We start from the raw sequence: 144,179 nt of genomic DNA on the forward strand, positions 1-144,179 counted from the left end.
TGACTGGGTTTAACTCAACCACTTCATTTCTGTTTGTCTCTATAATACGGGGAGCTATTTTCTCTGCATAATGGACGGTCCCATTCTTACCGGTGGATACTACCTCACTCGCCCCTCCACTGGGGGGCATCGCCACTGTTCTCACCGGTTGGGCCGTGCCCACCTGAGTGTCCTGTATGGTAGCTGCTAGGGAGAGTGCTGATATCATGCTAGGCTCGTCGTCTTCCTCACAACCTTGGGGAGAATTCAAAACAGGATAAAACTTGCAGGGATTAGGGTTAATACACTGATTATGCATGTTGCTATTATTTACCGATGTACCATTGGTTGTAGCTGGTTTCTCTCCATCAACATGTGGCGGTGGGGGTGCGCTTGCAATCGCATTCCTGTCAGATTTGGAACTTGCTGTGCGAGCCAGCTCCCTTTGCACATCTCCCTCTTGTTGCCACATATTTAAACAGTCGTTATGTCTGATCCTTTGTTTCTTAGACTTGGTCAGGCATATTCTATTCCTTACATTCTGCAGTACCTCTGGTTTAAAACTACCCACCCTAGGAAATTATGTCTTATCCCCAGCAGTCATACATACCAATTCATCACAAAAAGCCTCTGCGTGTGAACCATACTTACCACACATTACCAACCTTGCGGACCCTCTTTGCCCTTCTTCTTCAGCCTGAACCCTGGCTGCTGAACGTCTCTCGCTTGTGCACTTGGCTCCCATTGTGGACTTATTAAACACAAACACCAAATGAACAATACAAGCAGACGGTGAAAGTTCTTACCGAGCGCTTTCACTCACTCCTACCCCCCGCTGGCATGTACTACGACCCACTGTCAATAGTGGGATCGCGATGTACCCAACCTTGGGCTCCTATCAGACCCTTCAGCACCGTAATTTCTTTCAGTGGAGGTTCTGTTGGAATATTTTCCTGAGAGAGCCAGCGAAAAATTCCTTTTCAGTATCTTTCCACTGGAATTTTTGTGGGATGAGAAACACCTTATCAATCACCCTTTCCAGTGAACGCCCACCAGGGAGATTTCCTGAAGAAATTCATCGAAAAACCCCTTTGTTTACTCAATCACGTCTGTGTATGCTCTACAAAGCACATATGACACACCTGCGCAAAATAACGCAAATGGTATCACGTTGCGCCGCGTATAACACACGGACGTGTGGTCCAATCGCACGGCCTATAGATACTTGTTATCTATATGCTCTACGATCACGGGAGTTGAATTTAAGCTGTGCGCCTCAGCCGGAGCGTAACACAAAAACCTTTCATGCTCCTCCAACATGTTGTAGTACGTGCCAACTTCGTTAATGTGCTTGGTTGCGACCCTTCTCGCCGCTGAGCCCCTTCTAACTCAGGCGTTTTATCCACGGGATCCCGGTTTTCCTGGGGTTCAATACGTCCACTCCTACTTTCAACTCACGCTAACACACAATGTTTAATGTACAGAAAAATATCACTCCCTTTGATTGATGGCCTATCCCAGAGGTAGTACAGTTTAAACAAAATATTATAATAATCTGCTTTTAAAATCGGATAGTTATTTGCTATTGTGTAACTACAAATCCTTTACCCCACCTTAACTTGAACTGCTATCGTGTGGTTATAACCTGCGCTCGCTCCTTCACGTAACCGTGCGTATGCACGCAACCATGCATTCCCGTGCTATGTGTGCGTTCCCGTATGCTTACCACATACAATGTGCCACGTGTTCACCGTGCGTTCGCGCCTAAATAAACCACACTATATCACGATAAATGTTAGCAACAAAATACTACTGCTCACTTACAAAATACACAATTGTTCCTTACACTCGCCGGAAGTTACCCCCAAAGGTAATCCTCTTTTGAGTGTTTACTTAAATGTTTAGGCCGGAACTGCGTTTCGTGTTTTTATAATTACTCCTTTAACACACTATCTCAAATATATATATAGCAAATAAACGTATCCGACCTTATACAGATGTATAATGACTATTATAATCTATGGCAACAATATGTGAGAATGTATGCAAAGTATCGGTACACTTTGTGTACGCTTTCGCGCCAAAAGTTACACACAAGTAATAAACGGCTTTTTTCCTGTTTGTCCCTCGGGTTGCACCAGCACCTCTAAGACTATACATAATTGACGTGGTCTAACAACACAAGATGGTTTTAAACACAATACAAAATTACTTAAGATGCGTCTCCGCCCTTTGTTGATAGACCAAAGTCTGCTATGGCCTGCAAGTCCGTAAGTATGTGGCGAACCGGGCGAGCTCCCAACTGTTAAGTTCGTCTAACTTTCAGGAAAAAGCAATACCTTATTACACCAGTGTTCGGGCCGCTGCGACCTCTAAGTGTGTGTGCGATAAACCTCTATGAATACGTACACGTTGCGTAAGCATGCCGACACGCTGTGAGCACAATGCACTTACACGTGCGGCTGAATACACTTTAAAACCCCTAACAGGAAAGGAATGCGACACCAATTGTATATGTTATGTTGTGGTCCAACGCAGCAACAAATATTTACTTAAAAGGGGTACAATAGAAATACAACAATACAAGAGAAAAAGCTACAACCAATGGATACATACGTTTGTTCAACTGCGCCACCCGGATCCGGTCCTCAGTCAGTCTAACAAGATGACCTTCAGAGAATTAGACCGGGACTGGCCAGGAGGCTTGGCTTTTATACATTTGTCCAAAACATAGTACAAAGGAAACTGTAATCTCTTCTTCCATAGGTCAGAGGGCTGGTCATTTACAGTACATGAGGGATCATAGGTCGGTTTAAATAGGTGGGCGATGCCTGGTCCAGGTGTACAGTACTTGCAGGTGTCCTCCACTGGGTTCCCACCAAATATCAGGAGTACAGTAAATACAGTGTGATATTGATATTATATTACTGCGCATATCTATGCGCAGGAGCATGTTACATTCTGCAAACTGCGATCGGAATATTGCCCTTGAAATACTGTATGTCAGCGTCCGGGGTCTTACCGGCACACTGGGGCCGCGGGGCTGGCTTCTCAGGCGGCGGCTGGGCAGCGGCGGAGGTGGGCTGTTGCGCCGGGTCTGAGGGCAGCGGCAGCGGCGGTGAGGGGGTCCGCTCGTGGCGGTGGGACGCCACTGCAGTGGGTCTCTCTTGCTGAGCTGTTGCTAGGAGACCAGGGGCAGTGAGCTGTGTGGCTATGTAAAAAGGTCTGCATTACTGGGCGCCGCCATGTTGGAGACCAAGTTTGAGGCATAGTTCTTGATTCCTGTTCCTTCCAGCCAATCCAGGGAAACTTCTTCCTATAAAAGGGGGCTGGTTTAGGACATGGACGCCAGTGCTTCAAGTTACAACCCTGTTGTAGGTGCTTTAGCCTGTGCTCCCAGGATTCTTGCCGTATTCTGGTTACTCCTGGCCCTGCTTGGTCAGTTCTCAGTTGCTGCTGCAGCTCTGCCGTTCCTAACCTGCTGCTGCCTGTGGAAGCGCTCCTGGAAAACCCGGTCCAGTAAGACCCTTTGGGCACGATTGGCCCCGGGTCTCCTGCCTCGTCTTTCAAGCCACAGTCCGCTGATCTTTGTCTACAGCCACGTTTTTGTACCACCGTCCACAGTCCGCAGCTCATTATCTCCAGCCTCGTCTTTCAAACCACAGTCCACAGTTCTTTGTCTCCAGCCACGTCTTTAACCACCATTCACAGTTCCGCAGTCCATTATTTACAGCCTCGTCTTTCAAATCACAGTCCACAGTTCTTCGTCTCCAGCCACGTCTTTAACCACCATTCACAGTTCCGCAGTCCATTATTTACAACCTCGTCTTTCAAGCCTCAACCCGCAGTTATTTGTCTACAACTATGTCTTTAAGTCATCGTTCACCAGCCATAGTCCTCTACCTCAGCCCTGTCCACAAGAACTACAACCCACTGACTCTGAGCCCAGCCTACGTTCTTCATTACCCCTTGTCCCATGAGAAGGAACTATATCCAACCCCCTCGTCTTGTTCATCCACAGACAACTACCTCCTTGGGCAAGTCTCAGCTGCCGGATCCTCAAACCTTGCTAGACGTGACACTGTACATCTGGATACCAAACACCACATCCTAACCTAATTCTGTCCCCTCATATCCTGTAAAGTCGAATACCTCTGTTGTTCCTTTACTGAAATAAATGTAACTTGCTGGTGTGGTGCGTGTAGACTATGTGTAAATTATGCACTATGTGGATTAAATATCAGATATGTCTTTCTGGCTTTTCCATGTGAGTGCGTATGCTACCGTATTTACTCATACCACGTTCTAACACGCAGGGCTTCGTGAGCCAATGTGCACAGCGTGCGGGCATACGCACGCACGGCAGAACAAGCACACGCACTGAGGCCACTCTGTGTGGTGTTTGCACGTGATGCATGTGGGTATAATATTTTCGACTTCGACACCTGCCTCACCCCACCGCACGTCACTGGCACAAACACCTGGCCAATCTAGGAGTGAAACTGCAGTGGCAGACAAGATGGCACTATTCAAAAACTAGTCCCCCAAACAGCACATGATGCAAAGAAGAAAAAGAGGTGCAATTAGGTAGCTGGATGGTCAAGCTAAACACCTGGCCCATCTAGGAGTGGCACTGCAGTGGCAGACAGGATGGCAAATTTAAAAAATAGGCCCCAAACAGCACATGATGCAAAGAAGAAAAAAAGGTGCAATGAGGTAGCTGTATGACTAAGCTAAGCGACACAAGTGTGCGGCACAAACACCTGTTCCATCTAGGAGTGGCACTGCAGTGGCAGACATGATGGCAGATTTAAAAAATAGGCCCCAAACAGTACATGATGCAAAGAAGAAAAAGAGGTGCAATGAGGTAGCTGTATGACTAAGCTAAGCGACACAAGTGTGCGGCACAAACACCTGGCCCATCTAGGTGTGGCACTGCAGTTACAGACAGGATGGCACTTAAAAAAACTAGTCCCCAAACAGCACATGATGCAAAGAAGAAAAAGAGGTGCAAAATGGAATTGTCCTTGGGCCCTTCCACCCACCCTTATGTTTTATAAACAGGGCATGCACACTTTAACAAACCCATCATTTCAGCGACAGGGTCTGCCACACGAATGTGGCTGAAATCACTGGTTTGTTTGGGCCCCCACTAAAAAAGAAGCAATCAATCTCTCCTTGCACAAACTGGCTCTACAGAGGCAAGATAGGGACCTCATCCTCATCCTCTGATTCCTCACCTCTTTCACTGTGTACATCCTCCTCCTCACAGAGTATTAATTCGTCCCCACTGAAATCCACCATCTCAGGTCCCTGTGTACTTTCTGGCGGAAATTGCTGGTAAAGGTCTTCCTGGAGGAATTTATCATTAATTTTGATGAACATCATCTTCTCCACATTTAGTGGAAGTTACCTCCTACGCCAGTTGCTGACAAGGTTACCGGCTGCACTAAACACTCTTTCGGAGTACACACTGGAGGAGGGGCAACTTAGGTAAAATAAAGCCAGTTTGTGTAAAGGCATCCAAATTGCCTCTTTTTCCTGCCAGTATACATACGGACTGTCTGACATGCCTACTTGGATGCTGTCACTCATATAATCCTCCACCATTCTTTCAATGGTGACAGAATCATATGCAGTGACAGTAGACATGTCAGTAATCGTTGGCAGGTCCTTCAGTCCGGACCAGATGTCAGCTTTCGCTCCTGACTGCCCTGCATCACCGCCAGCGGGTGGGCTAGGAAATCTTATCCTTTTCCTTGCAGCCCCAGTGGCGGGAGAAATTGAAGGAGGAGCTGTTGACGGGTCACGTTCCGCTTGAGTTGACAATTTACTCACCAGCAGGTCTTTGCACCTCTGCACACTTGTGTCTGCTGGAAAGAGAGATACAGGTTGAGTATCCCTTATCCAAAACGCTTGGGACCAGAGGTATTTTGGATATGGGATTTTTCCGTATTTTGGAATAATTGCATACCATAATGGGATATCAAGGTGATGGGACCTAAGTCTAAGCACAGAATGCATTTATGTTACATATACACCTTATACACACAGCCTGAAGGTCATTTTAGCCAATTTTAGCCAATATTTTTTATAACTTTGTGCATTAAACAAAGTGTGTTTACATTCACACAATTCATTTATGTTTCATATACACCTTATACACACAGCCTGAAGGTCATTTAATACAATATTTTTAATAACTTTGTGTATTAAACAAAATTTGTGTACATTGAGCCATCAGAAAACAAAGGTTTCACTATCTCACTCTCACTCAAAAAAGTCCGTATTTCGGAATATTCCGTATTTCGGAATATTTGGATATGGGATACTCAACCTGTACAACATAGGCTTTAAACCTAGGATAGAGCACGGTGGCCAAAATGTAGTGCTCTGATTTCAACAGATTGACCACCCTTGAATCCTGGCAAAACGAATGAAGGGCTCCATCCACAAGTCCCACAAACTTTGCGGAATCGCTCCGTATTAGCTCCTCCTTCAATTTCTCCAGCTGCTTCTGCAAAAGTCTGAACTGACTTCACGTGTGGCAAGTTCGAAGGGTTGGAGAACCTTGCACAAGACGGAAATCATTCTCCACTGCGCTTGAGTCAGGTGCATTACTCCTCCTTTGCCTATATCGTAGGTGGATGTATAGGCTTGAAGGCTTTTTGCTGCTCCTCCATCCTCTGAAGCATATAGAGTGTTGAATTCCACCTCGTTACCACCTCTTGCTTCAGTTGATGGCAGGGCAGGTTCAGGAGTGTTTGCTGGCACTCCAGTATTCGGCACGCAGTGGCAGAATGCCGAAAGTGGCCCACAATTTTTCGTGCCACCGACAGCATCTCCTGCACACCCCTGTCATTTTTCAAAAATTCTGCACCACCAAATTAATTTTATGTGCAAAACATGGGACATGCTGGAATTTGCCCAAATGTAATGCACGCACAATATTGGTGGCGTTGTCCGATATCACAAATCCCCTGGAGAGTCCAATTGGGGTAAGCCATTCTGCAATGATGTTCCTCAGTTTCCGTAAGAGGTTGTCAGCCTCTTACGGAAAGCGGTGATACATAGCGTAGCCTGCCTAGGAACGAGTTGGCGTTTGTGAGATGCTGCTACTGGTGCCGCTGCTGTTGTTGCTGCGGGAAGCCATACATCTACCCAGTGGGCTGTTACAGTCATATAGTCCTGAGTCTGCCCTGTTCCACTTGTCCACATGTCCGTGGTTAAGTGGACACTGGATACAACCGCATTTTGTAGGAGACTGGTGACTCTTTTTCTGACGTCTGTGTACATTCTCGGTATCGCCTGCCTAGTGAAGTGTAATCTAGATGGGATTTGATACCGGGGACACACTACCTCCATCAATTGTCTAAATCCCACTGCACTAATGGCAGATACCGAATGCACGTCTAACACCAACATAGCTGTCAAGGCCTCAGTTATCCGCTTTGAAAAAGGATGACTGCTGTCATATTTCATCTTCCTCACAAAGGACTGTTGGACAGTCAGTTGCTTAGCTGAAGTAGTACAAGTGGTCTTCTGACTTCCCCTCTGGGATGACGATCGACTCCCAGCAGCAACAACAGCAGCGGCAGCAACAGCAGGCATACCACTCAAGGAGAGGACTCCTCAGTCTTGACAGTAACATGGCCTGCAGGACTACTGACGTTCCTGACTGAGGAGGAAGTTGACATTGAGGTAGTTGGTGGTGTGGCTTGTAGGAGCTTGGGTACAGGAGGAAGAAGGGATTTAGGTGTCAGTGGACTGCTTACGCTCTTACCCAAAGTTTCACAACTTGACACTGACTTTTGATGAATGCACTGCAGGTGACGTATAAGGGAGGATGTTCCTATGTGGTTAACATCCTTACCCCTACTTATTACAGATTGACAGAGGCAACAGATGGCTTGACACCTGTTGTCCGGATTTGTGGAGAAATAATTTCACACCGAAGAGGTGGCTTTTTTGGTAGTTTGCCCAGGCATCACAATGGGCTTCTTCATCCCACGGATAACAGGGGTCTCCCCCGGTGCCTGACTTAAACAAACCACATCACCATCAGAATCCTCATCGTCAACTTCCTCCTCAGCGCCAGCAACATCCATATCCTCATCCTGGTGTATTTCAACAGTGACATCTTCAATTTGAATATCAGAAACTGGATTGTGGGTGCTCCTTCCAGCACTTGCAGGGGGCGTGCAAATGGTGGAAGGAGCCACCTCTTCCCGTCCAGTGTTGTGAAGGTCAGGCATCGCAACCGCCGACACATTTGGACTCTCCTTGGGGATTTGTGATACCATCTCAGAACGCACAGTTCTTTTCTGTGCTCTTTCCAGCTTAACTCTTTTAATTTTTCTAGCAGGAGGATGAGGGCTTCCATCGTCATGTGAAGCTGAGCCACTAGCCATGAACATAGGTCAGGGCCTTAGCCGTTCCTTGCCACTCCGTGTCGTAAATGGCATATTGGCAAGTTTACGTTTCTCCTCACACGATTTAAATTTCTTTTTTTGGTTCTTTTTACTGAACTTTGGCTTTTTGGATTTTACATGCCCTCTACTATTACATTGGGCATCGGCCTTGGCAGACGACGTTGATGGCATTTCATCGTCTATGTCATGGCTAGTGGCAGCAGCTTCAGCACTAGGAGGAAGTGGTTCTTGATCTTTCCCTATTTTATCCTCCTAATTTTTGTTCTCCATTATTTTTGGGAAGTTATATAAGACAATATGCGGCACAGGATTGACTGGAATGACTGATGGCCAGGACACTACCACTGGTCTGATGCAGCACAACACAGCAACACTGTAAGGGACTTGTTGTTATTATTATTATAATACTGTAGCAGTGAACATATAGCAGCAGCATATACCACTGTGATGGCCCCGTCACTGGAATGACTGATGGACTGGACAGACACTACCACTGGTCTGATGCAGCACAACACAACAACACTGTAAGGGACTTGTGGTTGTTGTTATAATTATTATAATACTGTAGCAGTGGACATATAGCAGCAGCGTATACCACTGTGACTGCCTCGTCACTGGAATGACTGATGGACAGGACACTACCACTGGTCTGATGCAGCACAACACAACAACACTGTATGGGACTTGTGGTTGTTATTGTTGTTATAATTATTATAATACTGTAGCAGTGGACATATAGCAGCAGCGTATATCATCACTGGAATGACTGATGGACAGGACACTACCACTGGTCTGATGCAGCACAACACAACAGCACTGAAAGTAGTGATGAGCGGGTTCGGTTCCTCGGAATCCGAACCCCCCCGAACTTCACCCATTTTACACGTGTCCGAGGCAGACTCGGATCCTCCCGCCTTGCTCGGTTAACCCGAGCGGCCCCGAACGTCATCATCCCGCTGTCGGATTCTCGCAAGATTTGTATTCTATATAAGGAGCCGCGCGTCGCCGCCATTTTCACTCGTGCATTGGAGATGATAGGGAGAGAACGTGTTCAGCGTTCTCTCAGTTGTGTTCAGTGTGCTGCAAATATCTGTGCTCTTTGTGCTGCAAATATCTGTGCTCTTTGTGCTGCAAATATCTGTGCTCAGTGTGCTTGCAAATATCTGTGCTCAGTGTACTGAAAATATCTATGTTCTTTGCCTGAAAAACGATCCATATCTGTGCTCAGTGTGCTGCAAATATCTGTGCTCAGTGTGCTTTATTGTGGGGACTGGGAACCACCAGTATTATAGTAGGAGGACAGTGCAGAGTTTTGCTGACCAGTGACCAGTGACCACCAGAATTGTACGTTCTCTGCCTGAAAAACGCTCCATATCTATGCTGCATTGTAGTATATAGTAGGAGGACAGTGCAGAATTTTGCTGACCAGTGACCTCCAGTCAGGGCCGTAACTACGTGTGTGCCAAGTGGGCTTGGCACACAGCGCAGTTGCCCTGAGGGCGCACGGCCAGCGGCATGTAATGAGTCAAATTGACTCATTACATGCCGCCTCTGAAGTCTGCGCCGTGCGCCGCCACCGCACTGGGGAGGAGAGCAGCGCTGGGCAGCGGAGAAGGGGGAGGAGGGAGGGGGACTGGAGCCGCAGCAGCGCTATTTCATTGGTAGTAAGCGCCGCTGCAGCAGCCCCCTCTCCTTCCGTATTGGCTGCCCGGCGCTGCTGTGGATGCTGGGATGCGGTTCCTCCATCCCAGCATCCACAGCAGCGCCAGGCAGCCAATACGGAAGGAGAGGGGGATGCTGCAGCGGCGCTTACTACCAATAAAATAGCGCTGCTGCGGCTCCAGTCCCCCTCCCTCCTCCTCCTTCTCACCTGCCTGCACCGAGGGAGCTGCACGAGGAGCCTGACTGCCAGATGGTAAGTATCTCTCTTTCTTTCTTTCTTTCTCTCTCTCTCTCTCTCTCTCTCTGGGACACCGTCTGCCATAATGTGTAAAAAGGGGGATTGGCTGCCGCAATGTGTAAAAAGGGGGACTGCCTGCCGCAATGTGTAAAAAGGGGGACTGGCTGCTGCAATGTGTAAAAAGGGGGATGGCTGCCGCAATGTGTAAAAAGGGGGACTGGCTGCCGCAATGTGTAAAAAGGGGGACTGGCTGCCACAATGTGTAAAAAGGGGGACTGGCTGCCGCAATGTGTAAAAAGGGGGACTGGCTGCCGTAATGTGTAAAAAGGGGGACTGGCTGCCGCAATGTGTAAAAAGGGGGACTGGCTGCCGCAATGTGTAAAAAGGGGAACTGGCTGCCGCAATGTGTAAAAAAGGGGACTGGCTGCCGCAATGTGTAAAAAGGGGGACTGGCTGCCGCAATGTGTAAAAAGGGGGACTGGCTGCCGCAATGTGTAAAAAGGGGGACTGACTGCCGCAATGTGTAAAAAGGGGGACTGCCTGCCGCAATGTGTAAAAAGGGTACTTGCTGCCGTAATGTGTAAAAAGGGGGCCTGGCTGCCGCAATGTGTAAAAAGGGGGACTGTCTGCTGTAATGTGTAAAAAGGGGGACTAGCTGCCGTAATGTGTAAAAAGGGGGCCTGGCTGCCGCAATGTGTAAAAAGGGGGACTGCTGTAATGTGTAAAAAGGGGGACGCTGTCTGCTGTAATGTATAAAAGGGGCTCTACCTGCTGTAGTGGCGCTACTGTGCAGCGTAATTTGAATAATGGAGACTACTGTGCACCGTAGTATGAATTGCTATTATTTTGTGGCCACGCCCCTTCCCCATGAAGCCACGGCCCTATATATTTTTCACGCTCACACGGCGCGCACTGCCCCTATCTTACATGGGGAGGGGGGGCGCCAATGTAATTTCTTGCACACAGCGCTAAAATGCCTAGTTACGGCACTGCCACCAGTATTATATCAGTACGATACAGTAGTCCACTGCTCTACCTACCTCTGTGTTGTCAAGTATACTATCCATCCACACCTGTGGTGCATTTTAGTTGTTGTGCGCAGTATATATAGTAGGAGGACAGTGCATAATTTTGCTGACCACCAGTATATAATATATAGCAGTACGGTACAGTAGTCCACTGCTCTACCTACCTCTGTGTCGTCAAGTATACTATCCATCCATACCTGTGGTGCATTTTAGTTGTGCGCAGTATATATAGTAGGAGGACAGTGCATAATTTTGCTGACCACCAGTATATAATATATAGCAGTACGGTACAGTAGGCCATTGCTATTGATATATTACTGGCATATAATTCCACACATTAGAAAATGGAGAACAAAAATGTGGAGGGTAAAATAGGGAAAGATCAAGAGCCACTTCCACCTCATGCTGAAGCTGCTGCCACTAGTCATGGCCGAGACAATGAAATGCCATCAACGTCGTCTGCCAAGGCCGATGCCCAATGTCATAGTAGAGAGCATGTAAAATCCAAAAAACAAAAGTTCAATAAAATGACCCAAAGATCAAAATTAAAATCGTCTGAGGAGAAGCGTAAGCTTGCCAATATGCCATTTACGACACGGAGTGGCAAGGAACGGCTGAGGCCCTCTCCTATGTTCCTCAAGACTAGTGGGTCAGCTTCACATGAGGATGGAAGCACTCATCCTCTCACTAGAAAAATGAAAAGACTTAAGCTGGCAAAAGCACAGCAACGAACTGTGCGTTCTTCTAAATCACAAATCCCCAAGGAGAGTCCAATTGTGTCGGTTGCGATGCCTGACCTTCCCAACACTGGACGGGAAGAGGTGGCACCTTCCACCATTTGCACGCCCCCTGCAAGTGCTGGAAGGAGCACCCGCAGTCAAGTTCCAGATAGTCAAATTGAAGATGTCACTGTTGAAGTACACCAGGATGAGGATATGGGTGTTGCTGGCGCTGAGGAGGAAATTGACAAGGAGGATTCTGATGGTGAGGTGGTTTGTTTAAGTCAGGCACCCGGGGAGACACCTGTTGTCCGTGGGACGAAAATGGCCATTGACATGCCTGGTCAAATTACAAAAAAAAATCACCTCTGCGGTGTGGAATTATTTTAACAGAAATGCGGACAACAGGTGTCAAGCCGTGTGTCGCCTTTGTCAAGCTGTAATAAGTAGGGGTAAGGACGTTAACCACCTCGGAACTTCCTCCCGTATACGTCACCAGGAGCGCATTCATCAGAAGTCATTGACAAGTTCAAAAACTTTGGGTGACAGCGGAAGCAGTCCACTGCCAAATAAATCCCTTCCTCTTGTAACCAAGCTCCTGCAAACCACACCACCAACTCCCTCAGTGTCAATTTCCTCCTTACACAGGAAAGCCAATAGTCCTGCAGGCCATGTCACTGGCAAGTCTGACGAGTCCTCTCCTGCCTGGGATTCCTCCGATGCATCCTTGAGTGTAACGCCTACTGCTGCTGGCGCTGCTGTTGTTGCTGCTGGGAGTCGATCGTCATCCCGGAGGGGAAGTCGGAAGACCACTTGTACTACTTCCAGTAAGCAATTGACTGTCCAACAGTCCTTTGCGAGGAAGATGAAATATCACAGCAGTCATCCTGCTGCAAAGCAGATAACTCAGGCCTTGGCAGCCTGGGCGGTGTTAAACGTGTTTCCGGTATCCACCGTTAATTCACAGGAAACTAGAGAATTGCTTGAGGTACTGTGTCCCCGGTACCAAATACCATCTAGGTTCCATTTCTCTAGGCAGGCGATAGATACCGAGAACGTACACAGACCTCAGAAAAAGAGTCACCAGTGTCCTAAAAATTGCAGTTGTACCCAATGTCCACTTAACCACGGACATGTGGACAAGTGGAGCAGGGCAGACTAAGGACTATATGACTGTGACAGCCCACTGGGTACATGTATTACTTCACGCAGCAAGAACAGCAGCAGCGGCACCAGTAGCAGCATCTCGCAAACGCCAACTCGTTCCTAGGTAGGCTACGCTTTGTATCACCACTTTCCATAAGCGGCACACAGCTGACAACCTCTTACGGAAACCGAGGAACATCATCACAGAATGGCTTACCCCAATTGGACTCTCCTGGGGATTTGTGACATCGGACAATGCCACCAATATTGTGCGTGCATTATATGTGGGCAAATTCCAGCACGTCCCATGTTTTGCACATACATTGAATTTGGTGGTGCAGAATTTTTTTAAAAATGACAGGGACATGCAAGAGATGCTGTCGGTAGCCCGAAGAATTGCGGGCCACTTTCGGCATTCAGCCACCGCGTGCCGAAGACTGGAGCACCAGCAAACACTCCTGAACCTGCCCTGCCATCATCTGAAGCAAGAGGTGGTAACGAGGTGGAATTCAACCCTCTATATGCTTCAGAGGATGGAGGAGCAGCAAAAGGCCATTCAAGCCTATACAGCTACCTACGATATAGGCAAAGGAGGGGGAATACACCTGACTCAAGCGCAGTGGAGAATGATTTCAACGTTGTGCAAGGTTCTGCAACCCTTTGAACTTGCCACACGTGAAATCAGTTCAGACACTGCCAGCCTGAGTCAGGTCATTCCCCTCATCAGGCTTTTGCAGAAGAAGCTGGAGAGATTGAAAGAGGAGCTAAAACAGACCGATTCCGCTAGGCATGTGGGACTTGTGGATGGAGCCCTTAATTCGCTTAACCAGGATTCACGGGTGGTCATTTTGTTGAAATCAGAGCACTACATTTTGGCCACCATGCTCGATCCTAGATTTAAAACCTACGTTGTATCTCTCTTTCCGGCAGACACAAGTCTGCAGAGGTTCAAAGACCTGCTGGTGAGAAAATTGTCAACTCAAGCGAAACGTGACCCGTCAACAGCTCCTCCTTCACATTCTCCCTCAACTGGGGCTGCGAGGAAAAGGCTAAGAATTCCGAGCCCACCCGCTGGCGGTGCTGCAGGGCAGTCTGGAGCGAGTGCTGACATCTGGTCTGGACTGAAGGACCTGCCAACGATTACTGACATATCATCTACTGTCACTGCATATGATTCTGTCAGCATTGAAAGAATGGTGGAGGATTATATGAGTGACTATATCCAAGTAGGCACGTCAGACAGTCCGTACGTATACTGGCAGAAAAAAGAGGCAATTTGGAGGCCCTTGCACAAACTGGCTTTATTTTACCTAAGTTGCCCCCCCCCCCCCCCCCCCACCAGTGTGTACTCCGAAATAGTGTTTAGTGCAGCTGCTCACCTTGTCAGCAATCGGCGTACGAGGTTACTTCCAGAAAATGTGGAGAAGATGATGTTCATCAAAATTAATTATAATCAATTCCTCCGTGGAGACATTCACCAGCAATTGCCTCCAGAAAGTACACAGGGACCTGAGATGGTGGATTCCAGTGGGGACGAATTAATAATCTGTGAGGAGGGGGATGTACACAGTGAAAGGGGTGAGGAATCGGACGATGAGGAGGAGGTGGACATCTTGCCTCTGTAGAGCCAGTTTGTGCAAGGAGAGATTGATTGCTTCTTTTTTGGTGGGGGCCCAAACCAACCAGTCATTTCAGCCACAGTCGTGTGGCAGACCCTGTCGCTGAAATGATGGGTTTGTTAAAGTGTGCATGTCCTGTTTATACAACATAAGGGTGGGTGGGAGGGCCCAAGGACAATTCCATCTTGCACCTCTTTTTTCTTTAATTTATCTTTGCATCGTGTTCTGTTTGGGGACTAATTTTTGAAGTGCCATCCTGTCTGACACTGCAGTGCCACTCCTAGATGGGCCAGTTGTTTGTGTCGGCCACTTGGGTCGCTTAGCTTAACCATCCAACGACCTTGGTGCACCTCTTTATTTCTTTGCATCATGTGCTGTTTGGGGACTATTTTTTGAAGTGCCATCCTGTCTGACACTGCAGTGCCACTCCTAGATGGGCCAGGTGTTTGTGTCGACCACTTGGGTCGCTTAGCTTAGTCACACGGCTACCTCATTGCACCTCTTTTTTTCTTTGCACCATGTGCTGTTTGGGGACTATTTTTTGAAGTGCCATCCTGTCTGACACTGCAGTGCCACTCCTAGATGCACTGCAGTGCCACTCCTAGATGCACTGCAGTGCCACTCCTTAGCCCTGACGAAGCTGTCAGAGTAAAGGCGGAACACGCATGTGGGCAGCGTGTGTCCGCGTGTTCTCTATGCCCTTGCTCTATGATAGAATTGAATGTTTAGCCAGTCTTGACTCTCATGCATAGTTAACTCCTACAATCTTTGAGCACCGAACAGCAGGCAGATGATCATATCAAAGTGTAGAGATCTGTATTCCTGTGTGTTAGGTAGCCATCTCAGTGAGAATGTAACCAATGCTACATCAAATGTCATCCGCTCCAATATTATATTACAAAGGGATAGCAGCTGCACCAATTTACTAAATATGCGCTGTGCATTTATGTCAGTGATTTAGGAGTGGTATGAGGCACCTGTGTGGTAACAATCAATGGGCACAAATGCAACAAATGTTTCAAAGTTTACTCTCCAAGCCACCTAGTGGATATGGGGATACATTTATGATACAGTCTGATGAATATTAACACAACATATGTTTCAGTATCTTGTGCAGCTACATAGTGAATCTCATAAGGATTATTTGAATTACAACAATAAAATCTGTACTTGAGATTGTCATATTTGAGAATACACAGTACAGATTAAATAGATACGTATATTCCCAGTCATGGCAATATAGCCAGTGGCGCAGGAAAACTGATAAATATTTAATTCCTATTACCGGAGATGTTTTTCCCTCCAGGGACACGACTACTGTGATTAAGCTGACCATAACAGCAATCTATTTTGTATATTCTAAATATATCAATACTTGAGAAGTAAGGGAGACACTTATCCCCCGCTATACACTATATACCAGAACTGTATCTATATTGAACTTAATTAAATTTACATTTTGTGCTCACCATCAGCCAAATTAAGTTGGCGAACATCACTATTGATTTTTGGATGATGCCTAACATGGATGCTCTGTTTGTTTACCGGGAGTCTCATGAAAGCCACATATACAACAACTAAAATCTCCTTGAGATATATTAATAAAATGGACTGACACTATTTACAGTCACAACAAATATACCAATACTACTATGGTGAATGTGACACTTTCTAAGCGGGAGACAATTATCTGCATCATACATCCACACTACCCATTACTGTATTAACCCACTATAATAGACACATCAAACTGTGACAGGTGGATAGTGGGGACATGAGATAGATCAACATTGTGGAGAGACACACGATCTATATAGTGTGGATAACAGCTGACTATATCACTAGTGTCATCAGTATTAGCATAAGTGACCAAGAAGACATATTAGAGACGAATTGCTGACAATTAGACAAATTAGTAGACTGGCTTAAAGTGAGAACATTACTATAAATATTTGGGCATTCGGAATAAACACGTGGACACACTTTTTAATCTATAATCACGTTTATTATTCTCATTGCACTTTTTTGTATGTTCTGTATATGTCAACATTTTAACCTCTATGTTTCGCTTATACTCGTAGTTTGTGTATCAGATATTTTCACACTCTTTTAATCTAACAATAATAAAAGTTACATTTTATGAATCTCCAGGTGGATGTGATAATTTGGTCACTCTTCCTCTTGTGCATCGACAATACAGCCTTTTTTCTCTTTTTCCACTATACTTACCATAGCTGTAGTTGGTAGCACCCCCTAAATGAATGATATTTATCAATAACGCAATTGGGGTCTTTCTCTTGGAGCTTCGGTTCCAAGTCTTTATTTAAGAAATTGTGTGTGTGCAGATACAATATCGATCCCACTCCTAGATGGGCCAGGTGTTTGTGTCGGCCACTTGGGTCGCTTAGCTTAGTCACACAGCTACCTCATTGCACCTCTTTTTATCTTTGCATCATGTGCTGTTTGGGGACTATTTTTATAAGTGCCATCCTGTCTGACACTGCAGTGCCACTCCTAGATGGGCCAGGTGTTTGTGTCGGCCACTTGTGTCGCTTAGCTTAGCCATCCAGCGACCTTGTGCAAATTTTCGGACTAAAAATAATATTGTGAGGTGTGAGGTGTTCAGAATAGACTGGAAATGAGTGGAAATTATGGTTATTGAGGTTAATAATACTATGGGATCAAAATGACCCCCAAAGTATATGATTTAAGCTGCTTTTGAGGGTTTTTTGTAAAAAAAACCTCCCGAATCCAAAACACACCCGAATCCGCCAAAAAATTTTCAGGGAGGTTTTGCCAAAACGCGCCCGAATCCAAAACACAGCCGCGGAACCAAATCCAAAACCAAGACACAAAACTCAAAAAATGTCCAGTGCACATCACTAACTGAAAGTGACTTGTGGTTGTTGTTATAATTATTATAATACTGTAGCAGTGGATATATAGCAGCAGTGTATACGACTGTGACTGTCTCGTCACTGGAATGACTGATGGACAGGACACTACCACTGGTCTGATGCAGCACAACACAACAACACTGTAAGGGACTTGGGGTTGTTTTTATAATTATTATAATACTGTAGCAGTGGACATATAGCAGCAGTGCAGGGCCGTAACTACGTGTGTGCCAAGTGGGCTTGGCACACAGCGCAGTTGCCCTGAGGGTGCACGGCCAGCGGCATGTAATGAGTCAAATTGACTCATTACATGCCGCCTCTGCTCTGCGCCGTGCGCCGCGCTGTGGAGGGAGAAGAGACCAGCGCCGGGCAGCGGAGAAGGAGGAGGAGGGAGGGGGACTGGAGCCGCAGCAGCGCTATTTCATTGGTAGTAAGCGCCGCTGCAGCATCCCCCTCTCCTTCTGTATTGGCTGCCCAGCGCTGCTGTGGATGCTGGGATGCGGTTCCTGCATCCCAGGATCCACAGCAGCGTCGGGCAGCCAATACGGACGGAGAGGGGGATGCTGCAGCGGCGCTTACTGCCAATGACATAGCGCTGCTGCGGCTCCCTGCTCCCCCTCCCTCCTCCTCCTTCTCACCTCACTGCCTGCACCGAGGGAGATGCACGAGGAGCCTGACTGCCAGCAGGGAGATGGTAAGTATCTCTCTCTCTCTCTCTCTCTCTCTCTCAGGGGGACACCGTCTGCCGCAATGTGTAAAAAGGGGGACTGGCTGCCACTGCCGCAATGTGTAAAAAGGGGGACTGGCTGCCGCTGCCGCAATGTGTAAAAAGGGGGACTGGCTGCCGCAATGTGTAAAAAGGGGGACTGGCTGCCGCAATGTGTAAAAAGGGGGACTGGCTGCCGCAATGTGTAAAAAGGGGGACTGGCTGCCGCAATGTGTAAAAAGGGGGACTGGCTGCCGCAATGTGTAAAAAGGGGGACTGGCTGCCGCAATGTGTAAAAAGGGGGACTGGCTGCCGCAATGTGTAAAAAGGGGGACTGGCTGTCGCAATGTGTAAAAAGGGGGACTGGCTGCCGCAATGTGTAAAAATGGGGACTAGCTGCCACAATGTGTAAAGAGGGGGCCTGGCTGCCGCAATGTGTAAAGAGGGGGCCTGGCTGCCGCAATGTGTAAAGAGGGGGACTGGCTGCTGCAATGTGTAAAGAGGGGTCTGGCTGCCGCAATGTGTAAAAAGGGGGACTGGCTGCCGCAATGTGTAAAAAGGGGGACTGGCTGCCGCAATGTGTAAAAAGGGGGACGCTGTCTGCTGTAATGTATAAAAGGGGCTCTACCTGGTGTAGTGGCGCTACTGTGCAGCGTAATTTGAATAATGTAGACTACTGTGCAACGTAGTATGAATTGCTATTATTTTGTGGCCACGCCCCTTCCCCGTGAAGCCACGCCCCTATACATTTTTTCGCACGCCTACGGCGCGCACTGCCCCTATCTTACATGGGGGGGGGGGGGGGGCAATGTCGTTTCTTGCACACAGCGCTAAAATGCCTAGTTACGGCACTGCAGCAGTGTATATCGTCACTGGAATGACCGAAGGACAGGACACTACCACTGGTCTGATGCAGCACAATACAACAACACTGTAAGGGACTTGTGGTTGTTGTTATTATTATAATACTGTAGCAGTGGACATATAGCTGCAGCGTATATCGTCACTGGAATGACTGATGGACAGGACACTACCACTGGTCTGTTGCAGCACAATACAACAACACTGTAAGGGACTTGTGGTTGTTGTTGTTATTATTATAATACTGTAGCAGTGGACATATAGCAGCAGCGTATATCGTCACTGGAATGACTGATGGACAGGACACTACCACTGGTCTCATGCAGCACAACACAACACCACTTTATACAGCTACACTGGATATATGGCAGCAGAGGACACCAACACTGTGACTGGCTGGACTGATGCAGCATAATACACTGACTACACTGGACTGGACAGCACAACACAGCACCTCTTTATACAGCTACACTGGATATATGGTAGCAGAGGACACCAACACTGTGACTGGCTGGACTGATGCAGCACAATACACTGACTACACTGGACTGGACAGCACAACACAGCACCACTTTATACAGCTACACTGGATATATGGCAGCAGAGGACACCAACACTGTGACTGGCTGGACTGATGCAGCACAATACACTGACTACACTGGACTGGACTGAGCAGCACAACACAGCACAAGACTCGCTACCCCACTTTCCCACCCCCACACAGACACTGAACACTGAGGACGCGTCCTCTCAATACACTCTCCGAGACTGGAGTGAAAATGTCCGCGACGCGCGGCTCCTTATATGGAATCCAAATCCCACAAGAATCCGACAGCGGGATGATGAGGTTTTGCAGCGTTCGGGTTTCCGAGTCAGGCGGGAAAACCCGAGCCGGGCTTGGAACCGAACTCGGAAGGCAAACAGCAGCCGTGCAAACGCCGCCCTTTGGGAGTGTATCTTAGCTTAGCAGAAGTGCGAACGAAAGGATCGCAGAGCGGCTACAAAATATTTTTGATCAGCTTCAGAGTAGCTTCAGACCTACTCCTAGCTTGCGATCACTTCAGACTATTTAGTTCCTGTTTTGATGTCACGAACACACCCTGCGTTCGGCCAGCCATGCCTGCATTTTCCCAGGCACGCCTGCGTTTGTATCTGACACGCCTGCGTTTTTCAGCCAACTCCCTGAAAACGGTCAGTTACCTCCCAGAAACGCCCCTTTCCTGTCAATCACTCTGCGGCCAGCAGTGCGACTCAAAAGCTTCGCTAGACCTTGTGTAAAAAACCAACGGCTGTTGTGAAAGTACATTGCGCATGCGCATTGCGCCGCATACGCATGCGCAGAAGTGCAACTTTTTTGCCTAATCGCTGCGCAGCGAACATTTTCAGCTATCGATCAACTCGGAATGACCCCCAAAGTCCGGTAGGGTTCGGTTCTCTGAGAACCAAACCAGCTCATCTCTAATATATATATATATATATATAATGTATACATTGCAGCAATATTGATTTAGGCACAAGAAGGCCTTTCAGCTGTAATGAGGAATGGTTTACCATGATAAACAGATGTGACCTTACCAGTATAAAAGGAATTGGTGATCAAATCCTTACAGCTTCAAAAGTTGGAACAATTAAAGTTTGTTTAGAAATTAAAACAAGAAAAAAATTCACAGAAATCCAAGATGTGCTTTATTTACCGGAGATGGGAACAAATCTTATTGTCATCGGTGTCCTAGAACAGTGAGGCCACAGAGTTCACTTTGCTAAGGAAAGTACATTTTGAGAAACATAAAAGGGCTACGATACGCTATGATAACAACTGAGTCACAGTCACTGGAATTCTGGCATAGAAGATTTTGGTCACCTTGGATATGACAGTGTTCTGAAGATACAGAATGGGATGATCACAGGAATATTGGTGACTAATGCAGAGAAACCCATATGTGAGAGCTGTAGTGGCAAAACAAAGCCGTCAGCCATTTCCCAAATAAACAAGCAGAGCTATAGCAACACTCGAAATTCAGTACATTCAGGTGTGCGTGGTCCAATGAAAGTGAAGTCTGTGAGTGGATAGAGTTATTTTGATATATTTATAGATGACACATGTTCTTCCTCAGAAAGAAATCTGAAGTACTGACAAAGATTGAAGGACACAAGAGGCTTTTAGAAAATCCTTTCGGAGAGAAACTCGAGACAGAGATCTGATAATGGTGGAGAATATCCCAACAGAGAAGTGGAACAAGTCTTAAGAAAATATGGAATAGAGCATCAATTAAACATTGGCCATACTGAGCAAAATGGTTTCAGTGAAGTTGCAACCCATACACTAGTAGAGAGAGCAAGATGTATGCAGGCATAGATAAACAGTATTGGGCTGAAGACATGTCTACAGCAGTTACTGTAACTCAAAATCCCACCAGTTTCCCTAGCACCTAATGGAGCATGATCAGAGATAAAACCCATGGTAAAGCATCTCAAAGTTTTTGGAGTATTGCCTATGCCCATATTCTAAACAAAAACCACAAAAAAAGATGCAAGATGGATTGTTACTATGCAGAACAAGTATGTGTCACTGGATATGTGAACCAGAGGCTACCAGTGTGGTAGTTCAGCCACCAAAAAAGTCTTCTGCAAGATCAAACATTGCATTCAATGAGTCTCAAGATACAGTATCCAGAAACCAAAACTCAGGTCTCATTGGTGTGAATGGAAATCCAAGTCAGGCAAAAGGATGTTGCAAGAATAAAAAACCCACAAGTGTGAAAAGCGTCAAGAATCATAATAGTGACAGCAGTCCAAGGTTTATTAATGGAGAGACTGTTGTTATGGCCCATGCTCTCGTAAGGGAACTTTTACTAATGTATCTTCCAAGAAGGCTAAGATATATTTACATGATAGACTTAAAGACTTATCATGTGCTTATCCCAATTTGTTTTAGATTGCTACAGTAACATGGAGAAGCTTTTAGCAAGGAGGATGTTGAAAGAGAAATGTGCTACTGTGCATATTCCAGTCTTCCTGTTCTCCAGGGAGGATTCATGCCCTAGCCCAATATGGCCACTGAGGTCTTTACTGAACAGGAGCAGGAGCTATCTTGTCTTTTACTGTATGAGTCTGTGTAGTGTGACATGGTGGGAGACAGAAGTCTTAGCTCCAGAGATACTTGCGATTACCTGCAACCCACAATGATTCCAGTGCTCCTGTACCACTACCCAGTGCCTACTGTACATATACTCACCGACTGTTGAGCTGTATGAAGCCCCACTCCTCTCAAGCTATGCTCCATCATTTAATGTAACATTGTACATGTAACAGTGAGTACAGCTGTACCTATCTATCAATAAACCAGCCCTACTTGTCATATTACTGGGTTTTTCACTTGCATCATCTGCTAGTGTGTGCCCACAGTATATAACCCTGCAATATCAACACCTCCACATATATCATTTCCAAAAGTTACAACTACTGTCTCTCTCTTTTCTATTAATTTCATATGAGCTGGTCAGTTGGTACACTCCAAAAGTCACACATGGGAGCATTCCTCCCAACATCTTCATGAGGGGAAGCGGGACCTTATTGTGCGGCTTCGCCGGGTGCTCCCAAGAAGGGGGCATGGCCTATGGAGGAGGGGGCGTGGTTTTGCTGGAGTGCCTCAATCGCGAGCCATGCCCCCGTTTTTGTCACTGAGGGGGCATGCCCCCACTCCCCGTCTCCACTGAATAGACGCTGTGCGCAGGAGCCTCCCAACTGCTCCCCCTCTTGCCCCCACCACGGAACACTATGGCCTGCATGTGGGACAGTCCCCAAAAAAGGGACTGTCCTGCGAAAATCGGGACAGTTGGGAGGTATGCACGGGAGACTACCTAAGGATTAGTGGATGACTAAGAATGGACAACACCCTTCTGAGAGGGCAAAGTTGGTCTTTAGTTTCTCTTTATGGTGATCCAAACTACATAAAATGACCTTTATACTTTAAATGTATTCCAACCCATGTCCATATGACTATATATAGTGTATAGCTAAACACACATTATATAGTAAACACATTTGTAAAGATAATACAACCAAGATAGACAATAACAATGAAACAGCCATTCCGCTACTCATATACAGATAATAACAGACTGGTAATGTATGGGAAGGGAGGAGAATGGCATTTCCTTACTTTAATCTACTATAAAGTTATTTTGCTGTTTGTGTGTAATGTTTAATATAACTAATTGTGCTCTTGAAAGACAAGTAAGGAGCTACAATCCATCAGGGAGGATCCATCATTTGCGGCACCCTCGACAACAGTATCTTCAGTCTCATTTAAAGGGTTTAATGATTTTCTTTAATCTATTTCAAAATGAGGCACCGAGCAGGAAGTCTACAAGTCTACTGTATGAATGTATTTGCAGCTCTGATCTGTTTTCAGTTTAATTACTGACAATGCTTCCTAATAGGGTAAAGTAACCTTAAAATATCAATCTCTGAACACTAGAACTATTTTTGCTCTGTGTAAGATCTGTTTGTGTGGAGGTCTAGTGAGTCTTGTAATGCGGTAGTAGCTCTGTCCTAGTGGAACTGTAGGGAATGGTCTGCAAAGCATCTTGGTTAAAGTCTCTCTAAGTACTTGTACTGTAGGTCCCGATTTAATGTTTCTCTCTGTGGTCCTCCATCACCCAGAAGTAGTGATGTGCACCGGATATTTTTCGGGTTTTGTGTTTTGGTTTTGGATTCGGTTCCGCAGCCGTGTTTTGGATTCGGACGCGTTTTGGCAAAACCTCACCGAAATTTTTTTGTCGGATTCGGGTGTGTTTTGGATTCGGGTGTTTTTTTTACAAAAAACCCTCAAAAACAGCTTAAATCATAGAATTTGGGGGTCATTTTGATCTCATAGTATTATTAACCTCAATAACCATAATTTCCACTCATTTCCAGTCTATTCTGAACACCTCACACCTCACAATATTATTTTTAGTCCTAAAATTTGCACCGAGGTCGCTGGATGACTAAGCTAAGCGACCCAAGTGGCCGACACAAACACTTGGCCCATCTAGGAGTGGCACTGCAGTGTCAGACAGGATGGCAGATTTAAAAAATAGTCCCCAAACAGCACGTGATGCAAAGAAAAAAAGAGGTGCACCAAGGTCGCTGGATGGCTAAGCTAAGCGACACAAGTGGCCGACACAAACACCTGGCCCATCTGGGAGTGGCACTGCAGTGTCAGACAGGATGGCACTTCCAAAAATAGTCCCCAAACAGCACATGATGCAAAGAAAAAAAGAGGTGCACCAAGATCACTAGATGGCTAAGCTAAGCAACACAAGTGGCTGACACAAACATCTGGCCCATCTAGGAGTGGCACTATTCAAAAACTAGTCCCCCAAACAGCACATGATGCAAAGAAGAAAAAGAGGTGCAATTAGGTAGCTGTATGACTAAGCTAAGCGACACAAGTGTGCGGCACAAACACCTGGCCCATCTAGGAGTGGCACTGCAGTGTCAGATAGGATGGCACTCTAAAAAATAGTCCCCAAACAGCACATGATGCAAAGAAAAATGAAAGAAAAAAGAGGTGCAAGATGGAATTGTCCTTTGGCCCGGGCCCTCCCACCCACCCTTATGTTGTATAAACAGGACATGCACACTTTAACAAACCCATCATTTCAGCGACAGGGTCTGCCACACGACTGTGACTGAAATTACTGGTTGGTTTGGGCTCCCACCAAAAAAGAAACAATCAATCTCTCCTTGCACAAACTGGCTCTACAGAGGCAAGATGTCCACCTCCTCCTCTTCCTCCGATTCCTCACCCCTTTCACTGTGTACATCCCCCTCCTCACAGATTATTAATTCGTCCCCACTGGAATCCACCATCTCAGGTCCCTGTGTACTTTCAGGAGGCAATTGCTGGTGAATGTCTCCACGGAGGAATTGATTATAATTTATTTTGATGAACATCATCTTCTCCACATTTTCTGGAAGTAACCTCGTACGCCGATTGCTGACAAGGTGAGCGGCTGCACTAAACACTCTTTCGGAGTACACACTGGAGGGGGGGCAACTTAGGTAAAATAAAGCCAGTTTGTGCAAGGGCCTCCAAATTGCCTCTTTTTCCTGCCAGTATACGTACGGACTGTCTGACGTGCCTACTTGGATGCGGTCACTCATATAATCCTCCACCATTCTTTCAATGGTGAAAGAATCATATGCAGTGACAGTAGACGACATGTCAGTAATCGTTGGCAGGTCCTTCAGTCCGGACCAGATGTCAGCACTCGCTCCACACTGCCCTGTATCACCGCCAGCGGGTGGGCTCGGAATTCTTAGCCTTTTCCTCGCACCCCCAGTTGCGGGAGAATGTGAAGGAGGAGCTGTTGACAGGTCACGTTCCGCTTGACTTGACAATTTTCTCACCAGCAGGTCTTTGAACCTCTGCAGACTTATGTCTGCCGGAAAGAGAGATACAACGTAGGTTTTAAATCTAGGATCGAGCACAGTGGCCAAAATGTAGTGCTCTGATTTCAAAAGATTGACCACCCGTGAATCCTGGTTAAGCGAATTAAGGGCTCCATCGACAAGTCCCACATGCCTAGTGGAATCGCTCTGTTTTAGCTCCTCCTTCAATATCTCCAGCTTCTTCTGCAAAAGCCTGATGAGGGGAATGACCTGTCTCAGGCTGGCAGTGTCGGAACTGACTTCACGTGTGGCAAGTTCAAAGGGTTGCAGAACCTTGCACAACTTTGATATCATTCTTCACTGCGCTTGAGTCAGGTGCATTCCCCCTCCTTTGCCTATATCGTAGGCAGATGTATAGGCTTGAATGGCCTTTTGCTGCTCCTCCATCCTCTGAAGCATATAGAGGGTTGAATTCCACCTCGTTACCACTTCTTGCTTCAGATGATGGCAGGGCAGGTTCAGGACTGTTTGCTGGTGCTCCAGTCTTCAGCACGCGGTGGCTGAATGCCGAAAGTGGCCCGCAATTCTTCGGGCCACCAACAGCATCTCTTGCACGCCCCTGTCGTTTTTTAAATAATTCTGCACCACCAAATTCAATGTATGTGCAAAACATGGGACGTGCTGGAATTTGCCCACATGTAATGCACGCACAATATTGGTGGCGTTGTCTGATGTCACAAATCCCCAGGAGAGTCCACTTGGGGTAAGCCATTCTGCGATGATGTTCCTCAGTTTCCGTAAGAGGTTGTCAGCTGTGTGCCTCTTATGGAAAGAAGGATACAAAGCATAGCCTGCCTAGGAACGAGTTGGCGTTTGCGAGATGCTGCTACTGGTGCCGCCGCTGCTGTTCTTGCTGCGGGAGGCAATACATCTACCCAGTGGGCTGTCACAGTCATATAGTCCTGAGTCTGCCCTGCTCCACTTGTCCACATGTCCGTGGTTAAGTGGACATTGGGTACAACTGCATTTTTTAGGACACTGGTGACTCTTTTTCTGATGTCTGTGTACATTTTCGGTATCGCCTGCCTAGAGAAATGGAACCTAGATGGTATTTGGTACCGAGGACACAGTACCTCAATCAATTCTCTAGTTCCCTGTGAATTAACGGTGGATACCGGAAACACGTTTCTCACCACCCAGGCTGCCAAGGCCTGAGTTATCCGCTTTGCAGCAGGATGACTGCTGTGATATTTCATTTTCCTCGCAAAGGACTGTTGGACAGTCAATTGCTTACTGGAAGTAGTACAAGTGGTCTTCCGACTTCCCCTCTGGGATGACGATCGACTCCCAGCAGCAACAACAGCAGTGCCAGCAGCAGTAGGCGTTACACTCAAGGATCCATCGGAGGAATCCCAGGCAGGAGAGGACTCGTCAGACTTGACAGTGACATGGCCTCAGGACTATTGGCTTTCCTGTGTAAGGAGGAAATTGACACTGAGGGAGTTGGTGGTGTGGTTTGCAGGAGCTTGGTTACAAGAGGAAGGGATTTAGTGGTCAGTGGACTACTTCCGCTGTCACCCAAAGTTTTTGAACTTGTCACTGACTTCTGATGAATGCTGTCCAGGTGACGTATAAGGGAGGATGTTCCTATGTGGTTAGCGTCCTTACCCCTACTTATTACAGCTTGACAAAGGCAACACACGGCTTGACACCAGTTGTCCGCATTTCTGTTGAAATAATTCCACACAGAAGAGGTGATTTTTTTTTGTATCTTGACCAGGCATGTCAATGGCCATATTCGTCCCACGGACAAAAGGTGTCTCCCCGGGTGCCTGACTTAAACAAACCACCTCACCATCAGAATCCTCCTTGTCAATTTCCTCCCCAGCGCCAGCAACACCCATATCCTCATCCTGGTGTACTTCAACAGTGACATCTTCAATTTGACTATCAGGAACTGGACTGCGGGTGCTCCTTCCAGCACTTGCAGGGGGGCGTGCAAATGGTGGAAGGCGCCACTTCTTCCCGTCCAGTGTTGGGAAGGTCAGGCATCGCAACCGACACAATTGGACTCTCCTTGGGGATTTGTGATTTAGAAGAACGCACAGTTCTTTGCTGTGCTTTTGCCATCTTAACTCTTTTAAGTTTTCTAGCAGGAGGATGAGTGCTTCCATCCTCATGTGAAGCTGAACCACTAGCCATGAACATTGGCCAGGCCCTCCGTGTCGTAAATGGCACATTGGCAAGTTTACGCTTCTCCTCAGACGATTTTGATTTAGATTTTTGGGTAATTTTACTGAACTTTATTTTTTGGGATTTTACATGCTCTCTACTATGACATTGGGCATCGGCCTTGGCAGACGACGTTGATGGCATTTCATCGTCTCGGCCATGACTAGTGGCAGCAGCTTCAGCATGAGGTGGAAGTGGATCTTGATCTTTCCCTATTTTACCCTCCACATTTTTGTTCTCCATTTTTTAATGTGTGGAATTATATGCCAGTAATATATCAATAGCAATGGCCTACTACTATATATACTGCGCACAACTGAAATGCACCACAGGTATGGATGGATAGTATACTTGACGACACAGAGGTAGGTAGAGCAGTGGCCTACTGTACCGTACTGCTATATATTATATACTGGTGGTCAGCAAACTGTGCAAAACTGAAATGCACCACAGGTATGGATGGATGGATAGTATACTTGACGACACAGAGGTAGGTAGAGCAGTGGCCTACTGTACTGTACTGCTATATTTTATATACTGGTGGTCAGCAAACTGTGCAAAACTGAAATGCACCACAGGTATGGATGGATAGTATACTTGACGACACAGAGGTAGGTAGAGCAGTGGCCTACTGTACCGTACTGCTATATATTATATACTGGTGGTCAGCAAACTGTGCAAAACTGAAATGCACCACAGGTATGGATGGATGGATGGATGGGATAGTATACTTGATGACACAGAGGTAGAGCAGTGGACTACTGTACCGTACTGCTATATATATAGTTATACTGGTGGTCAGCAAAATTCTGCACTGTCCTCCTACTATATACTACAATGCAGCACAGATATGGAGCATTTTTCAGGCAGAGAACGTATAATTTATTATTTGCAGCCCACTGAACATAGAAACTGAGAGGACGCCAGCCACGTCCTCTCACGATCATCTCCAATGTACGAGTGAAAAATGGCAGCGACGCGCGGCTCCTTATATAGAATATGAATCTCGCGAGAATCCGACCGCGGGATGATGACGTTCGGGCGCGCTCGGGTTAACCGAGCAAGGCGGGAGGATCTGAGTTGCTCGGAACCGTGCAAAAAAAGGTGAAGTTCGGGCGGGTTCGGATCCCGAGGAACCGAACCCGCTCATCACTACAATGATGTGTGCAATGATGGAAACCTAAATTATGAAGTGATGTAATGACATGGTGGCAAGGTTTAATGTCACACTTCAGATGTTGCACATACATAGAACTGATAAATATGATGATGGTGTTGATATGTGTGTACTAGATGTATATAGTAGACACCAGTGGGAAATAGTGTGGTAGACATGCCACACTCGCACTCCAACAGTTAGGAGCCACTTGAGGAGCCAAAAGGAGGACACCAGGAGCCGTACACCATTGCTGAGCTGGGCCTGTGTGCTTTATTTAAATACAAGGGCCCTTTTATAGTCCCAGACCAGCCCTACCCACTGCCATAAATAATATATACAGATGTGTCCTACTTCAACTTGTGGTTTTTCACCTGCTGTATGTATGTTTGTATGTGTGTATATTAGAGTCTGACTTTGTGTGTGGTATGAGTGACTGGTGTTGCCAAATAGAAGCCTACCGGCTTCTTGCCGCATATTGTAAATCCTCAAAAGGGATCTGGTGGGATCCCTCCCAGTGTCCCCTGCGGCCGCATATGCACAGTAGGACTCCCAGGTCATAAACTCCAAAGTCCTCACATCGCACATGACAGCTCTTATCGGAAGTGACGCCCATTGCGTAAATAATCACAAATCTGCATCCATACAGGCAGCAAGTGGTGGGATGTTTTGCATATAAAATGCCGTGCTTGATACATGCCACCCTATGTATGTATGTATGTATGTATGTATGAATGCATGCCCCCACAACCTCCCTAATTTGTCCTGCATTTCGGGTCATAGGTATGGCGGGAGCTCACTCACCCGCTTGGCGGCTACATTACTGGGTGCCAAACTGAGAAAAACACAGGGGTGGGTCCCCTATCACAGACAGAGCAGAGGCCTCTGCGTTCCCCCTCCAAGGTACATCTCCCCACCCATTAACCACTGCCTCTCCCTGTCCCCCACTGCCTCTCCCTGTCAACCTCTGCCTCTCCCTTTCACCTACAGCCATTTGGCATATTGTGAACTTGAGGTGGGCAGGAAGAGAGGGACCCAAGGCATATTTTTGCACCTGAGTCCAATGCTCACACATACCTCCCAACATGAACCTCTCCAGGAGGGACACAATGCTCTGCTCCTGGACTTCCTTCTTAATGTATGATTGCCATCACCTGTGCTAAAACACCTTTCTGATCCATTAACCTGTTCAAAACAGGTGCTAGCAATCACAAATTAAGAGAAAAGTCCAGGAGCGGAGCCTTGTGTCTCTCCTGGAGAGGGTCATGTTGGGAAGTATGCTCACACGTTCCATCCCTGATTGACTCATTTTCACAGGTGGTCTTCACTTTGCCGGCGGTCGGGCTCCCGGCGACCAGCATACCGGCGCTGGAATCCCGACCACCGACATACTGACACTTCTTCTCCCTCTGGGGGGTCCACGACCCCCCTGGACGGAGAATAGATAGCGTGCCCACAGCGTGGCGAGCGCAGCAAGCCCGCAAGGGGCTCATTTGCGCTCGCCCAGCTGTCGGTATGCCGGCGGTCGGGATTCCGGCGCCGGTATGCTGGTCGCCGGGAGCCCGACCGCCGACAGCACATACTACACCCCATTTTCACAGTACCTGTTGCAGTTGCACCCACCTATATTAAGAAAAATAAATGCTTTATGCTGTAGTTAGTTTAGAAAGTCAATATGAAAACTGCTATCACTAAAACCAGCTCAGTGGTAAGAGAACAGTCTGGCTTCTTTACTATATGGAATAAAGAAACAAGGATTCACATTGTAGCGTGCAGCTGACAGCAACTTTCTTACTGACTTAACTTATGAACCTTCATTTCATCTTCATTGGACATGAGAGATAAGTGCTAGTAGAATGTGCTTATCTGCTCCCAGCATAAGAGCAATTACAGGCCCCAGAAGCCGTCTGGTCTTTTTTTCAAATAAAGACTTGAAAGCTGAAACACATTAGCTGCATCTGCATTCGTTAACGTTATCTGCAGCACATGTAAATGCTGTACACGCAGGGCACCGGAAAGAGGTTTCTGCATCATTACCATATAGGAAAACATTCCTCTGTGTCGGTATATTTTTATCCATTTCATTAATTTCATTCATTGTAAATTACCAATGCATTACTTATGTTTCTCTTTTGTTGCGCAAATCAGCAGCACCTTAGCTTGTATGTTACAGATGCATTTTGTTGCTTTAACACAGCAATATTCAGTGGATTTATACACATTTTGGGGGTCATTCCGAGTTGATCGCAGCCAGCAACTTTTTGCTGCTGCTGCGATCAACTAATCCCCGCCTATGGGGGAGTGTATTTTAGCATAGCAGGGCTGCGATCACTTGTGCAGCCCTGCTATGCTTAAAAATGTTCCTGCAAAACAAGACCAGCCCTGCAGCTACTTACCCAGTGCGACGGATCCAGTGATGAAGGTCCCGGTCCTGACGTCAGACATCCGCCCTCCGTTCGCCTGGACATGCCTGCGTTCTTCTTACCACTCCCCGAAAACGGCCTCCAACAGTGAGTATACGCGCCGGACCGCCTCTCCGCTGTCAATCTTCTCTACGTCCAGCGCTGCGTCTTTTCTTCACTCTAGGCGCTTCGTTGCCTGGCAACATCTGTCGCCGGGCAACGGTGCGCGCGCGCAATGCGCATGCGCAGTTCTGACCCGTTCACACCGCAGCGAATAACCGCTGTGTGCGAACGGGTCAGAATGACCCCCTTTATCTTTTAAGTTAGAGGATATTCTCAAATACACTTACTATTTTATTAGTATTATCATATATTTTTAACGGGCATATTTATCAATATTATTTTTACTAAAACAATGTGAAAAATTGTGTTTTCACACCCATTTAAAATTAGTTTAGTTTCACTGAAATGTATTAACACTTAAGTGACAAATAATGTTTCTAAAAAACGCTCAGAAATTGTTTTTTTTTTTTTTTGTTAGGATTGAATTAGGTTACGAACATTTATTAAAAGTATGTCCAATACAATTTTCTTTAAATAAAAATAAAAAATAAATTAAAAACATTGGTACAAACATCGAGGGTCAGAGCATCATGACCATTGATGATCAGAATACATCGTGCCCATCACGACTTCAGTTTCCCGTCAACTAGATCCTCTCTGCATCCTAAGGAGCTCCTCAGGACAGGTGAGGGGTGTTTTTTTTAAACATTTCCTAGTGTCTGCAGCCGCTGGGGGGGGGGGGGGGGGTACTGCCGGACTGACCGATCAGCAGTGATCGGCAGCACGGCAGGCACTAGGGGGGGAGGGAACCAGGAGGCAGAGGGACCTGAGGTACCTCGGAGAGCGGCAATTGCACAAAGTTTCTATTTCTGCAGCCACACAGTGAGCTTTCTAACTGGTGGCATCTGATGCGACTATGCCAGGCAAATGGTTAAAGGGTTTTTGGAGCAGTTTTTGGTGAAAAACTTCTCTAAGCCCTTTGATTTTTTTAGTACGCAGATCACTTTTTCCATACTTGTAATGGTAAATGTGATTTGCTTGAAATGTACTAAGAGGAATTGTAAAAAAATACCAGGGGGTGCTGGCAACAACAACGCTATCTGGAGATGGCGGTGAGCAGGGTTCCCCCCATTTCCCTGACTCCTGCTCTGCTCAAACAGAGCAGAGCTGGAAGCTGGCCCCAGTGAGCAATGACACGCCCCGTTTTCTTTAACACTGGCCATCACTGCCCCATCCCCTCTCCCAAACAGCCGCAGCATGTCGACAAACATCGGAGATATATGTAAATCATCGGGTTTGTGTACATCTCTGAATTAGACCCACAGAGATATCAGCACCGGCACTTTCAAAGATGACTTACCACAAGGATAGGTATTTATTGCTTTACTTTAACCTAGGGGCGAACTAGCAATCACTGTGCCTCATAGCACCATCTTTTTTTCTAGAGATGGCCGCAGCTAGTGGTGAATTTCCCATTAGGCATGTGAGACCATCTTGAGTGGTGTGTGGACAGGTAAAACGTGCATAGACTTGTCATGGACTAGCGGTTCACATTCCACTCAAGATGGTATATGGTGGTAGCGGTACTGAAAAGAGTCTAGAAGTGGCCCAGTAGAGTAGTTGATCATAGCAGCTGATTCAATTGTTTTGGGCGTCTAATTTTCCCGTCTAAACGGAACTGTTTAGACGCCCAAACAATTGTCACAATTCAATTGTTGTTTGGACGCACATGTGACATGCATATGGCGCATGTCGCACCCAAATGGTTAAAGTGTCTAAAGTCCTTCTTTGGGCATCCAAACTACCATTAGGATGCCCAAAGTGCCAACTTAGCGCACATTTCTTCTCGCACCTCTGGAGGCAATGAGAAGAAATGTCATCCCTGCGGCTACCAGGCATCTAAACAGAGCAATAATTGAATGGCTCCATTTGTGCCCCCTAGTGGTAGCCATGGAGTAAAGCAATTTAATCGGCCCTACTGAATGGTTAAGTCCTGAATAAATGTATATCATTTGTCAGTTTTAGGGAAGAGTTCGGGGTGTGGGAGTACCTGAGTTGGTATGGCCTGTTGATTTGGGGCAACATATTGTAACACTTAATCTAGCACGTTTTTAGCACCTACATTTTTGTTTTTTTTGCTTTTTTACCAGTGTAACACTATTTAAACACCATAATTATTACCGTTCACCTATGTAACACTCTCAACACATAGCTGTTGTTTCTTACTAGTGTAACACCTTTTAACATTTACACTGCTACCTTTCACTAGTGTGATGCCTTGGGGTAGTCGGCTTGTGCTGGCCAGGGGGGTCCCGTGCTATGGACTTGAACCTCAGGAAAGTTAGGGACCCACCAGATGATGTCAACTGGTCGTGGTTGGTGGGGCCATATTTTTGGGCCAAAATTATGCTAAGCGCCTCAGTATTACTCTGTTATTTTGCATAGCTTGTTATAATTACTTAGATTAGCAGTGTTTAGTATTTAGAGTTTACATCTACATATTCTCTTTTTTTCTATGTGGAACCACAAGTCTCAGCATGGTAATACCTCTCAAAAGCAGGCGAAGCCCTCCGCGGCGCTGACACGACGGCTGGGGCTTTGTACATTTCGAAAATGTGGTAAAAAGGGGTTTACCGAATTTTCCATTTAGGACATCCCACCCAATGTGAATTGTGATGAGTGGCACTAGTTAGTGGAGCGAGGAGTGATGAGTGATGAGAAGTAATTGACATGTAACAAGTTATGAGAAATGCCTGAAAAGTGAGAAGTGACTATATGAGTGAAGAGTGATGAGTGACACTTCATAGTGGAGTGGGGAATGATGAGCAATAACTGATGAGTGAGTAATGATTATAGGAATGATTGATCAAAAGTGATGAGAGACAGTTGCTATGGAGCAGTATATGATGAGTAACAACTTATAAGTGAGTAGTGATGAGCGGGTTCGGTTCCTCGGGATCCGAACCCCCCCGAACTTCACCCATTTTACACGGTTCCGAGGCAGCCTCGGATCTTCCCGCCTTGCTCGGTTAACCCGAGCGTGCCCGAACGTCATCATCCTGCTGTCGGATTCTCACGAGATTCGTATTCTATATAAGGAGCCGCGGGTCGCCGCCATTTTCACTCGTGCATTGGAGATGATAGCGAGAGGACGTGGCTGCGTTCTCTCAGTTTCTGTGTTCAGTGTGCTGCAAATATCTGTGCTCAGTGTGCTGCAAATATCTGTGCTCAGTGTGCTGAAAATATCTACATTCTCTGCCTGAAAAATGCTCCATATCTGTGCTGCATTGTAGTGTATATAGTAGGAGGACAGTGCAGAATTTTGCTGTGACCACCAGTATATATATAGCAGTACGGTACAGTAGTCTACTGCTCTACCTCTGTGTCGACATCAAGTATACTATGCATCCATACCTGTGCTGCATTTTAGTTGTGCGCAGTATATAGTAGGAGGGGACAGTGCAGAATGTTGCTGTGACCACAAATATATATATAGCAGTATGGTACAGTAGTCCACTGCTCTACCTCTGTGTCATCAAGTATACTATGCATCCATACCTGTGCTGCATTTTAGTTGTGCGCAGTATATAGTAGGAGGGGACAGTGCAGAATGTTGCTGTGACCACCAGTATATATATAGCAGTACGGTACAGTAGTCCACTGCTCTACCTCTGTGTCGTCAAGTATACAATGCATTCATACCTGTTCTGCATTTTAGTTGTGCGCAGTATATAGTAGGAGGGGACAGTGCAGAATGTTGCTGTGACCACCAGTATATATATAGCAGTACGGTACAGTAGTCCACTGCTCTACCTCTGTGTCGTCAAGTATACTATACATCCATACCTGTTCTGCATTTTAGTTGTGCGCAGTATATAGTAGGAGGACAGTGCAGAATTTTGCTGACCACCAGTATATATATAACAGTACGGTACAGTAGTCCATTGCTCTACCTCTGTGTCGTCAAGTATACTATGCAACCATACCTGTTCTGCATTTTAGTTGTGCGCAGTATATAGTAGGAGGACAGTGCAGAATTTTGCTGACCACCAGTATATATATAGCAGTATGGTACAGTAGTCCACTGCTCTACCTCTGTGTCGTCAAGTATACTATGCATCCATACCTGTGCTGCATTATAGTTGTGCGCAGTATATAGTAGGAGGACAGTGCAGAATTTTGCTGACCATCAGTATATATATAGCAGTACGGCACAGTAGTCCACTGCTCTACCTCTGTGTCGTCAAGTATACTATGCATCCATACCTGTGCTGCATTTCAGTTGTGCGCAGTATATAGTAGGAGGACAGTGCAGAATTTTGCTGACCACCAGTATATATATATAGCAGTACGGTACAGTAGTCCACTGCTCTACCTCTATGTCGTCAAGTATACTATGCATCCATACCTGTGCTGCATTTTAGTTGTGCACAGTATATAGTAGGAGGACAGTGCAGAATTTTGCTGACCACCAGTATATATATATATATAGCAGTACGGTACAGTAGTCCACTGCTCTACCTCTGTGTCGTCTAGTATACTACAAAAGTTCAGTAAAATGACCCAAAAATAAAAATTAAAAGCGTCTGATGAGAAACGTGCCAATATGCCATTTACGACACGGAGTGGCAAGGAACGGCTGAGGCCCTGGCCTATGTTCATGGCTAGTGGTTCAGATTCACATGAGGATGGAAGCACTCATCCTCTCGCTAGAAAACTGCAGTGCCACTCCTAGATGGGCCAGGTGTTTGTGTCGGCCACTTGGGTCGCTTAGCTTAGTCACACAGCAACCTCATTGCACCTCTTTTTTTCTTTGCATCATGTGCTGTTTGGGGACTATTTTTTAAATCTGCCATCCTGTCTGACACTGCAGTGCCACTCCTAGATGGGCCAGGTGTTTGTGTCGGCCACTTGGGTCGCTTAGCTTAGTCACACAGCTACCTCAATACACCTCTTTTTTTCTTTGCATCATGTGCTGTTTGGGGACTATTTTTTAAATCTACCATCCTTTCTGACACTGCAGTGCCACTCCTAGATGGGCCAGGTGTTTGTGTCGGCCACTTGGGTCGCTTAGCTTAGTCACACAGCTACCTCATTGCACCTCTTTTTTTCTTTGCATCATGTGCTGTTTGGGGACTATTTTTTAAATCTGCATCCTGTCTGACACTGCAGTGCCACTCCTAGATGGGCCAGGTGTTTGTGTTGGCCACTTGGGTCGCTTAGCTTAGTCACACAGCTACCTCATTGCACCTCTTTATTTCTTTGCATCATGTGCTGTTTGGGGACTATTTTTTAAATCTGCCATCCTGTCTGACACTGCAGTGCCACTCCTAGATGGGCCAGGTGTTTGTGTCGGCCACTTGGGTCGCTTAGCTTAGCCATCCAGCGACCTTGGTGCACCTCTTTTTTTCTTTGCATCATGTGCTGTTTGGGGACTATTTTTTAAATCTGCCATCCTGTCTGACACTGCAGTGCCACTCCTAGATGGGCCAGGTGTTTGTGTCGGCCACTTGGGTCGCTTAGCTTAGTCACACAGCTACCTCATTGCACCTCTTTTTTTCTTTGGATTATGTGCTGTTTGAGGACTATTTTTTAAATCTGCCATCCTGTCTGACACTGCAGTGCCACTCCTAGATGGGCCAGGTGTTTGTGTCGGCCACTTGGGTCGCTTAGCTTAGTCACACAGCTACCTCATTGCACCTCTTTTTTTCTTTGCATCATGTGCTGTTTGGGGATTTTTTTTTTAATCTGCCATTCTGTCTGACACTGCAGTGTCACTCCTAGATGGGCCAGGTGTTTGTGTCGGCCACTTGGGTCGCTTAGCTTAGCCATCCAGCGACCTCGGTGCAAATTTTAGGACTAAAAATAATATTGTGAGGTGTGAGGTGTTCAGAATAGACTGGAAATGAGTGGAAATTATGGTTATTGAGGTTAATAATACTATGGGATCAAAATGACCACCAAATTCTATGATTTAAGCTGTTTTTGAGGGGTTTTTGTAAAAAAACACCCGAATCCAAAACACACCCGAATCCGAAAAAAAAATTTCAGGGAGGTTTTGCCAAAACGCGTTCCGAATCCAAAACACGGCCGCGGAACCGAATCCAAAACCAAAACACAAAACCCGAAAAATTTCCGGTGCACATCACTAAATACTATGGGGGTCATTCCGAGTTGTTCGCTCATTATTTTTTTGTCGCAACGGAGCGATTAGTCGCTAATGCGCATGCGCAATGTCCGCAGTGCGACTGCGCCAAGTAAATTTGCTATGCAGTTAGGTATTTTACTCATGGCATTACAAGGTTTTTTCTTCGTTCTGGTGATCGTAATGTGATTGACAGGAAGTGGGTGTTTCTGGGCGGAAACTGGCCGTTTTATGGGTGTGTGCGAAAAAACGCTACCGTTTCTGGGAAAAACGCGGGAGTAACTGGAGAAACGGAGGAGTGTCTGGCCGAACGCTGGGTTTGTTTGTGACGTCAAACCTGGAACGAAACTGACTGAACTGATCGCAGATGCCGAGTAAGTGTGGAGCTACTCAGAAACTGCTAAGAAGTGTCTATTCGCAATTCTGCTAATCTTTCATTCGCAATTTTGATAAGCTAAGATTCACTCCCGGTAGGCGGCGGCTTAGCGTGTGCAAAGCTGCTAAAAGCAGCTTGCGAGCGAACAACTCGGAATGAGGGCCTATGTAAGAACAATTATTGTCTGGACATGTATTTCCATATTTATTTGCGTACTGTTTGTGTATGTATTACATGCTGAACTTTTACATGTAACCTACAGTAACTACTCCTTATCCATACTCCAACAGAAATATTATCTATCTCTATGTTCCTCATTGCACACAGGGCCTGTTCCAGAGATGTACACAAATGCATTCACAGCTATGAATGTGTACGCAGCGGCTGTGCCGAAATATGCAAATGTTGCTGCCTGGATTTGCATTGACACGCCCACCAGCGGACTTGCAAGTCCCAGCAGCTGCGTACAAAGACGCAGCATCTGTCACAGATCACTGGAATATGGAAGTTCTGAGGGCCCTACAGTCACGCAGCACGTGCACAGTGCGCCTCAGACGCCTACGCTGACTGCCGATAATCGCACAACTACAAAACAGTCGGGCTTTGCGGAAATCGCTGAATCAGGCCTGCAGCTCCTTATTCCTGTAAAGGGTAGTGGCATAGATTCTTTCTCCATAAAATGACAGATTACAGTTCCACCCACCCCACGCCCTGAAGAAGTGATACGCAGTGGTGTGCATTACCATGTAATACATCAGAACATTTATAAGATAATATTACATTCCAATAGAAGCGCTGCAAGAAGGTATGGTTTCTGCCATGCTTAAAGCGTTTCCAATCGTTTACTCTCCAGCTAATTAGAACATAGTAAATTGGTTTGTGAAGATTAAAAAGCCCTTTGGCAGATAATAACACTGTCACGAAGGGATACACCAGTAATAAGCTCTTTATATCCTATGTACAGTATCCTCTATACATGCAGACATCCCCCGTGCACTTGGAGAGGCTACGGCAAGCGCAGTACAGTGGGCGTTCCCCTTTGTGATGTATATGTTATGTATGTGTCCACAAGACATTTGCTGAGTAAAAGAAGACGTGGTTGATTAACGTTCAGTGCACACACTACATGCAGTTTCACGTCCACTGGTGATTATGAGGCCTATGGGTATGTACTATGCCTAGGAGAGAGATAAAGTGGACAGAGATAAAGTACCAGCCAATCAGCTCCTACCTGTCACAGGCTGTGCTTGAAAAATGACAATATGGAGCTGATTGGTTGGAACTTTATCCCCGTCCACAAAATCTCTCTCCAAAGGTTAGTACATAGACCCTTTCTGTCATCCATATTCAGGAAAAAAATCCCTATTAGACCCCATTTGATCTGCACAAGTTTGTGGTATATTGTATAACATACTCCTGTGGGTATCTATATATTGGAATAACGGAGAGACAATTTAAGGAGTCCTGTGGCGCATTAGTTTAGGAACAGAGGCGGGGCAGGTGTTACAGAACTTAAAATTATTACATCTTTGGATTGGATCCGTGTATTGCTGTTTGTATATTACATGCACTGTAGCACGTATAGTTATCGGTCACAGGGGGTCATTCCGACCCGTTCGCATGCTGCGGTTCATTGCAGCGGTGTGAACGGGTCAGTTCTGCGCATGCGCGGCAGACGCAATGCGCAGGCGCGTTGTTGCTCAGCGAGGGGAGTTGCTGGGCAACAACGCCGGGAACGAAGAAAGCGTTATAATAGGGATAATAATAATAGGGATCTCACAGGACAGCAGGTGTTGCCTGTGATAAATACTGCTGAGGTCTCACAATGCCATTCTATATATGATTCTTCTATGCATTCACTAAGTAGTCACAATGATCGATTGCTAGGTAAAATAGGCTAACAATTCTTATACTTTATAATGTTTTCATTTCAATAGACGGCGCACGGCTAATCCCTATGCGCATTTCACTCTATATTAGAGCTTCGTCTGAGATCTGAGCTGAGATCCCTATTATTATTTAAGGACATAGAAGGTGTTTTATATGTGTCACACAATAATATAGCATAGTGCATATTAGTACTGTTTATAGTTCAAAAGAAAAATATGTACCTTGTGAAAGCAATTCATTACCATTACAATGTTTAGTTTGCCTGTTAATTTATACAGGCATAGTATGTGTGAAGCACTATGCTAGGAACAGGGGCGGATTGGGAACAAAAAGCGGCCCTGGATAAATTAGTACTAGTGGCCCCACATGGGCAGCACCAGAGGTGTAAGGTCTAGCCATGGGCCATGGCAGCAGCACCCTCCCCCCAAGACTTTCCAGATAGTGGGCATGTCCAGCATCAAGGGGGAAGTTAAAAGGAAATAAAATTAAATATTATGAGCACATTATATGATACACCTTCAGAATTTAGGAAACTATATCATTCTTTAGAAAGATATATTTTCTTACTTATTACACCAACCGTATCCCAATCACTATTCACTCAATCTTATATGTCAGCCAAGCAGGCAGACAGAGCATACACTAGATCATCTGCAATCACAGGCTAAGTGGCAAAGTCATGTTCATATATGCAAATTATTTTGCATCTTATTCATTATGTCTATAAAAAGGACCACATGTCCTCAAACAAAACTGGCCACATGGGTGCGTCGGCCCACCGGGAATCTTCCCTGTAAACCCTATGGCCAATCCGCCTCTGGCTAGGAATGATATAATGCATATATAGCTTATCACTGCAAGATTCTTCTTGTCCAGATACTTAATAAAGAACATTTGAGATCTTTATTATTATTGGGGATACAGATGGTGATCTATACGTGCCATATGAAAATACAGCATAGTGCATGTCAGTACTGTGTATAGAACATTCAAGTAATGAACCATCCACATAACTTTCATAAACCTTCCTATCAAATTACATCCACTCTGTACAGTCCACACATATCCTCACATGTCTTCTCATTCTATGCAAAAGATAGCACCTTTCCTTGTGTACATATGCCTATTTCCCTATGGATTGTAAGCTTGCGAGCAGGGCCTTCCTACCTCTATGACTGTTATTACCCAGTTTGTTATTGTTATTTCAAATTGTAAAGCGCAATGGAATTTGCTGCGCTATATAAGAAACTGTTAATAAATAAATAAATAAATAATAAATGTCACATGGATTTGCAAATATGGATGAAGGACTGCATTAAACAAAGTTTATCTTTGTACCTTTGTGTTTAAGATAAAGGGTCATCATATAAACGCTTGTCACATCACAATTTAGAATCGAATTGTTACCCATTATTACATCTGCTTATCAATTTCAGCATTTAAGTATAGAGTGACAAACGATCTTTCTCTCAAGGGAATTTACACTGGAGAAGCTGCAGATCTCCAATAGTATTGTGATACAGTTACAACATGAAAAAGATACCCTGCTCATATAAGTAACAATTGTATCCAACATTCTATTTATCACAGAATGAATTTGTGTGCACTAATTAGCAGTGACTGTAATATTAAATAGAACAAAAGTACAGACGTAGCATCTAAAATTGAAATACTATTGTCCTCACTAAGTGAAATACATACTATAATGCTCAAATCTTTAATTATTTAATATCAACTGAGCAAGGTTGCCACAGGTTTATTAAGATATAGAACTAAAATAAGGTTACAGTTCATCTAATACCGACAATACAAGTCCTGATCATTTTGTTTTCAGTTATATATGAGTGAAACACAATACACAGGTTCAATATAATAATTAAGAAATAACAGGCGGCAACAGCTTTGTTTTTAATATTTCTTTATTATTTTTCACTAGGACTAAACAGAACCTTTTCTTTGTCCATTTTTTCTATATCACGTCCAACTATCTTTTATTGTTTTTATATTTCACTATTGAGGCCTCACGTAGAGGTCAAAATACTTCATATGGGATACTAATAAAGTTGATTCATTCCATATAGGCAGGGCCGGTGCTGAGGTGTTCGGCGCCCTCCTGCAAACTATCAATTTTGCGCCTTTATACAAATACAAATGTGACCGATCTCATCCTCAGAGCTATAACTAGACATTTTGGTCCCCCCCCCCTCAAGATCCATAAATATAGGGTCATAAAAAAATTACATAAAACATAGGGCCGTAAAATAATTATGACGCACAGTAGTCTCCATCATTCAAAATTACACCACACAGTAGTACCACTTATATACATTACGCCAGGTAGTGCCCCTTATATACATTACACCAGATACAGCCCCCTTTTACATATTGCACCAGGTAGAGCCAGTCACACATTATTCCAGGTAGAGCACCCTTTTACACTTTGCGCCAGGTAGAGCACCCTTTTACACATGCCACTTCCCCCAGCAGGGGGAAGCGCCAAAAATATAGGGGCAACAGAATAGTACCAATTCACATTACACCGCACAGTAGTGTTCACTAGTCACATTACACCGCACAGAAGTGTTTGCTAGTCACATTACACCTCATAGCAGTGTCTATTAGTCACATTACACCGCACACTAATGTTCGCTAGTCACATTACACAGCACAGTAGTGTTCGCTAGTCACATTACACCTCATAGTAGTTTCCATTAGTCACATTACACCGCACAGTAGTGTTCGCTAGTCACATTACACCGCACAGTAGTGTCCATTGGTCACAGTACACCGCACAGTAGAGTCCGTTAGTCACAGTACACAGCATAGTAGTGTCGGTTAGTCACATTACACTGCACAGTAGTGTTCACTAGTCACATTACACTGCAAAGTAGTGTTCGCTAGTCACATTACACCACATAGTAGTGTCAGTTAGTCACATTACACCGCATAGTAGTGTTCACTAGTCACATTACACTGCACAGTAGTGTCCGTTACTCACATTATACTGCACAGTAGTGTCCGTTACGCACATTACACTGCACAGTAGTGTCCGTTACCCACATTATACTGCACAGTAGTGTCCGTTATGCACATTACACTGCACAGTAGTTTCCGTTACGCACATTATACTGCACAGTAGTGTCCGTTACTCACATAACACCGCACAGTAGTGTTCGCTAGTCACATTACACCTCATAGTAGTGTCCATTACACACATTACACTGCACAGTAGTGTCTGTTAGTCACATTACACTGCATAGTAGTGTCCAATAGTCACATTACACTGCATAGTAGTGTTCACTAGTCACATTACACTGCACAGTATTGATCGCTAGTCACATTACACTGCACAGTATTGTTCGCTCGTCACATTACACCACATAGTATGTCCTTTAGTCACATTACACTGCACAGTAGTGTCCGTCAGTCACATTACACAGCACAGTAGTGTCCGTCAGTCACATTACACAGCACAGTAGTGTCCGTCAGTCACATTACACCGCACAGTATTGTCCGTCAGTCACATTACACAGCACAGTATTGTCCATCAGTCACATTACACAGAACAGTAGAGTCCGTTAGTCACAGTATACAGCATAGTAGTGTCGGTTAGTCACATTACACTGCACAGTAGTGTTCACTAGTCACATTACACTGCAATGTAGTGTTCGCTAGTCACATTACACCACATAGTAGTGTCAGTTAGTCACATTACACTGCATAGTAGTGTTCACTAGTCACATTACACTGCACAGTAGTGTCCGTTACTCACATTATACTGCACAGTAGTGTCCATTATGCACATTACACTGCACAGTAGTGTCCGTTACGCACATTATACTGCACAGTAGTGTCCGTTACTCACATAACACCGCACAGTAGTGTTCGCTAGTCACATTACACCTCATAGTAGTGTCCATTACACACATTACACTGCACAGTAGTGTCTGTTAGTCACATTACACTGCATAGTAGTGTCCATTAGTCACATTACACTGCACAGTATTGATCGCTAGTCACATTACACTGCACAGTATTGTTCACTCGTCACATTACACCACATAGTATGTCCTTTAGTCACATTACACTGCACAGTAGTGTCCGTCAGTCACATTACACAGCACAGTAGTGTCCGTCAGTCACATTACACAGCACAGTAGTGTCCGTCAGTCACATTACACCGCATAGTATTGTCCGTCAGTCACATTACACAGCACAGTATTGTCCGTCAGTCACATTACACAGAACAGTAGTGTCCATCAGTCACATTACACAGCACAGTATTGTCCGTCAGTCACATTACACAGCACAGTAGTGTCCGTCAGTCACATTACACAGCACAGTAGTGTCCATCAGTCACATTACACCGCACAGTAGTGTCCGTCAGTCACATTACACAGCACAGTAGTGTCAGTTAGTCACATTACACAGCACAGTAGTGTCCGTCAGTCACATTACACAGCACAGTAGTGTCCATCAGTCACATTACACCGCACAGTAGTGTCCGTCAGTCACATTACACCGCACAGTAGTGTCCGTCAGTCACATTACACCGCACGTAGTGTCCGTCAGTCACATTACACCGCACAGTAGTGTCCGTCAGTCACATTACACCGCACAGTAGTGTCCGTCAGTCACATTACACCGCACAGTAGTGTCCGTCAGTCACATTACACCGCACAGTAGTGTCCGTCAGTCACATTACACCGCACAGTAGTGTCCGTCAGTCACATTACACCGCACAGTAGTGTCCGTCAGTCACATTACACCGCACAGTAGTGTCCGTCAGTCACATTACACCGCACAGTAGTGTGCGTCAGTCACATTACACCGCATAGCAGTGTCTGAAAAAAAGAAGAAGAAAAAAAAGGCGGCTGACAGCGCAGCCAGGGGTCAATCTTACATCAGATGCGTGCCGATGCATCGGCAGGTGGTGCTACACATGCTTGGCAGCCTTGCTTTGTGCTGGGCAGCCCTGAGCATGTGCAGAGATGAATGCAGATCCGGCTGCGTATTCAGCGATCTGCGTTCATCTCTGAATGACCCCCTATGCCAGGTACAGCCCTCGTTCCCTCCACAGTGCGGCCCCGGTACCTGCAGGAGGTTCCAGCTCAGGCACTGCTCCTCCTCTCTCTTCTTTGCCGGTTTCTTGCAGGCTCCGTTACTCCAATGGCTCTTTAGTATGCTGTCAGTGACGAAGGGGAGGGAGCGGGTACTAATTACTTGGGCCTGGGACTGATGGAGGGGCCCGGAGGGGGCCCTGGTCCGCTACACTCCCACCTTACTGGGTAGCAGCAGCAGCTCTCATCTTGGCAGCACAGCACATGCTGCAGTGTGCTGTGCTGCAGTGGGGCAGAGAGGCTGCTGCTGCTGCTGCTAATACTGATCCACTCACTGTGTGTTCCTGTATGGGTGAGTGTGATCACAGTGATCACACTCCCCCCTCGAAATGATCCTGGCTGAGGGCTGGGGGGCTCAGGGATCGGGCACTGCACCCACCCTGCACTGTGCAGCAAGGACTTTAAAAAGAAACACATGAAAGGGGCGTGGCCACGGCTCCCGCAGTTAGGCCACGCCCCACCCTCTAAGCAGATCGGGAATCGGGATGTCAGCGGCGCAGTGTGTGGGCTGAGGCCGCACATTGCATACACACTTTGGGGAGGAATACACACTCTGGGGAGGAGGAGTGGGAGGGAGCCGCTCTGCACGCTGCCAGCGCCGCTACCTGTCATCCACAGTCACTGTGACAGGCGCAGCAGCAGCTGGCAGCAGCAGGGATGCAGAGCAGGGTGAGCGCCTCTTCAGTTTGGCGCCTCCCTGCACTGCATCCCTTTGCTGAGCGACTTGCCCCGGCTCTGCATATGGGTATTGGCAATGTACTACATTTGAGTGTCAACTCGTATATATAAAGAAAAGTTTAATGACACTACAGCAATAACAATTCTGTTTATGGGAGTGAGTGCACCCATAAAAACTGATTCCTGTTTCTTTTTTCTTCTTTTTAGCATAGCAGGGCTGCACAAGCGATCGCAGCCCTACTATGCTAAGATACACTCCCCCATAGGCGGCGTTCAGTTGATCGCACCAGCAGCAAAAAGTTGCTACGTGCGATCAACTCAGAATGACCCCCACAACCAATACAAATGATTTGTTTGCAAACGATATTAAATCATTAGACGCACGACTGGACATACTGTACCAGCAACCTGCGCCAGCCGCTATGGCACATGCAGTTTATCCATTTGAATATAACCTCCTTTGTGAACTTTTCTCGGTCTCTGTAAGCACCACTGTGTGTCTGATGAGCCATTCCCATCACCTTCCATCCAGTGCACAGCCCCCCCCCCCCCCCATACATTTTCAATACATTACTGCTACTGTGCATCCTGATCTGTTCTGCGACTTTGTACGATGCGCAGTTGAAAAACATCTCTCCGCATCCCCGCTGTGCGTCCGGTCTGCTTATATATACATATTTCAGTTGCATTGCCTTATAAGCTATCACTTTTATTGTTTGTTAAGGGGGGTACACATGGAGAGATCCGTGCTTAAAATCTAAGCAATCTTGCTAGATTGCTTAGATTTTAAGCACGGATCTGCCGTGTGTATGCCCCCCAGCGATAGCGATGCGCGGCCCCGCGCATCGCTATCGCCGGTGCTATATTGAGCCTGCATGCAGGCTCAACCTAGCGGGTCGCTCACTTCACCGTTGTGTGAAGTGAGCGGCCCCCCGTGGGCTTTCCCCCTCGCTCAGCACATCGCGCTGTGCTGAGCAGGGAGAGAGATGTGTGCTGAGCGGTCTGTGTTAAGATCGCTCAGCACACATCTCTCCCGTGAGTACCCCCCTTTATAAATAAACAGAAAGAGACCACCATAATCATAAAAGAAGGTTAATTGAGTTTTACTGTGAAATGTATATTGAATATCAGAACATTAAACATTAATGAATGTTATGAACATTTCAGAGACAAATGAAAGAAATTCACTATAAAGCTTTATTTGATGGCACTAAAGTACAAACACATTGATCAAAATGTATAATCTGGAAGATACAAGATTAATAAAATATTAAACCTGTTTAGAACTGTTTAAATAACCATTACTGTATTATATTTCTGCCATAAAATAGATCATTTAAGACAGAGCTTCTCAAACGTGGTCCTCAAGGCACCCCAACGGTCCAGGTTTTAAGTATATCCATGCTTGACCACAGGGGACTTGAGGGGAAATGTACTAAGCAGTGATAAAAGTGGAGAAGTCAGCTAGTGGAGAAGTTTACCACAGCAACCAATGAGCATTGACGTGACATTTATAATTTGCATACTATAAAAGTATACAGAGCAGCTGATTGGTTACCATGGGCAACTTCTCCACAGACTCACTTCTCCACTTTTATCACGGCTTAGTACATCTCCCCTTTAGAGGTCTATTCATGAAGCAGTGAAAAGTGTGGAGAAGAGAGCCTGTGGAGAAGTTGCCCGTACAATTGTATAGTATGCAAACTATAAATGTTACTTCAATGTTGATTGGTTGCCATGGGCAACTTCTCCACTGGCTCACTTTTCCACACTTTTCACTGCTTCATGAATAGACCATTAGCACCTCAGTCAATTTGATTTAACCATCTGTGCTAAGCCTGGACTATTGGGGTCCCTTGAGGACCCTGTTTGAGAATTTCTGATTTAAGATACATTTAATTAAATAAACTTGCATTAGCCAGCACTACTTTAATGTTTATACGTAAAACTCTGTTGCAGGATTATTTTATCTGCCCATCTGTACAAAGACACATGGCAGGACAGTCGTGCTTAAGACTTGCATCAGATCCACAGGTTGGTCCGGTTCTATACGATGGGCAGTCATTATACCAGTCTTGATATTGGCAAGGATTCGCTTTAAGAAGAAAAAAAAAAAATCAAAATACTATAAAAACACAAAGCAACTTAAAGTGCATTTATGACTTTTACCCCTTTTCCACTAGCTAGCACGGGTCACAGCCGGGAGCCTGACACGGCTGCGACCCATGCTAGAGCCCCTTTCTACACTGCGCTCACCAACCCGGTTGGTGACGCAGCAGGGGCGGCGCTGCGAGATCACATGATCTCCCAGCGCCGTCCTTCCATACACTGTGAACGGGAGCCGTGTCGCATCGACACGGCTTCCGTTTACACTACACAGCTTACTGGGTTGAACACGTGTTCAACCCGGTAATCTACCCGGGTAGGATTCCCGGATCACTTGATCAGGGAATTTGCAGGGGGGGCCGTTTCTACTAGAAAAAAAAAACACAGGTAAATGCGTGCCCCCGCGCATTTACCCTTAATTTTAGAGCTAGTGGAAAAGGGGTATTACACATAATGGGGGCAGCTATATTGAGGGCTGATTGGATATTTATAAGAAGGCAGTCTAGCAACTTAACTATAAAAATCACAAAAACATGAAGGACAAAGAGTTACAGTATCTACTGTACTATCCCATTTACCTGTTGCCTAGACACAGGATACTGATCTTAACCAATAGTTATGAGAGTACTTTGCGCATGATGTTCAGGAGAGGTCAGACTGAAAAACCAAGGCCCAGTTCACAGAAATGTACCCATTTCTGTTTTATATCAGATACTGACCTCTGCTCTCTCAGACCACTTCCAAAATGGCTCACTTTCAAAATGGCCGCCTACTCTGTGTACAGCAGGCCTGGCCAACCTGTGGCTCTACAATTGTTGTGAAACTACCCACCCCAGCATGGCCTGCCACAGTTTTAGCTTTCCCTAATAGCAAAACTTTGGCAGGGCATGCTGGGACTTGTAGTTTTACAACAGCTGGAGATCTACAGGTTGGCTAGACCAGATGCACAGGATGGGTACTCCTTAAAGAATGCAGATTCTCTTGTAATGTTTGTAATAGCAGTAGTTCATATTTGAAGAACCCCATGGAATTATCGACGTGTTTTAAAATTACATTTGGAACCTTGACAATGCGTCTGTCTGTTTCCATTTAACTCCGTGACCTCCCCACCACCAACATCTTCCATTTGCTCACACTACACACCTTTCCTCTGCACTCCTCACCACCCTCTTTCCTGCACCCCCTGTTTTCTTACACTTCTCTCATTATTACACCTTACCTTCTTTCTCCTCCTCCTCTGCTGTAATAGCTGTAGTCCTGCTGGCCACCCACCAGCAGAGACATGGGGGATCCTGTACATGGCAGCTAAGCAATTTTTATGATTTTTGCACTACAATGGCGCCCGGCAGTAATATTCACCGGCTTTATCAGTGAGGGCTTCCCCATGTGAATTGAGCAGGCACAGTGCTCTGTTTATTATGCTGATTTTTATCGTCTGCAGATCCGCTCTGTCAGTCCCTCCATTGCATTGGCGTTTCTATCATGGGTGCAGAGTGTGCGGTGCACACCGGCGCCTGGCTCCAGGGAAGGCCCATACCGCACACATTGCACCCATATTTTAGTACTCACCTCTCCGGAGTCCAACGACGGGAGCAGCAGCTGCTGCTGTTGCTCAAAAAAATCCCTTGCAAAATGGCCACCGAGCATGCGCAGTTTTGAATTTTGTTTCCGGAACTTGGCGGGCGCCATGTTTCCGGAGACCTGCGCATGCACAGTAGGCTCCGGCACAGTGGGCCCCCTCCTCTCCCGTCACCGTAGCCGCCAGCACCGGTGTTAGCGCTCTGTCTGAGCACTAGAGACTCTAGAGAGTGTACAGAGCATGTGCAGGTCTCCGAAAAAATGGCGTGGCGGACATTTTTCCATAGACCTAAGCATGCGCTGTAGTCTCTAGTGCTCACACAGAGCCCTAGATACGCCCATGCTAGATACGCCCTTCTCTCTAGATACGCCCCTGCTTACAGTGTCAATCATACTATGCATCAACCAAAACACAGCTAATTTGTATCCTTATAGCATTCTATAATCCGTATTTCATGTTTTACTTTTAATTCATGTACCTAATTTATTATTACAATATGTTTTTCTGGCTATTTCAGTTGGCATCGCTAACAGGCTGCGAGCAGAATCTCTCTTCTGTAATTGATTTGCTGAAGCCGCTGGGATCAGTTATGGCATCTTTCACTGCTAATTGAATCTGCCCTAAAAGGCTCACTCCACAATTTTTTCGGCCATGGTACAGGTCACCGAGCAGGGCACCTTTACATCTTGTAAAAATGTTGGACGCAATGCGGAAATGTGTGCAGGGTGGGTGTCCATTCTCTCCCAGTCTTATGGAGTTAACTGTATTTTGTGTTTTATTTTTACTTGCAGCACCAGGAAAGTTTAGTCCCGGACTGTGTCACTGTAATAGTAAAGTGCAAGGCATAGGGCTTACTGTAAGGCGGAAAGGTGTCCAAATGTGTGGAGCTACAGCACTGGGAAGAGTACATAGCACAGTTATTTTATCAATCTGTCAGCTGTAAAAGCTTATAAAGCAAGTGTTCCTTCATTAAATGAGACTATGGGATCTATTTATTAATGAGGAGTAGCTCCTACTCTGGGGCAGGGGTGGCCAAGCAGTCCGAGACAAAAAGACAAAAAATGTTGTTAGGTACGTCAAGGAGCTGACATCAAGCCGAAAACGTGCGTGCAAAAAATTAGGTGTGGCCTTGTGCCTGCTAGGCCATGCCCCTGGTATGAAATACATTGAAAAAGCCAGATCCACATAAAATACATTGAAAAACCAGATTCACATAACACACTTCCGCTCCTCCATGTGTCACTCCAGCCAGCACCCTGCTGTGTCACTCCAGCCAGCACCCCCATGTGTCACTCCAGCCAGCAACTTTCTCTGTCACTACAGCCAGATCCCCCATGTGTCACTCCAGCCAGCACCCCCCTGCTGTGTCACTCCAGCCAGCACCCTGCTGTGTCACTCCAGCAAGCTCCCCCATGTGTCACTACAGCCAGCACACTGCTGTGTCACTCCAGCCAGCACCCTGCTGTGTCACTCCAGCCAGCACCCTGCTGTCACTCCAGCCAGCTCCCCCATGTGTCACTCCAGCCAGCTCCCCCATGTGTCACTCCAGCCAGTACCCTGCTGTGTCACTCCAGCCAGCTCCCCCATGTGTCACTACAGCCAGCACACTGCTGTGTCACTACAGCCAGCACCCTGCTGTGTCACTCCAGCCAGCACCCTGCTGTGTCACTCCAGCCAGCTCCCCCATGTGTCACTCCAGCCAGCTCCCCCATGTGTCACTCCAGCCAGCACCCTGCTGTGTCACTCCAGCCAGCTCACCCATGTGTCACTCCTGCCAGCTCTCCCATGTGTCACTCCAGCCAGCTCCCCCATGTGTCACTCCAGCCAGCTCCCCCATGTGTCACTACAGCCAGCACACTGCTGTGTCACTCCAGCCAGCACCCTGCTGTGTCACTCCAGCCAGCTCCCCCATGTGTCACTACAGCCAGCACACTGCTGTGTCACTCCAGCCAGCACCCTGCTGTGTCACTCCAGCCAGCACCCTGCTGTCACTCCAGCCAGCTCCCCCATGTGTCACTCCAGCCAGCTCCCCCATGTGTCACTCCAGCCAGTACCCTGCTGTGTCACTCCAGCCAGCTCCCCCATGTGTCACTACAGCCAGCACACTGCTGTGTCACTACAGCCAGCACCCTGCTGTGTCACTCCAGCCAGCACCCTGCTGTGTCACTCCAGCCAGCTCCCCCATGTGTCACTCCAGCCAGCTCCCCCATGTGTCACTCCAGCCAGCACCCTGCTGTGTCACTCCAGCCAGCTCACCCATGTGTCACTCCTGCCAGCTCTCCCATGTGTCACTCCAGCCAGCTCCCCCATGTGTCACTCCAGCCAGCTCCCCCATGTGTCACTACAGCCAGCACACTGCTGTGTCACTCCAGCCAGCACCCTGCTGTGTCACTCCAGCCAGCACCCTGCTGTGTCACTCCAGCCAGCTCCCCCATGTGTCACTCCAGCCAGCTCCCCCATGTGTCACTCCAGCCAGCACCCTGCTGTGTCACTCCAGCCAGGACACACAGTATGGATCTGGTACAGTGCGAGTTACAGTGAAGGTTGGATACAGTGTGGATCGGATATAGGGGGTCATTCCGAGTTGTTCGCTCGTTGCCGATTTTCGCAACCGAGCGATAATGGCAAAAATGCGCATGCGCATGTTACGCAGTGCGCATGCGCTAAGTAATTTAGCACAAAACTTAGTTGATTTACTCACGTCCAAACTAACTCGTTAAAGTGATCGGAGTGTGATTGACAGGAAGTGGGTGTTTCTGGGCGGAAACTGACCGTTTTCTGGGAGTGTGCGGAAAAACGCAGGCGTGCCAGGATAAAATGCGGGAGTGTCTGTAGAAATGGGGGAGTGGCTGTCCGAACACAGGGCGTGTTTGTGACGTCAAACCAGGAACGAAACGGCCTGAGCTGATCGCAGTGTAGGAGTAAGTCTCGAGCTACTCAGAAACTGCTAAGAATTTTCCATTCGCAATTCTGCTAATCTTTCGTTCGCAATTCTGCTAAGCTAAGATATACTCCCAGAGGGCGGCGGCCTAGCGTGTGCAATGCTGCTAAAAGCAGCTAGCGAACGAGCAACTTGGAATGAGGGCCATAGTGAGAGTCAGATACAGTGCGGATTCGTTACCGTGTGGGCTGCAGTGCAGGTTGGATACAGTGTGGGTCAGCTACAGTGTGGGTTGGATACAGTGCGCGTTGGATACGGTGCGGGATGGATACAGTGCAGGTCGGATACAGGGGGTCATTCAGACCTGATTGCACGCTAGCTTTTTGCGCGGCGCTGCAATCAGGTCAGAACTACACATGCATATGCGCCGCAATGCGATTGCGCGTCGCACGGGTACAAAGCAGATCGTTGCTGTGCGATGGGTTTTACGAAGAATCCATTCGCACAGCCGATCGCAAGTAGATTGACAGGAAGAAGGCATTTGTGGGCGGCAACTGACAGTTTTCTGGGAGTGTTTGGAAAAATGCAGGCATGTGCAAGCGTTTGCAGGGCGGGTGTCTGACGTCAATTCCGGGCCCGGACAATCTGAAGTGATCGCAGTGGCTGAGTAAGTTCTGGGCAACTCAGAAACTGCACAAATATTTTTTGTACCGCCTGGCTGCACATGTGATCGCACACTTGCAAACCGAAAATACACTCCCCCATAGGCGGTGACTATCTGATCGCAGCACTGCAAAAAAAAAACCTAGTGTGCGATCAGGTCTGAATTAGGCCCACATTGTAGGTAGGTAGGATACAGTGCGGGTAGTCATGCCAACTATAGCCTAGAAGTAATAGTCCACATACTGGGACAGCAGGCAAGAGGATCCCCCGGTGGTAAATGCCCCTGGTGGTGATGTCTGTGAGGATGATGATGGTCCGGGCACTGTGTGTACACACCTGCTGCTCTCTTAGCTGTGACTCACATGAGCACTTTGAGTAATGAGCGGCCAGTGTGTGGCTGCAGCAGCCTCTGGACTGGATGGGATACAGAGACCCATTGGCAGAGAGCCATGAGTGACGTCTCTCTCAACCAATCAGCAGTCAGCCCATTAATTTTAATGGGAATTTGAAAATGGCGGCTCACTCACTGCTTTTCTGCAACAGTCATTGATGTCTACAGCAGTGATATAGTGGCAGGAGAGGAAGAGAAGGGGGATAATCGACACCCCAGTGCGTCCCTCACCATAATATGGCCACACCCTGTCCATGGCATAACCCCCCCCCACCCCCCATGTTACATTGCCAAGCCCTGTCCCGATCAGCTCACTTGCAATGTTGGAGTTATGACTAAATGTAGATAAATTGCACTGTTCAATATTATTTTAATTTCATATTATAGCCGCCGATCTACTTAAAAGTAGAGTGTGATAGAGTGTTCCCTTCACTCAGGTCCCTTCCATTATACACAGAAAAAAGCTACTGTACATATCATAGCCTGCAGTCAGTCCGTGATTAAAATGCTATTCAAAGGCAAAAAGCTGAAATAGCAAAGCTGACTTCATAGTTAAGTAGACAGACAATCTTCACCAAAAGTGCTTAATCCAGTTACAGCACATTACTATACTCCTGATGTTTTGTCTGTAGAGTTAGTATCTGACTGCTTTAGTGGAGGGGTAGAATCTGAAGCTGTGGGTGCTTTATTATTTCCTGTATGGGGTCAACTAAAATACATAGAAGAACCAGTGAGACGTGGCAAATGCATTACAGAGGAGGATTCATCTCAGAAATGCTACCTACTGTAGATATATTCATGCACTTCTATCTAAGGCTCTTTTGTGGGATCATTTCTAGGTATCCTCTGGGCACTGCTCTATTTGTATCTTTTTCTATTTGTTACCTAGTAAACTGAAAGCCAATCCCAATGCTATGCTTTAGGACTCTGGTCACACCCCCATGTGCTTTATCCCTATTCCAGAGTGATGAAATATAGAGAAGCTTCAGTATGTACACCATTTCTCAAACATTATAGTGGGTTTAGTGAATGAACTGCAAATTAGATACTGGGTTAAGCATATTTCAACTGGGACAGAGACTCCATTATTATAGAAACTTACTGCAGAGGTTATTTTGACACGAATTGGGACAATCTCCACATGGAGTTCCAGACTTCCAGGGATGTAGCTTGTCACCTTTGTTTCCTCTGTAATAAATACACAATATAAGTAGTCAAAATAAGCCAATACATCTTTAAATACCATATAGAACACAATACAGTACATGCACACATTAATTGGCTGCTCTGCGGATTTGTCCTTATTCACTTATTCATTTCTGCGCTATATGGTGTAAGACTCGTGGCGTGATATAGATGTCACGCCGACGGATAGCTAGTTTTGGACTTTTGAACTTGGCTTAGAATTTGTACATTTCTCGCCATTGTTGCAATGTAAATAAAATTAGCATGATCTCTCCCCAGGTTCAGCCGGTGTTTCATTTCCCTGCATTTTAAGAAAAGAGCGGAGATTCAATTGCTGAGATTATTCTGTAAAGAAACTTCTGCTTCTTGCTCTGTGATGCCGTAATGTCATGTGGTGCCCTTTGATATCATGGTATGCCTTGAGATGTCATGTGATGTCTTGTGTAGTCATATCATACCATGTGATGTCATTTATATCTGTATGAATTAAGGAATGGAATCGTCAACTTCAGGACACTGATGGAATTCAGCTCTTTTACTAGGGGGAAACCAGGATATAACTGGAGGGTGAGACAGTATTTATTTTCCTTAAAGGCCCAGAATTCCCAGTGTAGCTATCAAGGTCAAAGGACCACGGGCCTGCACATGTGCAATTGACAGGGAATGTAGGGCTTCTTGTGTAAAGATAACTATATGTTTCTATAGGCAATGCCATGTATAGATGATGTTGCCTTTAGTGTACAAGCTCCAGTTTTTCTTTCTGGAGCTTGATAGATGCCGGCAGATCCCCTGCTGTGACGTGGGACCCTATTTTAAAGGGGCAATCACTTAAGTTACAAGTCATGGTTTTGCCCCTTTAATAATCACCCGAGATCAGACGGCAAATGCACAGGGCCAGAAATAAAAACACTATCAATGCCCCCCCATAGGAACTGCCCCATCCCCATCTTACTGTGTGTAGAGCAGGGACAGGGAGACATTTTTTCTTTCTTTTGGGGGTGTGGTATCAGGCTGTGACATCATCACACTCCCGTCCCTTTCCTACATGGAGGAACAGCAGCCGGCAGCTTCACAATTAAGAAGCTTCCGGCGGCTGACCTTCCATGTCAGCAAGTGTCAGAAAGGGCATGGCCTTGTGGGAAGGGGGTGTGGCCTAGCATCATGACCCCCGTTTTCATTACTCAAGGAGGTCCAGGAGATGCTGGACTGTCCTCTGGAGACCCCCGCTCCTGTCTCACCAAGGTGCGGCCTGCACCCTCTTAGTGACGCCACCGCATCCACCTCAATATGACATTGATTATTTTAGGTACCTTAGGAGGCAGTCTAGGTTCTCCTTGTCCTTACTGCATACAATATGTATAGTGATTTACAAATATTCGTGTCTCTATTTTTTCAAAAACACTCCTCAAAAACTTTCAAACTTTTAAATGAATAAGTATCCCCTTACTGGTGACTGGTGACCGTTTAGAGTGCTGCATTCAGTTACACAAACAGCACTGACACATGTGTGCAAAGAAAAGGAACTTTAATGCGTATTGTTTTCAGCCAATGAAACACCTGGGACTGCAAACTATTTAATTTGCAGTGTTTTAAAAGGTAACAAGAAAACTTCCTCCTGACTTGTACGGGAATATTTACTACAGTGCAGGGGAAGTTGCCCATAGCAACCAATACGATTCTACTTATCATTCATCTAGCACCTCCTTGAAGATAATAGCTAGAATATGATTGGCTGCTATGGGCAACATCTCACTTTAGTAAATATACCCCGTAGCCTCCAGATGGGGAGTACAGATCTCGATCATACTTACGCTGGACACATATGGCACACGAAGATGTACTTAAATAAAGGATTATTGCATTCTGCAACAGCACAGCCCATATCATGTGACGTAGCCCACATTAGCTGAAAATACAAAAGTGAGTTCATTAAATGATAACAATAATTCATGTGAAAAAAACAGAATACAGATGGACAGGACCTGAGTAAGGTGTGTGAGGGCACCAGGGCAAGGGAATTGCTATAGAAGTGTGGCTGCCATGGGGCCCGGCAGCCTCCAGGGTTTGGCCCTCCTCCTGCAACCAGTTATACTACCTGGGGCTTCTCCTCTGTCTCTCCATCTGGCGTCCACTCCTCACTGATGTCCCAGCACAGCCACACCTTCCCCTTTCATCATTTATTACTCAGAGACGGAGCTGGTTGGGATGGATCCAGGGGGGAGGCGAGGAGTGCGTGTCACACACAGTCACATACACGCAGTTTAAGTGCAAGTTTCCCCATTCATCCACATCTCCTACAAGAGCCATATCACTACTGTAGGTTGATTTAATTGTGCATACAGTATATGCAAATTATTATGAAGCTTAGCCATTACAACTGTAAATGATCTAAGGTTTGCACTTTCTGCCTGCTTAGTTAACAAACATTATTTTGTGCATGGTGATTATCATATATTTATTTATTAATAGTTTCTTATATAGGGCAGCAAATTTAATTTGCAACAGTAATAACATAAAACAAAACAATTGTAGATAGCGAAAAAACAGGATTGGGTAATAACAGACAGTCATAGAGGTAGGAAGGCCTTGCTCGCAAGCTTACAATCTATAGGAAGGTGGGCATTGATACACAAGGGTAGGTGTTATCTATTGCATAATGGTCCACCAGAATGCAAAGGGTCTTGGCGGGCTGAATGATATGGTCACACAACAATGTTGGCCTGGGGTCAGGAGGATGGGAAAGTGAATAACGGGAAAATATGTGAGGATAGGAGTGGACTCTACAGTGGGGAAGTAATTGGATAGGAACATTTATGAAGGTTATGTGGGCTGTTCCAGAATGTGATAAGTGTGCTTGAAGAGGTGAGTTTTCAGGGAACACTTGAATTTTTGGAGGCTAGAGAAAAGTCTTATTATGCGTGGTAGGGCATTCCACAGAATGGGTGCAGCCTGAAGAAAGTCCTGCAATCGTGAATGGGAGCGAATAATGAGTGTGGATGAGAGACGCAGATGATGCGAAGAACGAAGACGTTGGGTTGGGAGATATTTTGAGATAAGCGAAGAGATGTATGTTGGTGCAGTTTGGTTAATGGCCTTGTGTGTGAGTAAAAGTGTTTTATATTGAATATTTTAGAATACAAGTAACCAATGGAGGGGCTGACAGAGCGGCTGCGCAGACGATGAACCTCTAGCGAGGAAGATTAGTCTCGCAGCAGCATTCAGAATGGATTGTAGTGGTGAGAGCCTCTTTTTGGTAAGACCAGAATTGCAATAATCAATGCAGGTTTTTGCAGTATCTTGTGTAAGGAATGGTCGTATTTTGGATATGTTTTTTAGATGTATGTAGCAAGATTTAGAGATAGATTGAATGTGGGGAACAAAGTACACCTAAGCAGTGAGCTTGTGTGATAGAATTGATTGTTGACTTCTCAAAAATGATAGAGATATCAGGTTGGTAACTACTATTAGTCGGTGGAAATATAATTAATTCTGATTTGGAAATATTATGTTTGAGGTGGCAAGATGACATCCAAGAGGAACCGGAAGAAAGGCATTCAGTGACACGAACCGATACAGATGGTGAAAAATCAGGGGAGGATAGGTAGATTTGATGATCATCTGCATACAGATGATACTGAAATCCAAAAGAGCTGATTAGTTTGCCAAGAGATGAGATATACTATAGATTGAGAAAAGCAGAGGACCTTAGACTGCGCAAGAGATGAGATATACTATAGATTGAGAAAAGCAGAGGACCTTAGACTGCGCCCTGCGGCACTTCAACTGATAGAGGTATCGAAGAGGAGGTGGATTCAGAGAAACGGACACTGAAAGAGCAATTAGGTAGGATAGGAACCAAGAAAGGGCTGTGCCCTGGAGACCTAGGGATTGTAGTGTTAGTATGAGAAGAGAATCTTCATCAGTGTCAAAAGCAGCAGAGAGATCTAAAAGAATAAGAAGTGAGTAGTGGCCTTTGCACTTCATACGACCAGATCATTCACCACTTTAGTCAGTGCTGTCTCCATGGAATGAAAGCCTGATTGAAGTGGGTCCAATAAGTTGTGTGAGTTAAAGTGTGTGAGGCGAGTGTAGTCAAGTCTCTCAAGTAGCTTGGAGAAGCATGGGAGCTGAGAGATGGGACGGTAGTTATAGAGAGAATTTGGGTCAGAATTTAGTTTTTTCAGAATGGGAGTAATCACTGCATGCTTGGACAGTGAAGGAAAGATACAAGAAGAAAGAATTACAGATGTTAGTTAGGGTTCGGATAAGCACTCGAAGCAGAGCTTTACTTACAGTATTTGTGAGGTTATAGGATCAAGAGGAGAGGCAGTAGAGTAGCAGGATGAGAAGAGCGTTGATACTTTATCTTCATTTGCGGGTTTAAATTAAGAGAATGTGCCAGAGGGTTCAGGTAGGGAATTGATTAGGTCGCTGGCTGAGCAAGAGCATACCATTTCATCTCAGATCTTATCAATCTTGTCCTTGAAGTAGGAAACAAGATCTTGCTCACTGACTGGTGGGTTGGGTGAAGGAGGATTGAGAAGTGATTTAAATGTATTAAAAAGTCCCTTGGGGTTAAAGGCTTGAGCTGAGTTGATAGTTTGGAAATATATTTGTTTGGCAGTTTCCAGGGCATAATGATAGGAATGGTAAATGGTTTTATACGTGTTTTTTTACGCCACTGACGTTCATCTTTACGTGAGAGTTTTTGTAGGTGTCTTGTTAATTTAGAGTGCCAAGGTCAACATCTAGGTCTACGTGGAGTGTGATGGGTAGCTGGAGCCACTTCATCAAGGGCTATTTCTAGAGTCTCATTCAGGTGTGATACAGTCGTATCAGGAGAAGTGAATGCAGAAATAGGTGAGAGCAATTGTTGCAGAGAGCTGGAAAGTTCTCGAAAATTAATTGTGTTAACATTTCTGTGGGTTTGAGGAGGATTGAGCATAGTCTGCTGAATACAAGATCAAGGCAGTGGCCCTCCTGATGAGTAGAGGAGTCAGTCCATTGGGAGAGGCCAAGAGAGGAGTTTAGAGAGAGGCATAAGCAGCATATTTTGAACTATTAATAGCAATTCTGAAATCACTGATGATGATGATGGTGGAGATGTCAGAGGATAGAAAGTGAGGGAACCAGGCAAAAAAATCTTCCAGAAATTGTTTGGGTTGCCCAGGTGGGTGATAGATAGCAGCAACACACAGAGAGAAAGGGGTGTAAGCATATAGTGAGTATTATAAACAAAAAATATATTTAAAAAAATTACATCGTCTTCTTAATCCTAATAGTGCATGATATAAAGTGGCATCTAAGAAGGCTTTGATTCACAAATAAATCAGCCTAATAATATGGCCATTGGTGTGCTCACCATTGATGGTGAAACTGTGAGTGACCATCCATGGTAGCAAACTATGCAATGGATGACCATCGATTTATTCACCCACCGATGATCACCCCTGCTCTTCTACTTACTAGCCAATCAGAATCATGGGTGCATTGGTGGGAGGCAGAGCTAGGCTCTGTGTCCCAGCACCAATTGAGGGGGGATCATCGGGGGGCTCTACACATTCAATGGTTCTCTGCTAATGATGGCAAGTCTATCTAATAATGACAATGAACCATAAATGGTTTGTAGCCATCGATGGACAATGCTGCTCCAGGGTAACTAACTTGCGGGAGCCCTACCAATTACATTGTCAATAAGATACTGTATGTTGTGTTAAAACACTGCAGTGCCCCCAGACCCCAGTACACATTATGCCACACAGAAAAGGAGAGTTATGGTAGACTTACCATGGTTAACTCTCTTGCTGCGGGGTACATTGGGTTCCACAGGGAAACATCGGGGTGTACAGTGAATCTTAATCCAGAGGCACCAACAGGCTAAAGCTTCCGGCTGTCCCAGGATGCATTGGGGCCTCGTCTATAACTCCGCCTCCAGGCACTGTGAGATCAGTTTCATTAACCAGTCCAATGCAGGAGCAGGTAAGAGAGAAGGCAGATGTTAGTCACATAGAACCACATTCTCACGACAGGAGAAGGGACCAGCGGCTAATGCCATACAAACCCATAGAAGCTAGGTGCGTCAGGGTGGGCACCCTGTGGAACTCAATGTACCTTGCAGAAAGAGAGTTAACCATGGTAAGTCTACCATAAATCTCTTTTTCTGCAGCAGGGTACATTGTGTTCCACAGGGAAGCATCAGGGATGTACTAAAGCAGTTCCTCAAGGGAGGGTACGCGCCTTAGTGGGTATGAGAACCCGGCATCGAAAGGAAGCTTTCTGGGAGGCGGAAGTATCAAAGGCATAGAACCTAATGAACGTATTTACTGAGGACCACATAGCCGCCTTGCACAATTGTTCTGTGGACGTGCCACGATGGGCCACCCAAGAAGGTCCAACAGACCGAGTAGAATGGGCTTTAATAGCAGCAGGAGCTGGAAGTCCAGCCTGTGCATACTGTATGCTTGTGCAATCACCATTCGTATCCATCTGGCCAAGGTTTGCTTATTTGCAGGCCAGCCACGTTTGTGGAAACCAAACAGGACAAAAAGGGTACCTGACCTCCTTATTGAGGCAGTCCTCTCCACATATATACAGAGAGCTCTTACCACATCCAAAGAGGACAAATCAGAAGAGATAAAGGCCAGAACCACAATCTCTTGGGTAAGGTGAAAAGATGACACCTCCTTAGGTAAATAACCTGGGCGAGTTCTAAGTACTGCCCGGTCACAATGAAATATCAGAAAGGGTGGACGAAAGGACAAGCGCCTAAGTCCGACACTCTTCTAGCAGAGGCAGTAGCCAGTAAAAACAAGACCTTGGCCATGAGCCATTTAAGGTCCGCCGACTGAAGATGTTCAAATGGAGACTATTAGAGGGCACTCAGGACAACAGACAGATCCCCTGGAGCTACAGGAGGAACATAGGGAGGCTGAAACCATAATACACCCTGAGTGAATGTATGAACGTCAGGTATAGATGCAATCTTTCTCTGAAACCAAACCGACAAGGCAGATATGTGAACCTTGAGGCAGGCCAGATGAAGGCCTAAGTCCTGGCTGCATTGCAGAAAGGCCAGAATTCTGGAAGTTCTGAATCTGTATGCATCATAATTCTTATCAGCACACCAGGTGAAATAAGAATTCCAGACCCTGTAATAAATCTGGGCCGATGCCGGTTTACGGGCTTTCAACATAGTTTGGATGACCGCCTCAGAGAATCCTTTGGCCCTCAGCAGTGATGCTTCAAGAGCCATGCCGTCAAAGCCAGTCTAGCCAGGTCAAGATAAAGACAAGGGCCTTGTTCGAGGAGGTCTAGGCGCTGAGGAAGTAAAAGGGGACGCTCTGACGATAGACCCTACAGGTCTGAGAACCAATGCCATCTGAACCACGATGGAGCTGCTAGAAGTAGAAATCCTCCTTCTTGTTTGAACTTCCGCAGGACCCTGGGCAGGAGTGACACTGGAGGGAACACATAGGGCAGTCGAAAGTGTATCCACAAACGCTGCTTGAGGATCCCTGGTCCTTGATCTTAAGACCGGAACCTTGTGGTTGTGTCGAGACACCATCAGGTCTACATCTGGTAGGCCCCACTTGTCCACTAGGAGTTGAAAGACTTAAGGATGAAGACTCCACACTCCGGCGTGTATGTCCTGGCGACTGAGGAAGTCCGCTTCCCAGTTTAGGATGCCCGGAAAGAACACTGCCGATATTGCTGGCAGATGGCGTTCCGCCCAACTAAGGATTTTTGACACTTCCATCATAGCCATGCAGATGGTTTATGTATGCCACCATGGTGGCATTGTCTGACTGCACTTGAACCTGCCTGTTCTGTACCAGAGGCAGGGCGAGAGTCAATGCATTGAACACCGCCCGCCACTCCAGAATGTTTATTGGGAGCGACCCTGAAAAGAGTGTTGCTTCAACACCGCACCCCATCCACTCAGACTGGCGTCCGTTGTCAGCAGTACCCAGTAGTGATTAGCGGGTTCAGTTTCTCGGAAACCGAACCCCCCCGAACTTCACCCTTTTTACACGGGTCCGAGGCAGGTTCGAACCTTACCGCCTTGCTCGGCTAACCCGAGCGCGCCCGAACGTCATCATCCCGCTGTCGGATTCTCGCGAGATTCGGATTCTATATAAGCAGCCGCGCGTCGCCGCCATTTTCACTCGTGCATTGGAGATGATAGGGAGAGGACGTGGCTGGCGTCCTCTCCTTTTATTGTTGAACTTGATTGCTTTATTGCTTAATTGTGGGGAGGACTGGGGAGCAGCTGTTAGGAGGAGTACAGTGGAGAGTTTTGCTGATCAGTGACCACCAGTTTTATCCGTTCTCTGCCTGAAAAAAAACGCTCCATATCTGTGCTCAGTGTGCTGCATATATCTGTGCTCACACTGCTTAATTGTGGGAACTGGGGAGCAGCTGTATTATATAACAGGAGTACAGTGCAGAGTTTTGCTGACAGTGACCACCAGTATACGTTGTCTGCCTGAAAAACACTCCATATCTGTGCTCAGTGTGCTGCTTTATTGTGGGGACTGGGGACCACCAGTATAATTAATATTATATAGGAGGAGTACAGTGCAGAGTTTTGCTGACCAGTGACCACCAGTATACTATATATAGCAGTACGATACGGAAGGCCACTGCTGTGCCTACCTCTGTGTCATCATTAAGTATACTATCCATCTACATTCTATACCTGTGGTGCATTTTAGTTTTGCAGTTTGCTGACACAGTGACCACCAGTATACTATATATAGCAGTACGATACGGAAGGCCACTGCTGTACCTACCTCTGTGTCGTCATTAAGTATACTATCCATCTACATTCTATACCTGTGGTGCATTTTAGTTTTGCAGTTTGCTGACACAGTGACCACCAGTTTACTATATATAGCAGTACGATACGGAAGGCCACTGATGTGCCTACCTCTGTGTCGTCATTAAGTATATTATCCATCTACATTCTATACCTGTGGTGCATTTAGGTTTTGCAGTTTGCTGACACAGTGACCACCAGTATACTATATATAGCAGTACGATACGGAAGGCCACTGCTGTACCTACCTCTGTGTCGTCATTAAGTATACTATCCATCTACATTCTATACCTGTGGTGCATTTTAGTTTTGCAGTTTGCTGACACAGTGACCACCAGTATACTATATATAGCAGTACGATACGGAAGGCCACTGCTGTACCTACCTCTGTGTCGTCATTAAGTATACTATCCATCTACATTCTATACCTGTGGTGCATTTTAGTTTTGCAGTTTGCTGACACAGTGACCACCAGTATACTATATATAGCAGTACGGAAGGCCACTGCTGTACCTACCTCTGTGTCGTCATTCATTAAGTATACTATCCATCTACATTCTATACCTGTGGTGCATTTTAGTTTTGCAGTTTGCTGACACAGTGACCACCAGTATACTATATAATATAGCAGTACGATACGGAAGGCCACTGCTGTGCCTACCTCTGTGTCATCATTAAGTATACTATCCATCTATACCTGTGGTGCATTTTAGTTTTGCAGTTTGCTGACACAGTGACCACCAGTATACTAAATATAGCAGTACGGTACGGAAGGCCACTGCTGTACCTACCTCTGTGTCGTCATTACGTATACTATCCATCTACATTCTATACCTGTGGTGCATTTTAGTTTTGCAGTTTGCTGACACAGTGACCACCAGTATACTATATATAGCAGTACGATACGGAAGGCCACTGCTGTGCCTACCTCTGTGTCGTCATTAAGTATACTATCCATCTACATTCTATACCTGTGGTGCATTTTAGTTGTGCGCAGTATATATAGTAGTAGGCCATTGATATTGATACTGGCATATAATTCCACACATTAAAAAATGGAGAACAAAAATGTGGAGGGTAAAATAGGGAAAGATCAAGATCCACTTCCACCTCGTGCTGAAGCTGCTGCCACTAGTCATGGCCGAGACGATGAAATGCCATCAAAGTCGTCTGCCAAGGCCGATGCCCAATGTCATAGTAGAGAGCATGTAAAATCCAAAAAACAAAAGTTCAGTAAAATGACCCAAAAATCTAAATTGAAAGCGTCTGATGAGAAGCGTAAACTTGACAATATGCCATTTACGACACGGAGTGGCAAGGAACGGCTGAGACCCTGGCCTATGTTCATGGCTAGTGGTTCAGATTCACATGAGGATGGAAGCACTCATCCTCTCGCTAGAAAACTGCAGTGCCACTCCTAGATGGGCCAGGTGTTTGTGTCGGCCACTTGTGTCGCTTAGCTTAGTCACACAGCGACCTTGGTGCGCCTCTTTTTTTCTTTGCATCATGTGCTGTTTGGGGACAATTTTTTTGAAGTGCCATCCTGCCTGACACTGCAGTGCCACTCCTAGATGGGCCAGGTGTTTGTGTCGGCCACTTGTGTCACTTAGCTTAGTCACACAGCGACCTTGGTGCGCCTCTTTTTTTCTTTGCATCATGTGCTGTTTGGGGACAATTTTTTGAAGTGCCATCCTGCCTGACACTGCAGTGCCACTCCTAGATGGGCCAGGTGTTTGTGTCGGCCACTTGTGTCGCTTAGCTTAGTCACGCAGCGACCTTGGTGCGCCTCTTTTTTTCTTTGCATCATGTGCTGTTTGGGGACAATTTTTTTGAAGTGCCATCCTGCCTGACACTGCAGTGCCACTCCTAGATGGGCCAGGTGTTTGTGTCGGCCACTTGTGTCGCTTAGCTTAGTCACACAGCGAACTTGGTGCGCCTCTTTTTTTCTTTGCATCATGTGCTGTTTGGGGACAATTGTTTTAATCTGCCATCCTGCCTGACACTGCAGTGCCACTCCTAGATGGGCCAGGTGTTTGTGTCGGCCACTTGTGTCGCTTAGCTTAGTCACACAGCGACCTTGGTGCAAATTGTAGGACTAAAAATAATATTGTGAGGTGTGAGGTGTTCAGAATAGACTGGAAATGAGTGGAAATTATGGTAATTGAGGGTAATAATACTATGGGATCAAAATGACACCCAAATTCTATAATTTAAGCTGTTTTTTAGGGTTTTTGGAAAAAAACACCCGAATCCAAAACACACCCGAATCCGACAAAAATTTTTTGGTGAGGTTTTGCCAAAACGCGTCCGAATCCACAACACGGCCGCGGAACTGAATCCAAAACCAAAACACAAAACCCGAAAAATGTCCGGTGCACATCACTAGTACCCAGTCAGGGATCCAGAAGGGATGACCCCTGCTCAATTGCTGGTCCTGTAGCCACCATGTCAGCAACAGACGAACCTGCGGAGCCAAAGTGATCATGTGAGATCTGATCCGATGAGACAGGCTATCCTACTTGGAAATTATAAACCTCTGCAGAGGGCGGGAATGAAATTGAGCGTACTCTACCATGTTGAATGCCGACACCATCAGGCCAAGTACTTGTATCGCCGAGTGTATAGACACTCTGGGGCGACAAAGAAAGCATCTTATCCTGTCCTGAAGCTTCAGGACCTTTTCCGGAGACAAGAACAGCTGTTGACTGTGTGTGTCCAGGAGTGCCCCCAGGTGCACCATGCTCTGAGCTGGGACCAGCGAGGATTTCTTCCAATTGATGACCCACCCCATTGCTTGTAGGAAGCTTACTGTCAGTTGCAGATGACTGAGGAGGACATTGTGGGAGTTTGACAGAATCAGTAAGTCGTCCAGATACTGCAGGATCCTGACTTGCTGGCGATGGAGATGGGCCGTCATTATGGCCATGACCTTGGTGAAGATGCAAGGAGCCGTAGCCAGTCCAAATGGCAGAGCCTGGAACTGATAGTGGTGGTCGCCAATAGCAAACTGCAGATATTGCTGATGCGACATTGCAATAGGTATATGCAGGTACGCATCCTGTATATCCAGGGATACCATATAGTCTCCGGGTTCTATAACCAATACAATTGAGTGCAGTGTTTCCATATGGAACTTGGACACTCTCACAAACTTGTTCAGTGATTTGAAGTTGAGTATAGGCCGGAAAGACCCATTGGGTTTCGGAACTAGAAACAGGGTCGAGTAGTAACCTCTGCCTCTGTGGGACAGAGGTATCGACACTACCACTCCTGTATTCAGGAGGGAACTCACAACCTTTTGCAGAGCTTGCACATTTAACGGATCCAAAGGGATGACGTGGTATAAAACTGGTGAGGGGGATGTCTCTTGAAGGAGACTGCGTACCTACCCATGAGAGACAACTTCCCGCACCCATGCATCTGAAGTGGTCTTTAACCAGATCTGGGTGAACTGCAGAAGTTGGCCTTCCATTCTGGGGTCCCCCAGGGGGAGGCCCGCCCCATCATGTGGAGGCTTGTCTTGTTTAGAAGCAGGCTGACAGGCCACCCAGGACTGCTTTGCCTTGGGCTTAGTTGTCTTGGGATCACGAGATTGTCTCGGGTATGCCTGGCCTTTTGCTTTCCCTTAAGGCCGAAAGGAAACGAAAAGTGGTACCTTTAGCCTTCTGTGCAGAAGGATTAGTATTTGGGAGAAAAGCAGTCTTAGCAGCTGCCAATTCAGACACAATTTTATTAAGGTCTTCCCCAAACAAAATGTCCCCCTTAAAGGGGAGTACCTCCAAGGTCTTTTTGGAGTCTAGGTCCACCTTCCATGACCTCAACCACAGAATACGGCAAGCCAAGACAGACGTAGTCGACTCCTTGGCTTCCAACACACCTGCCTCAGAGGACGCCTCCTGAATGTAATAGGCGGTGGTGGTAATGTGAGACAGGTATTGTCTGGCAGTGTCAGATATATCCTCGGGCAGCTCTTCCTCAACTGCCTGAACCCATGCTTCAATACCTTTTTGCGGCCCAAGAGACTGCAATAGGGGTCTATGTACAGCACATGTAAGGGAGTCAATAGGTTTCAGGCATCCCTCCATACGCTTATCGGTCGTTTCCTTCAGTGAAGTGACAGTGGTGACAGGTAGAGTGGATGACACCAATAGGTGGGTGACATGAGAATCCACCGGTGGTGAATTTTCCCACTTGTTACATAACTCTGTAGGGAGAGGATAGCGAGCCAAGGCCCGTTTAGACAAAGGGGATTTCTTCCCTGATGTCCACCAAATGGTCAGAATGGGATAATAGATTTTTAACCACCTTTTGCCGTTTAAACATATCAGTTTTCTTAGCCACAGTAGTGAAATCCTCATCATCAGTGATATGTAGGATCTGCTTAATAGCAACCACTAGGGCAGGGACATCAATTTGCAATGGAGAATCCTCATCAGAAACACCTGATTCAGTGTCTGACAGGACAGTATTCTCCCCCTACTCTTCAGATGAGACATCTGAGAGATTTGTGGATTGTGAGGAGGAAGCAGCCCGCTTAGATGACCCAGAGACACGGGAGTGACATGGACTAGATTTTGGATTGATTTAATCGCTGCAACTGGTTAGACAAATTTTCCGCCCAAGGCAGATTAACTATAGGGACAATTTGTGGCTGTAGTAGCACAGGTGGTCCTATAGGGGACGTAAGGCGTTCCACCAGAGTACCCAGTAGGTTTGTGAATGCAGCCCAAGGTGGCTCCTGATTGGTTACAGGAGCTGCGGACTGACAGGAGGTGTATGGCACATAGTACACAGACCATCATACAAAACTTCCCCCTCTGGTGAATCTTTGGCGCATGCTCTGCATGATGCAGGAGCATCCACAGACTTACTGCCCTTCTTGTTAGACATTGTACACAAATGCAACAACAGAGCGGTTTAGTACGATAAAGCCAGACAGAGTCCAATACCTGCGAATAAATCCATTAGTATGTGACTGAATACACAGTACACAACACCTGCGAATAAATCCGGTATTATGTGACTGAGTACACAGTAGAATACACGTAATGGGTAAATACTGTGACACACTATATATATGACCCAGACGCACCTAGTCCCTTAGGGTACAGAAAACACTGAAAGTGAAACCACACAGCAGATACAGGCACACACAGTCACAGGCAATGCAGATTATTATTCTCACAATAAAACTGCACTGGACTAGTATATGTACAGATATATATATATATATATATATATATGTATCTTACAAAGTCCGGCACTCCTCCTCAAGGTGATGTGCCCCGGTGCCCTCAGCAACGATAATTGATAGTTTAGAGAAAGAACTGCGGCACTCAGGGACTTGTAGTTGTATGAAAAACATCATACAACTACAAGTCCCTGAGTGCCGCAGTTCTTTCTCTAAACTATATATATATATATATATATATAAATAAAACACAGCACGGTCCTAGACCGGAGGTATATATCAGAATACTCGTACAATATATCCTGTAATAGGTACACTCTTTCTTAACTAATGCTGTCTGTATAAAGACATGTAGAATACTCAAGTGTTTGTAAAGTCACAGCGCTGTATACAGGCGGCTTTACAAGGGAGACCTTGCTCTGCAGTCCTGGAGACCAGCCGCAGCTATGCTTAGAAGATGGCGCCCAGCGTCTCAGTCAGGGAGTGAGGAAGAGTGTGAGGCAGCTCCAGGGCGGAAAAATCTGCAGTAGATGGTGCTGGGGGAGGGGCTACAGGTCAAGCACCACCTCCCCTATGCTGGACTTCCACCCCGGGTACTGTGAGTCTTATTAAATGGGGTGTTAGTACACCGACGCTTCGGTGGTCTAGTGGGGTCCCTGCTCTTTGACAGTGTCCACGTCAGCGTCGTAGTCCGTCTCCCAAAACCACGACAGCCACGCGAACCAGGAGAGCGTCTGCGACCGTGTGCCTAAAGCTGGAGCATCTCCACCGCAAGTACCCGGAAACAGGCCGCGGAAGTATGCGACGCCGCTTTGGAGTTGATGAAGCTGCAGCACTGAATGTCACACTGACATATCAGCGCTGCAGCCCTTGAAGTCTTCTTATAAAAACGCTTTTCAGGGCTGTCCAGAGCAGCCCCCCCGTTAAGTAACCTGCTGCTGCAGGCACCAACTAGAAACTGAGCTCCCAGTGCCTGGAGGCGGGGTTATAGAGGAAGCCCTAATGCATCCTGGGACAACCTAAAGCTTTAGCCTGTTGGTGCCTCTGGATCAAGATCCACTCTACACCCTGATGTTTCCCTGTGGAACACAATGTACCCTGCTGCAGAAACCCCAGTACGCATGCTGTATGCCCCAGTGCCCCAATGCTGCTGACATAGCTACTGTACTACTGTATGTGTGCCTCCCTACCCTCCCCCCTATGTGGTAAAAAGTTCAGCATGCATATATAAGTCAGTTGCAATGTTTATACTGTTTTGTAACAGGGCTACACTTGAAGATGTATTACTGGTGTCAAGGTCACCAACCACCCATACCCTAGCTCAGCATCGGACTGAGGCATGTAGGGCCCACCGGGGGAATACAGTGATAGGGGGCCATGTTTAGGGGTGTGGCTAGTGTCTACAGGGGGTGTGCCTAGCCACCACATTGGTTTGCCTAACCATTTTGCAAGTGTTGGTCCCCTAGATTAATAGATACAGTAAATAATGTAGTGCATGCATGATCACGTACAGCACAGTATGAAACCTGATTCCTAGAGGAGGGGGTGGACCCCCAGGCAGTAGGGCCCACCGGTGGTTTCCCCTGTACCCCTATGGGCCAGTCCAACCCTGCCCTAGCTGCACAGCAAATGCTGACCACAGCAATCTCTTAGCAACTACTGTACCAAGGGGGTCATTCCGAGTTGATCGCTAGCTGAAAATGGTCGCTGTGCTGCGATTAAGTAAAAAACCGGCACTTCTGCGCATGCGTCTGTGGCGCAGTGCGCACGCGCGCCGTACTTTCACAACGGCCGATGTATTTTCACACAAGGTCTAGCAAAGCTTTTCAGTCGCAATGGCCGCCGCAAAGTAATTGACATGAAGTGGGCATTTCTGGGTGTTAACTGACCGTTTTCAGGGAGTGCTTGAAAAAACGCAGGCGTGCCAGGAAAAACGCAGGCGTGGCAGGAAAAATGCAGGCGTTTCTGGCCAAACGCAGGGCGTGTTTGTGACGTCAAATCCGGAACTGAATGGTCTGAAGTCATCGCAAGCGCTGAGTAGGTCTGAAGGTACTCAGAAACTGCACAATATTTTTTTGTAGACGTTCTGCGATGCAATCGTTCGCACTTCTGCTAAGCTAAAATACACTCCCAGTGGGAGGCGGCATAGCGTTTGCATGGCTGCTAAAAACTGCTAGCGAGCGATCAACTCGGAATGACCCCCAAGTCTACAAAATGGTTCATTCATTATGTTCTTCTTAATGAGTTGTTCCAAGGATGCCTACCTGAGTGAAGTGTCCGACCTCTTTGTTTATGTCAACCGGCCCTTTCCCATAGACAAAGTCTGGACCTTCACTGAACCATGCGGCAATAACAGCTCTCCAGGGGACTTTATCGAATGCGTAGTATATATTTTCCCCACATTTATAATCTGAAATACATCATGGATTTAAATTTCAGTTTTCCTTTTACACATAAGTTAATGTTGCACAAAAGTGTATTTGATTGGCATGAAATATTATGGAGGGACAAAAATGGTGTCCGGTCTTTAGGTCAACCACACTTAGGTCGACAGTCATTAGGTCTACCACTAGTGGCCGACATGCATTAGGTTGACACGGTTACTAGGTCAACATGTATAGGTCGATATCAGGTTTTCACTTTTTTTATTTTTTGAACTTTTTCATATTTTACGATCCCACGTGGACTAAAATTGGGAACGGTAACCTGTGCTGAGCGCAGCGAGGCGCCTTGCCCGACACATGGCGAGAGAAACGAGCCATGCGAGGGCAAATGTGCACTAATTGGGGTTCCCGATCACTTTACGAAGAAAACGAAACCAAACCCCCCAAAAAACTCATGTCGACCTTTTTCCATGTTGACCTTGGTCATGTCGACCCAATGACCGTGTTGACCTATTTCAGGTGTCGACCTAGTCACAGTCGACCAATAGTGGTTGACCTAATGACCCTATGATCCACACCCGCATAAAATTGTGTTCTGTTCATTTGAAATGTCGTTTCAAATAAATCACACCTGGGCAGGGAAGCTGGCATTTACTGATCCCAAAGCATTCTGCGATCTCTTCCTTCACTGCTCATACCCTATGACTCAGATGCGTACCAAGAGGGGTGCGGGCTGTATCCGGGTGTCTACCTTCCAGGGGGTGACAGGGAGCCGGGTGCTGCGCCCGGCTCCTGTCACAGAATAGTCTCTGGGGGCAGGCCAGCTACTCTTGGAATGCTGGGCAGTGATGTAACAGGTGCTTCTCATGAGGGCACGTCTCCTCCGCAAAGCAATGTCCCCCTTTTCGTTCGCACGCGAGGAGGACCATTAACCACACTGGGTGTCACCGACCCTGGTGCTGCCTCTGCTGTGAGCAGAATACATCTCAATAGATTGAGCTCAGCAGGAAGCGCGTGGTTAATGATTGGTTTGTTGCGGGATCGTCAGATAATATTTCAGAGATCAGTTATGCTGGTCAGCTAGCCTGCTGCCCAGTATAATCACATGGGCATGACATATAAAACTGAATCAGTCTATAAAGGCCAGGATTAGTGCAACCTGAAAAATGTATATTTACTGCATGCGGGCTAGCTTACTGTCTGTGTTCCGCATCGATACATCACTGTGCCCAACTTTACATTGACTTGCCACGATTTCAGCATTTTTTCTTGCTTTTTCATTCCACACCTAAGAATAAAGAATATACATTTATGTTACATATATATGTGTGTGTGTTTGTGTATGTATATATATATATATATATATATATATACATACATGTATATATGTACAGTGTATATGTATATGTGTGTAACTGTATATACTGTATATAGTGTGGCAGAGACAGCATTTTTCCATGTCAAAGTAATGTGGAGGATCCAGACCAGGTTTTGGAAGCAGTAGCAGAATCCCAGGTGTGTGATCAGCAGCACCTGGGATTTCCTGATATAAGGGTTTCCAGGGCAGAGTCACCTTGCTCTTGATGGTGGAATAGCTACCCGAGTGATAGGCTGGGTTGTGTGAGTTAGACTAGGGATCACTGGAGCCTATCAAGAGTCTGCTAGGCTGTAAGTACCTGTATGCTACTGCCTGTAATACCGACTGTATGGAATCAACTTGCTATGGGGTGACCTGCTGTGCAAAATAAACACCGAAAGTGTTCATCTGAGTCCCCGTGTGTGTGATCCTTGTCACAAGTGGTGGAGAATGCGAGCAAGGACACGGTGTACAGCAGAAACTATTGGTAAGTAAGCATACCGATGTTTAAACTGCAAGTTTTTCCTTTTCTTTTCTTCCTCTCTGGTTATGCAGTGCAAGTGGCAGCCTGAAAGGGCCATAGCATTTATAGGCAGACTGTTTGCTGTTATGTGTTAAATAGCCAGCAAAACAGGTGGGTGTCGGCTTGGACTGTTTGGTAAGCCTGACATATTATATTAAACCTCCTAGATTTGTCCTTAATGGGGCCACGCAGGGCAATATGGAGGAGTTACTAAAACAATTTAGTGAACTTGCAGCTGGGAAACAAACCAAGATTCTAATGTTACATGCGGGGCAACGAACCCAGGCTGAAAGACAGCAAACTCAAATTCAAATGTTGTGTTATGAGTTAAAAGTAGAGATGAGCGCCTGAAATTTTTCGGGTTTTGTGTTTTGGTTTTGGGTTCGGTTCCGCGGCCGTGTTTTGGGTTCGACCGCGTTTTGGCAAAACCTCACCGAATTTTTTTTGTCGGATTCGGGTGTGTTTTGGATTCGGGTGTTTTTTTCCAAAAACACTAAAAAACAGCTTAAATCATAGAATTTGGGGGTCATTTTGATCCCAAAGTATTATTAACCTCAAAAACCATAATTTACACTCATTTTCAGTCTATTCTGAATACCTCACACTATTATTTTTAGTCCTAAAATTTGCACCGAGGTCGCTGTGTGAGTAAGATAAGCGACCCTAGTGGCCGACACAAACACCGGGCCCATCTAGGAGTGGCACTGCAGTGTCACGCAGGATGTCCCTTCCAAAAAACCCTCCCCAAACAGCACATGACGCAAAGAAAAAAAGAGGCGCAATGAGGTAGCTGTGTGAGTAAGATTAGCGACCCTAGTGGCCGACACAAACACCGGGCCCATCTAGGAGTGGCACTGCAGTGTCACGCAGGATGGCCCTTCCAAAAAACCCTCCCCAAACAGCACATGACGCAAAGAAAAAAAGAGGCGCAATGAGGTAGCTGTGTGAGTAAGATTAGCGACCCTAGTGGCCGACACAAACACCGGGCCCATCTAGGAGTGGCACTGCAGTGTCACGCAGGATGTCCCTTCCAAAAAACCCTCCCCAAACAGCACATGACGCAAAGAAAAAAAGAGGCTTTTTACTGATATTTGGTGTTTTGGATTTGACATGCTCTGTACTATGACATTGGGCATCGGCCTTGGCAGACGACGTTGCTGGCATTTCATCGTCTCGGCCATGACTAGTGGCAGCAGCTTCAGCACGAGGTGGAAGTGGATCTTGATCTTTCCCTAATTTTGGAACCTCAACATTTTTGTTCTCCATATTTTAATAGGCACAACTAAAAGGCACCTCAGGTAAACAATGGAGATGGATGGATTGGATACTAGTATACAATTATGGACGGGCTGCCGAGTGCCGACACAGAGGTAGCCACAGCCGTGAACTACCGCACTGTACTGTGTCTGCTGCTAATATATAGACTGGTTGATAAAGAGATAGTATACTCGTAACTAGTATGTATGTATAAAGAAAGAAAAAAAAACCACGGTTAGGTGGTATATACAATTATGGACGGGCTGCCGAGTGCCGACACAGAGGTAGCCACAGCCGTGAACTACCGCACTGTACTGTGTCTGCTGCTAATATATAGACTGGTTGATAAAGAGATAGTATACTCGTAACTAGTATGTATGTATAAAGAAAGAAAAAAAAACCACGGTTAGGTGGTATATACAATTATGGACGGGCTGCCGAGTGCCGACACAGAGGTAGCCACAGCCGTGAACTACCGCACTGTACTGTGTCTGCTGCTAATATAGACTGGTTGATAAAGAGATAGTATACTACTAATATTATATACTGGTGGTCAGGTCACTGGTCACTAGTCACACTGGCAGTGGCACTCCTGCAGCAAAAGTGTGCACTGTTTAATTTTAATATAATATTATGTACTCCTGGCTCCTGCTATAACCTATAACTGGCACTGCAGTAGTGCTCCCCAGTCTCCCCCACAATTATAAGCTGTGTGAGCTGAGCAGTCAGACAGATATATAATATATATAGATGATGCAGCACACTGGCCTGAGCCTGAGCAGTGCACACAGATATGGTATGTGACTGACTGAGTCACTGTGTGTATCGCTTTTTTCAGGCAGAGAACGGATATATTAAATAAACTGCACTGTGTGTCTGGTGGTCACTCACTATATAATATATTATGTACTCCTGGCTCCTGCTATAACCTATAACTGGCACTGCAGTAGTGCTCCCCAGTCTCCCCCACAATTATAAGCTGTGTGAGCTGAGCAGTCAGACAGATATATATAATATTATATATAGATAATAGATGATGCAGCACACTGGCCTGAGCCTGAGCAGTGCACACAGATATGGTATGTGACTGAGTCACTGTGTGCTGTGTATCGCTTTTTTCAGGCAGAGAACGGATTATATTATGTACTCCTGGCTCCTGCTATAACCTATAACTGGCACTGCAGTAGTGCTCCCCAGTCTCCCCCACAATTATAAGCTGTGTGAGCTGAGCAGTCAGACAGATATATATAATATTATATATAGATAATAGATGATGCAGCACACTGGCCTGAGCCTGAGCAGTGCACACAGATATGGTATGTGACTGAGTCACTGTGTGCTGTGTATCGCTTTTTTCAGGCAGAGAACGGATTATAAATAAAAGTGGTGGTCACTGGTCACTATCAGCAAAACTCTGCACTGTACACTACTGAGTACTCCTAATGCTCCCCAAAATTAGTAAATCAAGTGTCTCTCTAATCTATTCTAATTCTAAACGGAGAGGACGCCAGCCACGTCCTCTCCCTATCAATCTCAATGCACGTGTGAAAATGGCGGCGACGCGCGGCTCCTTATATAGAATCCGAGTCTCGCGATAGAATCCGAGCCTCGCGAGAATCCGACAGCGTCATGATGACGTTCGGGCGCGCTCGGGTTAACCGAGCAAGGCGGGAAGATCCGAGTCGCTCGGACCCGTGAAAAAAAACATGAAGTTCTGGCGGGTTCGGATTCAGAGAAACCGAACCCGCTCATCTCTAGTTAAAAGCGCTTAAAAAATCTGAGCCAGAGTGGGAAATGCTGCTAAAGCTCACCCCAGCGGAAGATATAGAGGCATTCCTTTGCACGTTTTAGCGTACGGCCATGCGGTTGGGATGGCCTGCGGAGGAATGGTCTGACAAGCTGGCTCCCTGTTTAACAGGGGAGGCATAGTGGGCGTATGTTGACTTGACTGTGTCTGAGGCACGCTCCTATCCTGGCCTGAAAAAGGCTATACTGGATAGGATTGGAGTGACCGGGCCCAGCAAAGCCCAAAAATTCCATGGCTGGCGGCTGGAGGGCTCTGAGCCTCCCAGGATTCAGCTGGCCAATCTAGCCCGACTAGCAAGGGCCTGGTTGCAGCCGGATAAAAACTCTGCAGTACAGATTGTGGAAGTAGTCACACTGGACCAGGCTATGCGGGTGTTAGACCGCTCGGTGCAGCAGTGGGCCCTTCAGGCTGACCCCGAGTTGGCAGTGGTGATTGAGCGGCACCTGACGCTGGGAAAGCTGAATAAAGCCAGGTCAGTATATGTGCCACCATCTAAACCCAGAACTCAGGTCCCAGTAGTTAAACCAAAGGCTCCGCCTCCCTTGGTGTGCTTTGAGTGCAGCAGGCCTGCTGCACTCCAGTGCGGCAGAACTGCCCGAAACAGGGCGAGCCGATGGATTGCAATGCGGGAAAAATGGCTCGGCCGTTGGTCAGCATGGCAGCGGCGGGGGTATTCCAAGCAGAGTCCACCTTGTTCCGGGTGCAGGTACAGGTGGAAAGCCGGGAGGTTTGGGCCCTGATGGATACCGGCAGTGAGCTCGCCATTGTCGTGGCCAATGTGTTTCCTCCGGGAGCTGACAAGGTCCAGCCTCCTGTCAGGGTGTTGCGCATCCATGGCGATGTGGAGGAGTGCCCACGTGTCTACTTACCCCTGACCGTTCAAGGTCGGTTGTTAAAGGTGGTAGCATCGGTGACCTCCAGACCCCTGTATCCGCTGATCCTGGGCCGGGACTTTCCATTGCTGCAGGAACTGGTTACCTGGCATGCTACCAGCAAACCGTCAACCACCGAAACAACTCAGAAGCCAGAGACCAGAGACTACCAAAGCTTAACATCCGAGAGAGAGGCTGCCGGTCCCAGACCACCCCAAGAGACTGAGTCTGAGCCCCAATGGAACCCAGTTGGTGAGGAGATGTCACTGCAGGACTTTGGGAGAGACCAATGCGATGACAGCAATTTGGCACACGCCTTTGAGACTGTTAAAGTAGTTAACGGCAGGATAGTTGATGCTTTACCATCAGAGGGTGTACCTTATTTTGTGATGAAAAATTATTTGCTATATTGTGTTGCTACTTTACAAGGAAAAAAAGTAGATCAGCTCTTGGTTCCCCGAAAATTGGAGCGGTTGGTGTTAGATGCTGCCCATACGCATTTGTGGGGTGGCCATCTAGGGGAGGAGAAAACACTCCAGTTAAGGTTCTTTTGGCCCGGCAACTATGCTTCTGTTAAGAGGTCTTGTCAGGAATGCCCAGTCTGCCAGAGGACAGCCTCTCGGCCAGAGTTTAGAGCTCCACTGGTACCCCTCCCTATCATTTCTGTACATTTTGAGTGGATTGGTATGGATCTGACAGGGCCAGTGGAAAAATCTGCTCAAAGGTACCAATACATATTGGTGGTAGTTGATTATGCCACCAGGTACCCAGAGGCTATACCCCTGTGCAATATGAAATCTGGCACTATTGCCAGGGAACTACTAACCATGTATACCCGCTTAGGAATACAAAAAGAGGTCTTAACGGACCAAGGTACACCTTTCGTGTCTAAACTCATGAAAGATTTATGTCGGTTGCTAAACGTAAACAGGATTACCACCTCGGTGTACCACCCGCAGACAGATGGCCTGGTAGAAAGATTTAATAAAACCCTTAAGCAAATGATAAAGAGGGCAGTGTCACGAGAAAAATGAGACTGGGATCTACTCCTACCTTACTTGATGTTTGTGGTCAGAGAGGTACCCCAATCCTCTACAGGGTTTAGTCCCTTTGAGCTCCTCTATGGGAGACAGCCCAGAGGAATTCTAGATCTCTTAAAAGAAGTGTGGGAAGAACAACCATGCCAGGACCCTAACGTCGTTCAGTTTGTGGCTCAGTTATATGGCCGTCTAAGACAGATTGCTCCACTACTGAACAAACATATGGAAAGGGCTCAACAACATCAGAAACAGAGGTATGACGTCACCTCGGTCAACCGGTCCTTTACTCCGGAAGACAAAGTGTTGGTGCTGGTGCCCACCACAGATAGCAAGATGTATGCACAATAGCGGGGCCCCTATGATATCATCGAGGCAGTGGGACTGGTCAATTACAGGGTCTGACAGGAGGGTAGAAGGAGGGAGGTACAAGTCTACCATGTAAGCCTGTTAAAACCCTGGAAGGAAATTGCAAATCAGCCCACTTTGGTAGCTAAAACAATTTCAGAATGCCAGGTACCCATTGAAATCACGCTTACTCCTGAACAGAAATGGGAAGTGGTGAACTTGGTGAAATGCTACTAAGATGTGTTTTCTGCCATTCAGGGAAAGACACAGATCATCCAGCAAGATGTTGTGACTCCACCCGGGGTGGTCATTAAACAGAGGCCATATCGCATACCCGAAGCGAAGCAGGCAGCGGTAAAGCAGGAGGTGGAAGAGATGTTACGCCTAGGGGTTATAGAGGAATCCACCAGTGAGTGGCATAATCCAATTGTCCTAGTACCGAAGCCTTCAGGTGCCTTACGGTTTTGCAATAACTTCCGTAAATTAAATCAAGTGTCCCGGTTTGATTCTTACCCTATGCCCCAGGTGGACGAGTTGGTAGAAAATTTAGATAATAGTCAATATCTCACTACACTTGATTTGACAAAAGGTTATTGGCAGATTCCGTTAACAGAAGCTGCTAAGGCAAAAACAGCCTTATCTACCCCAGAAGGCTTATTCCAATATAAAATGCTCCCATTTGGTTTACAAGGTGCCCCAGCAACCTTCCAGAGAGCTAGGAATAAGTTGCTGTGGCCCCACAGGGAATATGCGACTGCATATTTAGATGACAGTTATTTTCAGCTCTGACTGGGAGTCCCACCTACCAAATGTAGAAGCCGTTTTACAGTCTCTACGGGGTACTCTCTACAGGCACACGGGTTTACCGCCAACCCTGAGAAATTTGCCATTGGTATGATTGATGCCAAGTATTTGGAGTACATTGTGGGCAGAGGACAGGTTAAACCTCAGCTTAGCAAGGTAGAAGCAGTCCTCACCTGGTCTAGACCTAAATGTAAATCACAACTTAGGACACTTCTCGGTTTGGTCGGATATTATCGCAGGTTCATTCGAGATTTTGCTGCTAGAGCTGCTCCACTAACCGAATGTCTTAAAAAACAATTCCCAGACAAGATAACGTGGTCTAGACCAGTAAACAAGACATTGGGGTCAATTCAGTTCGATGACTAGTTGCCAATTCCACTAGTTTACTTAAGTTTTCTCGACAATTGGAATTCCCACTAATTCAATTCTCGCCAATGTGACTGTTTAGTCGGTGATGTATATACAATTCCTGACAATTTGTTCTCCCTTTGTTCTTAGGCAGCTCCAGTTACGCCTCCTCCATCTCTCTGAGGAATCTCCGCCTGCTGCTGTCTATTTGAGCCCACCTTTGGCCTTATATGGCGTGTCCGGAGCCGCCTCCCGCTCTCCCCTGTTGATTTACTCACTTCTCCTGCAGTGTGCTGCTCCGGGCGGGAGGATTTGACTTCTCTGTGCCACCTCCCAATCTCCGCCTCTGTACCTCACTCTGCTTCTGTCACTTTTGCCTGAAGCCGCCCAGTCCCGCCTCCTCTCCCAGTAAGTAGATGGAGCACTCTGATCCTCAGCACTTGAAGTCCCGCCCTGGGTCCACCTTCCGGGGCAGACTCCACCTGTACCTCCGTCACTGCTGGGTATCTCTCCTATGGGCTGCTGCTTCCAAGCTTCCATCACCAGCTGCCACCAGAGTCTGGCTACGAGCAGGTACTTCAGAAGGGGATAATAATCAAATTCGTATCCTTGGTCAGCAGAGCTGAACAGCGCTGCCGGTCCCTTTTCTCTGTCACTGCATCACCACATATATGCTGTATGTGTGTGCCAAGTATTTACATACACAATTCTTATTTTACAACATACTTTTTTTTCTGGTTGGCTTCAGCAGCAAAGGCTCCGTCCTCAGTACTCAGCCCTCACTCAGTGCTCACCCCTCCAATGCACATTGCACACCTGCAAGCAGTTCCCTGTGTCCCATCCATCCTCTTTCCTTCTATTCCCAGCATGCAGTGCACGGCCTGACGCCAGAATCGAGACAACTGCAGTGGTGCACATTTGAAGGGTGATGATTGGGGGAGAGCCAGACCTTTGCAATTAGTCCTACCTATGCTATGCCCCAATGCAGGGCAAAGAACTTTCTAAAGGAGATACTCTATTTTGCAATAATGTTCTGATATAACCACACCTATTATCTTACTTACATAGAATATGATTTTTTTTTTTAAGCGTACAGGGCTTACAAGCAGGCTTCTTGCAAATTTGCTTTTAACATTTACTTACCATTTTCAGCATATTACAAGAAGGTGGATCGGTTTTCCTCCTATACTCATCGTGTAGATCAAGAATCTGTCGCTGAATTTCTGGAAGGGTAGGTGATATGGCAGACAGCGGGACATTTTTCTGCAAGAGTTATGGTATTATGAAACACTGCACAGAGCTGGTGCTTCTATACAATCTTACGTATTGCCAAATTGTGTACTCTATAGTGAACAAAAAGTGATTGGGTACCAGAAATGTGCGCTGGGCAGCTTTAACAGATTTAAATTCTCAGGGAGGTGTCACCACACCACATACAATATTTCAGAACCAAAAAGTAGGGAATATATTCCTGTATAAGCGCCCCATACATATAACTAAATAAAGGAATAAATGATATACGGTACGTTCGCTTATATATTCTTCTCTGTAGTCTTCCTATTGCACGTCTCTTCTGAAAATCTTGATTAGGTTTGCTCCAGTTTCAAGAGGTTCATATGGGGAAATTCAACAAGATTAATCCACAGCATGTCATAGATACAGTATATGTCCATATAAGTGTTAAAAACGTTTAAATAAGAAAGCAATGGTCAGTCCACATGTGTATTTCCCCGAAAAAAAATATTTTTATTTTATACAAATCCCCATAGCTTGGTTGTATATAACATTGACAAAGAGAGAGTTTAAGAACACACTATGACCCTATGACCTATGACACGCTGAGGATTAATCTTGTTGAGTTTACATCTAACACACGTTGTGGATTAATCCTTGTCTAACGGTGGATTGAAAGAAACCCAGATAGAAGTCCTGTTTATATTGAATCCGTGAGTGTGGTACGCATATTACTACGAGAATCACAGATGTAAAGATAAAGATACCTTGATAGGCACTATTCATAAAGCTTTTTAAAGTGAGTTTGGTACGCTGCCTTTGATATAATTGAGTCACCGACTTATATCTACCTTTTGTCTTACATTGGTGGACTAAAATTATCTCAAGCATTACTACACATTGGGGGTCATTCCGAGTTGTTCGCTCGTTGTTTTTTTCCGCTACGAAGCGATTAGTCGCAAACTGCGCATGCGCAATGTTCGCAGTGCGCCTGTGCCGAGTAAATCTGCACAAAAGTTTGGTATTTTACTCACGGCGTAACAACGTTTTTTCATCGTTCTGGTGATCGTAGTGTGATTGACAGGAAGTGGGTGTTTCTGGGCGGAAACTGGCCGTTTTATGGGAGTGTGCGGAAAAGCACTGGCGTTTCTGGGAAAAACACGGGAGTGTCTGAAGAAACAGGGGAGTGTCTGGGCGAACGCTGGGTGTGTTTGTGACGTCAAATCAGGAACGAAACTGACTGAACTGATCGCAGTGTAGGAGTAAGTCTCGAGCTATTCAGAAACTGCATAGAAATTTCTATTCGCAATTCTGCTAATCTTTCGTTCGCAATTCTGCTAAGCTAAGATTCACTCCCAGAGGGCGGCGGCTTAGCGTGTGCAATGCTGCTAAAAGCAGCTAGCGAGCGAACAACTTGGAATCACCCCCATTATTCCCTTCCTGTTTCATGTTTCCCCATATCCTCTTGAAACTGGAGCGTACCTAATCGAGATTTTCAGAAGAGACGTGCAATAGGAAGCATACAGAGAAGAATATATAAAGGAACGTACCGTATATCATTTATTCCTTTATTTAGTTATATGTATGGGGCGCTGATACAGGAATATATTCCCTACTTTTTTGTTCTGAAATATTGTACTCTGTTTATGGGTTTAGTATGAAATACCTACTATCAAAATCCTGATGGTCAAAATACCGACAACAATTGACCGACGGTCAAAATACTGACATTTAAAATACTGACAAGATCAAAATACTGACATTTAAAATATTGACATGTCAAAAAGTCGACACATGTTTTTCATATCATTTTTTGGTGCGTATGTCGACATAAATGCTGTATAAGTGTACCGCGTCCCCTCGCATGGCTCCAGGTCCCCGCGGGATGGTAAAGTATAAACAAGTCGGTTTGGATGAAAAAAAATCATAAAAACTCATGTCATATTTTGACCTTGTCGGTCTTTAAATGTCTGTACTTTGACCTTGTCAGGATTTTGGCCCTCATTCCGAGTTGTTCGCTCGCAAGCTGCTTTTAGCAGCTTTGCAAACGCTAAGCCGCCGCCTACTGGGAGTGAATCTTAGCTTATCAAAATTGCGAACGAAAGATTATCAGAATTGCGAATAGACACTTCTTAGCAGTTTCTGAGTAGCTCCACACTTACTCGGCATCTGCGATCAGTTCAGTCAGTTTCGTTCCTGGTTTGACGTCACAAACACACCCAGCGTTCGCCCAGACACTCCTCCGTTTCTCCAGCCACTCCCGCGTTTTTCCCAGAAACGGTAGCGTTTTTTCGCACACACCCATAAAACGGCCAGTTTCCGCCCAGAAACACCCATTTCCTGTCAATCACATTACGATCACCAGAACGAAGAAAAAACCTTGTAATGCCGTGAGTAAAAAACCTAACTGCATAGCAAATTTACTTGGCGCAGTCGCAGTGCGGACATTGCGCATGCGCATTATCGACTAATCGCTCCGTTGCGACAAAAAAATAACGAGCGAACAACTCGGAATGACCCCCTTTGACCGCCGGCCATTGGTTGTCGGTATTTTGACCATTGGCCATTGGTTGTCGGTATTTTGACCGTCAGGATTTTGATTGTAGGTAAATTGACCGCATCCCCTGTTTATATATGGTGGTCATTCCGAGTTGTTCGCTCAGTAATTTTCTTCGCATCGCAGCGATTTTCCGCTAATTGCGCATGCGCAATGTTCGCATTGCGACTGCGCCAAGTAAATTTGCTATGCAGTTAGGTATTTTACTCACGGCATTACGAGGTTTTTTCTTCGTTATGGTGATCATAATGTGATTGACAGGAAGTGGGTGTTTCTGGGCGGAAACTGGCCATTTTATGGGTGTGTGCGAAAAAACGCTGCCGTTTCTGGGAAAAACGCGGGAGTGGCTGAAGAAACGGAGGAGTGTCTGGCCGAACGCTGGGTGTGTTTGTGACGTCAAACCAGGAACGACAAGCACTGAACTGATCGCAGATGCCGAGTAAGTCTGGAGCTACTCAGAAACTGCTAAGAAGTGTCTATTCGCAATTCTGCTAATCTTTCGTTAACAATTTTGATAAGCTAAGATTCACTCCCAGTAGGCAGCGGCTTAGCGTGTGCAAACCTGCTAAAATTGGCTTGCGAGCGAACAACTCGGAATGAGGGCCTATGCTCTTATCTTTACTAATTGCTACTTGTACAGTATGAGCCAGTGTAATCTAGGTCAACTGCCCACATATTAATGGAGTCTGGTTTTGTTAGATATGCGCCCCAGTCAGGCTCATGGTACAGTGCCAACCATGCCACATGTAATTAGTCTCACAGTGCTATGTAATTGTGGCACTTAGGGGGAGATGTATCAAGCCTTGCTGGGAAATGTAATAGGGTCCGAGTTTGTGGAGGTCTGAGATTTCACCCAAGATTGCCCTTATTTTTAAAGTGCCAATCATTTACAAGCAAAACCAACTTGGTTTTGCTTTGTAAATGATTACCGCTTTAAAAATGCAGGCAATCTCAGCCGAAACTCCAGACCTCCACAGACTCGGATCCTATTACATTTTCCCTTTGCATAGAGATAAAATGGAGAGAGATAAAGTACCAACCAATCTAGCCAACTGTGGCTTCCAGTACAAACAGTAAAAATATTGGATACTGAGAAACATTTGCACACACCAATAAAAAGGGGCATGTGGCCTCCCTGCAGGGGCGTGGCCTCGCAGGAACAGACTACTTTACACCCCAGTTTCTCTTACGTCCTAGAGGATGCTGGGGACTCCGTAAGGACCATGGGGATAGATGGGCTCCGCAGGAGACATGGGCACTTTAAGAAAGACTTTAGGTTTGGGTGTGCACTGGCTCCTCCCACTATGCCCCTCCTCCAGACCTCAGTTTACTACTGTGCCCAGAGGAGACTGGGTGCATTACAGGGAGCTCTCCTGAGTTTCCTGAAAGAAAGTATATTTGTTAGGTTTTTTATTTTCAGGGAGCCTGCTGGCAACAGACTTCCTGCATCGAGGGACTGAGGAGAGAGAAACAGACCTACTTTAATGCTAGGCTCTGTTTCTTAGGCTACTGGACACCATTAGCTCCAGAGGGATCGGTACGCAGGTCTCACCCTCGCCGTCCGTCCCAGAGCCTCGCCGCCGTCCTCCTCGCAGAGCCGGAAGATAGAAGCCGGCTGACTATGAGAAGAAAAGAAGACTTCAGAGGCGGCAGAAGACTTCATGATCTTCACTGAGGTAACGCACAGCAGTAACGCTGTGCGCCATTGCTCCCACACACCTCACACATGGCAGTCACTGTAAGGGTGCAGGGCGCAGAGGGGGCGCCCTGGGCAGCATATGAACCTCTTTTTGGCAAAAAAAAAAATATATATATACAGCTGGGCACTGTATATATAAAGAGCCCCCACCAGTTTTACAATATTTGAGCGGGACAGAAGCCCGCCGCTGAGGGGGCGGGGCTTCTTCCTCAGCACTCACCAGCGCCATTTTCTCAACAGCACAGCGCTGAGAGGAAGCCTCCCGGACTCTCCCCTGCTTATTCCAAGGTGAAAGAGGGTTTTAAAGAAGGGGGGGCGGGGGCACATAATTGGCGCATATATACAAAACAGCGCTACTGGGTAAACATACATTGTGTTTTTTCCTGGGTCATATAGCGCTGGGTGTGTGCTGGCATACTCTCTCTCTGTCTCTCCAAAGGGCCTTGTGGGGGAACTGTCTTCAGATAAGAGGATTCCCTGAGTGTGTGGTGTGTCGACATGTCTGAGGTAGAAGGCTCTCCTAGGGAGGAGGGGGAGCAAATGAATGTGGTGTCTCCGTCGACAACGCCGACACCTGACTGGATGGATATGTGGAATGTTTTAATTGCTAATGTAAATTTATTGCACAAAAGATTAGACAAAGCTGAAGCTAGGTAACAGCCAGGGAGTCAACCCATGTCTGTCCCTATGTCGCAGGGAACTTCGGGGTCTCAAAAGCGCCCACTATCCCAAATAGTAGATACAGATACCGACATGGATTCTGACTCCAGTGTCGACTACGATGATGCAAAGTTACAGCCAAGATTGGCTAAATGTATTCGATATATGATTATTGTAATAAAAGATGTTTTGCATATCACAGAGGAACCCCTTGTCCCTGACACGAGGGTACACATGTATAAGGGAAAGAAACCTGAGGTAACCTTTCCCCCCTCACATGAGCTGAACGAGTTATGTGAAAAAGCTTGGGAATCTCCAGACAAAAAACTGCAGATTCCCAAAAGGATTCTTATGGTGTATCCTTTCCCGCCAACGGACAGAATACGGTGGGAATCCAAAGCGTTGACTCGCCTATCCAAAAAGGGTAGCGCTGCCATCCCAAGATACGGCTAACCTCAGGGATCCTGCTGATCGCAAGCAGGAGGATACCTTGAAGTCCATTTACACACATTCGGGTAACTTACTCAGACCGGCAATTGCGTCGGCTTGGGTTTGTAGCGCTGTAGCAGCGTGGACAGATACCTTATCGACGAAAATTGAAACCCTGGATAAGGATACCATCTTATTGACCCTAGGACATATAAAAGATGCTGTCGTATATATGAGAGATGCTCAAAGAGACATTAGTCTACTGGGTTCTAGAATCAACGCTATGTCGATTTCTGCTAGACGAGTCCTATGGACTTGGCAATGGACAGGTGATGCCGACTCAAAGAGGCATATGGAGGTTTTACCTTACAGGGGTGAGGAATTGTTTGGGGAAGGTCTCTTGGACCTGGTCTCCACAGCTACAGCTGGTAAATCAAATATATTCCCTCACAGCCTAAGAAAGCACCACATTATCAAATGCAGTCCTTTCGGTCACAAAGAAACAAGAGAGTACGAGGTGCGTCCTTACTTGCCAGAGGTAAGGGCAGAGGGAAAAAGCTGCACAACACAGCTAGTTCCCAGGAAGAGAAGTCCTCCCCGGCCTCTACAAAATCCACCACATAACGTTGGGGCTCCGCTAGGGGAGTCCGCCCCAGTGGGGGCACGTCTTCGAATTTTCAGCCACATCTGGGTTCACTCACAGGTGGATCCCTGGGCAATAGAAATTGTTTCTCAGGGTTACAAGCTGGAATTCGAAGAGGTGCCTCCTCGCCGGTTTTTCAAATCGGCCCTGCCGACTTCTACCCAAGAAAGGGAGATAGTGTTAAATGCAATTCACAAATTGTATCTTCAACAGGTGGTGGTCAAGGTTCCCCTACTTCAACAACGGAGGGGATATTACTCAACCCTGTTTGTAGTCCTGAAACCGGACAGTTCGGTCAGACCCATTTTAAATGTAAAATCCCTGAACTTATACTTGAAAAGGTTCAAGTTCAAGATGGAATCGCTCAGGGCGGTCATCGCTAGCCTGAAAGGGGGGTATTTTACGGTATCTCTAGACATAAAGGATGCATACCGTCATGTTCCCATATATCCACCTCATCAGGCGTACCTGAGATTTGCGGTACAGGATTGTCATTACCAATTTCAGACGTTGCCGTTTGGGCTTTCCACGGCCCCGTGGATTTTCACCAAAGTAATGGCGGAAATGATGGTGCTCCTGCGCAAGCAGGGTGTCACAATTATCCCGTACTTGGATGATCTCCTCATAAAAGCGAGATCACGAGAGCAGTTACTGAACAGCGTGTCACTTTCACTGAAGGTGTTACAGCAACACTGCTGGATTCTCAATATCCCGAAGTCGCAGTTGGTTCCTACGACTCGTCTGACCTTCTTGGGCATGATTCTGGATACGGACCAGAAAAGAGTTTATCTTCCGATGGAAAAGGCTCAGGAACTCATGACTCTGGTCAGGAACTTATTGAAACCAAAACAGGTGTCAGTGCATCACTGCACTCGAGTCCTGGGAAAGATGGTGGCATCTTACGAGGCCATTCCATTTGGCAGGTTCCATGCGAGGACCTTCAAATGGGACCTACTGGACAAGTGGTCCGGGTCACATCTACAGATTCATCAGTTGATCACCCTGTCCCCCAGGGCCAGGGTATCTCTCCTGTGGTGGCTGCAGAGTGCTCACCTTCTAGAGGGCCGCAGGTTCGGCATTCAGGACTGGGTTCTGGTGACCACGGACGCGAGCCTCCGAGGTTGGGGAGCAGTCACACAAGGAAGAAACTTACAGGGTCTTTGGTCAAGTCAGGAGACTTGTCTTCACATCAACGTCCTGGAGCTGATGGCCATATACAACGCCCTTCGTCAAGCGGAGACCTTGCTTCGCGACTTACCAGTTCTGATCCAGTCAGACATCATCATCACAGTGGCTCATGTAAACTGCCAGGGCGGCACAAGGAGCAGAGTGGCAATGGTGGAAGCCACCAAGATTCTTCGCCGGGCTGAAAATCATGTAAGCGCACTGTCAGCAGTGTTCATTCCGGGAGTAGACAACTGAGAAGCAGACTTCCTCAGCAGACACGACCTGCATCTAGGAGAGTGGGGACTTCATCAGGAAGTCTTCACACAGATTGCAAGTCAGTGGGGACTGCCCCAGATAGACATGATGGCGTCCCGCCTCAACAAAAAGCTGCAGAGGTATTGCGCCAGGTCAAGAAACCCTCAGGCGGTAGCTGTGGATGCCCTAGTGACACCGTGGGTGTTCCAGTCGGTCTATGTGTTTCCTCCTCTTCCTCTCATCCCAAAGGTGTTGAGAATAATAAGAAAAAGAGGAGTACAGACAATTCTCATTGTTCCAGATTGGCCACGAAGGGCCTGGTATCCGGATCTGCAGGAGATGCTCTCAGAAGATCCGTGGCATCTTCCTCTAAGACAGGACCTGTTACAACAGGGGCCCTGTCTGTTCCAAGACTTACCGCGGCTGCGTTTGACGGCATGGCGGTTGAACGCCGGATCCTAGCGGAAAAGGGCATTCCAGGTGAGGTCATTCCTACTCTGATAAAGGCTAGGAAGGACGTGACAGCTAAACATTATCACCGTATATGGCGAAAATATGTTTTTTGGGGTGAGGCCAGGAATGCTCCTACGGAAGAATTCCATCTGGGCCGTTTCCTTCACTTCCTACAAACTGGAGTGAATTTGGGCCTAAAATTAGGCTCCATTAAGGTTCAGATTTCGGCCTTACCCATTTTCTTTCAAATAGAATTGGCTTCTCTCCCGGAAGTACAGACTTTTGTGAAGGGAGTGCTGCATATTCAGCCTCCTTTTGTACCTCCGGTGGCACCTTGGGACCTTAACGTGGTGTTGAGTTTCCTTAAGTCGCACTGGTTTGAACCACTTAAAACAGTGGAGTTAAAATATCTCACTTGGAAGGTGGTCATGTTGTTAGCCTTGGCTTCGGCTAGGCGAGTGTCGGAATTGGCGGCTTTGTCTCATAAAAGCCCCTATCTGGTTTTCCATATGGATAGAGCGGAATTGCGGACCCGTCCTCAATTCTTGCCTAAGGTGGTGTCATCTTTTCATATGAACCAACCTATTGTGGTGCCTGTGACTACAGATGACTTGGAGGATTCCGAGTCCCTTGATGTGGTCAGGGCTTTGAAAATTTGCGTGGCCAGAACGGCTAGAGTCAGAAAAACAGAAGCACTGTTTGTCCTGTATGCAGCCAACAAGGTTGGCGCTCCTGCTTCAAAGCAGACTATTGCTCGCTGGATCTGTAACACGATTCAGCAGGCGCATGCGACGGCTGGATTGTCGTTACCAAAATCGGTCAAGGCCCATTCCACTAGGAAGGTGGGCTCGTCTTGGGCGGCTGCCCGAGGGGTCTCGGCACTACAGCTGTGCCGAACTGCTACTTGGTCGGGTTCAAACACCTTTGCAAAGTTCTATAAGTTTGATACTCTGGCTGAGGAGGACCTCCTGTTTGCTCAATCGTTGCTGCAGAGTCATCCGTACTCTCCCGCCCGTTTGGGAGCTTTGGTATAATCCCCATGGTCCTTACGGAGTCCCCAGCATCCTCTAGGACGTAAGAGAAAATAAGATTTTAAACCTACCGGTAAATCTTTTTCTCGTAGTCCGTAGAGGATGCTGGGCGCCCGTCCCAAGTGCGGACTACTTCTGCAAGACTTATATATAGTTTGGCTTACATAAGGGTTATGTTATAGTTTCATCGGTCTCTGACTGATGCTCTGTTGTTTTTTCATACTGTGAATTGGTTAGTTTATCACAAGTTATACGGTGTGAATGGTGTGGGCTGGTATGAATCTTGCCCTTGGTTTAACAAAAATCCTTTCCTCGTACTGTCCGTCTCCCCTGGACACATTTTCTCTAACTGAGGTCTGGAGGAGGGGCATAGAGGGAGGAGCTAGTGCACACCCAAACCTAAAGTCTTTCTTAAAGTGCCCATGTCTCCTGCGGAGTCCGTCTATCCCCATGGTCCTTACGGAGTCCCCAGCATCCTCTACGGACTACGAGAAAAAGATTTACCAGTAGGTTTAAAATCTTATTTTTGCACCCTGCACCCCCCACCATTGGCCACCACAGATGCGACCCAGCTTTTTTTGTCACATCCAGTGGCGGCACCAAGTGTGGGGCTGCAGGGCAGTCCAAGTTTCAAATAGGGCAGCCGCACCAACTGCCACCAACTGTCACCCCAAACTGCCTCACTGGCAGTTGGTGTGGCTTCTCTATTTGAACTTTGGACTGCGCTGCAGACCCACCTCTGGAGCCACCACTGGTCGCATCAGATGCAATGCCAGGCAAGTGGTTAAAGGCGGTTAAGCCAATTCACAGTGGTGCCAGCGGAGGAGTACACCATAGCGATGTGGTGACTCCAGACTAAGAGACACGTGTTTCACCTGGAAGGGTCAACCATTTTAAAAAGCCACTTCCAGGTGCAACACGTGTCTGGTGGTCAACACAGCACTACAGTATACAGTGTACTCCTCCAGAGGCAACTCTTTGAAGCACTGACTGGGAGATCCTACAGGGGTTTTCTTTTCAGGGATAGTCTGTGCACAATTTTCACTACTTTCACCCTGCACCCTGTATATGTCACACAGACTCTCCTATGCTACAATCCTCTGATTTGGGAACTCGACTCAGGTCTGCTCACCTGCTGTCCACTGTGGATACACCAAAAACAGCAAGAAGCAGCGCCCTGCATTTTCTTTCTTCGTATCATTTTACATATTATCTACTATTTTCAGACACTCTCATTAAGACTGTCCCCTGTGTCCGTCAGTCTGCGCTACATTGTATCAGACTCACTCCAGAGGCAGAACCAACAGCAGTTGTCTGTTTTTCTTTTTCATACCACAAGGTATTGATAGAAGATCCAGTCAAACATCATTCACTGCCCCCTGGCATATGGTGTGCAGCAGCCATCCTTCCGATACTATATTGGGGGGATCTACACTTATCTATACCCCTTTTTTCCACTTTAATATTCTCAGATCTCTTTATCATATTAACTTGTTGCATTAGTGATACTTTATACTGCGATTTATGCCTGCTGTGTAAACACTATATGAGTATTTGCACCCCATACATAATCAATACATTAGACCTAATTCAGGTTGGATTGCGATAAGCGATCCAACTGCAAATATTACTAAAAGGATGCGGGCGCAATCGCAGGGCCCGTCCTGCGCATGCGCCTGCATTTTCTGTGGGCACAAACAGAAAATGTGAAAGTCTGCCTGTCAATCAGGCAGAGGCGTTCGCGGTGTGTGTGTGTGTGTGTGTGTGTGTGTGTGTGGGGGGGGGGGGGGGAGCGTCAACTCTCCGTTTCAAAGGCACAGATGAAGAGTTGCAGGGGCGTGGCTTAGAAACGGGGGCGTGATCCGGGCAACTGCGTGACGTCACACGCAGCTGCCGCCATCTTGCCTCCTGCAGGAGCAGCAAGGCTGAAGAAAGAAGTAATAATGCCACTGTATAGGTCATTGGTATGGCCTCATCTGGAATGCTGTGTTCAGTTCTGGAGGCCATATCTTCAGAAGGATATTAATACATTAGAGAGTGTACAAAGAAGGCCAACTAAAATGGTGCATGGCCTACATCACAAAACATACCCAGAAAGACTAAGAAATCTCAATATGTATAGTTTGGAGCAGAGAAGGGAAAGGGAGGACATGATAGAAACTTTCAAATATACCAATGGTCGTAACAAAGTCCAGGAGGGAAACATTCTCCAAATGAAGAGAAGCAATAGGACACGAGGACATGTACTGAGACTGGAGGGGGGGAGGTTCAGGGGAAATTTGAGGAAAAATTACTTCACAGAAAGGGTCATGGACAGTGGTGCAAGTATAAAAAATTTCTTAGTGGTACTGTGTGCGTGCGCCGAATTGGGAGTGGCCAGTGAAAATGGGGGCGTGATACACATATGGAGGGCCAGATACACATATGCCCCCAATAGTGCCAGATACACATATGCCCCCAGTAGTGCAGTGCCAGATACACATATGCCCCCATAGTGCCAGATATGCACTCCAGCGCAGTGCCAGATATGCACAGTGTCAGATACACATATGCCCCCACAGTGCCAGATGTGCCCCCCAGCGTGCTGCGCTCTCCTCTCCTTACCCACAGCAGAGCAGCAGCTGCAAGTATGTCAGTCGGGCCAGCGGTACTGCATACCGGCTGGCAATTTCTTACCGGTATGCAGTACCACCATACTTACAGCACTGGTCGTGGACAAGTGGAATAGCCTCCCATAAGAGATGGTAGAGACTAATTAGACAGTAGAGCAATTTAAATATGCATGGGATAGACATAAGTACATACCTCCCAACATGACCCTCTCCAGGAGGGACACAATGCTCTGCTTCTGGACTTTTCTCTTACTGTATGATTGCCGGGCGCACCTGTGTTGAACTAGTTAATGGATAAGAAAGGTGTTTCAGCACAGGTGCCTGCAATCATACATTAAGAGGGAAGTCCAGGAGCAGAGCATTCTGTCCCTCCTGGAGAGGATCATGTTGGGAGGTATGATATCCTTACAAAGAAATAAGGATCAAATAAGGTTTGAGGTAAAAATATGATTTAAAAAAAAAAAAGGGGGCAGACTAGATGGGCCAAGTGTCTCTTATCTGCCGTCACATTCTATGTTTCTATGTGAAATGTACGGGCGGTCAGCGGACCACCCATCCACACAGCACGATGCACCAATATATCTGTAGTTTAAATGCAGTATATGAATTACATATCTTTGCCTCACATTACATATCCATTCCAGAGTAAATATATACTGTAAATTATACATCTCTCTTTACCTCGTAATATAAAAGTACATTCTAGTGTAAATATATGAGTTTACATGCATTTTTACCTCACAATATATAGACTTATACTTTATATCAGTGTCTTCTGACTTTGAGTAAAACCCCTAAATAGGTTATATATTTCTTAATTATCTATCTATCTATCTATCTATCTATCTATCTATCTATCTATCTATCTATCTATCTATCTATCTATCTATCTATCTATCTATCTATCTATCTATCACATACTCACCATGCTTTCAATATCAGCAGCAGATACAACAACTTGTCTTCCAGCTGACATTTTTGTATCTCTTCTATTCCTCACATTTGGTATTTCATATAACTGACCCGGTAAAATAGCGTTTTTCTGTAAGAGTAACAAGAGGTACAGCATAATGCAGTGTTTCCTAAATGCGGTCCTCAACGCACTCCAACAGTCCAGGTTTTCTTGATACCCCTACCTGTGCACAGATGGATATTCTTAAAACCTGAACTGTTGGGGTGCTTTGAGGACCGCATATGCAAACCATTGATATAATGTATCATTTTTGGTTATTATTAATATTTGATTATTATTTATTATTATTATTATTGTTGTTATTATTATTATTATTATTATTATTATTATACTAAATACTGTATGATTTATATTGCCGTTAATTGCATATTTATTACATGGCTTCATTTTTTATTTTAAGCTTCACAAATATCAAAACATTTTTAAATAGTGCATTTAAGGGAAGATTACATATATATATATATATATATATATATATATATATATATATATATATAAAACATAATGAAATAGTATAATCTAGAAAAAATAAGTAAACTATTTTATTTTGCAATGTTGCTGTAACATACAATTTAGCCCTCGGGAAGACTGTTCATGGAATTAGATGGTTGATGTTTAAGTCAGTTTAATTATTATACTGTAGATGGTCAGAACATTTTCAATGTTTTTTTTATTTTATTAAATAAATAAATAAATAAAACCTAATAACGCCACAGTGTATCATGTACATGTTCGCCCCAAACAAATACTTTGCTATGGTTCACAGTGAATGTCTAATTGGTTCCTTGGTTGGTGATGGGAAAAAAAGGAAGGCTATTTATAATGGTATCATGAATTGTTCAATTTTTATTTTTTTTATTTTTTTAGAAAACATCCGGATGGATCATTTTTATTTTTTATTTTTAGTGCCTATAAAGCAATTCAGTCCTTCAAATATGCTTTTAAGATATTCACTTATGAGTCAAAAGAAAAACTGTGATCACACATACAGTATATGGGGTATATTTACTAAGCTCCCGATTTTGACCGATTTGGTGTTTTTTCTTCAAAGTGTCATCTCGGGAATTTACTAAACTCAAATCTCGGCAGTGATGAGGGCATTCGTATTTTTTTGGAAGTCAAAGTTAAAAAATACGAATGAATACACCATCGGTCAAACACGCCTGTTATTTGATACAACTCGGTAATTTACTAAAAATTCTAAATCACAAACACTGCCGGCAATAGCCAAACACTGCCGTGAAAAAATACAAATCGTAAAAAAAAGCAGTTTTCAAATAGACCTGCTTTTTTTTACCGTGTTCTGATAGTCATGCACGGATTCATGAGACCCGTGCATGTTTATCAGTGGGAAGTGGTGGGAAAGTGTTAAAATGTAAAAAAAAAAAATTGCGTGGGGTCCCCCCTCCTAAGCAAAACCAGCCTCGGGCTCTTTGAGCTGGTCCTGTTTGTAAAAATATGGGGCAAAAATTGAAAGGGGTTCCACCATATTTGAACAACCAGCACCGGGCTCTGCGCCTGGTCCTGGTGCAAAAAATGCGGGGGACAAAAAACGTAGGTATCCCGTATTTTTTGAACCAGCACCGGGCTCCACTAGTCAGAGAGATAATGCCACAGCCGGAGGACACTTTTATATAGGTCCCTGCGGTCCTGGCATTAAATCACTAACTAGTCACCCCTGGCCGGGGTACCCTGGAGGAGTGGGGACCCCTTAAATCAAGGGGTCCCCCCCTCCAGCCACCCAAGGGCCAGGGGTGAAGCCCGAGGCTGTCCCCCCCATCCAAGGGCAGCGGATGGGGCGCTGATAGCCAAGTGAAAAAAAGAAGAATATTGTTTTTTTGTAGCAGCACTACAAGTCCCAGCAAGCCTCCCCCACAAGCTGGTACTTGGAGAACCACAAGTACCAGCATGCAGTGGAAAAACGGGCCCGCTGGTACGTGTAGTACTACTACAAAAAATACCCAACAAAAACAGGACACACACACCGTGACAGTAAAACTTTATTACATACATGCGAACCTACATACATACATACTTACCTATGTTCACACGAGGCTCGGTCCACTTCTCCATGTAGAATCCACGGGGTACCTGTGAAAAAAATTATACTCACATAATCCAGTGTAGTTGTGTCCTCTTTATAATCTATGTACTTGGCAAAAAAACAAACCGGAAACCCGAACCACGCACTGAAAGGGGACCCATGTTTACACATGGGACTCCTTTCCCCGACTGGCAAGACCCCCCGTGACTCCTGTCAAAGAGGGTCCCTTCAGCCAATCAGGGGGCGCCACGTCTTGGCACTCTCCTGATTGGCTTTGCACTCCAGAGCTGACAGGCAGCGCACGGCAGAGATACACTGTAGCGCCTATGCGCTACATTGTATCCAAAGGTGGGAACTTTGCGGTGAGGGGTTGAGGTTTTTTTTTTTTGCCAAGTACGTGGATTATAAAGAGGACACAAGCTACACTGGATTATGTGAGTATAATTTTTTTCACAGGTACCCCGTGGATTCTACATGGAGAAGTGGACCGTGCCTCGTGGGAACATAGGTAAGTATGTATGTATGTAGGTGTACATGTATGTAATAAAGTTTTACTGTCACGGTGTGCGTGTCCTGTTTTTTGTTGGGTATTTTTTTTGTAGTAGTACTACAGGTACCAGTGGGCCAGTTTTTCCACCGCATGCTGGTACTTGTGGTTCTTCAAGTACCAGCTTGCGGGTGAGGCTTGCTGGGACTTGTAGTGCTGCTACAAAAACAATATTCTTCTTTTTTCACTTGGCTATCAGCCCCCCATCCGCCGCCCTTGGATGGGACGGGACAGCCTCGGGCTTCACCCCTGGCCCTTGGGTGGCTGGAGGGGGGGACCCCTTGATTTAAGGGGTCCCCACTCTTCCAGGGTACCCCGGCCAGGGGTGACTAGTTAGTGATTTAATGCCAGGGCCGCAGGGACCTATATAAAAGTGTCCCCTGGCTGTGGCATTATCTCTCTGACTAGTGGAGCCCGGTGCTGGTTCAAAAAATACGGGGGACCCCTACGCTTTTTGTCCTTCGTATTTTTTGCACCAGGACCAGGCGCAGAGCCCGGTGCTGGTTGTTCAAATATGGGGGAACCCATGTCAATTTTCCCCCCATATTTTTACAACCAGGACCGGCTCAAAGAGCCCGAGGCTGGTTTTGCTTGGGGGGGGGACCCCACGCAAATTTTTCCTTGATTGTTAACACTTTTTAATATTTTCAAAAGGTGCACAATGAAGCCCTGCACGGATCTCACAGATCCGGCGAGACTCATTGTGTTAATGTCGGCAGTGTTTTACTATTCACTCCCGTAAAACACTGGCCGAAATTACGAATGACATCGACATCGGAAAAAACGAAAATGCAGAATACGACAGCATAGTAAATCTGGCGTAAAAAATTCAAAAAGTTGCAAATTCACACATTCGATATCATTCATGTTTAATCTCCCTCCAAATCGACACATATACGAATTTTAGTAAATATACCCCCATGTCTCTGTTATCGGATAAAATCGCTGAGCACAGCCACAATGGGGTTAACCTGGAGAATTTGTCTGCTACAGGGGGTGTGACCCTGTGGACCAATAGAAGCCTATTGCCATCTTCATTTTGGTCCTATGCAGTGCAATACCCTAGTGCCCCCCTACCCCACCGGAAACAGAAAGGTAGGTTAACCACTGTGATAATAACTCACCGGCATTGTGTCGTTTTTAGGATCATCATAGTGAGCTCCGTTTTCACTCTGTAATTAAAGTCCAGAGGTAATATAACATAACGTGCTTCTCTGTAAATAGTTTTTTTTAAGTTATTGTTTTGCTTCTTTTAATAACATGTACAGTATACAGTGGGAGAGGTGTATCAAACCTTTTAAAGAGGACATACTATACCATATCCCAACCCCCCCCCCCCCCCCCTCCCCCATAAAACTACTTTCCTATCCTATAACACAGTGACTATTAAGTCAGTACAATAGTCTGGCATAGCAACATATGGGGCTCACACTGAATTGGGCGCATGTGCACCACCAATATGATCCGTAAAACGCTGCGTGTAAAAATTGCGGAATTAAGCCGACGTGCTGACGACTCGGAGGCATCTATCAAAAATTATCAGGTTGTTGACTATGTTGGAACTATCCTTCTTGTGTCCCCCGGCTTTTATAGAGGAGGTCTGTTCTGCATGTGCGGGCAGGTCCTCCTCTAATCTTATCTTACTCAATTGCGGTTGGAGATAAATTTACAATGGGGAGTCTATGGACAAAGGGTGATGAAGGATACCCCCTGGGCATACTTTTTTTTTTTTTTTAAGAAAATATTTTAATTATTTTTTTTTTTATTAACTTATTTAAATAAAATAAAAAATCAACAATTTTGCAATGGCCTTTTGGTAAAAACTAGGAGTCCTCAGGTAAGTGGATAACAAGGCTCCATTTCACATGACCCTTTTGCTCTCGCTAAAGCAGTTACAGCGCGTCCTCTGGTATTTAGCAAACAGCAGTGATCTTAGGTTACTGTCACCGTGCCTCTAATGCCGCCTTCCAGGCTTTGCTGAATCCCCGGCCGGGAGAAAGTGCAATGGGCGTGCTCAGAAGGCCATCGTGCATGCACATCACACAGCCGTCCATTGCTGGCAGTGGTAGGCAGCCAACAATAGTGCAGAGGGTGCCGCTGAGAAGAGGCACCGTAGGGCCTCACTGAAGAGGTAAGTTATATTAAACACCAGCAGCATATGCTAGATAAGTGTCAGTTACAGCACAAGCCGATTGGTTGTTTTAGGCAACTTTTCCATCTTATATCTCTCAAAGATATATATATATATATATATATATATATATATATATATATATATATCAAACCATGGAGATAAATAAAGTAGAGAGAAATACAGTACCAAACAATCAGCTCCTAACTGTCATTTTTCAAACATAGGGGGACATTTACTAAACAGTGATAAGAACGGAGAAGTGAGCCAGTGGAGAAGTTGCCCCACCAACCAATCAGCAGCTCTGTATTATTTTATAGTATGCAAATTATAGATGTTATTTCAGTGCTGATTGGTTGCCATGGGCAACTTCTCCACTGGCTCACTTCTCCGCTCTTATCACTGCTTAGTAAATGTCCCCCATAGAGTTTGTAACATTGCAGTTAGTAGCCGATTGGTTAGTACTTTATTACTCCGCGCTTTATCTATCTCCAATATTTGAGATATCTCCTCCCACTGCTTCATCCCCCCCCCCATCCCCATCCAAAGTGAGAGCTAATGTGATAACTTGAGATGACTCCTTGGGACAATCCCGGAAACATTGGTAACACTACTGTACAGTATGTAACCTATGTTGTAGGACACAACCAGAGCTACAATGTCGGAGCTGTACAATAAGCACTGGAAGTAATTCCATTATCAGACAGGTAGGGGGGAATTCAATTGTTTAAAAAGTCAGTTGGGTGTCTGGTCTGTTTTTTCCTGTCTATTAGATAGGAAAAAAACAGACACCCAACTGACTTTTCAAACAATTGAATACCCCCCGTAGTGTGTTATTTCATGTGTACCGAGTATTAAATACAGAATTATTATACACATACCTGTACAACTGGGAGCTCCAAAAAGTTCGCCAAACACACAATTACAATCAGCATCATTTTTCTGGGGGGATTAAAAACAAAAACATTTCAATTATGATTTTGTTACGATCTGACATTTTTTTTTTCTCTCTTAGAAAAATTATGTTTGGGACGCAGATTAAACACGCGTTGCTTTGTTGCTTGCAATTACGTGTCACCTCCTAAATGTGTCTTGTAAAAGTCGAATACCACATTCATGTACTGTAAAACTGAATAGCCACATTTTCCCTGCATTTTCACCGCAGGGAGAGAGAGAAAATGGAGAGAGTGAAAGTACCAACCAATCAGCTTCCAACTGTCAAGTTACAGGTTGTGTTTGAAAATGACAGAAGCTGCTTGGTTGATACTTTATCTTTTTCCATTTCATATATCTCCCCCAGTGGTGGGTTCTGCTGCAGGATCTAGATATTGGAAAATAAGCCCCAATTAATCCTGCAAAATCTACCCTGTGACATATAAATTTGCTGCTGACCTAGGCTTTCACCCAAAGAGTACTCTCTGGATATTGGGCCTGATTCAGCATGGATAGCAAAAGCAAAACCTTTCTCTAATGGGCTATTTACTAAGCCTTGGATGGAGATAAAGTCGATGGAGATAAAGTACCAGACAATCAGCACCTAACTGTCATTTTTCAAACCCAGCCTGTGACATGGCAGTTAGGAGCTGATTGGCTGGTACTTTATCTCTGTTCACTTTATATCGAAGTAAATAGACCCCCATGTGCACTGCAGGTGGGGCAGATGTAACGTGCAGAGAGAATTAGATTTGGGTAGGTTATTTTGTTTCTTTGCAGAGTAAATACCGGCTGCTTTATTTTTACGATGCAATTTAGATTTCAGTTTGAACACACCCCACCCAAGTGGACAGAGATACATTGGAAGCTCAGAGGTGGGGATGCAGCGCAGTCCGAAATTCAAGTAGAGGAGCAACACCAACTGCCTCCAACTGTCATCCCAACTGTCACAGGCTGAAAAATGACAGTTAGGAGCTTGTTGGTCAGTACTTTCTCTCTCTCTTCACTTTTTCTCCATCAAAGGCTTCATAAATACAACCATTTATCTTTCTTCAAGCTTAGTACATCTCCCCGAATATACGTTAAAATCCCTTTGTTTTTGTAACGACAAGCTGTGGTCGTGCGACTTTTATTGAAAAAAAAATAGAAGATAAATTTGAAGACTTTTGGAAAACAGACAAAAACATAAAACAAAAAAGTAAACTATACCCTGGCAATTAATGTTCTAATAATATTAATACATTAAAGCGCAATTTTATGCCTGGTCTAAACAGTTATTGACAATTCATATGTAATATTACCTTTATTATGATCCAGCCTCTTTCTCCAGGGAGGTCTGTATCTTAGAGAGAACCTCCAGTGATATAGATGAGCCGGGGCTGGACGTGCAATATATAAGACAGGTACAGGGAACATTTCCTGATTGTGTGAACATAGACACACAATATTATAATATGACCTAATATAACACAGGGCTGCACTTTGCATTCCTGCAACATGTTTCCGATAATGACTACATGAGGCGCATTATACGTCCGTGGTATTATATGACCTGTTGAGGTTCAGTACTACTAATCGTAACTTCATCTTTTTGCTGATTGTCCATCATGAAAACATGACCTGTTGGGGTTACTAGAGGAATTGAGTTGAGAACTGCTGCTCTAAGCTATCGGCTAGTGTTTCACAAGCTTTCTTGAATCACGACACCGCTAGGTCAGAAGCTTCTTAATGAGAAATTCAGAAAAAAATATTAAATTAAGTAATCTGTGCTTACAGTCAGGGCCGGCGACAGGGTGGGGGGGGGATGGTCAAAGGGGACAACTGTACCGGGCCCGAGGGATCTGATGGGCCCCAAGTATATGCCACTTAGTGCCCAGCAAAGATGTGAGCCGTTTTGTCCAAATAGGGCAGCGAGCTGTAGGTGGTGTTGGTCCAGCTTCAGACTGACAGCCTCTCACACACAGTGACTGTGTGGCACGAGTGTGCATTCACTCTTCCGGTTCCAGCTCTGTTGCAGGCAGTTACGGGACATGGCAGAAGCCCGCTGGCCAGGATTCCCATGCCCTGCACTGGCCCCTTACGGTGGGGTTTGAGGGCCACATGGTACCTGTAGTGCAGTGTTCAGGACTGGGTAGTGCAGCACAGGTGAGTCTCTCCCTGGGGTAAGAGTGGATTGGTGAGGGGATACAGGGCTTTGGCATGATATGGGGGAGCTGAGAATGCAGCATGGAGTCATTGGGGAGAGACAGACTGTGGGGTGTGTGGGAGGAAGGAGAAAGGGCGACACAGACTGTCGTGTGTGGGGGGAAGGAAGGAGAGATATACTGTACATATTAATATATTTCTATATATAAGTATATATATATTTATTTAATAACCGTTTCTGAGGGGGGCCCCAGAGATATCGCTGTTCGGGGCTACAAGATTTCTGTTGCCGGCCCTGCTTACAGTACCTGCAGGGCTGATGCAAGATGACCAGGCAAGGCTTCAGCCAAGCACCACCTAACCTGCAACTCCACCACCACCTCCTCCTCCCTGGGGGCAGATACAAATGGCCAATAAGTGGAAGGAAAGCAGGAAAGTTAGTGCAAATCGCATGGTGTGTACACAGCTTGCGATACCGCAAGAAAAGATAGACTGTGCAGGCAAGTCAATCTTGACTATAAGATTTGGGTGGGGTGTGTTCAAACTGAAATCTAAATTGCAGTGTAAAAATAAAGCAGCCATTATTTACCCTGCACAGAAACAATATAACCCACCCTAATCTAACTCTCTCTGCACATGTTACAACTGCCCCACCTGCAGTGTAACAAAGTTTTGCCCAGTTGCTTGATTTTTGGGTTTGCTAACAAATCTGAATAACCCCCTATGTACTGTATACACCATAGCTGGCATAAAAGGAATTGTATGGAGCACTGAGGCCAATTTCACATCTATATATAATAGAGATGAGCAGGTTTGGTTCCCCGAGAACCGAACCCTACCGAACGTCACGTCCCGAGCCCGGATCCAAGCCCGGCTCAGGTTTTTCCGCCATACTCGGAAACCAAAATGAGGCAAAACATCATCATCCCGCTGTCGGATTCTCGCAAGCTTTGGATTACACATAAAGAGCCACGCGTCACCGCCATTTTCACTCCGGAATTGGAGAGTGTAGCGAGAGGACGTGTCTCCTCAGTGTCTGTGCGGGAAAGTGGTATGGTGACCTACTCTTATGTGTCATTCCAGTGCTGTCTTGTGCTCCATCAGTCCAGTGGTAGTGTCCTGTGCTGCCATAAGTCCAGTGCTGCTGTATAAGTCCAGTCCAGTGCAGTGGTGCTGTGTTGTGCTGCATCATTCCAGTGGTGGTGTCCTGTGCTGCTATAAGTCCAGTGGCGGTGTCCTGTGCTGCCATAAGCCCAGTGCTGCTGCTGTATAAGTCCAGTGCAGTGGTGCTGTGTTGTGCTGCCATAAGTCCAGTGGTGGTGTCCTGTGCTGCCATAAACCAGTGGTGGTGTCCTTTGCTGCCATCAGTCTACTGGTGCTGGCATATAAGTCCAGGGGTACTGCCGTATAAGTCCAGTCTAGTGGTGCAGCCATATAAGTCCAGGGGTACTGCCATATAAGTCCAGCGGAACTGCCGTATAAGTCCAGTGGAACTGCCGTATAAGTCCAGCAGTACTGCCGTATAAGTCTAGGGGTACTGCCATATAAGTCCAGGGGTACTGCTATATAAGTCCAGTCCAGTGGTGCAGCCATATAAGTTCAGGGGTACTGCCGTATAAGTCCAGTGGTACTGCCGTATAAGTCCAGTGGAACTGTCGTATAAGTCCAGGGATACTGCCGTATAAGTCCAGGGGTACTGCCGTATAAGTCCAGTGGTGCTGCCATATAAATCCGGTGGTACTGCCGTATAAGTCCAGTGGAATTGACGTATAAGTCCAGGGGTACTGCTGTATTAGTCCAGGGGTACTGCAGTATAAGTCCAGTGGTACTGCTGTATAAGTCCATTGGTGCTGTCCCGTACTGTATATTATTTACTCCAAATAAAGGGGTTATTAATATTTAATCCAAATAATTTTTATAGAGTTTGCCTTGTGTGGCGTAGGAGTACGCTCTCCTGTGCCACATATTGTGTTATATAACTCCAGAGAGATAACGGAGAACAAAAATTTGGAGGATAAAATAGGGAAAGATCAAGAACCACTTCCTCCTAGTGCTCAAGCTGCTGCCACTAGTCAAGACATAGACGATGAAATGCCATCAACGTCGTCTGCCAAGGCCGATGCCCAATGTCATAGTAGCGGGCATGTAAAATCCAAAAAGCCAAAGTTCAGTAAAATGACCCAAAATTTTTTTTTCTTAAATGGTCTGAGGAGAAACGTAAACTTGCCAATATGCCATTTACGACACGGAGTGGCAAGGAACGGCTAAAGCCCTGGCCTATGTTCATCACTAGTGGATGAACTTCACATGATAATGGAAGCCCTCATCCTCCTGCTAGAAAAATTATAAGAGTTAAGCTGGCAAAAGCACAGCAAAGAACTGTGCGTTCTGAGATGGTATCACAAATTCCCATGGAGAGTCCAAGTGTGTCGGCGGTTGCGATGCCTGACCTTCCCAACACTGGACAGGAAGAGGTGGCTTCTTCCACCATCTGCACGTCCTCTTCAAGTGCTGTAATGAGCACTCTCAGTCCAGTTTCTGATATTCAAATTGAAGATGTCACTGTTGAAGTACGCCAGGATGAGGATATGGGTGTTGCTGGCGCTGAGGAGGAAGTTGACGAGGAGAATTCTGATGGTGATGTGGTTTGTTTAAGTCAGGCACCAGGGGAGACAGTTGTTGACCATGGGATGAATAAGCCCATTGTCATGCCTGGGCAAAATACCAAAAAAGCCACCTCTTTGGTGTGGAATTATTTCTCCACAAATACGGGCAACAGGTGTCAATCGGTAATAAGTAGGGGTAAGGATGTTAACCACCTAGGAACATCCTCCTTTATACGTCACCTGCAGCGCATTCATCAGAAGTCATTGTCAAGTTCAGAAACTTTGGGTAATAGTGTAAGCAGTCCACTGACACCTAAATCCCTTCTTCCTCTTGTACCCAAGCTCCTGCAAGCCACACCACCAACTCCTTCAACGTCAATTTCCTCCTCAGTCAGGAACATCAGTAGTCCTGCAGGCCATGTCACTGGCATGATCGAGGAGTCCTCTCCTAACCGATTCCTCCGGAGGATCCTTGAGTGGTACGCCTACTGCTGCTGCTGCTGTTGTTGCTGCTGGGAGTCGATCGTCATCCCAGAGGGGAAGTCGGAAGACCACTTGTACTACTTCCAGTAAGCAATTGACTGTCCAACAGTCCTTTGCGAAGAAGATGAAATATGACAGCAGTCATCCTGTTGCAAAGCGTATAACTGAGGCCTTGACAGCTATGTTGGTGTTAGACGTGCGTCCGGTATTCGCCATTAGTGCAGTGGGAGTTAGACAATTGATGGAGGTAGTGTGTCCCCGGTACCAAATCCCATGTAGATTCCACTTCACTAGGAAAGCCATTCCCGGACTGTACAGGGACATTAAGAAAAGTGTCCTCAGTGTCCTGAAAAATGCGGTTGTACCCAATGTCCACTTAACCACGGACATGTGGACAAGTGGAGCAGGGCAAACTAAGGACTACATGACTGTAACATCCCACTGGGTAGATGTATTGCCTCCCACAACAACAATAGCCGCGGCACCAGTAGCAGCATCTCACAAATGCCAGCTTGTTCCTAGGCAGGCTACGCTTTGTATCTCCAGTTTCCATAAGAGGCACATCGCTGACAACCTCTTACGGAAACTGAGGGACAACATCGCACAATGGCTTACCCCACTTAGACTCTCCTGGGGATTTATGATATCGGACAACGCCACCAATATTGTGCGTGCATTACATCCAGTCTGGAGCAATGAGGATCGCCTGAACTCTTGTTCTTTTGATTATTTTAAGAATCCTTGGGATGAGTGAAAGTGGAGGGAACACATACACTGACTGGAACACCCACAGAGTTACCAGGATGTCCACCGCCACTGCCTGTGGATCCTTCGACCTGGAGCAATACCTCCGAAGCTTCTTGTTGAGGCGTGAGGCCACCATGTTCATTTGAGGTACGCCCCAAAGACTTGTCACCTCTGCGAACACCTCTGGATGGAGGCCCCACTCTCCTGGATGGAGATCGTGTCTGCTAAGGAAGTCCGCTTCCCAGTTGTCCACTCCTGGAATGAAGATAGCTGACAGCGCCACCGCGTGCTTTTCCGCCCAGAGGATGATTCTTGTCACCTCTGACATTGCCGCTCTGCTCTTCGTTCCGCCTTTACGGTTTATGTAGGCCACTGTCGTTACATTCTCCAACTGAACCTGAATGGCCTGATCTTTTAGAAGATGTGCCGCTTGTAAAAGGCCGTTGTACATGGCCCTTAGTTCCAGAATGTTTATCGGAAGGATGAATTCCAGGCTTGACCACCTTCCTTGGAAGACTTGCATCCGTGGTTAGGAGGATCCAATTCTGAATCCCGAACCTGCGACCCTCTAGTAGGTGAGAAGTTTGCAGCCACCAGAGGAGCGATATTCTGGCTTTCGGTGACGGACGTATTCTCTGGTGCATGTGAAGATAAGATCTCGACCATTTGTCCAGGAGATCCAGTTGGAAAGACCGTGCATGAAATCTTCTGTACTGTAAAGCCTCGTAGGAGGCAACCATCTTCTCTAGAAGGCGATTACACTGATGAACCGATACCCGGGCTGGCCTCAGGACATCCTGGACCAATGTTTGTATCACCAACACTTTCCCTCCGGCAGAAACACCCTCTGTACTTCCGTGTCGAGGATCATCGCCAGGAAGGACAGTTTCCTTGTTGGCTCCAGATGCGACTTTGAACGATTCAGGATCTATCCATGATCCTGAAGTGGTTGAGTTGAGAGAGCAATGCTCTGCAACAGCTTCTCCCTAGAAGATGTTTTTATCAGCAGATCGTCCAGATAAGGAATTATGTTTACATCCTGCTTTGCGGAGGAGTAGCATCATCTCCTCCATTACCTTGGTGAACACTCTTGGTGCCGTGGAGAGGCCAAACGGCAGCACCTAGAAATGATAGTGACAGTCCAGCCGCGCAAATCTGAGATAAGCCTGGTGAGGCGGCCTGATCAGGATGTGAAGGTACGCATCCTTGATATCCAGGGATACCAGGGATTCCCCATCCTCCAGACCTGAGATCACCGCTCTCAGAGAATTCCCTCAAGTAGAGGTTCAATGACTTTAGGTTTAATATCGGTCTTACCGAACCGTCCAGTTTCGGTACCACAAACAGGTTTGAATGATAACATTTGTGTTGTAGGTGAGGTGGAACTGGAACAATTACATTTGACCTTAGCAATTTTTGAATGGCTTCCAATAGGATAGCACTTTCTGTTAGCGAAGCTGACAAGCCTGATTTGAAGAATCTGTAAGGTGGGAGTTCTTGAAACTCCAGTCTGTACCCCTGGGTAACGATATCCTGTATCCAGGGATCCAGGCATGAGGACGCCCAGACATGACTGAAACTTCTTAGTTTTGCTCCCACCTGCCCGATCTCCAGGCTGGGAGGTCCACCGTCATGCCGAGGATTTTGAGGAAGCAGAGCCAGGTTTCTGTTCCTGGGAACCTGTGGGTGCAGGTTTTTGGGATTTCCCCCCGACCACCTCTAAAGAAAGTGGAGGGGGATTTGGACCTTTTAACTTTAGCTGTCCGAAAGGACTGCATTGCAGACGTAGGATATGATTTTCTAGTTGGTAGTGTAGCAGAGGTAAGAAAAGTTGACTTACCCGCAGTTGCCATGGAGATCCACGCATCTAACGCTTCCCTAAACAGAGCCTGACCTGTGAAGAGTAGGTTCTCAACACTTTTCTTGGATTCCGCATCTGCAGACCATTGGCGCAGCCAGAGTCCCCTGCACGCCGAGACAGCCATGGATGAAGCTCTCGCATTCAGATGTCCCAGGTCTTTCATGGCTTCCACCATGAAACCTGCAGAATCCTGTATGTGACATAAAAACAATTCAATGTCACTTATATCCATAGAATCTAACTCCTCTAGTAAAGTGCCTGACCACTTTACTATGGCTTTAGAAATCCATGCACAAGCGATAGCAATAGCAAAAAGCTACGCCATTTGCTATGTATAAAGATTTGAGTGTAGTCTCAATCTTGCAGTCAGCCGGCTCTTTTAAAGCGGTGGACACAGGGACAGGCAAAACCACTTTCTTAGACAATCTAGAAACCGAAGCGTCTACTACCGGTGGGTTTCCCCACTTTTTCCTATCCTCCTCAGGGAAAGGCAAAGCAATGAGAACCCTTTCAGGGATCTGGATTTTTTTCTCTGGGTTTTCCCAGGATTTTTCAAACAATGGGGTAAATTTACTAAGGTGGGAGATTTTTAGAACCGGTGATGTTACCCATGGCAACCAATCAGATTCTTCTTACCATTTTTCTAGCTGCTTCTAGCAGATAATAGATATAATCTGATTGGTTGCTATGGGCAACATCACCAGTTCTAAAAATCTCCCGCCTTAGTAAATTTACCCCAATGTGTTTAATTCCTTAGATGCGGGGAGGATTTCTTAGTGTCCGTAAAGTAAGCCTCCTCTACCTGCTCAGGTACCTTATCAGTAATGTGTAAAATGTCCCTAATAGCCTCAATCATGAGTTGCACCCCCTTAGCAAGGGATGCCTCACCCCCCAGAATACCCCCCTCACCGTCTCCTTTATCAATGTCGGTATCCGTGTCGACTTGCATTATTTGAGCAAGAGCACGCTTTTTAGGATACATATCAAGGGTCTTGGATGAGATAGCGGGAGCAGAATACGACAAACCCTGTACAGATCTTTTCTCAGTATGAGCTATCCTAGATGAATTCCGGGATATCATTCCCTTAATAGAAGCCACCCATGCGGGTTTGGATTCAGAAGGCTGAGACAGTACATTGCATTCCAGAGTACATGGAATAGACTCCTTTGGAGAGGACACACACTCTGCAGCACAAGATACAGAGTCCCTAGACATGGTAATGTGAGATATATAACATACATACACACAGGAAAATGTCAGACACAGTTTCCCCCCAAGTACCTTCAGAGAGACACAGAGTATAAGGAGCCAGCCACACACACAGCGCCCCAGTAGGCAGTTATTATAAATAAATGCCTGGCGCTGACTGAGTAACCTTAATAGATTGAACAGTGAACACACTGTAAAGGCTCGAACTAATCCGACTGACGGAATTTAAGATTAAGATTACATTAAGATCCCAAGGTGCCGTAGGAGGCAAAAAGAGTGGTTGGATGTGCAGAACCCTTCTCAAGAATGTCTGAACCTTCAGGAGAGCAGCCAATTGTTTCTGGAAGAAAAAGGACAAGGCCAAAATCAGGACTATTACAGAGCCCAAGCGTAGATCCTGCTTGCAGAAAGAAGAGAAACCACCCTTGCTGAAACTCCACTGTAGGAAACTTTGTGGAATCACACCAAGACACATACTTTTTCCAAATCCGATGGTAATGTTTAGACGTCACTCCCTTCTTAGCATGGATCAGAGTAGGATTGACCTCGTTCGAAATGCCCTTCCGAGCTAAGATCTGGCGTTCAACCTCCATGCCATCAAACGTAGCCGCGGGAAGTCTTGATAAGCGAACGGCCCCTGTGGAAGAAGGTCCACGCGAGAAGCAAGAGGCCTCGGATCCTCCAGGATTAATTCCAGCAGATCCGCGTACAAAGCCTGTCTTGGCCAGTCTGGAGCAATGAGGATCACCTGAACTCTCGTTCTTTTTATTAGTTTGAGAATCCTTGGGATGAGTGGAAGTGGAGGGAACACATACACTGAGTGGAACACCCATGGAGTTGCCAGTATGTTCACCGCTACTGCTTGTGGGTCTCTTGACCTGGAACCGTACCTCCGAAGCTTCTTGTTGAGGCGGGAGGCCATCATGTCTATTTGAGGTACGCCCCAACAACTTGTCACCTCTGCGAACACCTCCGGGTGGAGGCCCCATTCTCCTGAATGGAGATCATGTCTGCTGAGGAAGTCCGCTTCTCAGTTGTCCACTGCTGGAATGAAGATTACTGACAGCGCCACGGCGTGCTTTTCTGCCCAGAGGAGGATTCTTGTCACCTCTGACATTGCCGCTCTGCTCTTCGTTCCGCCCTGTCGGTTTATGTAGGACACCGCCGTTACATTGTCTGACTGAACCTGAATGGCCTGATCTTGCAGAAGATGTGCCGCTTGTAGAAGGCCGTTGTATATGGCCCTCAGTTCCAGAATGTTTATCGGAAGAATGGATTCCAGACTTGACCACTTTCCTTGAAAGTTTTCCCCTTGGGTGACTGCTCCCCAGAGGCGTAACTAGGGTTTTTGGAGCCCAGGGCAAGATCAATAATGGCGCCCCCCCCCCCCCCCCCAAAAAAAAAAAAAGAAAAAAAAATTCTAATAAAAATAATGAATTAATAAAATGATGATAATAAAATAAAAAAAATACAAAAGGAAAGTATGTGCAGACGCCACCGGTGTCACTGCATATACAGATGTCAGGGTGTGTATGTAGGTGCAGTGGTCGAAGTAGAATTTTGAAGGTGGAATGAAAGAGTTTAGATAGCAATTATGCGCGCGCCGAAGGCGCGCGCGCTCCGGAAAAGGGGCGCGGTCACTCAAAAGGGGCGTGTCCTTCAGTGTATTAGGACCCCTTATACTATCTAGTACTGGTGCCCCTTTCACATTATAGCACACGGTATGAGCCGAAATTCACATTATAGCACACAGTATGAGCCGAAATTCACATTGCCCCACACGGCATGAGCTGAAATTCACATTATGGCACACAGTATGAGCCGAAATTCACATTACCCCACATGGTATGAGCCAAAATTCACATTACTCCACATGGTATGAGCCAAAATTCACATTACCCTACATGGTATGAGCCGAAATTCACATTACAGCACACGGTATGAGCCGTAATTCACATTACAGCACACGGAATGAGCCAAAATTCACATTACCCCACATAGTATGAGCCGAAATTCACATTATAGCACACGGTATGAGCCAAAATTCACGTTACAGCACATGATATGAGCCAAAATTCCCATTATAGAGTTAGGGGATCCTACCCTCAGAATTAACATGGCCTGTGGGGCACTATGATGAGGGAGCCCACCCCCTTAATAGACTAATTGCAGAGTTTAGCAGCGGAAGGGCTGCAGCGGTTTCTCACCCCAAGCTGCGGCGCTTCTGCCACCTCCGACACTCCACATCTTCGGCACCACCCGGGATGCAGAGCACCGCACCGGGTATGCACCCTTTTCAGTGTGGTCTGCTGCGCTTTGAAGGGGTTCTTGTTTCATGCTGCAGGATTCCGATGTGCACCTTCCTCCCCGCTGTTACTGTCACGGTAAGCATTAGTATCGTTTACCGCAGAGGCCATTTTCTGAGGCATATGTGCTAAACCTCAGGAACTGAGATGCCCTTCTCACCATACAGCTGTGTGGCCGAGCCGGGCGGGGGGACAACCAGCAGCAGTATGCCGGATATCAGCAGCAGAGGGTGCGGGCTGTACATACTTGAGGCAGCTGAATATTCAACAGTGCTGAAAGCCTCCGGAGCCCGCACCCCCGGAGCTGCAGTACACCGGCAGAGGACACCCATCCCCCGAACCCTGCGTAGCCCAAAGCCGGACATCAGCAGCATGTTGAACGCGGAAGCAGAAGCTGCTTATTGCCGGTCAACGTGCTGCTGATCTCCGGCTTTGGGCTCCGCACGTGCATTACAGCCCCCACCCTCGGCTGCTGATATCCAGCATACTGCCCCTGCTGCTGGCTTTCCACCCGCCCGGCTCGCCCACCCAGCTGGATGGTGAGTGAGAAGGGCATCTCAGTGCCCGTGGTTTAATACATATCTCTCTTCGGTAAATGGCCATTAGTACATCCCACACACACTGATTACACACACACAGACTAGCCACCCCCAAATCCTACACACACCCACTCAGACTACACACACACACACACATTCTCATACTTTCCTCTCCCCCACACACACACTGGACTGCAAAAATTTACACACACTGACACTGTTCCACACACACAAAATTAACACACACTCACACTTTCCCACACACACAATTAACACACACGCACACTGTCCCACACACACAATTAACACACACGCACACTGTCCCACACACCAGTGGCGTGCGGTGAGGTCAGTGGCGTGCGGTGAGGCACTACAGCATAATGTCTGCCGAATCCTGCCAATGAGCCCTACCGCCACCGAGCCAATGCCCGCCACTGCCTCTGAGCCGATGCCCACTGCCACCACCAATGGCTTACAAACTGGCCCACCATCAACTGACCCAGCCCTCCGCCACTAATTTGCAACTCAGTCCAAAGCCGCCAATGCCCGCTGCATGCCTGCTCATCATACTTGTGATATATTGTACAATTTTATAGAAAAAAATAATAATTAGTGTTTGGGACTGGGAAGGGAGTGGCAGGAGGACATGAATGCAATTTTGTTGTCCAGGGCTTCCATTAACTTAATGGAGAAGGGTCTGAATGGGTTAAAAATGTCCAAAAAAAACTGCGTGAGGTCCCCCCCTCCTAAGTATAACCAGCCTCGGGCTCTTTGAGCCGGTCCTGGTTGTTTAAATACTGGGAAAAAATTGGACAGGGGTTCCCCGTATTTAGACAACCAGCATCGGGCTCTTAGTCCGGTCCTGGTCCCAAAAATACGGGGGACAAAAGATGTAGGGGTCCCCCCGTATTTTTAAAACCAGCACCGGGCTCCACTAGCCAGGGACATAATGCCACAGCCGGGGGACACATTTATGTAGGTCCCTGCGGCCGTGGCATTACCCCCCCAACTAGTCACCACTGGCCGGGGTTCCCTGGAGGAGTGAGGACCCCTTAAAACAAGGGGTCACCCCCTCTCCAGGCACCCAAGGGCCAGGGGTGAAGCCCGAGGCTGTCCCCCCCCATCCGTGGGCTGTGGATGGGAGGCTGATAGCCATGTAAGTAAAAAAGAATATTGTTTTTTGTTGTGGAACTACAAGGCCCAGAAAGCCTCCCCCGCTTGCTGGTACTTGGAGAACCTCAAGTACCAACATGCAGGGAAATAACGGGCCCGCCGGTACCTGTAGTTCTACAACAGAAAAAATACCCAAATAAAAACACAACTCACACACCGTGACAGTAAAAATTTATTAAAACACACTGACACACTCACACATACTTACCTATATCCCACGCCGGTCACGTCCACTTGTCCAGTAGAATCCAATAGGGGTAGCTGTAAAAATGAGAGACACATTACTTACCTACATCCCAAGCCGGTCACGTCCACTTGTCCAGTAGAATCCAATAGGGGTACCTGTAAAAATGAGAGAGAGATTACTTACCTACATCCCACGCCGGTCACATCCACTTGTCAGTAGAATCCAATAGGGGTACCTGTAAAAATGAGAGAGAGATTACTTACCTACATCCCACGCCGGTCACATCCACTTGTCAGTAGAATCCAATAGGGGAATCTGTAAAAATGAGAGACAGATTACTTACCTACATCCCACGCCGGTCACGTCCACTTGTCCAGTAGAATCCAATAGGGGTACCTATAAAAATGAGAGACACATTACTTACCTACATCCCACGCCGGTCACGTCCACTTGTCCAGTAGAATCCAATAGGGGCACCTGTAAAAATGAGAGACAGATTACTTACCTACAGCCCACGCCGGTCACGTCCACTTGTCCAGTAGAATCCAATAGGGGCACCTGTAAAAATGAGAGACACATTACTTACCTACATCCCACGCCGGTCACGTCCACTTGTCCAGTAGAATCCAATAGGGGCACCTGTAAAAATGAAAATGATACTTACAAACTTCAATCCACAGGAGGAGAGAGAGAGAGAGAGAGAGAGAGAGAGGGGGGGGGGGGGGTAGAGGAGAGAGAGAGAGAGAGAGAGAGAGGGGGGTAGGAGAGAGAGAGAGACTAACCTGCTGCTGCTGCTGGGGAGACCGGCACACACTGCAGGGCCACGACGGGAGGACGGAGCCGGCGGAGCAGGGGGAGAGCCGCACAACACCGCTCCTGTCAGCAGCAGCGGAGGAGGACGGGGGCGCACACTGCAGACACCAATCACCGCCGGGACAATTAACACACGCACACTGTCCCACACACGCACACACACAATTAACACACACGCACACTGTCTCACACACACACACACTGTCTCACACACACACACTGTCCCACACACACACAATTAACACACACGCACACTGTCCCACACACACACAATTAACACACACGCACACTGTCCCACACACACAATTAACACACACGCACACTGTCCCCCCCCCCCCCCCACACACACACACACACAATTAACACACGCACACTGTCCCACACACACACACACACACACACACACAATTAACACACACGCACACTGTCCCACACACACACAATTAACACACACGCACACTGTCCCACACACACACACACAATTAACACACGCACACTGTCCCACACACACAATTAACACACACGCACACTGTCACACACACACAATTAACACACACGCACACTGTCACACACACACAATTAACACACACGCACACTGTCACACACACAATTAACACACACACTGTCACACACACTATTAACACACACGCACAATTAACACACACGCACACTGTCCCACACACACACAATTAACACACACGCACACTGTCCCACACACACAATTTACACACACGCACACTGTCACACACACACAATTAACACACACACACTGTCACACACACAATTAACACACACGCACACTGTCACACACACACATACAATTAACACACACGCACGCACACTGTCCCACACACACACACAATTAACACACACACACTGTCCCACACACACACAATTAACACACTCACACAATTAACACACTCGCACTGTCCCACACACGCACAATTAACACACTCACACAATTAACACACTCACACTGTCCCACACACACACAATTAACACACTCACACAATTAACACACACTCACACACACTGTCCCGCAACCCCCTCTCCCGACAGAAAAAAAACTAAAGTCCACTCCGCTCACCTGGCTCAGTAAACCCGCTCACTGCAGGCGCGCGCGCGCGTACCGTCGCGGTCGCGCGCACGCGCGATCGCGCACAGTATAATGTGTAGGGAGACGGAGGGAGAGGGAGAGGGAGGGAGAGGGAGAGGGAGGGGGGGGAGATAAGCGGAGGCTCCTGGCTGCCGCTGCCTGTCCAGTGTGACAGGCACAGCAGCCGGGAAGACAGGGAGAGCGCCGCATGTAGCGTCGGCGGAATCCCTGTTGCATGGGGTGAGCGGGCAGTGCCGGTGGCGCCCCCTCTGTTGGGGCTTCCACAGCGCCCAGGGCACGTGCCCTGCTCGCCCCGTGCTAGATACGCCTCTGCTGCTCCCCAACCTCTGAGACTTGCATCCGTGGTTAGAAGGATCCAATTCTGAATCCCGAACCTGCGGCCACCAAGAAGGTGAGAAGTTTGCAGCCATCGGAGGAGTGAAATTCTGGCTTTCGGCGACAGGCGTATCTGCTGGTGCATGTGAAGATGAGATCCTGACCATTTGTCCAGGAGATCCAGTTGGAAGGACCGTGCATGAAATCTTCTGTACTGTAGAGCTTCGTAGGAGGCAACCATCTTCCCCAGAAGGTGAATGTACTGATGAACCGATACCTGGGCTGGGTTCAGGACATCCTGGCCCAATAATTGGATCACCAATGCTTTATCCACGGTAGAAACCACCCTCTGCACTTCCCTGTCGAGAATCATCCCCAGGAAGGACAGTCTCCTAGTCGGTTCCAAATGTGATTTTGGAAGGTTCAGGATCCACCCATGATCCTGGAGCAGTCGAGTTGAGAGAGTAATGCTCTGTAACAGCTTCTCCCTGGAAGATGCTTTTATCAGCAGATCATCCAAATATGGAATTATGTTCACTCCCTGATTGCGGAGGAGTAGCAACATCCCTGCCATGACCTTGGTGAACACCCTTGGTGCTGTAGAGAGGCCAAATATCAGCGCCTGGAACTGATAGTGACAGTCCAGCAGCGCAAATCGCAGATGGGGAGGTGGCCAGATCGGAATGTGAAGGTACGCATCCTTGATATCCAGGGATACCAGGAATTCCCCCTCCTCCAGACCTGAGATCACCGCTCTCAGAGACTCCATCTTGAATTTGAATTCCTTCAAGTAGGGGTTCAATGTCCGGTTTTGGTACCACAAACAGGTTGGATAAATAATCCTAATTTTTTAGGTGAGGTGGAGCTGGAACAATGACATTTGTTTGCACCAATTTTTGAATGGCTTCCTGTAGGATAGCACTTTCTGTCAGGAAAACTGGTAAGCCTGATTTGAAGAATCTGTGAGGTGGGAGTTCCTGAAACTCCATTCTGTACCCCATGGCAACAAAATCTTTTACCCAGGGGTCTAGGCATGAAGACACCCAGATGTGACTGAAATCTTTTAGTCTTGCTCCCACCTGCCCGATCACCAGGCTGGGAGGTCCACCGTCATGCTGAAGACTTGGAGGAAGCAGAATCTGGCTTCTGTGCTTGGGAACCTTGCGGTGCAGGTTTTCCGGATTTTCCCCAACATCCTCTAAAGGAAGTGGAGGAACCTTTATGTTTAAACCTTGCGGTTTGAAGGGATTGCAGTGTAGGTGTAGGATCTAATTTCCTTGTCTGTGCAGCTGCGGAAGGGAGATATGACGACTTACCCTCAGTTGGCTCGGATATTCATGTATCCAGTACATCTCAACAGGGCCTCACCTGTGAAGGGCAGACTCGCCATACCTTTCTTGGTTTCTGTATCCGCAGTCCACTGGTGTAGCCACCGTCCCCTGTGTGTCGAAACTGCCAGAGCAGTGGTCCCTGCGTTACGCAGGCCAATCTCCTTCATGGCCTCCAGCCGTGAAGCCTGTAGAATCCTGTATGTGACATAGAAACAAGTACATGTCACTCCTACACATAGAATCTAAATCATCAAGTAAGGAGCCTGACCACGTTACAATAGCCCCAGAGATCCAACGCCATAGTGGGTTTCTGAGTCCACCTGCAGTAGTGTACAGGATTATAGAGTAGTCTCATCTGCGATCAGCCCTTACGGAGGTTGTACTAGGGACAGGTAACACAACCTTCTTTGACAATCTAGATACTCTTTAGGGATTTGGATTATTACTCTGGGTGTGCTCAGGTTTTCCCAGAGAAGGAGTTTAACTCCCTAAATGCTGGGAAGGCAACCGAGGGTTCCTTTATTTAAATAAGATTCCTCATCCCTAATAGCTCATATGTTGCACCACTCATATGTCTCGCATTATTCGGGCAAGTGTACGCTTTTTAGGGTACATAGACATGAGAGGCACAGCTTTGGGATTTGAATCCTCATACATTAAATCCTCTCCAGACTTCTCAAAACTGTGGCTCCTTCCCAGTATGGGCTATATTTGAAGAAATATAGGTTAAAGTACACCTTATGGAGGTCCCCCCCTTCCCCCTGGGGGTTCTGCGCCAGAAGTCTGAGAATCTGTAGGAGCATGGTATAGGCTCTCCAGGAGAAGATATACATTCTGCAGTACAGGACAAATGACCCGATCGCACGCTGCAGTGTATCTCAGCGGTGCGACCGGGTCAGAACTGCGCATGCCAGACGGCCGGAGGCCGTCGGACTGCTACGATCGCCTCTGCCTGATTGACAGGCAGAGGCGGTCACTGGGCAGTTGGTGGTGGAACGGCTGCGTTTGGCCGCCAATTCGTGGGCGCGGTCCGGCCAATGAAGGCGTGGCCGGACTGAACAGGGGGCGGGCCACGGAGGCTGCATGACGTGACACGCAGCCGCTGCGGGCCGGGGAACGATGAGTAGCTCCCGGCCAGCACACTAAAGCTGCACTGGTCGGGAGATACTCTTGAAGTGCAAAGGCATCGCCGCTGTGCGATGCCTTTGCACTTCTGCGGGGGGAGGGGGGCACTGACATGCGGGGCGGACTAGCCCTGTGCTGGGCTTCCCCCCCGCAAGTCAGTGTGAATAATCGTAGCTGTGCTAAATTTAGCACAGCTACGATCATCTCGGAATGACCCCCAAAGTCCCTTAAACATGGTAAAGTGGATTACACACACACACAGGAAAATGTCAACACAGTTTCCCCCCAGAATACCTTCAGAGAGTCACAAAGTACAAGGAGCCAGCTACAGCGCGCCCTTATAGGCTTTTATTATGATAAAAAAAAGAGCTGACTAGCTTAACCTTAACAGGGTAGTTAGCACTTAGTTTACTCTCCCCCCTTGTTTATAACACCTTGTTACCGCAGTGTAGTTATGTGGAGGACAGCGCTCCCTGTCAGCGTGTATCTGCAGGGAGAAAATGGCGCTGGAGAGTGCTGGATCCACTCTGAGAAGTCCCGTCCCCTGTAATGGCGTGTCTTCCCGCACTAACTGTATTATACTTGCCTGAGGTATATTGTCTCTAACAGCGGGATTAGTCCCAGTTAGGAATGCTGACCAGTGTAGGGTGATTGCGCTGGCCCAGGACGCCCCTCACAGCGCAGTACACAGTGTGCCGCTGGGCCTTCCGGAGCGCTCCCACCCTTGTGCCACCATTCCCGCCGGCGACCCGCTCCCCAAACCGCCGGCGCTGTACTCACCACTCTTCTTTCTTCTGGCTCTGTTAGGGGGCGGCGGCCGTGCTGCGGGAGTGAGCGGTCGCCTCGTGGGGTTGCAATCAGCACCCTCAGGATCTCAGTGTCTTGTCAGCGGAGATAGAGAACCAATAACTTCTAGAGTTGGTTCCTACTCCCCCCCCAAAGTCCCACGAAGCAGGAAGGCTGTTGCCAGCAGCCTGCCTGTACTTAACAAACTCTTAATAATAATAAAACTAGAAAAACTCCTAGGAGCTCCCCTAGCTGTGACTGGCTTCTCCGTCTGGTAGGAGGGGCATAGAGGGAGGAGCCAGCCCACACTATTAAACTCTTAAAGTGCACATGGCTCCCAAGAGCCCTGTCTATACCCCATGGTACAAAATTGAACCCCAGCATCCTCTACGACGTAAGAGATATACTGGTTGTTGTTGTTTTTGTTTTTTTTGGGGGGGGGGGGGGTACTGGGGTGATTAATAAATAACATGCCCCACTGAGCACATTTACATGCTGCCCTGCAGTTGCCCTTATCAGGGATTGGCTGGAAATATATTACAGCCTTGTGCAGCAGATGGGGATCCCTCCCTTATGATCTCTGCCATGACCTTTTCCTTCCTGCCCAACAATCAGCCAATCCTGGTCCAAAACCTTCATTAGAATTTATTATTTCCCTCTAAAATTCCTCTTTTATGTCCTAATTAACCCATGAGGTTAGGGGAACTCCTCAGGATTTGCCGTGTTTCAAGTCTCACATTTGTACCATTGAATATAGTAATTGCCTTTTAAGCACCTATAAGTGCACTTCCCTTTACAAACCTTATCTACACTACAAGATGCTAACGACTTTATACTGAAGGTGATGACAGGATTCCAATCATTATCATCTCAGTGACGTGCGCTAAGGTCAGTGGCTAGGGAGGCACTGGCTAGTATCAGAGGCAGATTTACTGCACATACCACCCCATATACAGCCCATCACCTACTCATGCAGCACAGCAATGGGCAGCAATCACAGCCTTATAGGCGAACAGTCCTAAGATACATTACATGACTCCTCACACATCACACTGCCTCCACACAGCCCCCTCCTCACATATCACACTACCTCCACACAGCCCCTCCTCACACATCACACTGCCTCCACACAGCCCCCTCCTCACATATCACACTACCTCCACACAGCCCCTCCTCACACATCACACTGCCTCCACACAGCCCCCTCCTCACACATCACACTACCTCCACACAGCCCCTCCTCACACATCACACTGCCTCCACACAGCCCCCTCCTCACACAGCACACTGCCTCCACATAGCCCCCTCCTCACACATCACACTGCCTCCACATAGCCCCCTCCTCACACATCACACTACCTCCACACAGCCCCTCCTCACAGATCACACTGCCTCCACACAGCCCGCTCCTCACACATCACACTGCCTCCACATAGCCCCCTCCTCACACATCACACTACCTCCACACAGCCCCTCCTCACACATCACACTGCCTCCACACAGCCCGCTCCTCACACATCACACTGCCTCCACACAGCCCCCTCCTCACACAGCACACTGCCTCCACATAGCCCCCTCCTCACACATCACACTGCCTCCACATAGCCCCCTCCTCACACATCACACTACCTCCACACAGCCCCTCCTCACAGATCACACTGCCTCCACACAGCCCGCTCCTCACACATCACACTGCCTCCACATAGCCCCCTCCTCACACATCACACTGCCTCCACACAGCCCCCTCCTCACACAGCACACTGCCTCCACATAGCCCCCTCCTCACACATCACACTGCCTCCACATAGCCCCCTCCTCACATATCACACTACCTCCACACAGCCCCTCCTCACAGATCACACTGCCTCCACACAGCCCGCTCCTCACACATCACACTGCCTCCACATAGCCCCCTCCTCACACATCACACTGCCTCCACACAGCCCCCTCCTCACACATCACACTGCCTCCAGTCAGCCCCCTCCTCACACATCACACTGCCTCCACATAGCCCCCTCCTCACACATCACACTGCCTCCAGTCAGCCCCCTCCTCACACATCACACTGCCTCCACATAGCCCCCTCCTCACACATCACACTAACTCCACACAGGCCCCTCCTCACACATCACACTACCTCCACACAGCCCACCCCTCACACATCACACTGCCTCCACACAGCCCCCTCCTTACACATCACACTGCCTCCACACAGCCCCCTCCTCACACATCACACTGCCACCACACACCCCCTCCTCACACATCACACTGCCTCCAGTCAGCCCCCTCCTCACACATCACACTGCCTCCACATAGCCCCCTCCTCACACATCACACTAACTCCACACAGGCCCCTCCTCACACATCACACTACCTCCACACAGCCCACCCCTCACACATCACACTGCCTCCACACAGCCCCCTCCTTACACATCACACTGCCTCCACACAGCCCCCTCCTCACACATCACACTGCCACCACACACCCCCTCCTCACACATCACACTGTCTCCACACAGCCCCTTCCTCACACATCACACTGCCTCCACACAGCGCCCTCCTCACACATCACACTGCCTCCACACAGCCCCTTCCTCACACATCACACTGCCTCCACACAGCCCCCCTCCTCACACATCACACTGGTCCCACTCAGCCCTCTCCTCGCACATCACACTACCTCCACACAGCCCCGTACTCACACATCACACTGCCTCCACACAGCCCCCTCTTCACACATCACACTGCCTCCACACAGCCCGACTCCTCACATATCACACTGCCTCCACACAGCCCTTCCCTCACAGATCACACTGCCTCCACACAGCCCCCTCCTCACACATCACACTGCCTCCACACAGCGCCCTCCTCACACATCACACTGCCTCCACACAGCCCCTTCCTCACACATCACACTGCATCCACACAGCCCCCCTCCTCACACATCACACTGGTCCCACTCAGCCCTCTCCTCGCACATCACACTACCTCCACACAGCCCCGTACTCACACATCACACTGCCTCCACACAGCCCCCCTCACACATTACACAATGCCTCCACACAGCCCCCCTCCTCACAGATCACACTGCCTCCACACAGCCCCCTCTTCACACATCACACTGCCTCCACACAGCCCGACTCCTCACATATCACACTGCCTCCACACAGCCCCCTCCTCACACATCACACTGCCTCCACACAGCGCCCTCCTCACACATCACACTGCCTCCACACAGCCCCTTCCTCACACATCACACTGCCTCCACACAGCCCCCCTCCTCACACATCACACTGGTCCCACTCAGCCCTCTCCTCGCACATCACACTACCTCCACACAGCCCCGTACTCACACATCACACTGCCTCCACACAGCCCCCCTCACACATTACACAATGCCTCCACACAGCCCCCCTCCTCACAGATCACACTGCCTCCACACAGCCCCCTCTTCACACATCACACTGCCTCCACACAGCCCGACTCCTCACATATCACACTGCCTCCACACAGCCCTTCCCTCACAGATCACACTGCCTCCACACAGCCCCCTCCTCACACATCACACTGCCTCCACACAGCCCCTTCCTCACACATCACACTGCCTCCACACAGCCCGCCTCCTCACACATCACACTGCCTCCACACAGCCCGCCTCCTCACACATCACACTGCCTCCACACAGCCCGCCTCCTCACACATCACACTGCCTCCACACAGCCCTTCCCTCACAGATCACGCTGCCTCCACACAGCCCTTCCCTCACACATCACACTACCTCCACACAGCCCCCTCCTCACACATCACACTGCCTCCACACAGCCCGCCTCCTCACACATCACACTGCCTCCACACAGCCCTTCCCTCACAGATCACGCTGCCTCCACACAGCCCTTCCCTCACAGATCACACTGCCTCCACACAGCCCCCTCCTCACACATCACACTGCCTCCACACAGCCCCCTCCTCACACATCACACTGCCTCCACACAGATCCCCTCCTCACACATCACACTGCCTCCACACAGCCCGCTCCTCACACATCACACTGCCTCCACACAGATCCCCTCCTCACACATCACACTGCCTCCACACAGCCCCTCCTCACACATCACACTGCCTCCACACAGCCCCCTCCTCACATATCACACTACCTCCACACAGCCCCTCCTCACACATCACACTGCCTCCACACAGCCCCCCTCCTCACAGATCACACTGCCTCCACACAGCCCCCTCTTCACACATCACACTGCCTCCACACAGCCCGACTCCTCACATATCACACTGCCTCCACACAGCCCCCTCCTCACACATCACACTGCCTCCACACAGCGCCCTCCTCACACATCACACTGCCTCCACACAGCCCCTTCCTCACACATCACACTGCCTCCACACAGCCCCCCTCCTCACACATCACACTGGTCCCACTCAGCCCTCTCCTCGCACATCACACTACCTCCACACAGCCCCGTACTCACACATCACACTGCCTCCACACAGCCCCCCTCACACATTACACAATGCCTCCACACAGCCCCCCTCCTCACAGATCACACTGCCTCCACACAGCCCCCTCTTCACACATCACACTGCCTCCACACAGCCCGACTCCTCACATATCACACTGCCTCCACACAGCCCTTCCCTCACAGATCACACTGCCTCCACACAGCCCCCTCCTCACACATCACACTGCCTCCACACAGCCCACTTCCTCACATATCACACTGCCTCCACACAGATCCCCTCCTCACACATCACACTGCCTCCACACAGCCCACTTCCTCACACATCACACTGCCTCCACACAGTGCCCCCTATACACAGTCAGGAGGACCCCCCCTCCCCCTTACTATCAACATTAATGTAAGGGGTTAGTTTCTGCAGGCTGAAGTTGGTTGTTTAGTAGGAGAGAAAACACCAGCTTTAGGTACTGTTAATAGAAGATAGGTGGTGGAACTTTGATGAGACGTTCACACAGAGATATTCCTGCCTCAATGCACATATCCAGTAACGCTACTCACTGCACCTCACTGTGCTATCTAGTACGAAACCACCGGTACAAAAATGCATCGGTGGCCGTCTTTTAGCTTTGTGGGTGAGAGGAGGTAGGCTCCAATAGAAAAGTAGGTTTTGAGATCCCATTTCCTGAATCAAGCCTACGCAACTATGGGCCTAATTCAGACCTGATCGTAGCAGGTGATTTTTGCAGCCCTGCGATCAGATAGTCGCCGCCTACAGGGGGAGTGTATTTTATCTGTGCAAGTGTGCGATCGCATGTGTAGCAGAGCCAGGGCCGTCTTTTCGTATGGGCTCAATGGGCTCTTGCCCAAAGAGTATAAGGTCCCTAGGCTGATAGCTGAGGGTCCTGTCTTTCCAGGGGTACCAGATTTTTGAAAATCGGCCCTGGGGAACCGGAGATATCTGACTTTAAAGCAGTGGTCCCCAAGCAAGCCTATTAATTGCTCTTCCCAGTCAGATATCTCGTGTTCTTTCTGACTCTGAATTTTTCTGAGGGTATACTCCAGAAGGGGTGTAGTACTGGTGCCGGCGGTCTCCTGACCGCAGGTCACCTTACCGACGCTGGGATCCCGGCAGCATACCGACGCCGGGATCCCGGCGAGGAGGGGAGTGTCGTGGACACCCACGAGTGGAAATAGTCCCTGTTGGTCGGCATGCCGACCATCAGGTAGTGAGCCGTCGGGCTCACGGAGGAGGTCATGTGACTGTCGGTCAGCTGACCGGCGGTCACATGAATACCACCCTCCAAAAGCTGTGACTCTCCCCTTTTGGTGGGCACTGACAGCTTGTCTCTACTATGCCCAGAACCAGAGATATCAGCCTTCTAGCAGCTGGTCCCTGCTCCAGCTCCACACACCTAATATGCAGTTTTAGATTTTCATTGGTGAATTGCTCTGGATCCTGAATTCTGTTCCCCAAGTCCCCAGAACCTTCTGAAAGGTGGGACTCTCTAGTTTTTTTAATCATATTTAAAGCTAAGAAATATATTTACAGGAACTTCAGATATCTGCAGTCAAGCAAGCTGCCCTCCCACCAGAAAATGATAAATATTAAGCCCACTCCACCATCCACCATTCCCTTACGTAATAAACCACCTGGAAGTCATGTACCAGGGCTTCTTCATTCAGCCCAATGCCCTCTTGTACAGTTTGGTGTTCTCCCTCTCTTCCCATCTACCATCGTCTGTGCAGTAAAGGAGTAATTAGCAGAAATTAGTGCTCCAGGTCCTACATGCTGAGCGGAAGATAGATCACCCCATACCGCCAGCGGGACATCAAAGCTGCCACTGATAGCATCCCCCCAACCCTATAGCTGGAGGATGGGTTGGGGGCCCAGTGCATTGCTGTGCCCAGGGGCCTAGACTGCTGTTAAGATGGCCCTGAGCAGAGCTGCACAAACTGATTTTGTGCAGTCTCTGCGCAGCCCAGGACTTACTCAGCCGCTGCGATCACTTCAGCCTGTCCGGGACCGGATCTGACGTCAGGAACCCTCCCTGCAAACGCATGAACACGCCTGCGATTTTCAGACACTCCCTGAAAACGGTCAGTTGCCACTCACAAACGCCCTCTTCCTGTCAATCTGCTTGTGATCGCCCGTGCAATCGCTTTTTTTGCATCATCCCGTCTTTATGCACCAATGCCCGGTGCAGTTGTCTGACGCTCCTGCGCATTGCGGTGCATAGGCATGCGCAGTTCAGATCTGATTGCAGGCGGTGAGAAAGCACAGCCTAGCGATCGGGTCTGAATTAGGCCGTATGTGTGATGCTGGGACATGTGCACAGCTCAGATCTACTTGCTGCTGATGGTGCATTGCTGGGTGGTAATGGGGACGGGGTGCTCACGTGTGGACAAAGTTTAGCGAGGATTTGCCGCGGGCTTGTCAGTGGAATTGCGAGCTAAGCATACTGTAATTACACAGTTTTCAGATGAATGTTTTGCATGAATTAACACAGACGTTTTATACAGAACAAAAAGGCTTTCCCCATTTGATTAGCCCCTGGGTTTATACTTAAAACCACTTATGGATTGGGCTGCTGTTCCAGGGCCAGTGTTGCGTTCTTGCCCCAAAACTATAATTTGTCAGCTGGCCACTGCTTGGACTTTGATATTATTTATATGACTGTTGGCATAATGAACATTTTCATGGCTACCTGCTGACCTAGGTGCAGACTGATTTTGATTTCCTACGGGGTAATTGCGAGGACCAGGATGTCGGCGTGAACCCCTTTAATGCGCTTGGTGGGCAAAGGGGCTTTAAGTGAGTGACGGCCAATGATTTTATTCATGAGTATAATATGAAAAGATGCCTTTCACACGGACATGACTGATAATCACGGATATTGCGCAGAAAAAGAACAACCTGTAACATTAGTGGAAATTCCCAGAGACAATTGTTTTTAGTTTTGTTCTACCACGTGGCTGCGATTACTCAGTTTATCACCACCATTGGCTTTGCTGCAATGTTTGTTTTCAGTAACCTAATTCCTGCTGTTCCGGGAATAATATTCTTTATAGTGTATCCTGAGCTTGTTACATAAATCATTATATAGTCATTGCACATTTCCTGAATGAAGCTGAAGAGGGACCACGCCCGGTATTGTCCAGCGCACGCATCTATCTATATTATAAAGCATGTTGCATTATATTAGTAAGAATGTTACACGCGATTAAAATATTGTTTAATAGCCAGGGACAGAATTCCTGGAAGAAGTGAGATGTTCCCTTACAGGATTATTTAAATGAAATGAAATAGAGAATAAGAAGATCCAGTGTGTTTCTAAACAAAAATTAATTCCATCTGTCAGGATTCCACCATAGACAAAAAATTTTTTGAGTCTGGTACAGAGTAAAAAAAAACAAAAAAAGTATTTCTCTTACGTCCTAGAGGATGCTGGGGACTCCGTAAGGACCATGGGGTATAGACGGGCTCCGCAGGAGACATGGGCACCTAAAAGAACTTTTAGTATGGGTGTGCACTGGCTCCTCCCTCTATGCTCCTCCTCCAGACCTCAGTTAGATCTTGTGCCCAGAGGAGATAGGGTGCATTACAGGGAGCTCTCCTGAGTTTTCTGTAAAAAGAATTTTGTTAGTTTTTTTATTTTCAGTGAGCTCTGCTGGCAACAGGCTCCCTGCATCATGGGACTGATGGTAGAGAAACAGACCCACTTCTTAAGAGTTTAAGGGCTATGTTTCTTAGGCTACTGGACACCATTAGCTCCAGAGGGAGTCGGAACACAGGTCTCACCCTGGGGTTCGTCCCCGGAGCAGCAACGCCATCCTTCTCACAGATGCCGGAAAAAAGAAGCCGGGTGAGTATGGAAGAAGTAAGAAGACGTCAGGCGGCAGAAGACTTCAGATCTTCCTGTGGTAAGCGCGCAGCTTCCTGCTGCGCACCATTGCTCTCACACTTACACACACACATGGCACTGATGGGTGCAGGACGCAGGGGGGCGCACTAGGCAGCAATAAACCTCGTTTGGGCATGCAAGCAAGTAGTTAGGCTGCGGAGGCAGTAAACTACAGATCCCCGCCATTTTTTCCAAATAGACGAGCGGGACCAAAGTCCGCTGCGCGAGGGGGCGGCGCTTGATCCCTCAGCATTAACCAGTGCCATTTTCTCCACAGAGGCTGCATAGAACGCTGGCTCCCCGGACTCTCCCCTGCTGAGCATCAGAGGGCTGGAAAAAAAGAGAGGGGGGCACATAATTGTCGCAGTGAGTGGGGGGAATATATATATATTTATATATATATAAAAGCGCTGTCTGGGTATTTCCCTGGGTCAGTTTGGCGCTGGTGTGTGCTGGCATACTCTCTATCTGTCTCTCCAAAGGTCCTGCTTTAGGGAATTGTCCCCTCATAGCTATATCCCTGTGTGTGTGTGGGGTGTCGGTACGTGTGTCGGCATGTCTGAAGCGGAAGGCTTATCCAAAGAGGAGGTGGAACAGATGAGTGGTGTGTCTCAGTCAGCGGTGCTGACTAAGGATTGGATAGATATGTGGCATATGTTAAATGCTAGTGTAACTTCACTGCATAAAAGGCTGGACAAAGCAGAGTCCAGGGCGTCGGCAGGTAATCAATCTACAGATTGTACCGACTCACAGGACCCGTCGGGGTCTCGGAAACGTCCCTTCTCACAAATAGGGGACACGGATACCAACACGGACTCTGATGCCAGTGTCGACTATGATTAAGCAAGATTGCACCCTAGGGTGACAAAAAGTATTCAGTGCATGATTATTGCAATAAAAGATGTTTTACATATCACTGATGAGCCCTCGGTGCCCGACACGAGGATACACATGTTTAAGGGAAAGAAACAGGTTATAAACTTTCCTCCTTCCCATGAGCTTAATGAGTTATGTGAAAAAGCATGGGAAACTCCAGATAAGAAGCTTCAGATTCTCAAAAGGGTTCTTATGGCGTACCCCTTCCCTACACAGGACAGGGTACGTTGGGAATCCTCTCCCACAGTGGACAAAGCCTTAACACGCCTTTCCAAGAAGGTGGCGCTACCGTCCCCGGACACAGCGGCCCTCAAGGATCCTGCGGACCGCAGGCAAGAGACTACATTAAAGTCTATTTACACACATACTGGTACTTTGTTTAGACCGGCAATTGCATCAGCATGGGTATGTAGTGCAGTAGCAGCTTGGACAGATACCCTGTCAGCTGACCTTGATACCCTAGATAGGGATACAATTTTGTTAACATTAGCTCATATTAAGGACGCTCAAAGAGAAATTGGATTACTGGGTATAAGAGCCAATGCTATGGCTATTTCGGTAAGAAGAGCCTTATGGATCTGTCAATGGACGGGGGATGCAGACTCAAAAAGGCATATGGAGGTTTTACCTTACAAAGGTGATGTATTGTTTGGGGACGGCTTTGCGGACCTTGTTTTCGACAGCTACTGCGGGTAAGTCTAGCTTTTGTTCCCCAACAGCAAAAGAAACCCCCACAATATCAGATGCAGTCCTTTTGGTCGCATAGATCCAGAAGAGGTCGGGGTTCCTCTTTCCTCGCCAGAGGTAAGGGTAGAGGCAAGAGGACACCTGCTGCGGCTGGTTCCCAAGAGCAGAAGTCCTCCCCGGTTTCCGCTAAGTCTACCGCATGACGCTGGGGCTCCCCTGCGGGAGTCCACACAGGTGGGGGCACGCCTTCGACTATTCAGCCAAGTCTGGGTTCAGTCAGACGTGGACCCTTGGGTGATGGAAATAGTCTCCCAGGGCTACAAGCTGGTATTCAAAGAGGTGCCCTCACAACGATTTTTCAAGTCGGCCTTTCCAGCTTCTGCCCCAGAGCGGGAAGTAGTGCTAGCTGCAATTCAAACGCTGTGTCAACAGCGAGTGATTATCAAGGTTCCCCTGAGCCAACAGGGAAAAGGGTATTATTCAACCCTACTTGTGGTCCCGAAGCCGGATGGTTCGGTCAGGCCTATTTTAAATCTAAAATCCCTAAACCTGTACCTGAAAAGATTCAAATTCAAGATGGAATCGCTCCGAGCGGTGATAGCCTGCCTGGAAGGGGGGGGGGGGGTTTATGGTGTCACTGGACATAAAGGATGCTTACCTTCATATCCCCATATATCCTTCTCATCAGGAGTACCTGAGATTCGCGGTACAGGATTGTCATTATCAGTTTCAGACGTTGCAGTTTGGGCTTTCCACGGCCCCAAGGATTTTCACCAAGATAATGGTGGAAATGATGGTGATCCTGCGCAAGCAAGGAGTCACAATTATCCCATACTTGGACGATCTCCTGATAAAAGTGAGATCAAGAGAGCAATTACTGGAAAACGTGTCACTCTCTCGGAGAGTGCTTCAGCAACATGGGTGGATTCTCAATCTGCCAAAGTCACAGTTGGTTCTGACAACTCGACTAGCGTTCCTAGGCATGATTCTGGACACGGAACAAAAGAAAGTGTTCATCCCATTGGAAAAAGTCCAGGACCTCCAGAACATGTTCAGAGACCTGCTAAAGCCCAAAAGAGTGTCAGTTCATAACTGCACTCAGGTTCTGGGGAAAATGGTGGCAACTTACGAGGCCATTCCCTTCGGCAGGTTCCATGCAAGGACGTTTCAATGGAATCTTCTGGACAAATGGTCCGGGTCCCATCTACTATTACATTAAAAAAAAAAAATTACACTGTCCCCCAGGGCCATGGTATCTCTTCTATGGTGGCTGCAAAGTGCCCACCTTCTAGAGGGTCGCAGGTTCGGCATTCAGGACGGGGTCCTGGTAACCACGGACGCGAGCCTCCGAGGGTGGGGAGCAGTCACACAAGGAAGGAATTTTCAAGGACTGTGGTCAGACCAGGAGTCCTGTCTACACATCAACGTGTTGGAATTAAGGGCCATATACAACGGCCTTCGACAAGCGGAGAGTCTTCTTCGCAACCTACCGGTTCTGATTCAATCAGACAATGTCACAGCAGTGGCTCATGTGAACCGCCAAGGCGGGAAAAGAAGCAGAGTCGCAATGGCGGAGGTCACCAGGATTCTTCGCTGGGCGGAAAATCACGTAAGCGCTCTGTCAGCTGTCTTCATTTCTGGAGTGGACAACTGGGAAGCAGTCTTCCTCAGCAGATAGGATCTCCATCCAGGAGAGTGGGGACTTCATCAAGAAGTCTATGCAGAGATAACGGGTCTCTGGGGAGTTCCTCAAATAGACATGAGGGCGTCACGCCTCAACAAGAAGCTTCGGAAGTATTGTGCCAGGTCCCGGGACCCTCTGGCAATAGCAGTAGACGCTCTGGTAACGCCATGGGTATTCCAGTCGGTCTATGTGTTTCCTCCTCCTCCTCTCATCACAAAAGTGTTGAGGATCATAAGATGAAAAAGAGTACAGACAATACTCATTGTTCCAGACTGGCCTCGAAGGGCCTGGTACTCAGATCTTCAGGAGATGCTCACAGAAGATCCTTGGCCTCTTCCTCTAAGGGAGGACCTGTTACAGCAGGGGCCCTGCATGTTCCAAGACTTACTGCGGTTACGTTTGACGGCATTGCGGTTGAACGCCGGATCCTAGCTGAGAAGGGTATTCCGGAGGAGGTCATATCTACTCTAATAAAGGCTAGGAAGGAGGTGACGGCAAAACATTATCACCGTATCTGGCGGAAATATGTCTCTTGGTGTGAAACCAAGAATGCTACTACGGAAGATTTCCATCTGGGTCGTTTTCTCCACTTCCTACAGACAGGAGTGGATATGGGCCTAAAGTTAGGCTCTGTTAAAGTACAAATTTCGGCCCTGTCGATATTCTTTCAGAAGGAATTGGCTTCTCTTCCAGAAGTCCAGACTTTTGTAAAAGGAGTGCTGCACATCCAGCCTCCTTTTGTGCCCCCAGTGGCACCATGGGACCTGAACGTGGTGTTGCAGTTCCTTAAATCACACTGGTTTGAACCCCTTAAAACGGCTGAATTGAAATTTCTCACCTGGAAGGTGGTCATGTTGTTAGCCTTGGCATCTGCCAGACGTGTATCAGAATTGGCGGCCTTGTCTCACAAGAGCCCCTACTTGAATTTTCATGTGGATAGAGTGGAATTGAGGACTTGTCCTCAATTTTTACCTAATGTGGTGTCTTCATTTCATATGAACCAACCTATAGTGGTGCCTGTGGCTACGAATGACTTGGAGGATTTCATGTCCCTGGATGTAGTCAGGGCCTTAAAGATTTATGTAGCCAGGACGGCTAGAATTAGGAAAACAGAAGCATTGTTTGTCCTGTATGCTGCCTCACAAGATTGGCGCGCCTGCTTCGAAGCAGACTATTGCTCGCTGGATCTGTAACACGATTCAGCAGGCTTATGTTACGGATGGATTGCCGTTATCGCATTCAGTAAAGGCCCATTCCACTAGGAAGGTGGGCTCTTCTTGAAGGGTTGCCCGGGGCGTCTCGGCATTACACCTTTGCCGAGCAGTTACTTGTTCGGGTTCAAACACTTTTGCTAAATTCTACAAGTTTGCTACCCTGGCTGATGAGGTTCTTGCATTTGCTCAGTCGGTGCTGCAGAGTCATCCGCACTCTCCCGCCCGATTGGGAGCTTTGGTATAAACCCCATGGTCCTTACTGAGTCCCCAGCATCCTCTAGGACGTAAGAGAAAACAAGATTTTAAACCTACCGGTAAATCTTTTTCTCCTAGTCCGTAGAGGATGCTGGGCGCCCGTCCCAGTGCGGAAAATCTGCAAGACTTGTATATAGTTATTGCTTACATAAGGGTTATGTTACAGTTAGAATCAGTCTTGGACCGATGCTGTTGTTTGTTCATACTGTTAACTGGTTAGGTGTATTCCAGGTTATATGGTATGATTGGTGTGGGCAGGTATGAATCTTGCCCTTAGATTAACAAAATCCTTTCCTCGTATTGTCCATCTCCTCTGGGCACAGTTCTCTAACTGAGGTCTGGAGGAGGGGCATGGAGGGAGGAGCCAGTGCACACCCATACTAAAAGTTCTTTTAGGTGCCCATGTCTCCTGTGGAGCCCGTCTATACCCCATGGTCCTTACGGAGTCCCCAGCATCCTCTACGGACTAGGAGAAAAATATTTACCGGTACGTTTAAAATCTTATTTTTGTAGCTTGCGTAGGAATATCGATCGTATTGTTTAAATTAATACATTAACATGATCCTGCTAAGCAAAAGCATAGTCTACGCGAGCCGAACACAAGACTTAGAGGGTAATTCAGACCTGGTCTCACGCAGGCTATTTTGTGCACTGCTGCAACCAGGGGAGGGGGTAATCGCTGTGCAGGGGTGCAAATGGCTATGCAGAGAACTGCGCAAAGTTTTTGCAGTTTCTACACAGCCCAGGACTTACTCTGCCGCTGCAACGATCCGGGCCACTGGTGACATCAGAAATCCGCCTCCCGAACGGCTGGGCACACCTGCGTTTCCCTGGACACTCCCTGGAAACGGTGAGTTGCCACCCACGAACGCCTTCTTCCTGTCAATCTTCTTGCGATCGCTTTCTTTGTAGAATCTGTCCCTGTCTGGCGAGCCCCATTACCGGCCTGCGACGTGCCTGCACATTGCGAACCGCACGCATGCGCTGTTCAGACCCGATCGCGCGGCTGCAAAAAAAGTCAGCGTGCAGTCGGGTCTGGATGACCCCCTTAGGCTTTGTTATGGTATAATTCATTTACATATGTGCACAACGGGCTCCACAAGCAATCTGGAACAATCTGGGGACTACCTTTGGCTGTAAGTACCCATGTCACTGTTTCTGAAATCCAATTCTCCATGCTTCACCACAGGTGACACATTTTAAAAGATCCATGGGAGGTATTAATGCTTTCATCTGTGATTTTTCGCGGAGACCTGGAAAGTATACAGTGTTAAGCTTCCCTTTTATCTAAAGTAAAACATCTGGCAATGTATGGGATTGAATGACAATTGGGCATTTGCTCCCAAATGCCATAAAACAGATATAAATGCATACTTGCCTACCCTCCTGGAATGGCCGGGAGGCTCCCGAAAAACGGGTGACCCCACCAAAAAAAGAAGAAATCAATCTCTCCTTGCACAAACTGGCTCTACAGAGGCAAGATGTCCACCTCATCATCATCATCCTCTGATTCCTCGCCCCTTTCACTGTGTACATCCCCCTCCTCACAGATTATTAATTCGTCCCCACTGGAATTCACCATCTCAGGTCTCTGTGTACTTTCTGGAGGCAATTGCTGCTGGTGAATGTCTCCACGGAGGAATAGATTATAATCCATTTTGATGAACATCATCTTCTCCACATTTTCTGGAAGTAACCTCGTACGCCGATTTGCTGACAAGGTGAGCGGCTGCACTAAACACTCTTTCGGAGTACACACTGGAGGGAGGGCAACTTAGGTAGAATAAAGCCAGTTTGTGCAAGGGCCTCCAAATTGCCTCTTTTTCCTGCCAGTATACGTACGGACTGTCTGACGTGCCTACTTGGATGCGGTCACTCATATAATCCTCCATTATTCTTTCAATGGTGACAGAATCATATGCAGTGACAGTAGACAACATGTCAGTAATCATTGACAGGTCCTTCAGTCCGGACCAGATGTCAGCACTCGCTCCAGACTGCCCTGCATCACTGCCAGCGGGTGGGCTCGAAATTTTTAGCCTTTTTCTCGCACCCCCAGTTTCGGGACAATGTGAAGGAGGAGATGTTGACGGGTCACATTCCGCTTGACTTGACAATTTTCTCACCAGCAGGTCTTTGAACCTCTGCAGACTTGTGTCTGCCGGAAAGAGAGATACAACGTAGGTTTTAAATCTAGGATCGAGCACGGTGGCCAAAATGTAGTGCTCTGATTTCAACAGATTGACCACCCGTGAATCCTGGTTAAGCGAATTAAGGGCTCCATCCACAAGTCCCACATGCCTAGGGGAATCGCTCTGTTTTAGCTCCTCCTTCAATGTCTCCAGCTTCTTCTGCAAAAGCCTGATGAGGGGAATGACCTGACTCAGGCTGGCAGTGTCTGAACTGACTTCACGTGTGGCAAGTTCAAAGGGTTGCAGAACCTTGCACAACGTTGAAATCATTCTCCACTGCGCATGAGTCAGGTGCATTCCCCCTCCTTTGCCTATATCGTGGGCAGATGTATAGGCTTGAATGGCCTTTTGCTGCTCCTCCAACCTCTGAAGCATATAGAGGGTTGAATTCCACCTCGTTACCACTTCTTGCTTCAGATGATGGCAGGGCAGGTTCAGGAATGTTTGGTGGTGCTCCAGTCTTCTGTACGCGGTGGCTGAATGCCGAAAGTGGCCCGCAATTCTTCAGGCCACCGACAGCATCTCTTGCATGCCCCTGACGTTTTTTAAATAATTCTGCACCACCAAATTCAATGTATGTGCAAAACATGGGACGTGCTGGAATTTGCCCAGATGTAATGCACGCACAATATTGCTGGCATTGTCCGATGTCACAAATCCCCAGGAGAGTCCAATTGGGGCAAGCCATTCTGCGATGATCTTCCTCAGTTCCTGTAAGAGGTTGTCAGCTGTGTGCCTCTTATGTAAAAGCGGTGATACAAAGCGTAGCCTGCCTAGGAACGAGTTGGCGTTTGCGAGATGCTGCTACTGGTGCCGCTGCTGCTGTTCTTGCTGCGGGAGGCCGTACATTTACCCAGTGGGCTGTCACAGTCATATAGTCCTGAGTCTGCCCTGCTCCACTTGTCCACATGTCCGTGGTTAAGTGGACATTGGGTACAACTGCATTTTTTAGGACACTGGTGACTCTTTTTCAGAGGTCTGTGTACATTTTCGGTATCGCCTGCCTAGAGAAATGGAACCTAAATGGTACTTGGTACTGGGGACACAGTACCTCAATCAAGTCTCTAGTTGGCTCTGAATTAATGGTGGATACCGGAACCACGTTTCTCACCACCCAGGCTGCCAAGGCCTGAGTTATTCGCTTTGCAGCAGGATGACTGCTGTGATATTTCATCTTCCTCGCAAAGGACTGTTGGACAGTCAATTGCTTACTGGAAGTAGTACAAGTGGTCTTCCGACTACCCCACTGGGATGATGATCGACTCCCAGCAGCTAAAACAGCAGCACCAGCAGCAGTAGGCGTTACACTCAAGGATGCATCGGAGGAATCCCAGGCAGGAGAGGACTCGTCAGACTTGCCAGTGACATGGCCTGCAGGACTATTGGCTTTCCTGGGTAAGGAGGAAATTGACACTGAGGGAGTTGGTGGTGTGGTTTGCAGGAGCTTGGTTACAAGAGGAAGGGATTTAGTGGTCAGTGGACTGCTTCCGCTGTCACCCAAAGTTTTTGAACTTGTCACTGACTTATGATGAATGCGCTGCAGGTGACGTATAAGGGAGGATGTTCCGAGGTGGTTAACGTCCTTAACCCTACTTATTACAGCTTGACAAAGGCAACACATGGCTTGACACCTGTTGTCCACATTTGTGTTGAAATAATTCCACACCGAAGAGCTGATTTTTTTTGTATTTTGACCAGGCATGTCAATGGCCATATTTGTCCCACGGACAACAGGTGTCTCCCCGGGTGCCTGACTTAAACAAACCACCTCACCATCAGAATCCTCCTTGTCAATTTTCTCCCCAGCGCCAGCAACACCCATATCCTCATCCTGGTGTACTTCAACACTGACATCTTCAATTTGACTATCAGGAACTGGACTGCGGGTGCTCCTTCCAGCACTTGCAGAGGGCGTGCAAATGGTGGAAGGCGCAAGCTCTTCCCGTCCAGTGTTGGGAAGGTCAGGCATCGCAACCGACACAATTGGACTCTCCTTGGGTATTTGTGATTTAGAAAAACGCACAGTTCTTTGCTGTGCTTTTGCCAGTTTACGTCTTTTAATTTTTCTAGCGAGAGGATGAGTGCTTCCATCCTCATGTGAATCTGAACCACTAGCCATGAACATAGGCCAGGCCCTCAGCCGTTCCTTGCCACTCCGTGTCGTAAATGGCATATTGGCAAGTTTACGCTTCTCATCAGACGCTTTCAATTTAGATTTTTGGGTCATTTTACGGAACTTCTGTTTTTTGGATTTTACATGCTCTGTACTATGACATTGGGCATCGGCCTTGGCAGACGACGTTGATGGCATTTCATCGTCTCGGCCATGACTAGTGGCAGCAGCTTCAGCACGAGGTGGAAGTGGATCTTGATCTTTCCCTATTTTACCCTCCACATTTTTGTTCTCCATTTTTTAATGTGTGGAATTATATGCCAGTATCAATAGCAATGGCCTACTACTATATATACTGCGCACAACTAAAATGCACCACAGGTATAGAATGTAGATGGATAGTATACTTAATGACGACACAGAGGTAGGCACAGCAGTGGCCTTCCGTTTCGTACTCCTATATATAGTATACTGGTGGTCACTGTGTCAGCAAACTGCAAAACTAAAATGCACCACAGGTATAGAATGTAGATGGATAGTATACTTAATGACGACACAGAGGTAGGCACATCAGTGGCCTTCCGTATCGTACTGCTATATATAGTATACTGGTAGTCACTGTGTCAGCAAACTGCAAAACTAAAATGCACCACAGGTATAGAATGTAGATGGACAGTATACTTAATGACGACACAGAGGTAGGCACAGCAGTGGCCTTCTGTATCGTACTGCTATATTATATAATATGCTGGTGGTCACTGTGTCAGCAAACTGCAAAACTAAAATGCACCACCAGTGTAGAATGTAGATGGATAGTATGCTTAATGACGACACAGAGGTAGGCACAGCAGTGGCCTTCCGTATCGTACTGCTATATATAGTATACTGGTGGTCACTGTGTCAGCAAACTGCAAAACTAAAATGCACCACAGGTGTAGAATGTAGATGGATAGTATACTTAATGATGACACAGAGGTAGGTACAGCAGTGGCCTTCCGTATCGTACTGCTATATATAGTATACTGGTGGTCACTATGTCAGCAAACTGCAAAACTAAAATGCACCACAGGTATAGAATGTAGATGGATAGTATACTTAATGACGACACAGAGGTAGGCACAGCAGTGGCCTTCCGTATCGTACTGCTATATATAGTATACTGGTGGTCACTGTGTCAGCAAACTGCAAAACTAAAATGCACCACAGGTATAGAATGTAGATGGATAGTATACTTAATGATGACACAGAGGTAGGCACAGCAGTGGCTTTCCGTATCGTACTGCTATATATAGTATACTGGTGGTCACTGTGTCAGCAAACTGCAAAACTAAAATGCACCACAGGTATAGAATGTAGATGGATAGTATACTTAATGACGACACAGAGGTAGGCACAGCAGTGGCCTTCCATATCGTACTGCTATATTATATAGTATACTGGTGGTCACTGTGTCAGCAAACTGCAAAACTAAAATGCACCACAGGTATAGAATGTAGATGGATAGTATACTTAATGACGACACAGAGGTAGGCACAGCAGTGGCCTTCCGTATCGTACTGCTATATTATATAGTATACTGGTGGTCACTGTGTCAGCAAACTGCAAAACTAAAATGCACCACAGGTATAGAATGTAGATGGATAGTATACTTAATGATGACACAGAGGTAGGCACAGCAGTGGCCTTCCGTATCGTACTGCTATATATAGTATACTGGTGGTCACTGTGTCAGCAAACTGCAAAACTAAAATGCACCACAGGTATAGAATGTAGATGGATAGTATACTTAATGACGACACAGAGGTAGGCACAGCAGTGGCCTTCCGTATCGTACTGCTATATTTCTCTGACGTCCTAAGTGGATGCTGGGACTCCGTAAGGACCATGGGGAATAGCGGCTCCGCAGGAGACTGGGCACAACTAAAGAAAGCTTTAGGACTACCTGGTGTGCACTGGCTCCTCCCCCTATGACCCTCCTCCAGACGTCAGTTGGAATCTTGTGCCTGGCCGAGCTGGATGCACACTAGGAGGCTCTCCTGAGCTCCTAGAAAGAAAGTAATAGTTTAGGTTTTTTATTTTCAGTGAGATCTGCTGGCAACAGACTCACTGCTACGAGGGACTAAGGGGAGAAGAAGCGAACCTACCTGCTTGCAGCTAGCTTGGGCTTCTTAGGCTACTGGACACCATTAGCTCCAGAGGGATCGAACACAGGGCCCGACCTCGATCGTCCGGTCCCAGAGCCGCGCCGCTGTTCCCCTTACAGAGCCAGAAGCAAGAAGTTGGTCCGGAAAATCGGCGGCAGAAGACTTCGGTCTTCAACAAGGTAGCGCACAGCACTGCAGCTGTGCGCCATTGCTCCTCATGCACACCTCACACTCCGGTCACTGATGGGTGCAGGGCGCTGGGGGGGGGGGGGTGTGCCCTGTGCAGCAATATAATATACCTTGGCTGGCAAATCTACACCATATATAGTCAAGAAGGCTATATAGGTGTAAAAATACCCCTGCCAGAGAACCAGTAAAAGCGGGAGAAAGTCAGTTGAAATAGGGGCGGGGCTATCTCCCTCAGCACACTGGCGCTATTTTCTCTTCACAGTGCAGCTGGAAGACAGCTCCCCAGGCTCTCCCCTGTAGTTTTCAGGCTCAAAGGGTTAAAAAGAGAGTGGGGGGGGGCACTAAATTTAGGCGCAGTATTACATATATATAAGCAGCTATAGGGGAAAAATCACTCAGTTATAGTGTTAATCCCTGTGTTATATAGCGCTCTGGTGTGTGCTGGCATACTCTCCCTCTGTCTCCCCAAAGGGCTTTTGTGGGGTCCTGTCCTCAGAGCATTTCCTGTGTGTGTGCGGTGTGTCGGTACGGCTGTGTCGACATGTTTGATGAGGGGGCTTATGTGGAGGCGGAGCAGGTGCCGATAAATGTGATGTCACCCACTGCGGGGCCGACACCTGAATGGATGGTAATGTGGAAGTAATTACGTGACAGTGTCGACTCTTTACATAAGAGATTTGACGACATAACAGATGTGGGACAGCCGGCTTCTCAGCTCGTGCCTGCCCATGCATCTCAAAAGCCATCAGGGGCTCTAAAACGCCCGCTACCTCAGATGGCAGACACACGTCGACACGGATACCGACTCCAGTGTCGACGAGGAGGAGACTACTGTACATTCCAATAGAGCCACCCGTTATATGATTGCGGCAATTAAAAATGTCTTGCACATTTCTGATGTTACCCCAGGTACCACAAAAAAGGGTATAATGTTTGGGGAGAAAAAACTACCAGTGGTTTTTCCCCCATCTGATAAATTAAATGAAGTGTGTGAAGAAGCGTGGGCTTCCCCTGATAAAAAGTTACTAATGGCGTACCCTTTCCCGCCAGAGGACAGGTTACGCTGGGAAACACCCCCTAGGGTGGATAAAGCGCTCACACGACTATCAAAGAAGGTGGCACTGCCGTCTTCGGACACGGCCGCCCTCAAGGAACCTGCCGACAGAAAGCAGGAGGCTATCCTGAAGTCTGTTTATACACACTCAGGCATTATACTGCGACCATCTATTGCTTCAGCATGGATGTGCAGTGCTGCAGCTGCGTAGTCAGATTCCCTGTCAGAAAATATTGATACCTTAGACAGGGACTATTGCTAACCATAGAGCATATAAAAGACGCGGTTCTGTATATGAGAGATGCACAGAGGGATATTTGCCGGCTGGCATTTAGAATAAATGCACTGTCCATTTCTGCCAGAAGGTGTTTATGGACCCGGAAGTGAACAGGGGATGCAGATTCTAAAAGGCACATGGAAGTTTTGCCTTACAAGGGTGAGGAGTTATTCGGGGATGGTCTCTCGGACCTAGTTTCCACAGCGACAGCTAGAAAATCAGCATTTTTACCCCATGTCTTCTCACAGCAAAAGAAAGCACCGTATTATCAGGTACAGTCCTTTCGGCCCCAGAAAGGCAGGCGGGTTAAAGGCGCGTCCTTTCTGCCCAGAGGCAGAGGTAGAGGGAAAAAGCTGCAAAATATAGCCAGTTCCCAGGAACAAAAGTCCTCCCCCGCTTCCGCTAAGTCCACAGCATGACGCTGGGGCTCCACTGGCGGAGCCAGGTGCGGTGGGGGCCAGTCTCAAGTGCTTCAGCGATCAGTGGGCTTGCTCACAGGTGGATCCCTGGATTCTACAAGTAGTGTCTCAGGGATACAAGCTGGAATTCGAGACGTCTCCCCCTCGCCGTTTCCTAAAATCTGCCTTGCCATTGTCTCCCTTGGACAGGGAGGCTGTGATAGAGGCAATTCACAAGCTGTATTCGCAGCAGGTGATAGTCAAGGTACCCCTCCTTCAACAAGGAAGGGGTTACTATTCCAGAATGTTTGTGGTACCGAAACCGGACGGTTCGGTGAGACCCATTTTAAATTTAAAATCTTTGAACACGTATATAAAACAGTTCAAGTTCAAGATGGAATCGCTCAGGGCAGTTATCTCAAGCCGGGAGGAAGGGGATTACATGGTATCACTGGACATCAAGGATGCTTACCTGCATGTCCCCATTTACTCTCCTCACCAGGAGTACCTCAGATTTGTGGTACAGGACTGTCATTACCAATTCCAGACGCTGCCGTTTGGTCTGTCCATGGCACCGAGGATGTTTACCAAGGTAATGGCCGAGATGATGATACTCCTGCGAAAAAAGGGAGTTATAATTATCCCGTACTTGGACGATCTCCTGATAAAGGCGAGGTCCAAGGAACAGTTGTTGATCGGAGTAGCACTTGCTCGGCAAGTGCTACAACAGCACGGCTGGATCCTGAATATTCCAAAGTCGCAGCTGGTTCCTGCAACACGTCTATTGTTCCTGGGGATGGTTCTGGACACAGAACAGAAAAGGGTGTTTCTCCCGGAGGAGAAGGACAAGGAGTTGTCATCGCTAGTCAGAGACCTCCTAAGACCAAAACAGGTGTCGGTGCACCACTGCACGCGAGTCCTGGGAAAGATGGTAGCTTCTTAAGAAGCAATTCCGTTCGGAAGGTTCCATGCACGGATCTTTCAGTGGGATCTGTTGGACAAGTGGTCCGGATCGCATCTTCAGATGCATCAGAGGATAACCCTGTCTGCAAGGACCAGGGTGTCTCTACTGTGGTGGCTGCAGAGTGCTCATCTTCTGGAGGGCCGCAGATTCGGCATACAGGACTAGGTCCTGGTAACCACGGACGCCAGCCTTCGAGGCTGGGGAGCAGTCACACAGGGAAGAAATTTCCAGGGACTATGGTCAAGCCAGGAAATGTCCCTACACATAAATATTCTGGAACTAAGAGCCAATTACAATGCCCTAAGTCAGGCAAGACCCCTGCTTCAAAGTCAGCCAGTACTGATTCAGTCAGACAACATCACGGCGGTTGCCGATGTAAACCGACAGGGCGGCACGAGAAGCAGGATGGCGATGGCAGAAGCCACGAGGATTCTCCGATGGGAAATCACGTGTTAGCACTGTCGGCAGTGTTTATTCCGGGAGTGGACAACTGGGAAGCAGACTTCCTCAGCAGACACGACTCCATCCGGGAGAGTGGGGACTTCATCCAGAAGTCTTCCGGCTGATTTCAAACCGATGGGAATGGCCACAGGTGTACATGATGGCGTCCCGGCTCAACAAAAAGCTAGAAAACTATTGCGCCAGGTCAAGGGACGCTCAGGCGATAGCGGTGGACGCTCTAGTGACACCGTGGTTGTACCAGTCGGTTTATGTGTTTCCTCCTATTCCTCTCATACCAAGAGCGCTGAGGATAATAAGAAGGAGAAGAGTAAGAACTATACTCATTGTTCCGGATTGGCCTAGAAGAGCTTGGTACCCAGAACTACAAGAAATGATCTCAGAGGACCCATGGCCTCTACCGCTCAGACATGACCTGCTGCAGCAGGGGCATTGTCTGTTCCAAGACTTACCGCGGCTGCGTTTGACGGCATGGCGGTTGAACACCGGATCCTGAAGGAAAAGGGCATTCCGGAGGAAGTCATTCCTACGCTGATCAAAGCCAGGAAGGACGTGACCGCAAAACATTATCACCGCATATGGCGAAAATATGTTGCTTGGTGTGAGGCCAGGAAGGCCACAACGGAGGAATTTCAACTGGGTCGATTCCTGCACTTCCTACAGTCAGGGGTGACTATGGGCCTCAAATTGGGGTCCATTAAGGTCCAGATTTCGGCTCTGTCGATTTTCTTCCAAAAAGAACTGGCTTCCCTGCCGGAAGTTCAGACTTTTGTTAAAGGAGTGCTGCATATTCAGACTCCTTTTGTGCCTCCAGTGGCACATTGGGATCTCAACGTGGTGTTGGATTTCCTTAAATCACATTGGTTTGAGCCACTTAAAACCGTGGAGTTAAAATATCTCACGTGGAAAGTGGTCATGCTATTGGCCCTGGCTTCGGCCAGGCGTGTGTCAGAGTTGGCGGCTTTGTCATGTAAAAGCCCTTATCTGATTTTCCATATGGATAGGGCGGAATTGAGGACTCGTCCCCAATTTCTGCCTAAGGTGGTTTCAGCGTTTCATTTGAACCAACCTATTGTGGTGCCTGCGGCTACTCGGGACTTGGAGGATTCCAAGTGGCTGGATGTAGTCAGGGCCCTGAAAATTTATGTTTCCAGAACGGTTGGAGTCAGGAAAACTGACTCGCTGTTTATCCTCTACGCACCAAACAAGATGGGTGCTCCTGCTTCAAAGCAGACTATTGCTCGCTGGATATGTAGCACAATTTAGCTTGCACATTCTGCTGCGGGACTGCCGCATCCTAGATCAGTAAAAGCCCATTCCACGAGGAAGGTGGGCTCTTCTTGGGCGGCTGCCCGAGGGGTCTCGGCTTTACAACTTTGCCGAGCTGCTACTTGGTCGGGGTCAAACACATTTGCAAGATTTTACAAGTTTGACACTCTGGCTGAGGAGGACCTGGAGTTTGCTCATTCGGTGCTGCAGAGTCATCCGCACTCTCCCGCCCGTTTGGGAGCTTTGGTATAATCCCCATGGTCCTTACGGAGTCCCAGCATCCACTTAGGACGTCAGAGAAAATAAGATTTTACTCACCGGTAAATCTATTTCTCGTAGTCCGTAGTGGATGCTGGGCGCCCATCCCAAGTGCGGATTGTCTGCAATACTTGTACATAGTTATTGTTAACAAAAGGGTTATTGTTGAGAGCCATCTGTGCAGAGGCTCCGTTGTTGTCATACTGTTAACTGGGTATAATATCACGAGTTGTACGTAGAGATGAGCGGGTTCGGTTTCTCTGAATCCGAACCCGCCAGAACTTCATGTTTTTTTTCACGGGTCCGAGCGACTCGGATCTTCCCGCCTTGCTCGGTTAACCCGAGCGCGCCCGAACGTCATCATGACGCTGTCGGATTCTCGCGAGGCTCGGATTCTATCGCGAGACTCGGATTCTATATAAGGAGCCGCGCGTCGCCGCCATTTTCACACGTGCATTGAGATTGATAGGGAGAGGACGTGGCTGGCGTCCTCTCCGTTTAGAATTAGAATAGATTAGAGAGACACTTGATTTACTAATTTTGGGGAGCATTAGGAGTACTCAGTAGTGTACAGTGCAGAGTTTTGCTGATAGTGACCAGTGACCACCACTTTTATTTATAATCCGTTCTCTGCCTGAAAAAAGCGATACACAGCACACAGTGACTCAGTCACATACCATATCTGTGTGCACTGCTCAGGCTCAGGCCAGTGTGCTGCATCATCTATTATCTATATATAATATTATATATATCTGTCTGACTGCTCAGCTCACACAGCTTATAATTGTGGGGGAGACTGGGGAGCACTACTGCAGTGCCAGTTATAGGTTATAGCAGGAGCCAGGAGTACATAATATATTATATAGTGAGTGACCACCAGACACACAGTGCAGTTTATTTAATATATCCGTTCTCTGCCTGAAAAAAGCGATACACACAGTGACTCAGTCAGTCACATACCATATCTGTGTGCACTGCTCAGGCTCAGGCCAGTGTGCTGCATCATCTATATATATTATATATCTGTCTGACTGCTCAGCTCACACAGCTTATAATTGTGGGGGAGACTGGGGAGCACTACTGCAGTGCCAGTTATAGGTTATAGCAGGAGCCAGGAGTACATAATATTATATTAAAATTAAACAGTGCACACTTTTGCTGCAGGAGTGCCACTGCCAGTGTGACTAGTGACCAGTGACCTGACCACCAGTATATAATATTAGTAGTATACTATCTCTTTATCAACCAGTCTATATTAGCAGCAGACACAGTACAGTGCGGTAGTTCACGGCTGTGGCTACCTCTGTGTCGGCACTCGGCAGCCCGTCCATAATTGTATATACCACCTAACCGTGGTTTTTTTTTCTTTCTTTATACATACATACTAGTTACGAGTATACTATCTCTTTATCAACCAGTCTATATTAGCAGCAGACACAGTACAGTGCGGTAGTTCACGGCTGTGGCTACCTCTGTGTCGGCACTCGGCAGCCCGTCCATAATTGTATATACCACCTAACCGTGGTTTTTTTTTCTTTCTTTATACATACATACTAGTTACGAGTATACTATCTCTTTATCAACCAGTCTATATATTAGCAGCAGACACAGTACAGTGCGGTAGTTCACGGCTGTGGCTACCTCTGTGTCGGCACTCGGCAGCCCGTCCATAATTGTATATACCACCTAACCGTGGTTTTTTTTTCTTTCTTTATACATACATACTAGTTACGAGTATACTATCTCTTTATCAACCAGTCTATATTAGCAGCAGACACAGTACAGTGCGGTAGTTCACGGCTGTGGCTACCTCTGTGTCGGCACTCGGCAGCCCGTCCATAATTGTATATACCACCTAACCGTGGTTTTTTTTTCTTTCTTTATACATACATACTAGTTACGAGTATACTATCTCTTTATCAACCAGTCTATATATTAGCAGCAGACACAGTACAGTGCGGTAGTTCACGGCTGTGGCTACCTCTGTGTCGGCACTCGGCAGCCCGTCCATAATTGTATATACCACCTAACCGTGGTTTTTTTTTCTTTCTTTATACATACATACTAGTTACGAGTATACTATCTCTTTATCAACCAGTCTATATTAGCAGCAGACACAGTACAGTGCGGTAGTTCACGGCTGTGGCTACCTCTGTGTCGGCACTCGGCAGCCCGTCCATAATTGTATATACCACCTAACCGTGTTTTTTTTTTCTTTCTTTATACATACATACTAGTTACGAGTATACTATCTCTTTATCAACCAGTCTATATATTAGCAGCAGACACAGTACAGTGCGGTAGTTCACGGCTGTGGCTACCTCTGTGTCGGCACTCGGCAGCCCGTCCATAATTGTATATACCACCTAACCGTGGTTTT

At 47.1% G+C, this 144,179-nt stretch overlaps 1 protein-coding gene across 1 annotated transcript; it reads right to left on the minus strand.

Annotated features, from left to right (window-relative positions):
• Window positions 1-47,483: 47,483 nt before the first annotated feature.
• Window positions 47,484-98,675, minus strand: LOC134911108 (cysteine-rich venom protein-like). Its single transcript, XM_063919480.1, has 9 exons — window positions 98,597-98,675; window positions 96,709-96,756; window positions 92,946-93,062; window positions 80,425-80,544; window positions 72,126-72,216; window positions 70,809-70,954; window positions 56,347-56,441; window positions 54,453-54,538; window positions 47,484-47,825 (listed from the first exon to the last, which is right to left on the minus strand). Exons 1-9 carry the CDS (start codon window positions 98,651-98,653, stop codon window positions 47,692-47,694), a joined length of 894 nt encoding a protein of 297 aa, XP_063775550.1. The 5' UTR covers window positions 98,654-98,675; the 3' UTR covers window positions 47,484-47,691.
• Window positions 98,676-144,179: the final 45,504 nt, after the last annotated feature.

The sequence above is a fragment of the Pseudophryne corroboree genome, chromosome 4 (assembly GCF_028390025.1).
Source record: "Pseudophryne corroboree isolate aPseCor3 chromosome 4, aPseCor3.hap2, whole genome shotgun sequence".
Lineage (NCBI taxonomy): Eukaryota > Metazoa > Chordata > Amphibia > Anura > Myobatrachidae > Pseudophryne > Pseudophryne corroboree.

Coding starts and splice junctions, on each gene's coding strand:
- LOC134911108 (XM_063919480.1), bottom strand. CDS start 98,653: ATGATGCTGATTGTAATTGTGTGTTTGGCGAACTTTTTGGAGCTCCCA. Junction 70,955..72,125: donor ATCGATGCGGAACACAGACA/GTAAGCTAGCCC, acceptor GATGTATTTCAG/ATTATAAATGTGGGGAAAAT. Junction 47,826..54,452: donor GTGTCAAAATAACCTCTGCA/GTAAGTTTCTAT, acceptor TTCTTCTTAAAG/CGAATCCTTGCCAATATCAA.